The sequence below is a fragment of the Panthera uncia genome, assembly GCF_023721935.1.
Source record: "Panthera uncia isolate 11264 chromosome C1 unlocalized genomic scaffold, Puncia_PCG_1.0 HiC_scaffold_4, whole genome shotgun sequence".
NCBI classification, from domain to species: domain Eukaryota; kingdom Metazoa; phylum Chordata; class Mammalia; order Carnivora; family Felidae; genus Panthera; species Panthera uncia.
Genome location: NW_026057585.1, coordinates 2,406,261 through 2,525,622, shown reverse-complemented (window position 1 = coordinate 2,525,622; position 119,362 = coordinate 2,406,261). Strand labels below are relative to the sequence as shown.

At 41.9% G+C, this 119,362-nt stretch overlaps 3 protein-coding genes, 2 long non-coding RNA genes, 6 other non-coding genes and 1 pseudogene across 16 annotated transcripts; 6 read left to right on the top strand and 6 right to left on the bottom strand.

Moving 5' to 3' along the window:
- Positions 1–34: 34 nt before the first annotated feature.
- TRNAV-CAC (transfer RNA valine (anticodon CAC)) lies at positions 35–107 on the bottom strand. The gene has a single exon. It is a non-coding gene; the product is annotated as a tRNA-Val (tRNA).
- A 2,208-nt stretch (positions 108–2,315) lies between these two features.
- Positions 2,316–2,387, top strand: TRNAE-UUC (transfer RNA glutamic acid (anticodon UUC)). The gene has a single exon. It is a non-coding gene; the product is annotated as a tRNA-Glu (tRNA).
- A 17,649-nt stretch (positions 2,388–20,036) lies between these two features.
- On the top strand, positions 20,037–25,679 carry LOC125912161 (uncharacterized). The gene is made up of 3 exons (XR_007454621.1): positions 20,037–20,581; positions 20,887–22,599; positions 25,454–25,679. It is a non-coding gene; the product is annotated as an uncharacterized LOC125912161 (long non-coding RNA).
- A 3,468-nt stretch (positions 25,680–29,147) lies between these two features.
- LOC125913334 (thymidylate synthase-like) lies at positions 29,148–34,552 on the top strand (annotated as a pseudogene).
- Positions 34,553–34,954: 402 nt separating this feature from the next.
- On the bottom strand, positions 34,955–83,262 carry LOC125912145 (myomegalin-like). Of its 6 annotated transcripts, none has more exons than XM_049616406.1 (9): positions 82,980–83,262; positions 55,579–55,796; positions 45,187–45,422; positions 43,812–43,863; positions 42,523–42,767; positions 37,896–38,129; positions 36,468–36,599; positions 35,494–35,568; positions 34,955–35,186 (listed from the first exon to the last, which is right to left on the bottom strand). In XM_049616406.1, exons 2-9 carry the CDS (start codon positions 55,695–55,697, stop codon positions 35,095–35,097), a joined length of 1,185 nt encoding a protein of 394 aa, XP_049472363.1. In that variant the 5' UTR covers positions 55,698–55,796; positions 82,980–83,262; the 3' UTR covers positions 34,955–35,094. The 6 variants fall into 6 exon arrangements, with proteins under 6 accessions (XP_049472363.1, XP_049472360.1, XP_049472361.1 ...); XM_049616403.1 differs by having other exon boundaries at positions 55,579–55,726; XM_049616404.1 differs by having other exon boundaries at positions 35,494–35,565; positions 55,579–55,726.
- On the bottom strand, positions 74,879–74,952 carry TRNAN-GUU (transfer RNA asparagine (anticodon GUU)). The gene has a single exon. It is a non-coding gene; the product is annotated as a tRNA-Asn (tRNA).
- TRNAH-GUG (transfer RNA histidin (anticodon GUG)) lies at positions 75,951–76,022 on the top strand. Its single transcript has one exon. It is a non-coding gene; the product is annotated as a tRNA-His (tRNA).
- On the bottom strand, positions 78,973–79,379 carry LOC125912156 (60S ribosomal protein L35a-like). The gene has a single exon (XM_049616425.1). It carries the CDS (start codon positions 79,338–79,340, stop codon positions 79,008–79,010), a length of 333 nt encoding a protein of 110 aa, XP_049472382.1. The 5' UTR covers positions 79,341–79,379; the 3' UTR covers positions 78,973–79,007.
- Positions 83,263–83,552: 290 nt separating the features above from the next.
- On the top strand, positions 83,553–112,367 carry LOC125912148 (high affinity immunoglobulin gamma Fc receptor I-like). Its single transcript, XM_049616411.1, is given in 8 exon segments — positions 83,553–83,755; positions 103,026–103,127; positions 103,532–103,552; positions 104,286–104,543; positions 109,215–109,466; positions 110,658–110,942; positions 111,933–112,138; positions 112,141–112,367. Coding segments are annotated over 7 exon segments (1,128 nt in total). The 5' UTR covers positions 83,553–83,755; positions 103,026–103,096; the 3' UTR covers positions 112,216–112,367.
- On the top strand, positions 84,189–84,260 carry TRNAE-UUC (transfer RNA glutamic acid (anticodon UUC)). The gene has a single exon. It is a non-coding gene; the product is annotated as a tRNA-Glu (tRNA).
- On the bottom strand, positions 90,195–90,265 carry TRNAG-CCC (transfer RNA glycine (anticodon CCC)). The gene has a single exon. It is a non-coding gene; the product is annotated as a tRNA-Gly (tRNA).
- LOC125912160 (uncharacterized) lies at positions 108,520–109,283 on the bottom strand. The gene is made up of 2 exons (XR_007454620.1): positions 109,193–109,283; positions 108,520–108,827 (listed from the first exon to the last, which is right to left on the bottom strand). It is a non-coding gene; the product is annotated as an uncharacterized LOC125912160 (long non-coding RNA).
- Positions 112,368–119,362: the final 6,995 nt, after the last annotated feature.

Sequence of the window (119,362 nt, the reverse complement as noted above, 5' to 3'; positions counted from 1 at the left end):
GGGGGGCGTGGAGGAGGGGGTCGTAAAAGGAAGTTGTTTCCGCCCGGTTTCGAACCGGGGACCTTTCGCGTGTGAGGCGAACGTGATAACCACTACACTACGGAAACGAGGCAGGCGGCCGGGCCTCCGGCTCTAACCCCCAAAAACGGCATTTCGGCCACACCCGTCCGGCCCGCCGACTTCGCTTGAACTGCCCAAGGCCCTGAAACCAGCCGCGTCCCTGCGGGCGAGGAGCCCGCGCCCCCGGAGCGGTCCCGGCAAAGGACCCCACGCCTCCCCGCCTCCCCCGAGGACAGGACCCTGGCGCCCTCAGCAGCCTGGCCTCGGGAACCGCACCGAACGCAGGGTGTCCGCCTCCAGGACGAGGGGCCCCAGGGCAGACGTCGGGTGCGCGCTCTTCCTCCGCCAGCCCTTTGGCTCTGCGCCGCCCCGCGGCCCTCCTGGCAGAGGGGTCCTTCCGATTCCTGCCGCCATCGCTTATTCTACTCGACTCCTTTAGTCCAATATTTTAATCATGCCTGTGTGTTTTAGTCAGTACCGTAGCAAAGGCCACATCTTAGGACATTTGGCTGTTTTAAAATACCGAACACGAATACAGGCCAATCCACGATTCCCTGCCTGGAATGAATTCGTTCGAAGACCACATAGAGTAAGTATAAATCTATTCAGGAGCCAGAGACAGTGCAGGCAGATTTCATGATTATTCGATTTCCTCCTCATCCCTTTTGAGATTCGTTTTGAAGAACAGTTTTGTTTTACCTTTTACAATACCTGACACTTCTTTTATTTGCCTTTTATAATTTTCCCGTTCAACAGGTCAAGGAGTGCGATTTTTAACCTAGGACAGGTCAAGAGGTAAAGGCGGTTTTCACAGAAAGCATGTGCCTGGAGGGGTTTTCAAGCTCACCTCACAGCAAAATGCTAGCCGACCAATGCTGGGAAAGACTAATGTTCTTTCTTTCTTTGCTTTTCTTTCTTGTCCCTCTCCCCCTTTCTCTTTTTCCTTTAGAAGTACAGCTTAAAAAGTTTGGCGAAGAATATGCCATTTTCTCCAGCGGTTGATCTCAGTGCAATGGTTACCGCGTGGCCTTCTCGCTCAAAGTTCAAGTGCTCCAACCCGAAGGAAGTGCGGGCAGCATATTCACTGGACATCAGCCCACAGTGCTCTGCTTTGTTCTGCTTTGGCTCAAAATGCAGTTAGGGATGCACCATCGTCACCAGCAACCGGAGGACCTGCTTCCAAAAAATGTGGCCTTCAAAGTAGCTTTCCATCATTGAATTTCTTTAGGTCACCCTCCCCCCTTTCCTTCCCTCCAAATTCTATTTTTCTCCTACCACCCCCAGCCAGGGGAGAGGATTCACTGTCTTTCTGTCGTGTCCGGACCCTCTGTGGTTGTACGTGGACAGGAGGAAGGAGTATTTGAACCTTCCCCTCCAGGAGCAAGACGGGCAATCGGGGCTCGAGAACCACAAACTAATACACTTGGATCAGCTGGGTTCCCGCAAACCCAGTCGAGCGGTCCTTGGAGCCTCTCTGTTGGCTGAAACGGAAGGCACGTGGGATTCCACACCCCGCAAGAGGAGCTACGCTGAGGGGCCCCGGCCCTAACCCCTTGCCCTCGAGGACAGGCCTGGAAGAGGGACAGAGCCGCCCCCTCACTCCCCCCCGCAACACCACTCCCCCCGAAAAAGAACAACGGCGGCTCAAACCCACGATCCCTAGACTTAGGGGAGAGGGAGCCAAGGTGCCAGCGTTAAACTGATCTCCCGCCTGTATCGGGAGAGTCGTTTGCCCGAGTCAGCAAGCCGATCGTGTGGCTCCGAGACGGCAATTAACAAAAGCAGCAGCAGGATTTTCGGACAAAGCAGGCATGTGGCGTGTGGCTGGGGGGCCGCGGGCAGGGGTGGGGGGGGGGGGCGGGACCTGAGTCCAGTCCAGGGCTGCCGAGCCTGCCTCGAAAGCCGTCTCGGTCCGCGCCGCCTCTGTCGCTGCGTCCCAAACTTTGGGGGATGTTGGGGACTGCGGGGTCTCACTCCGGGGGCCTCCCCTCCCGCCTCTTCGCGGCGACCTTGTGTCCACACGCAGCCACGGGTGCGGCCTGGACGGGGTGACTTGTGGACCTGGCGGGGCCCCGGGGCGCAATCGCTGTCCCGCACAGTGTAAGGTCTTTGTTGTGGGGCATCTTTTATAGAGGGAACGGCCTTAGGGGACAATTACTGAGAGGGGTGCGCGTCACCCAGAGCAAACAGACGGGAAATAGCCACCGCTTAACGCGGAGAGTACTCGTGCTTCTTAAAAAGAAGTGGCTGGCAGCTCCCTGGTGGTCTAGTGGCTAGGATTCGGCGCTTTCACCGCCGCGGCCCGGGTTCGATTCCCGGTCAGGGAACCTTTTTTTAATGGTTCCACATGCACGAATCTGGATCTTCATCCCCACGTGGGGGGCGGGCAGGGGCAGGTCTCCGGGTCCAGGCTGTCTCCAGGCTGTGCTGGCAGTTCAGAGCCTGGAGCCTGCTTCGGATTCTGTGTCTCCCTCTCTCTGCTCCTCCCCCGCTTGCACGCTGCCTCGCTCTCTCTCTCTCTCTCTCTCTCTCAAAAATAAACATTGAAAGATTTGGTCAAATAGAATTTTAAAAAATGACAGAAAGCAAAGGACCCTCTATTTCTGAAAGAAAGGCAAGAGAGGAGCCTTGCAGCTTGAGAGGAATGAAAGGGAAAGACAAGGGGGAGGTGGGGAGTCCCACTGCTCTTGGCTTGCAAGTAGCTCTCTCATGCCTCACAGCTGTGCAAGTCCCCCAGTTTCTGCAGCTTCCAGAAGCTCCAAGGTCCAAGGGGTAAAAACTTTCAATTTGTGCTTTGTTCAAAATCAGGAGTCCCGCCTGAGATGTGGGATTCTGAATCCAGGATGTGAAAATCCTGGGCCCTTCCAGGGGAGAGGCAATAAAGCCCCGAAGCAGGGGCCTCTGGAGAGCTGAGCTCTCATTTGAAGCTGTCTCAGTTCTTTCTGAAGACTTTGCTCCTGGTATATAATGCATTTGAATTTTGCATATCACATGCCCTAAATTTGACACAGCAGAAAGCTCTGTATTCAGGAAGGGGTTAGGAGCCATTACAGTGGAGAAGTTGCCTTACATGTGAAAAATGAAACTAATAATAACACTGTTAGTTATATTTGAATGGAAAAAAAATATCCTTTCAGAAACTGAGTAAAAACTATTTTCTTTGAAAAACTTTATTCTTTTCTGAAGGGCCTTTCTTGAAAATGCAAGAAATATAAGAGACCTCATTTGCATCCTTGGACTCCAAAGAACCCTGGAAATAGATTCAAGCTGGCTGAAGGCGGCAAGAAGAGTTGAAAACCGGGTTTGAGCATACCAAGCCTGCCTTCTAAGAAAGCATACACAGTTACAAAGAGCCAAATTCTGGCAATCCAAGAAAACAAATTCGCAGACAAATTCTATCTTTATTTCTAGAGCTCCGCATGAAAATATTTCAGTTAAGTCCACCAATACTCCACTCATTAGAGCTTTTTGTTATCTAATTTAAATGATAAAAGCAACGAGAATGAGATCACTGATCAAATGATAGCAAAATCCAACAGTGTAAGGAATCTACCTGAAAAAACTCAAAAGGAAGCCTTTGATTCTAAGTGGGTTTATGCCACCAAGCACTGAGTTTATAGTCCAAGGGACAGGTGACCCTGAAGTCTTTGTGCCATACTCTGGAACATAGAACTAGCTATGGTTGGTGTTTCTTGCTACAACTAGCTGTTGGTGTTTCTTTCATCCTATGCCCATCCAGGGTCCTCTAACTCTGTAAGTCTGGGGAGGCTTTGGACCTTGGAGACGTGACTAGGGAAGTCCTATCATGGAACACATTTGGGGGCCTGTGAGAATCCCTGTTAAGTGATTTCAGGGCTAGCCTGGCAGGCCAACTGTCCTCCCCTAACTTGTTCCTTACCTCCCTCAGAATGAAAGATTCTGCAAATCCCATCTGCAAACTGAGAAGACACCAGAACCCAGTTAAATTTTACTTCCCCTTGCTTGAAGTGAGGTGTCTTGTGGGCGCAGAAGCTTCCTTCCAACCATTTTTTACTGCTGTTTCTCCTTAGCCCCATGGTGAACTCAAGAGCTTCAGTTTTTTAGCATGCTTCCCACAGCTAACTTCACAGTTAACTTCACAGACATCAGCAGTATCACTTCAGGTTTTTTCTTTGGAGGAAAAGCAAATATTCAAGCATTACTTTTCTAAGCATTTTTTTCTACAAAAAAGCCCTGGGATTGACAATGAATGCCATCCTTTGAGTTGATTTCTAGCCAGGGAATAAATGTAAACAATATCCCAATTCTCAGCTTAAGGGCCACAAGCTTGAAGGACATACTCCAGGGGCAGGAATAACCGAGAATCTGATGAGAGGAAAGTAGAAGGATGGTGAGGCAAGTAAGACAGGACACTGAGGCCTACCAGGTGGTTCAAATCTTGTCTTATTTTGTTGAATAACTTATCAGTGTAAATGCCTGACCCAACAAATGGTCAGGAGGGAGTAAGGTGTGTGTGTGTATGTGCGTGTGTGTATGTGTGTAGGCGTGAGAAAGTCACATGGTAGCAGAGATGCAATTTGCTGAAGTTCCCAGTCTTATTTCTTTGTGAGGTGCCATTGTTCTATTGTGTTAACATTGTTGTAGTGACATCCTCGGTTAGAACTGAGTTACAATAAGTGAAGTGGTCCTGGAAGAATATGAGCTTAGGTATGGTTTCTGAGAATGTGTTCTGGATTATCTGCTATGGGGTCTTAGACCTGTTTAGATTTGAAGGTATTAAGGACCCTGATGTCAGGAAATACTGTCAGTTCATGGCATGCAGTAGCAAAGCATTTACTCAAGAGGCTTTCACTGTTCACTTGCTTGGTTGACCGAAAACTTGCACCAAAAGTGGCCTATTGTAAATGAAGTTTAAACGCCAGAACTTCTTTGGTATATTACAGAGGAAAGTATCCAAAAGCTTAGGGAGATCAGGATACTAGAGAGGATTTATCATATAAGACAAGCTCACTCACCCCTATCTATATTCTCTGGAAAGGTCGAGAAGAACACTATTTTCAACAAGGTTGTGAGAAATATATTCAAGAGGGTTGTCTCTGCATCTTCAAAGGACTCTGTAGTGGCTATTTCTTGAAGGACAGTGGGAGCTGCTGCCATTGAACTGTGATTCCTGAAATTAATGGGGATAATGGAAAGATGGCGTTGAGAGGGTCACATGACAATGATAAATCTCTAAAGAAAAAGTGGTCACAGCTAATACAACGGGTAGCAGACCTGAAGCAGTAGTCAGAATGGCTTACCACTCTTTATCATGAACTCATCAGTGTCCCCAGATCTGAAATAGATGGGTAACCTATTAGAATTTTACTTGATCTGTATAAACAGAAATATTTTAGGTCTAGTGAACATAGGTCTGACTTGAATCACAATAGCCACAAATCCTTAACAAATTCACAATCATAGAGCCCTTTGAATGAAGGAAAGATAGGTTCCCTCGAGGAAAGATGCTATTTATACAGCTAAAAATTAACACTCTCAGACCTTTAGCCATATAGCATGATCTTGCCAGAGTCATCTGAGTAGAATGCTCTAATAGTAAAAGATGAGTTTATAAGAGAATATTTGAAAACTGTGCCATAATAAATATTACTTTACGGTAGCTATTATTGGTTATGTTTTATTGCCAAAAAATTATATAAGGATTATCATTATGGTTGATTATCATTATCATTAAGGATTATCATTATCATTATCATTATGGTTGATCAGTGAAAATCAGAATGAGGCAAGTTTAGAGTTTGAACATCTGACTGTCATGAGATTTACCTTTACTAGGAAGCACAGAGTAGCTAACTACATATTTAAGCAGCATTTAACAATTTTATAGGAGCATATAATGAAATTCTTTATAGCAGTATTTGGTATTTTTAACTTTAGCCATTTCAGATACGTGGAATGATATCTCATTGCGGTTTTAATTTGCATTTGCCTAATGGCTAGTGATGTAATGGCTTGTCACATGCTTATTTGCAGTTTTTATATCCTTTCAGGGGAAATATCAGTTTATATCTTTGTTAATTTTCTAATTGGGTTGTTACTTTACTGTTGAGGTTTTTTGTTTTTGTTTTTTTTTTTATGTTTATTTATTTCTGAGACCCAAGAGACAGAGCATGAGCGGGGGAGGGGCAGAGAGAGAGACACAGAATCAGAAGCAGGCTCCAGGCTCTGAGCTGTCAGCACAGAGGCTGATGTGGGGCTCAAACTCATGATCTGTGAGATCATGACCACCTGAGCTGAAGTCGGATGCTTAACCGACTGAGCCATCCAGGCGCCCCAAAATTCTTTTTATATTCTAGATACTAGTCTTTCATGGATATATGGTTTGCAAATATTTTCTCCTTGTCTTTTCATTCTCTTAACAAAGTCTTGTAGAGCAACAGTTTTTAATTTTGATGTGGTCCAATCTATCAATCTTTCCTTTAATGGATCATGCTTTTGGTGCCAAGAGTAATAACTCTTTGCCTAGTCCTAAATCCTGAACAGTTTTAAGTTGGGGCTCATTTTTTTTTTTTTTTTTTTTTGCCTATCAATGTCCAATTGCTCCAGTATCATTTGTTGAAAAAGACTATCCTTCCTCCATGGGATTGCTTTTGCACCTTTATAAAAAATCTGTTGAACATACGCGTGTGGGTCTATTTTGTGGGTTCTCTATTCTGTTCCATTGATATATCTATGCTTTCACCAACACCACACTGTATTGCTTACTATATATAATAACCCTTAATTTCAGGAGTGATTCCTCTCACTTTATTCTTCTTTTTCAAGATTATATTAGCTGTTTGAGAGTCTGTTACTTCCTTATAAGTTTTATAACAAGCTTATCTATGTCTCCAAAAAAATTTGCTGGGATTTTGATAGGAATTGCACTAAACCTATAGGTCAGTTTGGGGGGAGTTGACATCTTTAATATCTTGAGATGTCCAAACATGGACAGAGTATACCTCTCCATTTATTTAGGTCTTTTTTATTTCTTTGATCAGTATCTTGTCATTTTAAGCACACAAATCCTTTATTTGCTTTGTTAGATTTATACCTTAGTAATTCATTTTCTTTGGAGCAATTGTAAATTATATTGTTTTTAAACTTCAATTAAATTCAATTAAATAATTCCCAAGTACTCATTGTTAGTGTATAGAAATTCAGTTGATTTTTGTATGTTGATCTTGTATCCTGCAATCTTGCTGAACTCATTTATTAGTTCTGGATTTCTTTTTTTCCTTGGAATTGTCTACATAGACAGTAATGTCATATGCAAATAGGGTTGGTTTTATTTCTTCCTTACTAATCTGTATGCCTTTTATTTCTTTATTCTTGCCTTACTGCAGTGGCCAGAACTTGCAGTATGATATTGATTAAAGTCATGAGAACAGACATCATTTTCTTGTTCCTAATCTTTGGGGAAAAGCATTCAGTCTTTCACCACCAAGTATAATGTTAGCTGTAGGTTTTTTGTAAATGGTTTTTATTAAATTGAGTAACTGCCTCTCTTGTCCTATTTATCTGAGAGTTTTATTCATGAATGGGTATTGGATTCTGTTGCATACTCTTTCTGCGTCAGTTGGTGTAATAGTATGTTGTGTCTTCTTTAGCCTGTTGATATAGTGAAATATGTAGAGGCAGCTTTTAGACAACAGGTGTGCGTGAGCAATGGAATGTAGAAAGAGCCCTCAGTGACTCTCTGGCTGAATACAGACAGGCCCACCACCAGGCAACCCATCTCAACATATCCATAGGCCCTGACTAACCAATGGGCTACTTACAACCAGGCACAGTTCAAAAAAAAAGGGGAAATGCCTTACCTACCCATACTCCTCACCTTCCACATTTAAAAATAGCCCCCACCCACCGCCTCATTGCAGACACTCTGCTCTGCTGACCTGTCTGTAGCCCCCTTGTGGTGTATTCTTCTCTCCTTCGCTCTGCCTTGGGTGAATCTTTTCACCGCTCAAGCCACCAGCTTCCACTGTAGCAGGATTTTCACACAGAGATGGGACGTGGAGGCTCTTCTTTCCAGGAAGCAGTTTTATTCATGCCGCCACAGGCTCAGTGGGCTAAGACCCCAAAAAAGCAGAGCCTCAAGTGCAGTGGGCTTTTATGCAATTTCGACTTGTCTTCTGTATATGGTGACACATAGAGTCTGATTGGACACAGTCGAAGTTGCAGAGTCTGTTAGAGTTATGCATATGTGTATAGGAGTTCATTGGGCCAAGTTGCGTGTTGCCTTCCTTTGTTCTGAGAAGGTCTCCACCACATTCCTTAGGGAGGGGCTCTACCACACTACCTGATGGTCACCCCACACTTGGGGGCCCCCAGCCGATTGAAAGACAGACACCATAAACTATACCAATTAATTTTTTAGTGTTAAGCCAACCTTGCACACTTAGAATAAATCCCACTTTGTCATGGTGTATACTTTTTTTTATACATTGCTGGATTCAATCTGCTAATATTTTGCTGATAATTTTTGCATTTAAGTTCATGAGGGCTATTGGTTTTTAGTATTCTTTTGTACTATCTTTGCCTGGTTTAGGTATCAGGGTAATGGTAGACTCATAAAATGAGTTGGAAAGTGTTCCTTCCTCTTGTATATTTCAGATTAGATTGTGTAAAATTGATGAAGTTTTGGGGTGATGGGGGGTTCGTGGGATTCAGAGCTGATGGCCAAGAAATAATTCTTGAAGACACCTTTGGTGCAAAAAGGTGCTTTATTAAAGCATGGGGACAGCACCCTTGGGCAGGCAGAGCTGCACTATAAGTATGGGGGTGACCCTTTTATGGAGTGTGGGGAGATGAAGTCAAGAGGGGGTTTCAAGAGATACTTTCACATGCTAAAGACTTATTGGAGGCCTTGCTGTTGTCAAGCTAAGGTTGTTTTTCCCTCTAGCAAAGCATTAACATTAAGACTGTAGGGAGTTCCTGGACTTTAGGCTATTGATGGGATTGCCTCTTTCTGGTAAACAGGTGGAGACTCTTATCAGTTTTTTGTCATTTCCTGTTTTTGGATAGCCAGGAGAGTCCAAGGAATATCATATCTGTCCCACCTAGTGTGGGGGAGGGGGGGAGTGTGCGTGGGGGGTGTTAGCTTCTGCTTTGTCCTCAGTTTGCTTCACGCCCCCTCATCAAAATTCATGTTACTTCTTCTTTAAATGTTTCATAGACTTTTCTGGTGAAACCATCTGGGCTGGGAGATTTGTTTATGGCGAGTTATTTAATTACAAATTCAATTCTTCAGGGATGCCTGGGTGGCTCATTTGGTCAAGCATCTCTTGATTTTGGCTCTGGCCTCATCATGTCATGAGTTCAAGCCTCATGTTGGGCTCTGTGCTGGGTGTGGAACCTACTTAAAAAAAGAAAATAAACAAATTCAATTCTTCAATCTTTATAGGATTTTCAGATTGTCTATTTCATCTTGGTTCAGTTTTGCTAGCTTGTGTTTTTTGAAGAATTAGCCCAATACTTCTAAGTTTTCCAAGGTGTTTTTTGTTATTCACAACAAACCTCTTTCAACCACACCTGAATTTATGTTAATAGAGGGACTTTTGGAAAGCCCCTAAGGATGAGGACTGGTTGCCAGTGGAACTGTGATTAGAAGGTTGGAACTTTCAGTCCTACCCTCCTACCCTTAGGGAGGGGAGAGGGCCTGGAAATTGCCTCAATCACCAATAACCCATAATTTACTCAATCATGCCTACATAATGAAGCCTCCATCAAAAATCCCAGAACCATAGGGCTCTAAGAGCTTCCAGGCTGGTGAACACAGGGAGGTGTTAGGAGATTGGCAACCCCAGAGAGCGTGTGGAAGCTCTGCGCCCCTTTTCATATACCTTGCCCCATGCATCTCTTCCATCTGGTTGTTCCTGAGTTATATTTTGAAATAATAAACAAGTAACCTAGTAAGTAAACTGTTCTCCTAAGTTCTGTGAGACACTCTAGCAAACTAACTTAACCCAAGGAAGGGATTCTGGGAACCTCTGGGTTATAGCTGGTGGGTCAGAGGCGTGGTTAATAACCTGGACTGGTGATTGGTATCTGAAATGGGAAAGAGACAATCTGAAGGGACTGAACTCTTGTGGGATCGGACACTAACTCCATTAGTTAGTGTCCGAATTGAGTTAAATTGTAAGACACCCAACTGGTGTTGCAGAATTACTGACGTGTGGAAAACTCACATATCTGGTGTCAGAAATAAATTAGTGTTGTAATACTGAGGCTAGAGGAGACACACCAAGGATGTTTTTCCTTTACAACAAGTTCACTTTGGGTAAGTTACTCTCCTAGTTCTCACTGCTTCACTTAGGATGCTCTTTGAGGAGTCCGATGATGCTACAGGCATTCCTTAGGGTTCCCTGATTTTTTTGAACCCAGCCTGAAGACCATCTTTATTCTTGTCATGTTGGCTACCACATGCTCTGCCATTATCTTGGCTTTCTTCAGATAATTTTCATCCTCCAAATTTGCTGACTTTCTTCCATTTTCTCTCTCAGCTCTGGACTCTCAGGGCATTGGCTCAGCTCAGGCTATTAGAGGAAACACACACCATAGGGCCCAGGTCAGGTCCCAGCAGCAGTTCCCAGGGCACGTTTAATACACATTACAGTTCCCCACGGACTCAGAGAAAACTGAGTGGGAGAAGACCTCGAAGAGCTAGAACAATAACCTTATTTTACTGACGAGGAAACAGGCCCGGAGACTAAGAGATCTTCCCAAACTCCCCCACCACTAAATGGCATCAGAATCACCACACAAACCTTGGCCTCAAGCTTCTCTGTCCAAACGATATAACAACCCCCCAGGGACCCACATCTAAATTTCAGGGGACCTTGGAACAAACATAGGTATTTCCACTGTTAAAACAAAGAGCCTTTCCTGGGACATTTTTTAAAATGTTTATTTTTGAGACAGAGACACAGTGTGAATGGGGAAGGGGTGGAAAGGGAGACAGAATCCAGAGCAGGCTCCAGGCTCCGAGCTGTCAACACAGAGCCTGACACAGGGCTCGAACTCACACACCGCAAGATCATGACCTGAGCCAAAGTTGGACACTTAACCAACTGAGCCACCCAGGGGCCCCTCCTGGGGCATTTTTAAAATCACACTTCTATAGTCCTATTATTTATACTCAGTCAATTTTCAGTTGTGGCTGACACAATGGGATGAAGGAACACAAGTATTAAGTAAAACTTACCACAGTCATAATTAAAATGTATTGGTGTGGTTATCTATAAAATACTGGGCTCCTGTGCCAGGAAACCATCTTCCTGAGAGCAGGCACGCTGTCTGCCTTGTTCATCCAATCTCCCCAGTGCCTCCACAAGAAACTGCCAGATAAAACATTGTTGTAAATAGTTGTTGAATGTATAAGTAACAGTTACCAGGAATAACTAACTCTTACGGATATTGTCCACAAATCCCATCCTGGGTCTGTGCTGAAGAAATAAAAGCACAGCCTTGGGAAAAGCAGTCTAAGATGTGAATACCAGCTTCATCACATACCGCATATGCTTTTGTAAGGGTTAAATTGTAGTGTAAGGCTAATGCTTAGCTTGAAAAATAATAACTTTGTTCTGACACTGAAGGCCAAAAGATAACAGCCTTGCTTTTACTCTTGTAAATCATACTTCATACTCTTGCGAATCAGGCTTTACCAATGAAGGAAACAAAAGCTCAAAAGAGCATCAGAGACAAGGTCCAGGAGATCCACTGGTTACAACTTAGCGGCAGAAAGTCTAAAATAATCACCTCATTCAATAACTGTTTCTGACTCATCTGGCAACTGTTTCTAACTCATCCGGGAACTGTTTCTCTGTTCTGTTCCCAGATAAAACGATGTGATCGGCTTTAAAAACTCTGTACCCCAGCTGTTCGGAGCCACACTCTTATCAAGAGTGTTGGTCCCAATCAGTCGGCCTTGCCTCTCGTTGTAATAGACTTTGTTGTGACTGTCACTGGTGCCCGTAGCATTCTGTTTCAGGAGTCGTGTGGATGCAACACTTTAGTGGATGATTTCACTATCCTCTTTTTTAAAAATGGTTTTATTATTATTTTATTTATTTAAAAAAATTTTTTTTCAACGTTTTTTATTTATTTTTGGGACAGAGAGAGACAGAGCATGAACGGGGGAGGGGCAGAGAGAGAGGGAGACACAGAATCGGAAACAGGCTCCAGGCTCCGAGCCATCAGCCCAGAGCCTGACGCGGGGCTCGAACTCACAGACCGCGAGATCGTGACCTGGCTGAAGTCGGACGCTTAACCGACTGCGCCACCCAGGCGCCCCCCAAAAAATGGTTTTATTATTTTTGAGAGAGAAAGAGAGAGAGAAACAGAGTGTGAGCAGGGGAAGGGAAGAGAGAGAGACACACAGAATCTGAGATAGGCTCCAGGCTCTGAGCTGTCTGCACAGAGTCCAACGCAGGGCTCAAACTCATGAACCTAAGCTGAGCTGAGACCATGACCTGAGCTGAAGTCGGATACTAAACCGACTGAGCCACCCAGGTGCCCCTTCACTATCCTCTTTGAGCTTATTCTGCTTACATAGAGCAGGAAGGAATAGAGAAAGAATAGAGAAGGAAATATAAATAAATAAAAAATAAATAAATAAACAAATAAATAAATTTAATTAAATAAAAATAAAATAGAAGGAAGCATTAACCAGGAGAGTTTCTGGATGTTCAAATTAACGTCAGTAGAGAAAGCTCCCAATCCCAGCATCATAGTCATTGGTGTACTTATTAAAAATATCTGGGGGAATATGTGAAAAACTCACAGCTAATATTATACTCATTGGTGAAAACTGAGAGCTTTTCCTCTAAGATCAGGAACAAGACAATGATGTCCAATCTTATCACCTTTTTTTTTTTTTTTTTTTTTTTTGAGAGAGGGAGAGAGAGAGAGAGAAAGAGAGAGAATCTTAAGCAGGCCCCACACTCAGCATGCAGCCCAATGTGGGGCTTGATCCTATGACCCTGGGATCACGACCTGAGCTGAAATCAAGAGTCAGATGTTCAATCGACTGAGCCACCCAGGCGCCCCTATTACCGCTTTTACTCGACACAGTCCTGGAAGTCATAGCCACAGCAATCAGACAAGAAAAAGACATAAAAGCCATCCAAATTGGTCAGGAAGGAGTAAAATTTTCACTATTTGCAGATTACATGATACTATATATAGAAATCCCTAAAGATTCCACCAAAAAAACCATCAGAATTCATAAATGAATTCAGTAAAGTTATAGGATACAAAATTAATATACAGCAATCTGTTGCATTTCTATACACTAATAGTGAAGCAGCAGAAAGAGAAATTAAGAAAACAATTCCTCTTACACTGTTGGTGGGAATACAACTTGGGCAACGACACTGGAAAATAGTGTGGAAGCTTCCTCAGAAAGTTAAAGATAGAGCTACCCTATGACCCAGCAACTGCACTACTAGGTATTTATCCAAAGGAAACAAAAATATTGATTCTAAGGGGCACATGTACTCCAGTGTTTATAGCAGCACTATCAACAATAGCCAAATTTTGGAAAGAGCCCAAATTTCCATCAACTGATGAATGTAGAAAGAAGATGTGGTATATATATATGTATATATATATATATATATATGTATATATACACACACACACACACACACACACACACATTCAGTCATCAAAAAGAATGAAATCTTGACATTTGCAATGATGTGGATGAAACTAGAGTGTATGCTAAGCGAAATAAGTCAATCAGCCATAATTCCACATATGACTTCACTCATATGTGGCATTTAAGAAACAAAACAGGATGAACATAGGGGAAGGGAAGGAAAAATAAAATAAGATAAAAACAGAGAGGGAGGCAAACCCAAAGAGACTCTTCACTATAGAGAACAAATGGAGGGTTGCTGGAGGGGCGATGGGTGATGGGATGGGCTAATTGGGTGACAGGCATTAAGGAGGGCACTTGTTGGGATGAGCACTGGATGTGATGTGTAAGTGATGAATCACTAGATGCTACTCCTGAAACCCATACTACGCTATATGTTAAGTAACTTGAATTTAAATAAAATCTTGGAAGAAAAAAAATTCCATTTACAGTTGCACCAAAAAGAATAAAAATACCTAGGAATAAACTTAACCAAGGAGGTAAAAGACCTGTACTCCAAAAACTATAAAATGTTGATGGAAGAAGTTGAAGATGACACAAATAAATGGGAAAAAATTCCATGCTCATGGACTGGAAGAACAAATATTGTTAAAATGTTTCTAGTATTCAGAGCAATCTACAGATTTAATGTAATCCTTATCAAAACACCAACAACATTTTTCACAGAACTAGAATAAATAATCCTAAAATTTGTATGGAACCCAAAAGACCCCAAATACCCAAAGCAATTTTGAAAAAGAATAAAATTGGAGGTATTGCAATCCCAGATTTCAAGATATACTACAAAGCTATAGTAACCAAAATAGTATGGTACTGGAATAAAAATAGACACATAGAGCAATATAACAGGATAGAGAGTCTAGAAATAAACTTATGCTTTACTTATGGTCAAGTAATCTACAACAAAGAAGGCAAGAATATACAAGGGAAAAAAACAGTCTCTTCAATAAATGGTGTTGGGAAAATTGGACAGTTACATGCAAAAGAATGAAACTGGACCACTTTCTTATACCATGTACAAAAATAAACTCAAAATGGATTAAAGGCCTAAGTGTGAGACTTGAAACCATAAAATTCCTAGAAGAAAACATAGGCAGTGACCCCTTTGACATCAGATGTAGAAATATTTTTCTAGATATGTCTCCTTTAGCAAGGGAAACAAAAGCAAAATTAAACTATTGGGACTACACCAAAATAAAAAGCTTTTACTCAGTGAAGGAAATCATCAACAAAACAAAATGACAATCTACTGAATGGGAGAAAATATTTTGCAAATTATGTATCCAATAAGGAGCTTAATATTGATAATATATAAAGAACTTATACAACTCAACACCAAAAAACCATATAATCAAATTAAAAAATGGGCAGAGGATATGAATAGTCATTTTTCCAAAGATGGCCAACAGACACATGAAAAGATACTCAACATCATTCACTATCAGGGAAATGCAAATCAAAACCAAAATGAGATATCACCTCACACTCGTCAGAATGGCTAAAATGAAAAACACAAGAACTAACAAGCGTTGGCGAGGGAGGATGTGGAGAAAAAGGAACCCCAGTGTGTGGTGATGGAAATGTAAGCTGGTACAGCTACTGTGGAAAACAGCATGGAAATTCCTCAAAATTTAAAAATAGAACTACCGATATGATCTAATAATTCCACTACTGGGTATTTACTCAAAGAAAACAAAAGCACTGATTTGAAAAGATACACACCCTATGTTTATTGCAGTACTATTTATAATAGCCAAATTATGGAAGCAGCCCAAGTGTCCATCCACAGAGGAATGGAGAAAGAAGATGTGGTACAGGGGTGCCTGGGTGGTTCATCGGTTGAACATTTGACTCTTGCTTTCGGCTCAGGTCATAATCTCAGGGTCATGGGATTGAGCCCTGTGTGTGGCTCTGTGCTGAGCACTGAATGTGGAGCCTGCTTAGGATTCTCTGCCTCTACCCCTCTCCCTGACTCTTGCGCTTTCTCTCTCTCTCTCTCTCTCAAAAAAAAAAAAAAAAAAAAAAAAAGGATATATATATACAATGGAATATTACTCAGCCTTAAAAAGAACAAAATCTTGCCATTTGCAGAAACATGGGATGGAGCTACAGGATATAATGCTAAGTGCAATAAATCAGAGGAAGACAAATACCATATGATTTCACTCATATGTGGAATTTAGGAAACAAAACAAACAGAAAAAGAAAGACTCTTTTTTAAAAAAAATTCTTTAATTTTTTATTTATTTTTTAGAGAGATAGATCACAAGCACGGAGGGGCAGAGAGAGCAGGAGACATAGAATCTGAAGCAGGCTCCAGGCTCTGAGCTGTTAGCACAGAGCCCGACACAGGGCTTGAACTCACAGACTGTGAGATCATGACCTGAGCTAAAGTCAGATGCTTAACTGACTGAACCACCCAGGCACCCCCCAAAAACCCAGATTCTTAACTATAGAGAACAAACTGGCAATTGCTAGAGGGATGGTGGGTGGGGGGATGGGTCAAGTAGGTAAAGCGGATTGAGAGTACACTTATCGTGATAAGCACTGAGAAATGTATAGAATTGTTGAATCATTATATCGTACACCTGAAATTAACATAATACTGTACTTTAATTATACTTGAATTAAAAAAAATAGCTGGGTATAGAGCCTGAGAAACCACATTTGAGACAAATTCCCCAGATTTTCATGCAAAGGAAAAACCCCACCATTAAGCAAACAACTTGAGGTGATGACCCCCAAAGCCCTAACTGCAGTAAGAGTGACTCAGCTGAAGCAGGCAAGTCCTTTGTTCATGGTGGTCTTTCAATGGTAGTGTCCCTGTTTGTAGGAAAGAGCGTTTCACCTGATTTGGGAAACAAAGGAAAACACTGCTTCCCTAGTATGGGTCTTTGGCTCCTTCTGTTCCATTTTTTTTTCCTTCTGCTCTGTTAGGTGATCTCAGCTCTCATATGGATCATTTCTTCATGAAGTCTTCTGTTATTGTCTTCTCTTGGTGAAAGAGAGAACAGAGATTAGTCTGGATCTCCATAGTTCTAGGCTTTTTGCTAAGCCACCTCGGTGGGCTGAAAGAAATCATGATTGATAAAAGTCAGGTCAAAAAAGAGGATTCCAGAGGAGCATGAGATCGTTAGAGCAACCCCTCATGGGAGATAGAACAATGGCATGGTTAATGTCAGATCTATTCAGATGGGGAGGACTTATCAACTAACTATGCAGAGGATGCTGTGAGAGGAGGATGAGGACCATCCAGAGGAGTGTGAGACCAAAGAAAAAATGGATTAAATGAAGATAGAAACAAATGGGTTTTTAATTGGGTGGGGAGGAGGATATTTACTGTTGAGATAGAGTCTCTGGAGAATCCTATCTGTAGTCAGAAGCTTCATTAGCACCCAGGACAATTAAGAGGGCTTGATTACGGAGCAGGAGCCTCAACAGCCAGAGCTTAGAGCCTGAGGCACTGCTTGCAGTCCAAGCTCCAACAAAATTGCCAGTTAATTGGCGTTACAAGCATAGAAGTAGAATATAAGGAGAGCTTCCTATCCAGGGAGGTTCTTTCCTTTGGCTGTCTAGCCAAGCCAACACCCAATGCAACGGCTCTAAAAGTGTACACTCTGGCCTTTGTTTATTTTAATAGCCATCTGCAGTCTTCTGGTACCTTTCTGCCCAAACTGCCAACCAACCACCTTAAAAAAATCTACAATACTACTGCTTGTTCAATCCTCTATATACAAGTACAATATCTTTCACCTCCTCCCCTCCATTTTCGAGGACTGATATAAAGTCATCCCTCATTCTCTTAACCAAAACAGATTTTATGGCTTTTTCCTCTGATAAAAAATTAGAGTTTTAGATATTTCTTCTTCTTCTTTGAGTCCTCTCCAGTTTTTAAATTTTCACACTCTTCAAAAAAATACTAAAACATAAATGTAATATTCTACTTAATGATGACTAATGAATCCAGTAAAAGGTTTTATCCCCCTGACTTCTGATATTCTTCTTGATATACTCCAATACCATTGTCCTTTTCCTCACAGTGGACTATATTGATGTTTCATTTAAATTGAGGTCAGTTTTGACCTTCTAATGTCTCACTTCCCACTACCACTTCTGCCTGTGGGATGCTTTTGTGTTTGCTTTGTTTTTTTGTTTGCATGGATGTTATTCTTATACTTGTTTGTTTTACATTTCATTTGGCTGCCTAAGGTCACTTTACAATTAATCTCCTTTAAGATAGTGGCGGTCACCCATTTTGATGATGACCTGCACATCTGATGACATTCTTTTATTCTTTTATTCAGGTCACCAATACACCGAACGTGACAGGGCTCAGGAGGAATCTTGACTGATTTGCTGGAGGGAGGTTGCCACAAAGCCCCTGGATGTGGTCCAAGAATGTTACCTTTCTATAGAGCATGGTAAAATCTGGCCCTTGGGTATTTGGGGCGTAACCCATGCTCCGCATGTGAGTGGTGTTTAGTGATGTTTCCACTGAGCTTGTCAAGGGATGCTCGAGTGTGGCAGGGGAGGGACTTATCTGACCCACCTTGTCTCTCCGTTCTAACTGAGGTTGAAGCCTGAGACTGAGGAGGATGTCCTGGAGTAACCATCTGTCTCTGTGGCTCTGCTGCTAGACTGTTGGTACCACATGTTTGATCCTGAGTGCCTCCACACGTGCAGCAAAATGATTTTTAAAAAGCAAAGGCAGAAAGACAAGGGAAAATCACTTTTGAAAGTTGTGCCTTACTCTACCCTGCTCCACATCTAGCTATGCCGTGCTATTGCATTGTGAAATGTCTCAAACACATTTCTGAACTCTCTTCTCCAGTAACAATGGGACCTGCCATTGTGTTGGAAAAAGACATTTTTTAAAAAATGTTTATTCATTTTTGAGAGAGAGAGTATGAGCAGGGGAGGGGCAGAGAGAGAGAGAGAAGGATAGAGGATCTGAAATATAGAGGATCTGAGCTGATAGTAGCAAGCCTGGTGGGGGGCTTGAACTTGTGAACAATGAGATCATGACCCGAGCCAAAGTCAGATGCTCAACCGACTGAGCCACCCAGGTGCCCCTAAACATTAACTCATTTAAACCTCCTACTAACTTTGAGGAAGTGTTATTATTGCATCTAGTTTATCAGAAAAGAAGCTGAAGATTACGGAGGCCAAATAATGTATTTGCTCAGGTGTTCAGGTTTTGAGGATGCCACAGGAAATTGCACCCAGACTACTTACCTCTAAATACTAAGGAACATCCCCTGCCCAGAAGATAATGTCTTCCTTTAATGATGACTGCCAATTTTTTAAGTACTGTTTGTATACATGCTATTGAATTCTATCAACTGAAAGTAGATTCAGATTTTTAAAATATTCTTTATATTTAATCTGATAGAATATTAATACCGGAATTACACCAAAACCATCTTCACAAACTCTCCCATTTTAAGATGAAAGAATATAGGTCTGATTTTTTTTTCCAGTGGCAAATAATGGGGTTTTTTTTGGATAATATATTAGAAATTCTTGATTATAAAAGTAGCATAGTAGATGATCAGCAATCACATACGGTCCTTTAACATTTGTATTTAATGTTCGATTACAAATAGTATTGCCAGCTCTAAGCTCAGCTGATCCCCCTAATGATGAGGTGACTTTATGAGTCAGTTTGCTTAAGGCTCAGAGCCAGTGGGTAGTGGTCGCATTACCAGGGTATTTAGACAGAGAGACTCAGAGCCCGGCTCCCTGATACTTTGTCTCTTTGTCACTTATGCTGGAGTTACTCCTATCCTAGCAACAACAGCCATTAGTGACCAGGCCACATCCCAAATGGCTGTGTTTTAGAATCGGCATCTGTTCATCCTTTGAGTCCCTCTCTCACTCAAGATTGTCGCTGAAACCAGAGGAAAAGGAACAGAGAGACCTATTCACAAGGGCAGAAGTAGGCCTAGTTAGGGTAACCAACTTCAGTGAGGAGGACTTAAAACAAAGCTTTTCAAACATAAGAAGTGATGTTCATGCAGGAATTTAGGGGAGGACCAGATGCTAGCTATGGATCTTGAGAAGAGAAAAGACTTCTGGGAAGAAAGGAGAGAGCCTGTGTTGAGGATGTGAGATGTGTTGGTTTTGAAGCTACTGTCTGTTGGGGCGCCTGGGTGGCTGTTGGCTCATCTGACTTCAGCTCAGGTCATGATCTCAGGATTCATAAGTTTGAGCCCCGTGTCAGGCTCTGTGCTGACAACTCGGAGACTGGAGCCTGCTTCAGATTCTGTGTCTCCCTCTCTCTGCCCCTCCCCTGCTCACATGCTCTCTTTCTCTCTCTCTCTCTCAAAAGTAAATAAACATACAATGAATTTGAAGCTACTGTATGTCAGCTTCAAACACTGATTTCCTGAGTACCTACAAACCAGCTCTCTCCCATTTGAGTCTGCTAATGGGAGCACTAGAAGGCAGGAAAATGAGAAGGATTTGCTTCTTCCTGTTTGCTCACTGTTCCTTTTCTACATCACTTCAGCAATAGTGCTTCATCTTGGCAGTTGTTTCCAGTAGTTACAGTTGGCCCCAGATTCTAGTGTTTTCCTCCTATTCCCAAAGGATTTTCAGTGTGCCCCTTCAGAGATATCCGCGTCAGCAGCCCTGTGCCTCCTGTTCTGAGTCCTGGTGGCAAATGGGTGCCTCTTCAGAGCTCTTGCAGCAGTGTGGTGATGTCCCCTCTGGATCTCAGCGCTGCAAGGGTTTTGTTTAGACTCTGGAGGTTCTACCAAAGGTGGACTTCCCCTTCTCCTCAGCTGCAAGCTTTGCAGGGTCCCTCCTTCGAATTCCTGAGGAGCCAGCCTCAGCCAGGTACTGAGCCTCCTCCCAAAGGTTTGGGTCCTGATTCTGGGGGCTTTGTCCCCTCTGATTGCCTGAGGTAACAGCAATGGCTAGACGGCAGCTTCACCTCACAGCTCCAGGTTCCAGCTTCACGGGGCCTCTCTTCCAAGCGTCCAGACTTTACAATCCCTTTATATATATTCTTTCTGGTTTTCCGGCCCTAGGTATGGGAGCTATTTCCTGCTCTTTCTAGCTATGTTAATTTGGTGTTGGCTTTTTGAATGTTGAGCCTCCAATATCTGTTGAATTCATTCCACGTGGTTTCTGTTTCCCAGAGAGCTGCTCATCTCAGTAGTCAATGCCTGGGCCAAAGCTGTGCGACTCGAAGAATGATCACCTGAGCTCCTCCCATCGGATCGTTTAGCTATCTCCTACTTTCTTACGTAGGAAAAGGAGCATCCTCAGGAAACCTCATCCACCACATGGTTTTCCAAGATAGCTATCACTGGGGGAGAACAAAACCATGCTATTTCTGCAGGAGAACAGACAATGACAATCCACGTTCTATTTTTGACAGTCCAGAGTGCTACATGTGTGGTCAGTCTCGAAGTGACTATTATACAGCACTGGGCGAGTGGGGATGCCTGTGTGCCCTCCCTGGGTCTGGGTGCTTCTGTGAGTGCTCCAGGATCACTGTCCTTGACTTGAGCTCTCAGGGCTGGGGCATTGACCCTAAGCTGGAAAGGTAAGCCAGCAGGCCCTCTTTGGTGATGGGTGAGAGCGTGTCCATCTAGGCTGCCAAATTCTGAGATTCAACAAGGGCTTGGTCTTAATGTTACATCTGCTGGCCCATAAATGCTCACGCCCCAGCTTTGGGGCAGTGGTTGGTCAGACTCCCACTCCCTCCCAGCCCCCATCCTTTAACATAGGAACTTCTGCGGAGAAATAGCTCTCTGGTGATGGCACTCAGGTCCCCTTGGAGTTCCACTTCCCGACCAACCCATCAAGGATTCTGAGGATTCCATCTTTCTTTTGGCATTTCATTGAAGAGACAAGGAGAAAAAAAAAAAAAAAAAAAAAAAAGGGAGAGAGAGAGAGAGACAAGAAGAACTAGCCATTTTCATGTCCAGTGTGCAAATGCTCCTAAAACTAGCTGCAAAGGGTAAAAAGGGAAAAGGTGGGCAGAAGAGAGCAAAGAACAGGAGTGTGAGAGAAGATGAGTTAGAGAAAGAAACAGAGGAAAGGAGTTGGAGCAGGGGTTGGGATGCTTTTAAATACAGTGTCGCCTCTTTTCAGATCCAAATGGCATTTTCTGCTGTCAAGGTCCACATGAGACCATCAGAAGAGCGGTATGGCTCCCCCATCCGGGAGGCCCAGGACCTGGGTCTGGCGCTTTCTTGCTTGTGTCTGTTGTGTGCAGCCTCCTGCGAACTACTGTGGTTTGGCTCTGTTCTGCCATCCTCTGTCTTTGCCTGCAGCTGCGTCTAGAAGCTAAGTGCAGAGGAGCAAAGTGACTCCCTTCAGGATGGTTTCCAGGCAGCTTCTAAACATACATCTCTTTTGCTGTCCAACTCTACTTTCTTCCTTTCCCCACTCGTGCTCCCTCAGGCTACAGGGACAACAGAGAAGACAGAGCCTCCCTGGTTTGCCTACACGGTCTCACTGTCCTGCAGCCCTATTCCAGGACTGGCCTTCTCGCTGTACCCATGGAGCTGCCTGTTGGGGACTGTGAGCTCTCACCCCTCTCAGCTGGGTTCAGAAAGCCTCAATTTATTCTCAGCCCTGCCACCATTTTCTTTGTAGTCTCAACTTCCTCCGCTGTTAAGTGGGTCCATACGTGACTCCTTTATTTCCTACCACCAAGTGCTCAAAGTGTCCCTGACTTCATCTTGGATTTCCAAGGACAAACTAAAGGAACTATTTTATGACCAGCCCTGTCCCCTTTACCACGTCCACTGTTGGGACCCAGGCCTGCCATGGACCAATGATCTCTCTCTAGCACTCCTCCTCTGGGAAGTCCCTGTGCTCCAGGTGTCGTCAGGACTCAGGTAGAGCAGCCCAAGGTTTTCCTTGTTTCCTCCTCTGACCTGTCCTCCTCCATCTTCAAGGTTGGTTGTAGTCATTCAAAGGCATAACCTTCAGCACTCTGCTCCAGATGACAAGCGTGGTCCATCCATTCGTCATTGCTCTATAGGACCCACTGCTGGAATATGCCATGACTTATTTCCCCTTTGTCCTATTGATGGGCCCTCATGTAGCTTCTAATTTTTGACCTTAACCCACTGTGCCACAATGACTATTCTACTAAATGTCATCTGATGAAATAGTATGATTTTCCATTGGAGGCCCCTTCTAGGTCTTCTGTGGTATTTTTTTTTTAATGTTTATTTATTTTTGACAGAGAGAGAGAGAGAGAGAGAGAGCGAGCATGAGTGGGGGAGGGGCAGAGAGAGAGGGAGACAGAATCTGAAACAGGCTCCAGGCTCTGCGCTGTCAGCACAGAGCCCGACGTGGGGCTCGAACCCACAGACCACGAGATCATGACCTGAGCTGAAGTCAGACGCTCACCTGACTGAGCCACCCAGGTGCCCCTTCTGTGGTATTTTGATATGTCTCTTACATTCTTTGAAGTCTTCCTTGGCTACGATGGTCTAGACAAAGCCCATCTTGACAATGATCTAAATGAGCGGCCCCAGGGTCAGGTGAAGGTTAAAAGCAGTGTTCACTGACCCTGTGCCAGTTTTCCCACCATCTAGCCAGCATTCCAACACCACACAATAGTGTTCTCATACTAGTACTGGAGGGGATCCAGTGGGCCCATTTAGGGGCTGCCTGATTTGTCATAGGGGCAGGGTTTTCTTTACCTTGAGTTGATTATTTGAGCACAGGAGCTGAAGTAAAAAGCTTGTACTACAGCCAGTGCAAGTTTACCTGAGCCTCATTAAAAAGCAGGATCACAAATTATGTATGCAGACTGAGTGCATTTTGCTTAGCATTGGCTAATGATAATCCAGAAGTGGAAATGGCTTCCTAACTTTCCACAGACCCCAACAGGACATAACTGACTTTTTCTGGGCCGCCCTGTAGGTTTGCAGAGACAGGGCCCAGATTCTGCTCATGAGACAGGTAGCCCTCAGAGTTGAGAGACTAACCAGGCTGCTACTTCCTGAAGCTTTCGAGGGCAAGATTGTGTTTGTTTGTTGCCTGGCTTCCGGAAGTCTCAGTTCACAGGACTAGAGTATCTGGCAGCATCCACTGAGGTTTGATCTGCAGACAGAAAATGGAAGAAACCTCAATGAGAGTCTTTTTGTCTTTATCCTACTGATGGCTGGAGTGAGAGCCATGCAGTCCTAAAGACCAAGACCAAGAACACAGTGAGAGGCTGTAGAAAACAGGCTGAGTGGTGAGCAGCAGCCTGGAAGGGGAAAGCATTACTGGTAAATTCGAGGATAAGTTCCCTCCTGTGATGCAGGACTCCATGTTCACTGCCAGGAGTTGGTGATATCCTGCTCACAGCTTCTGCAGACTGGGTAGCCGAATCCCTACCACTCTTTCCTCAGCTGCCAGTTTGCTCTCCAGACCCTTTTTTTATTTTACATTTTTTAACTTTAGAGAGTGGGGGAGGAGTAGAGGGGCAGAAGGAGACAGAGAATCCTAAGCAGGCTCCACATTCAGCACCGAACCCAATGTGGGGCTCGATCCCACGACCCTGAGATCATGACCTGAGCCGAAATCAAGAGTCAGACGCTTAACCGACTAAGCCACCCAGGTTTCCCTCCAGATCCTTCTTTTCTAAAGAAAGTGATGGCCTTCTCCCTTTTGCAGGAGGAAGAGAGGTGCTTAATCTTGAATATGCACATTTACAAACAGCCTGTTACATTTTACAGAGAACACACCTCTTCATTAGATTTTCCTTTCTATTTAAAGAGAAGGGAAAGGAGTCAAAAAAGAGCCCAAGAATGTAAACGCTTAGTTGGCCTTTAGAGATCAAATAAGTCCAGTTCCATCATCCACAGATTAGGGGACAGTGGTTTGAGGAGGCTGAGGGAGTAGCTAAGGACACACAACCATTTGGTGAGAAACGAGAGTCTGGTAGAAGAGACATGAAAGGCTCCAGTCTGGAAGGAGCCAACAGTCATGAGAGGCACTGGGTCACCTTTGTGGGGACAAGGAGTAAGCCTTCACAGAAGTCTTGTGTTCTTTTGGAGAGGTTCAGGAGAGAAAGGAATCATCAGAGAAAGCAAAAAAGAATTGGCAAAAGGATTAGCCTAAACCATGTCTACCAAATTTTTACCCAGAGATCAATATTCTCCAACGGGACTTTATATCTCATTACACTGTTAGGAACATTCTAAGAATAGCATGAAAAACTTCAGCTGTTGCATTTTAAGCCATCTCTCTCTCCTGTCATCCTCTGGATTATTCATCAGACAGTGGTTTCTTCTTAAGTTTCTTATGGCATGATAAAGGACAGCATAGAGATAAAAATGCTTTCATATGTTTCAATTCCTATTTAGAGAATTGTTGAGGCAAGTAAGTCCTCATAGTTCTCTTTTAAAATATGCCTAAATAAAACTTTCTTTCTTTCTTTCTTTCTTTCTTTCTTTTTAAGAAAACATTTTAAACCCATGTTTTTCAAGCTATGTTCTCAATTCATGGGTGGATTAGGAAATCAACTTAGTACAAAATTATGAAAGTTCATTGCACATGGTAAGGGTAAATATAATTTTGCAAAATTTTAACTATTTACATGTATGAACTGAATCACAGTGTAATATGTGTTTCTTATTGTGAGTTGTGGTCAAGCAAATGTAAGGAGCATGCTTCTAGAAGAAGGATATCTGTACAGGAAACACTATTGACATGGTTCATCTGTTGCTTTTCCACTGATCCTTGTTCCAGGCTCTCTCACCATCACCCCTGAGAGGCGAATGCAAACTGCATAAAGGGCCTGATTTTCAGTCTCTGCTGTGAATGAGATGCACACTGCGGGGCGGTTTGTAGCTGGCTTATCTGCAATGCTAAGCAAGTCTTATTCTTGGCTGTTTGTTAAAAGCATCTGTGGAGAATTTAGAACTCTATGCCAAGCCCCATCCCAGATCAAATAAATCTGAATTTCTAATGATAAGTTTTGATATCCATTTTTAAAACCCCTCAGGTGAATATAAGTTGCAGCCAAGATTGAGAACACAAATTCCTTAACCTCACCCTTTCCTTGGCTTTGCCTTCTGTCTTTCCCGCGATAGCACGAAGATAATGCTCTGCCTCTGACAACAAATTATTCTCTCCCTTAGGGCCATGGCTGTCTTAACAATTCTTGTTTCACCTTCCTGCATCTCTGTGCATGTTTATAAAACTGGCCCATGGACTTCCTTTATCCAAAGCTAAATCATACCTAAGTCCTCTTTCATGCCTTCAAGATTCAAGTGAGTTGCATTTTGCTGTATTGAAAACTTGACATAACAAAGGCAAAGTACAAAAGAATGACAGTAGGAGGGTACACAGAGCAAGCAGTAAGGAGACAAAGAGGGGGACAGGTGGGGGTAGAGATGGACAGTGGAAGGACACAAACCGGAGTATGAGCAAATTGTGGGATGTTCATATAATAGAACAGTACTCAACCATAAAAAAGGAACTACTAACTGATAGTTCAACAACATGGATGGATTTCAAAAGTGTTATGACAAGCTAAAGAAGCAGGTTGGAAAGCAATAAATACTTTGTGGTTCCCTGGATATGTAGCGGGTGGGGAGTAGGCTGATGTGATGATGGTGGACTGGTCTCAATCCTTGACTTCTTCAAAATAGCGTGTGACCTGGTCATTGTAATAGTACAACTAAGCAGAATTGCAGTCTGGTCCCAAATTTGATATGGAATGTGTTTTCCAAAGCAATTCTCATTCATTCATTCATTCATTCTTCTGTTGTTTCTTATTTCCTCCATTGCTCTCCTCTCCCTGAACCCACAATTACCCATCTTAACAGGCGGTTCGGGCACACCTGAGATAGTTTTCTCCCTGTCATTGCCCCCTCTGACCTCAAAAGTTGCTGAACCTATAGGAGCTCAGGTGGAGTGTTGGAAGCCCACCTCTTCCCTTTTCCATTTTCTCGGCACTGGGTGGTTGAGAACGAACCTCTTGAGGCTCTCCTCTTGAATATTGGTCTTCAGTTGCCCATCATTCTTGGAGGGAACTCTCCTGTGTATATAATTCTCCCTGAAGCCCCAGAGTTAAAGCCCTCATTGGCTCTCCCTGGGAAAGAGGGACAGACTATCAGAGGTAAGGACACTTAAGACATCTGATGCTCCAGGTCTTGAAACCCTGCCCTCTCCATCTATTTCTGGACTGACTTCCCTCCAGTACACACTCTCAAGTCCTCCAGGTGACAACAGCTTCCAACGAGGCCATCAGATGCAGCTATGGAGCACGTGGAAGACCTACGACAGCACAGGTCTAGAACCTAATGCTAAGGAGAAACCTAACTCCAGGTCAGGATTGCCATGAACTCTGACCAACAGTTCCTCTTTAGGCCTAGATATGGGGGCTCTTACTTTCAGTTAGAGCACTTGTGAATCAGATGAACATGTCAGGAATTGGGGGTGTCTGAGGGCAGGTTTAGTAAAAGCAGACCCTGAGGTGAGGATTTACATGCACGTGATTTATTAAGACAGTCCTCCCTGAGCATCTGGAATAGAGTGAGGGAAGCAGGAAAGCAAAGGGAGGAAACCAAGAAAGATTTCAGTCAGTCTCATTGACAGTAGGTTGGTGTGATACTCAGGAGAACTCTGGAATTTGTTGTGCCTCAGAGTTGTCCCAGTCCCAGGCGACTGTCTCACTTCTTCCCACCCTGCACCTTTAAGCTTTCCATTGCACAGAGTTCTCAAGCGCAAAGTCCTTATAGTTTGCAATGGCTCTCCCTTTGCCCATCAACACATTGCACCTCATGCTTCAACCATGGCAAATAAACTGTGGCGCCAATATGGAATGCGTCAAAAGAAACTGCAGCTTTCAAACTTAGCCCCTTTCTGAAATATTTCCTATTTTCCTAAGAAATAACCCCATCTGCCTTTGTGCCCTCACTATACCCTAGACAATTTTTGTCACTATGCTTACAGTGCTTCTTTGGTTTTTGAAGTCATGTTACCACTGGCGTGAGGACTTCTTGAAGGCAGAGGCTCTCCTTTACTCATCCATGACACTTCAGTGGCTCTCCCTGTCCAGCATTCAGAGCCTGATTTCACTCAATCACTAAGATTGATTAGAACAGTGGCAACTGGGGCGCCTGGGTGGCTCAGTCGGTTGAGCGGCTGACTTCGGCTCAGGTCATGATCTCACGGTCCGTGAGTTCGAGCCCCGCGTCAGGCTCTGTGCTGACAGCTCAGAGCCTGGAGCCCGTTTCAGTTTCTGTGTCTCCCTCTCTCTGACCCTCCCCCGTTCATGCTCTGTCTCTTTCTGTCTCAAAAATAAATAAACGTTAAAAAAATTAAAAAAAAAAAAAAAAAAAAAAAGAACAGTGGCAACTGTTAGCCTTATCCCCACTCAGTCTGGAAACCAAATGGCTGCCAAACCTGTAAACCTTCCCATTTGTGTGACTCATAAGGATGGAAATACCTTCACTTTGTTCTGATTTACTGGTTTTGTTCTCTCTCTGAATGTCCTGTGCTCACGGGTGTATGCCTGGTGACTATAAGCTAATAAAGGGTGATCAACACAGCATCTTACGTGTTTATGGGCATAATAAATGTGCTATTAATAACAGACTCTCCTGTGGCTCTGAGGCAGGGTGAGGAGAGATAAGTAACAGTATAGTTACATCTGAAACAAAACAGAGCTCAAAGTGCACACAGCACACAGAGATGGAAGAGGCTGACAGGATGCCAGCTCTGCCTATTCTAGATTCTCCAGGAAGCAAATGCTGACTAGGATTAAATGTGCAAGGGCTTTATTAGGGAAAACACCTGTGTGAAAGAAAATAGGAACATACTCAGGGAGGATGGCAAGGCCTTTAGGCCACAAAGCAAATCTGAATACAAGAGAAAAGGAGGGAAGGCTGGGGGGAGGGGCCCAAGACTCAGCCACGATTTATAAATTCATCACGGAGTCAATGAGCCAAAGTCAGCCAACAAAGAGTCCTGTGTTGCCCAAGGAATGGGGCTGTCTTAGCATCCCCACTGCGCCCAGCTATTGGCAGGGAACAGTGCATGGGAGGTGTGGTCTCAGAGACCATTTTAAAGCCTAGCAACGGGGGCCCTTGGTCAATTAAGCTCCATGTATTAAGAAGGTCTGCAAGGCAAATCCTCATGGCCAAACCCTGAAGTAAGACCTCACAAAAGCATTAGTGACTGACAAATATGTGGGATAGAAAAAAGAATGGTAAAACTGTTGTGTCTCCTTCCAACCGGAAGGTTTCATTAATATGAAAGCTACTGTCACTCCAATTTCTTTTGCTCAACCTCCACTTTGAGCTCCATGTGGCAATAAGGAAGAAGTGGACCCAAGAGCCACAGATGTGATCACCTCTGTGCCCTGGGCTGACCTCGTGAGAAAAGCCATCTTGTCAACAGCATCTTGATTAAAATGATCCTTTTTCTGATAAGTATGGCTTGGTTTCTTGCTCACGCCTTGATGGTAGGTGAGCGTGCCCAACAGTAACTAAGACAAAGGGCTGGCTCACACTGTAGGAGAGAAAGAGAGAAGACTGGAGAGGGGAAGACCTAACCAAACATCCCTCCATTAAAACAAAACAGAAGCTAACCACATAAGGAGATTGGGTTGCTGAGGGCAATGTCCACATCCTTGTGAAGACAGGGGAGATTGGATTGAGAAGGAAAGCTGAGAGGATAAGGTCTGAGAAATCCCTCCCGAGAAAGTAAAGATTTAGTCCGCAGTGATTGGAGAAGGCAAAAAACTGATGCATATCAAGTGGAACAGTAATGCATGTAAAAGCATTTTGCAATTATAAAACACTGCCAAACGCAAGAGATCTCAAGTATGAGATGCATTGCCATTATTAATTTGGTGATTTTTCTGTAGACTATCACAATGCTTTCAACCACCAGATGAGACAGATTTTATTATTAGGGTGTTAGGAGGTGAAGAATTTGAGAATGGCTTAAATACCTGAGAACCCACATTGTTTGCCTCAAGCAAAACACAAAATAATAGTGGCAATCCAGACCCTACCACAGATGGTGGACAAGCAGCTATAAGTAATACAGTGAAGACCCATGAAATCTGATTTGAATCTTTGGGGCCAGATGTTTTTAAGATGTCAGGATTTGTTATTTTTTTAAGGAAAGTAATACAGAGTACAGTCTTTATATTCTATAACCCCTCCAGTGAGGACTGGGATTGTATCCTATGATCAGGTATACTGGAGTCTCTAAATGTAGGTACCATTTGTCTTGCCCTAGTCACTTGCAGCTCATGAAATGAGGGCCACTTTATTTGGAGGCTTTATCTGAAAGGACAATCTTCCTGGAAATGCAAGCTCTTCTGTCGCTTCTCTTTCTGGTTCTATGAAAACTACTGTCACTCCTTTTGTTCTACCTTCAGTCTGAGCTTTTGAAGCTGGGATTGAGAGGATCTGAGAGCCTTCTCAGAATTCCTTGGAGTGCTCTGATGAGCCCAGATTGGGAAGGGGATAAAGAAGAGGAGAATTTGGCTTCTTAGCACTTGGGAGCTGTCAGCAAGAAGGTGAGCCCAGTCACCACCCACACTGACATTAAGATCTAAGGCAAAGCTGGGGGCGCCTGGGTGGCTATTTTTTAAGTGTCAGACCCATCTGCTCAGGGCATGGTCTCGTGGTTCGTGGGTTCAAGCTCTGTGTGGGGCTTTGCACTGACAGAACGGAGCCTGCTTGGGATTCTTTCTCTCCCTCTCTCTTTGCCCCTCCCCTATTCGCTCTTGCTCTCTCAAAATTAATAAACTTAAAAAAAAGATCTAAGGCAAAGGTGGAGGAGGATCACTATTGGTATCTGAGGTGGAGCTGCTCACTAGGGACATATAATTGTCCCTAGTCATCTTGCACTTATCTGGGTTCAGTGAAATAAGAGTGAAAGCTGAGTTCCAGGAAAGTGAATTTAGTATGCAGGTATCAGGGGATGTGCCAGGTACATTTGTAGGAGATTGGTGAGGGTTGCAGGGAGCTGCTGAAGTAGTGCGGGTGCCCTTGTGATAAACTCCTGATAAAGGTAGTATCCTTGGGGTGCCTGGCTGGCTCAGTCGGTTAAGCCTCTGACTCTTGATTTTGGCTTAGGTCATGTGAATAATCAAATGTTAAATTTAGTTCATGAGATCGAGCCCCATATCAGGCTCTGCACTGACAGTGTGGAGCCTGCTTGGGATCCTCTCTCTTCCTCTCTCTGCACCCCATCCCATGCTCTCTCTCTCAAAAATAAACAAGCATTAAAAAATAATAAAATCAAGTTAGGCCATGACCATTGTAGAGCACATGGGCTTAATTTTTCTCCCTGGCTCAGCTCTCTGAGGCCAATTCTTCTGACTTGCTAATTTAGTCACGTGGCTTACCTTGGTGAACCCATTTGTGTTATCAGTGACCATCCTTTCTATGTGCTCACATACCATCGAGTTAATATCAATTTGTTCCCGGTTTGCAAAAGATCAAAACAAAACTCACTTTTTTTTTTTTTAAATATTTATTTATTTTTGAGAAACAGAGGGAGAGAGAGTATGACCAGGGGAGGGGCAGAGAGAGAGGGAGACACAGAATCTGAAACAGGCTCCAGACTCTGAGCTGTCAGCACAGAGCCCGACGCGGGGCTTGAAACCACGGACCGTGAGATCATGACCTGAGCCGAAGTCGGACGCTTAACCGACTGAGGCACCCAGGCACCCCCAAAACTCACTCTTCTATAGATATTAAAATATATTATTTCCATCATTCTGAAAATTTGACAATTGCTATTCTCCAGGCTTGAGGCAACTCTTGTGATCTTCATGACTTTGAATGACTCCATCGTTCTCTTGGAGTTCACCTGGGTCTGGCAAATGGTCTCCATTAACACTTTCAAATTTTATCCTACTACCTTTTGATGCGTGATAGTTTTTCTGTTTTTTCTAAGCACGTGATGGGGTCAAGGAGTCCCACAGTCCCACTCTCAATAGCTCTAACACTCCCTGAGCCTTTGCAGTCTAGTTGTCTGAAACAGAAATAGCTAAGAGAGGTCACCGCAGACACAGTGGGAAAAGAGGTGTGGAAGGGCCTGTGCCACCTTGCTCACCGCCCCCCGCTGGGGTCCCATCCGGGCCCTGCAGCTGTGCCAGCACCACACTGGCCCCCAGCTCCCACCTGCAGCGCTCAAGCTCTCAGCCCGCCTGTGTGGAAGTGGGGCAGGATCTCTGGCCACCACCAAACAGGGTGCTGCGGTACTTGGGGCAGACGGAGCACATCCTGCACTGTGGGCTCCAGAAGGATGACCACACAGGTATCAGCATGCTGCTGGTGCTGGGTATGCAGGTGCACTCCAGCCCATGGCATGAATTTCCTCTGCTGACAACCAAACCTGTATTCTAGAAGGGTGTTTTGGAGGAGTTGCTGTGGTTTATCAAGGGATCCACAAACGCTTGGGAATTGTCTTCCAAGGGAGTGAAAATCTGGGACTCAAATGGGTCCTGAGACCTCTTGGACAGCCGGTATTGTGCAACAGAGAAGAAGGGGACTTAGGCCCAGTTTATAATTTTCAATGGAAAATACAAAGATAAGAATTCAGATTATTCTGGTCAAGGAGTAGACCAACTGCAAAAGGTGATTGACACAATCAAAACCAACTGTGATGACAGAAGAATCATCCTGTGTGGGTGGAATCCAAAAGATCTTCCTTTAATGGCTCCTCTCTGCCATTCCCTTTGCCAGTTCTACCTGGAAAATGGTGAGCTGTCCTGCCAGCTATACCGGAGCTCAGGAGACATGGGCCTGGTTGTGCCCTCCAATGTCGCCAGCTATGCCCTGTTCACCTACAGGATGGTACACACCACAGGCCTGAAGCCCAGTGACTTCATACATACTTTGGGAGATGCACATATTTACCTGAGTCATGTTGAGCTGCTGAAAATGCAGCTTCAGTGAGAACCAAGGCCTTTCCCGAAGCTTAAGATCCTTTGAAAAGTTGAGACAATTGATGACTTCAAGGTTAAAGACTTTCAGGTTGAGGGGTACAATCCTCACCTTACTATAAAAATGGAAATGGCTATGGCACAAAAACACACTCAGATCAATGGAAAAAAATAGAGAACCCAGAAATGGACCCACAAACGGCCAACTAATCTTTGACAAAGCAGGAAAGAATATCCAATGGAATAAAGACAGTCTCTTCAGCAAGTGGTGCTGGGAAAACTGGACAGCGACACGCAGAAGAATGAACCTGGACCCCTTTTTTATACCATACACAAAAATAAACTCAAGATGGATGAAAGACCTAAACATAAGACAGGAAGCCATCAAAATCCTAGAGGAGAAAGCAGGCAAACACCTCTTTGACCTTGGCTGCAGCAACTTCTTATTCAATACACCTCCAGAGGCAAGGGAAACAAAAGCAAAAATGAACTAGTGGGACCTCATCAAAATAAAAATCTTCTGCACAGCAATGTAAACAATCAGCAAAACTAAAAGGCAACTGACAGAATGGGAGAAGATATCTGCAAATGACATACCAGATAAAGGGTTTACTATCCAAAGAACTATCAGATGCAACACCCAAAAACCAAATAATCCAGTGAAGAAACGGGCAAAAGACATGAATAGACATGTCTCCAAAGAAGATGTCCAGATGGCCAACCAACACATGAAAAAATGCTCAACATCACTCATCATCAGGGAAATACAAATCAAAACCATGAGATATCACCTCACACCTATCAGCATGGCTAACATTAACAACTCACGCAACAACAGATGTTGACGAGGATGTGGAGAAAGAGGATCTCTTTTGCACTGCTGGTGGGAATGCAAACTGGTGCAGCCACTCTGGAAAATAGTATGGAGGTTCCTCAAAAAGCTAAAAATAGAACTACCCTACAACCCAGCAATTGCACTATTAGGCATTTATCCAAGGGATACAGGTGTTGTTTCGGAGGGGCACATGCACATGCACATGCACCCCAATGTTCATAGCAGCACTATTGACAATAGCCAAAGTATGGAAAGAGCCCAAATGTCCATCGATGGATGAATGGACAAAAAAGATGTGGTACATATGTACAATGGAGTATTACTACTTGGCAATCAAAAAGAATGAAATTTTGCCATTTGCAACTATGTGGATGGAGCTAGAGGGTATTATGCTAAGTGAAATTAGTCAGAGAAAGACAAATATGACTTCACTCATATGAGGACTTTAAGAGACAAAACAGATGAACATAAGGGAAGGGAAGCAAAAATAATATAAAAACAGGGAGGGAGACAAAACATAAAAGACTCTTAAATATAGAGAACAAACAGAGGGTTACTGGAGGGGTTGTGGGAGGGGGGATAGGCTAAATGGGTAAGGGGCACTAAGGAATCTACTCCTAAAATCATTGTTGCACTATATGCTAACCTGGATGTAAATTTAAAAAATAAAGTAAAAAAAAAAAAAAAGGAAATGGCTAAAGTGCTTCAATTTTTTTGTTTTTATTTTTTAAAATGTTTATTTTTGAGAGAGAGAACGTGAGCATGGGAGAGGCGGTTGGGGGGGGGGGACAGAGGATCCGAAGTGATGTGGGGCTTGAACTCACCAACCCATGAGATCATGACCTGAGCTGAAGTCAGATGCTCAACCAACTGAGCCACCCACGTGCCCCTACAGTGCTTTTCAGGGAGGTGTTTGAAGGATATTCAGTCTTTAGGGGTTGGACTGAATGCCCAGGTAAAAGCTCGTTTGCCCTAAAGAAAGAAGGAATGAGGTAAAAAATCTATGGGTGATCAGTGATTATTATTAACTTTTAAGGATGTTGCCATTGGCAAACATAACCTTGCCAGTTCTCTTAGGAACAAAAGGCCTTGAGTTTGGTTAACTCCCCAAAGATGTGTGAAAATGATGAGACTGGGAATAAAGTCAGGAGAGTGAAATTTATATACACGAAAAATGTATACATGCATTTCAATCCCACATTTTTATGATGGTCAGTGAATTTCAAGAATTACATATAAGCTATTCCCCTAAATTTGAGCAAGCTGAACAATACTAGCAGTCCTAGTAATGTACAGTTGTAGTTATAAACATTTAAAGTTATATTTGTTTTATATATTGTCATAATAAAGAAGTGCTCTGCAAAAAAATTAAGTAACTAATAGCGACATCTCATTTTTTCTTTAACCTTTTCTATGAACTTCTGGCCATTATGGGTTTTATTCTTTCCTCACAAATTTTACTCTTTATAGGAATTCAATAAATATATGTAAACAATAATTTTTAAATAAGAATTTATTAATTTGATCCATTCATTTAAAGGTAATGTCGATGCCTCCAATTTCACACCCAAGAATGCTGTTGACAGGGCTGGGAAAGTTCTGGAGAACGTTCTTCCGGATCCTCCAGACATCATGTCACAAGGTGTCCTGAGCACAGCAGCAAGAGTGACTCTGAGCGCATGTGTGAGGGGTGGCCGGGGAGACCTCTGGAGCTGACTGGGCACTGCCTACGGAAGGAGAGACAGAGCTGCAAAGGAAGGGCTCAGGGAACTCTCTACACTGACTGCTCCAAACAGAAACTGACATCCTTTTCCTTCCTTATTCACACTCAGCTGGAAATGGAAAGGGAGGGAGGGAGACACCAAGCTGGTATCTAGTTCGCAGCCAGTGACTCCCTGGTTATCCGCACAGAGCAAGGGACAAATACATGAAATGTGAATTTCCCAGAGCTAGTGACTCCTAGAGTTTAGAGTCCAGGAATGTGTAGACAGGCCCTTATAAGAAGCAGCCTTATCCAAATTGAAAATAACTTACAATTTTGGCCCGTGTGGGGCTGGGCAATTTTTTTACTCTCCAGCCTCTTCTGCTTGCTTCTGCAACTGGGTACTGCTGTGGAAAGGTGCAACATGAAAGTGACCAAGTTTGGGGTTTGCCCTCTGTCAGCCTGAAGGCTCCAGTTTGCTTTCCCAAAGGCCCTTTTCTAGTTGCAGAGCTGAGGCACAGACTCTGGGTTCTACCCATGGAAGCCAGAGGTGGATACTGTCACAGGGAGTAAAAAAACAAAAAACAAAAAAAAAAGTCATACATCTGGGAAACAGATGCTCTCAAAGATGTACTTTCCTGTATACACCAAAGTTTCAGGCTCAGCCATGCAGAAAACCTGGGGGCTGCCTGAACTGGGAAACGGTTGTGATGTGGCTGAGTCACACCACGCTGGACCAAACACTCATGCACAGTGGCTGCAGTTGCGGGACGGACTTGCCCACCACTCAGCTGCCGCTGTGAGGTTGTAGGGGCCCTGGTCGCCATTCTTCTGAGCTTGGCAAGGGAGAAGGGATGTGGAAGTACCAGTCTCCAAGTGAGAGCATCATGTGGAAAGCACAGGAACATGGGCCATTTGCATATGGGAAGTGGCAGGTGGTACCCAGAGCCTGTGGTGGTGGCGTGAAGGTGGGATGTGGTCCACCCTCGGCTGAAGTGGGCATCATGGCAAGTCTTGGTTCCACCACTTGCCAGTCAGGCCAGAAGCCAGGTGTGGCACAAGGATGTACAGGGAGTCACAAGAATGGGCATCATGTCAGACAGTGCTGGGCGTGAGACACAGCCCTGCCTCGGGCAAGACAGTGTCTTCATTTATAGAGTAGGGACAATGGCGCCTGCCCTGCTTCCCTCTCTGGTGGACTGTGAGGAAGACTAGGGTACAGCACACTGATGTACTTTTTAACTGCAAACCTAAATGCCCTTGTGAGACTCTAGATGTGGACGGAACCAGTTTTGGCCTTTCCTACTTTTTTCTCGGTCGGCACTGCTGAGCACGTGTCCCAGCCTCTCCTGCAGGCGGTCGTTGATGTAGACAGACTCCTCCAGGCGCTGGCGCAGGTTCTGGATCTCAACAAGGTTCTTTTCCAGTAGGTCAGCCCCTGTTGCATCCCACCAAGACATGGGAGAGGTAGGAGGTGAGGAAGGCCACTTGCTCACAGGCAGCTATGGAGCCTGCCCAGGACTTCTCTGCAAGATCCCTGCCCGTCCCTGTACTCCTGTCAACTTCCTTCTCTCACCTGGGCACCAGGAAGCACCAGGCAGCTTTGTTTAAAGAGCTCCTGGGCTTTCAAACACAAGATGGCCCTCTGGAAGGAAACTCCATCAGGGCCTCCTCCCAGATGAAGGCTGAGTACATCTGAGGGAGATGGATGCTGGGCTGGAAAACAAGGGTGGAAACTGCTACAGGTCTCTAGGCAGGACTGGCCAGTTGGTCTACCTCCTTTGGTCACAGTCCAGAGGCCTCCTCTCTACCTCATACCTATCCTACCTGATGATCCCTGACTGAAAACCTTTACCACCCATCCACTAATAGAAAGGCTAGAGTAAATGCATATGAAATTAAATCAGGCAGTGAATAATAAGGGATGCTGAGTATTTTCCTTTAACCACTTTTGGTGAAGAGTGACAAGGAAGGGCCTGGGGAGGTATCAGGACCTGAAGGAGGAATAGGAGAAGAAAGGAGCACCTCTGAAGAAGTCAGAGGATACACAAAGGGAAGGGGAAAGAGGCCAAGAATAGGCATCATCCACTAGGACATCTTGCTTAGGGTCAGGTTTTTCTGAGAATTTCAAATGTCTTATTGTTACACTGTCTCAGTCCCAGGAACTGAGCTCCTTCAAGCCATTCTTCTCCATGGGTGCACCCTGGGTCACTGGTGCCAGGATGCCTGGCTCTAAACTACTAGCAAAATTTGAGAGGCAAGACTGACTCAGTAATTGCATACAAAGGGCATGTGTGTATAACTGTAGAAATAGTCTCCCATCCTGCAATAAATAGCTCTTGACTGAAGGAAGATCTTCCCCAGGGTAGCTTGAGCTGGGAACTCCAAGAACAGTCTACATGTAGGCCGCAGAAGATTGTAGCACAGGGCAAAGGGAGCATATGAATACGAGGCAACTCATCCTGTCTGTAGAGCACCTCAGAATGTCCCTGACTTCCTGGATTCTCCTGCTCGGCGTGAATCTCTGGGTAAGGGGAATGGGAGACGCACTTAGAAAGGACCAGCACTGGGCTGGAATCTTGTTCTCTGGCTGAGCTACAGGATACTGTCCCTTCATCTCACCCACTTCTGTGAGCCAGGATCTAACAGGGGAATAAGAATCCTTGGGCCCAGGAAGAATGTGTTCACCCCCATCCATAGGCTCCATTGTCACCATCTACTCTTTTGTGTTTACCAGAAGGCTTGGAGTCGGGCCGGTACAATGAGGAGAAGGAGGAGAGGCACCCAGACGCGTTCATTTTCTGAGGCCTCGTCTCATCCCATGGGCCACTGCTGCCATGGTACCCAGGTTCTGGTGTCCCACTCAGTTGTGTGGTGCCACTCAGAGGATAGGAGGGCTGGGAGGATCTGGCATCTGAATGGTCGCTGAGCAATGATGCTGAATCAGCAGGAGTGGCTGCGCTGACATCTGTCCAGAAAGGAATGTGAGGAAGAAATGGATGGGAAGTCAGAAATAAAGCGTTTTAAAAATAATTATACTGGGTTGAATAGTGTCCTCCAAAGTCATGTCCATACCTGGAACCGCAGAACGTGACCGTATCTGAAAATGGGGTTGCCGCAGATGAAATGATTTAGGACAAGAATATATTGGATTAGCATGGACCTACATTCAATATGACTGATGTCCTTACAAGGACAGGAGAGGAGACACCGATAGAGTCACACGGCGGGAGAAAACCACACGACAAGGGAGTCAGGAGGCAGACACCAGAGAGATGTTTCTACAAGCCAAGGGAAGCTCCCAGCAACCACCAGAAACTAGGAAGAAGCAAGGAAAATGGAGCATGGCCCTGCTGACACCTTGATTTCAGACTTCTAGCCTTTAGAACGTGGGCAAAACAAATGTCTGTTGTTTTAAAACACGCAGTTTGTGATACTTTGTTATAGCAGCCTTAGAAAACTAATACAGTAATCCATGGAATTCAGACCAGAGCAGATGTGAGAGACACCCCAAGCACAGGCAGTCATTTCTCTGACATCAGCCATAGCAACATTTTTCATGATAAGGAAGGGAAACAAAAGCAAGATTAAACTATTGGGACTACCCCAAAATTTAAAGCTTTTGTGTAGTGAAGGAAACCATCAACAAAACAAAAAGACAACATACTGAATGAGAATGTTTTGCAAGTGATGTATCCAATAAGAGGTTAATATCCAAAATATATAAAAAACTTATATAACTCAACCCCCAAACCCCCCAAGCAATCCAATAAAAAATGGACAGACGACATGAATAGACATTTTCCCAAAGACATACAGATGGCCAATAGACCCATGAAAAGATGCTCAACATCATTCATTATCAGAGAAATGCAAATCAAAACCACAATGAGGTACCACCTCACACTCATCAGAATGGTTAAAACAAAAAACATAAGAAATAAGTGTTGGCGAGTGAGGATGTGGAGAAAAAGGAACTCTTGTGCACTGTTCATGGGAATGCAAACTGGTGTAACCACTGTGGAAAACAGTATGGAGGTTCCTCAAAAAATTAAAAGTAGAACTACCAATATGATCCCATAATTTCACTACCTGGTATTTACACTAAGAAAACAAAAACACTAACTTGAAAAGATACATGCACCCCTATGTTTACTGCTTCATTATTTACAACAGCCAAATTATGGAAGCAGCCCAAGTGTCCACCCATGAGCGGGGGAAGGGGTAGAGAGAGAAAGAGAGACACAGAATCTGAAGCAGGCTCCAGGCTCTGAGCTGTTAGCACAGAGCCTGATGCAGGGCTCAAACCCATGAACCCTGAGATCTTGACCTGAGCTGAAGTCAGACAGTTAACCAACTGAGCTACCCAGGTGCCTTGAAGATGTGGTATTTATATATAATGGAATACTACTCAGCCATTTGTTGCAAAGTCTTGCCATTTGCAACAACATGGATGGAGTTACAGGATATAATGCTAAGTGAAAGAAGTCAGAGCAGACAAATATCATATAATTTCACTCATATGTGAAATTTAAGAAACAAAACAAATGAACAAAAAAAAAAAAGAAATAAACAAAAAGCAGACTCTTAAATATACAGAGGAGGTGGGTGAAGGATGGTGGCATAGATGAGATTAAGAGTACATTACCATGATTGGCACTGAGAAATGTATTGAATTCTTGAATCACTATATTGTACACCTAAAACTCATATAACGCTGTATGCTAACTATACTTGAATTTAAAAAAAGGAAAAACAAAGAAGTGGTGGTTAGATGTACTATCTGAGGGTCACAATATATGCACAGGAAAAGTACAGGGGCCACTCTCCTGCCTGTCTCTATGGAGGCACTTTAGAAATGTCTCCTTCTGTAGCAGAAATCACTACAGATCTTACAAATCACAAGGTTAAGGAGATGAGCATTTTGCTAGTCTGTGAACAGGTAATATATTCACTGGACAGTCTATGCCCTTGCCAGTGACACAGTGGCTAATCCTTCCTGAGACTGTTCTCGATTGGGGGTTGTTGGAGGAGGAAGAGAAAGGGAAAATGGCCTCCGGTTATGGCCATTGTACAGAGAACTGAGACAGGGTGATGCTCCTGGTGGCTCCCACTCCTCCTGCCTCCTACTCTGGATGCCTACTGAGGCTGAGGGGGTCTCTGAGGAAGGCAAGTGGTGATTTGGATCTCACCCAGAATGGCTCACAAGACTGTAAAAATAATTCTTAAATATAGCTTAAATTGTCTGGCAAGTTTCTCCTCTAAGCAGATAGGAGTGAAGTCCTTGTTTTCCAACCAAGTCAAGTTCCTCTAAGGAACTATGCACTTGAATCAATATCCAGTAGGTCTTCTCCTTCCATTATGTATGGTCTTACATAAAACCAGTTATAATTAGCATCACTGTGAAAAAAAAGCGTAAGGCAGCCTACCATTAAGTCTTTAACACAATGCCCCACAATGTAGGAACTCAATCAAAAGGTGATTCCCAACCCCTTTCTTCTTTTTGTTTAATGTAAACTAAATTTATTGTTTCTTTTTTCTTTTTCTTTTCCCACCCCCTTTCAAACCTCCTTTATCCCCTCCCTAGAAAACCAGCTGACACTCAACCACGGCCACAGGAGTCCCAGGTCCATCGGTGACAGTGATCAGCATTTCACGTCCCAGTCTCCCCTCGCCACATGCACAGAAAACATGCCCTATGCTGTACGCAGAAAGCAACAGGGAGCAGCCTCTCATGAGAAGGGTTTCACCTCACCGGGAAGCTGCCCCACCAGTCACACTGCTTGTTAACTGTTCTACAAAGTTTGGTCCAAAAAACAGAGGAGGAGCAGTGATAAGCCAATGCCCCTCTGAGAGGACAATGACTTCAGATGGAACAAAGAAGGGTTTCAATCTCCCTCAGAGAAGAAGAAGGTGGCAGAAAATAGGGGTGCTATGCGATGAGGCCACTTGAGATGTGGCCTTCCCTACCAGTTGTGGTGGGAATTGTCGGTGAGGGGGAAGGTGTGTTTGCCCTTCTGCTATCTTCCAGGGTGGCCCTGAGTTCGGGTCAAGTGACTCTGGGCAACTGAGTTCAAGGATGCAGGTAAAACTCCCCTGGGCCCCTTGGAAGATGTCACATACACATCAAGGACAGCTTATTCATTCATAAATCCGTGGACGAAAGTGCAATGTCCATAGGGACTTGTCTCATCTGCAGAGGCTACACCATTGTCAGAAAGAGTGGAGTGGGGAAAACACTGGTTCCAGAAACCCAGCAAAAGACATGTGCAAAGAGGTGACGCCCTCCCTGCTTGGTCCCTGACTGCTCAGGCTGCCATGCAGTGGACGGTCTGAGCTGTTGATTCAGGCTCACAGTGAATGCCATCCCAAGCTGGCCACTCTTCAGTAAGTGTCCTGACTTCACTGAGCCTCAGTGTCCTCAGCCTTGTAAAACTGGGACACCACCAACTACTTGAGGGGATGGTTATGCTGATTAAATGAGGCAAGATGCATAGTTAGTAATGTGAGCATACCAGATGTTCAATAAATGTGAATTTCCTTTCTTTCCTTGGTTGCTATAATCCCGGGGGAAACATTATGCTGCTCTGATCCTCAGGGTAAAATGAGAAACAGGAATAGTATCAGGTCAAATCCCAATATGGCTCATTCATTGCTTTAAAACAGTCAATTCAGGAAAAAAAAAAAAAATCAGACTAAGGTTGGTTTCTCAGTATTATTTACACCAGAATTTGATTGATAGTTCCCTAAAGACAGAAATGCTTTTCTCAGGAGGAAAATTAAAGAGAAAGCTGGGCAGGAGAAAATGGAGGTTTGATTTTAAATGTATGCTGCTCCTCCTCCGTACCAAGGCTACCCAAGTGCCCTCCTTGGGGAATTCTGGGGAGAGGCAAGTTGGCGATGAGTTCAGCCTGAACCTGAGACACGTCCCAGATACTGAGGGTTCAGAGGACATTACAGCTGAATCATTAGAATGATGGATGGGATCTATAAATCCACAAATGATAAAGAATGTTTAGTAATAAACAGAAAATAAGAACTGTGACTGTTTACCCCAGAGATTCCAAGATCAGAGACCCAATATTAGTGATGTTCATGCCCATGGCCTGAAACATGATATGATGGGATTGCAGTGATAAGGGAACATTTGCCCCTTTCCCTTCCCAACTCATGACCCCTCCCCTCAAGTCCAATACCGTGTATGTGTCAGAGGAGGTCTAGTGGCTGATGACGTGTGGGGTTAGGAATGGAGAAGAGCTGCCTGACACCCTTGGGGCCTGTGCTTGGCACCGAGTCCCAGACCTGTGCCCCACCAGGTACATCACAGGGGATCTGTAGGGCCTGGCTGCAAAGATACCTACTCTTGGTGTAGACAAAGGAGCAAGCACCTGGCAACAGGATGCTGTCTGGGTACTCACTGGCCACAGCCACTGCAGGGTGTACTTCTTGCTCTTCATGAAGCAGGGAGGTGCTGCTGGAGGAGTGATGGGCAGCAGACTGGGCATGGCTGCTGGACTGGATCTGGGGCAGAGTCTGGGGCTGGGCCTGCTGTTTGGTCTTTAGAGCTTCTGGCACTTTACCCTTTGTATGCATCTCCCTTAAGATACTGGCGGGGTAAGAAAGACAGAGGGAAAATAAAGGTCACTTGAATGACATAGCTGTAGCAATCTGGCAGCCCATGGGAGAAGCCCCAGAAGTCAAGGAGACTGTTCCTTCAGAGGAGAAGGCAAACCATTTGTTTGGGGGTGGAGAGTGGGGGACAGGGGAGGACAACAGTTGCCCAGTGCCTTGGCCACAAACATCCTGAGGAAGAGAGAAGACCCATTAGGCCCCTTAAATAATACTCATGGTTCCTTCATAAGACAACCAGAGGTTCTCACTCTGTGAACACGATGTGCTCAGTAGTATTTGCAGTGGCCTGTTTAAAACTGCTTCCCAAGGCAATGCGGCTTCCTAGGTGTCTTGTACTTTCTAGACTTCCTTCCCTAAGTATGGTCATGGAGTATAAATCTCTTTTTTTGCAAGAAAAATTTGTAGTTATTTATCATGTGCCAGTACCTCTTGGGTCACCCTTAAAGAAACCAGATATAATCTCACTCTGGTCTTTACTTTTTTTTTTTTGTATATCTTTTTTTTAAAATTAATTAATTAATTAATTTTTTTTCTCTTAATGTTTATTTATTTTTGAGACAGGGAGAGACAGAGCATGAACGGGGGAGAGTCAGAGAGAGAGGGAGACACAGAATCTGAAACAGGCTCCAGGCTCTGAGCTGTCAGCACAGAACCCGACGCGGGGCTCGAACTCATGGACCGCGAGATCATGACCTGAGCCGAAGCCGGATGCTCAACCGACTGAGCCACCCAGGCACCCCTCACTCTGGTCTTTAAAGATCTGAGAGAAATCAGAGCTGATCCCCGGGGGCACAGAAGACTCCTAAGGTTAGAGCAGCTCTGTATTGCTAAATTGGTGATTGAATATGAGAATGGGACTAAAATAACAATAAATTAAAAAAAAAAAGAAACGAGACCGCTTCATCACCAAGGAGACATAATGATAATCAGCCGTCTGTTTTTTTATGGTATGTGAGAGCTCCTGCTTATAAATCCTTCATCAGATTATGTTTCACAGCCCCTGAGAATCTAGAGTTACCTGAGGGTCCGCAGCATGTGTCCTGTTTGATTCTTCATACTTGTGCAGTCATCTGAAAACCAGATTCAAAAAGGACCAGTCATAATTTAAGCAGGTCTTATTTCCCAGATTACAGACAAACTCTGAATTTTCTCTGGGATGAGACGTGACTATTTGATGCTCCAGTCCAAGATACTCTGAATTTTCTCAGGAGACATTGGAGAACTTGTCTGGTGGGCTTTCCTGAGCCCACCACAAAGGCCATTATCTTTACTTGCTCTGCCCTGGATCAGAGTCAAAAGCTAAATGTCTCTTTTCCTACAGGTCTTGAGATACTTGTCTGGTGGCTCTGGACCACTCCAACCAGAGTCTCCCAGTTCTGCCACAGAGCTGGTTCCCAGTCCTGCCTCTGTGTGCTCGGCCACAGTTTTCACGCAGAACCTACTCCTATCTCTGTAGAGGTGACAGACATCCCTGTCCCACCTCTGCATCTGCCACCAGGAGCCCACACAGTGGCCTCAAGCCTATGCGCCCTTGGTGCTCCAGGGACTATTCTATGAAAAAGGCACCTGAACTAACTAATGTTCCCACAACCAGGTACCAGTCTATACAGTGTCTAAACTATGCCCAAATCAGCATGGTTGTTTGATCATGTTTTTTTTTTTTTTTTTTTTTTAATTTTTTTATTTTTGGGACAGAGAGAGACAGAGCATGAACGGGGGAGGGGCAGAGAGAGAGGGAGACACAGAATCGGAAACAGGCTCCAGGCTCCGAGCCATCAGCCCAGAGCCTGACGCGGGGCTCGAACTCACGGACCGCGAGATCGTGACCTGGCTGAAGTCGGACGCTTAACCGATTGTGCCACCCAGGCGCCCCTGTTTGATCATGTTTTTGAAGTGCACTGATTAATATTGCTGATCTGATCCCTGGCACAATCATGCTGGTATTATTTGACCTAACTTTTTTGGTGAGGAAACAGAAATCAAGAGAAATATGAACGTGTCCGGAGCTGGCAATGAACACATACAGGCTAGAGCCAGGGTCTTCAGATCCTGGTTCGGGGCTCTGTTCACAGCACCCAGCTGCCCCTGTTCTACCTCCCTTTCTGCCAGTTAGTTTCAGATAAATGCTATCACCCACCAGAGATGCCTTTTGCCCGAGTGGCCACATCCCATGAGAGATGGCAGGGCTGTGGCCTTCATCTGGGCATCCTCAATCCGGTGTGCTTCTCCTCAGTGCTCCTCACCAGCCAGTCCTGACTCCACCATGCTTCCAAGGTGGTGACTACAGAGTGGGACATCAGATTGAAAAGTCACTTGTCGATGGATATGGGCTGGTCTGAGCCTTGGTCCTTGGGAGGGACTGAAAGTCTTCCTGAGCCCTGGGGTGCGCTTACCTGTGCTGAATTTGCTGGCAAGGCTCTCTGCCAGCTGGCTCCCCTTGGCCAGCTGCTCATGGAAGCGTTGCTCCATGCAGTGGTCAATTTTATTGCTGCTGAGGAGCTCCTCAAAGGTTTTCACTGTGTTCCTGACATGCTGAATGAGAAGGGAAGAGAAAGTTCTCCCTACTCTCATCTTCTGCCGCAGGTGGGTCAACTCTCGAGCCTGATCCTGGATCAAGGAATGGCATTTCCTAAAGAGGGGAAGAAACAGTAAGTGAGGAAAGAGGAGACTGACAGGTTGTGGTACTTCAGCAGAAGACACTTAGAGAATTTCACCCCCAAAACCCCTACACTGAATTAGCACGTGTTTAGGGACCTGAATGTGGCAAAGGGAATGAAGAAAGGAAAACTAAGTCTTCTTCTGTTTGAAAGCCTCCTTCTAAAAGTTTCTTTTTCCCAGGCCTGTACTTCTGAAAATGGAATCAGCTTTTCTTCCCTAGTTCTGCTTTAAAATCTGTTCCCAATCCATCTCTTCAGTTTAATAAACCATTTCAGTACAGTAAAAAAAAGTCAGGCTTTAATTGGAAAGTCGAAAGGAAAACCATCATGTGAGAAATGTGAGAAGAGACCACTTGTTCTCTCACCAGGATGGACCTATCTATGTTTTTCCTATAAATAGCTAAGGCTCCATTGCTAGGACATCTTCAAGCTCCTTTAGTCTACCCACTGTATTCTACCACGTCTGTATGCTCTGGTGTAACTAATTAGTGCAGTGTTTTGCTTGTAGGGTTCAAAAGAGTGATCTGAAAAATGATCTCCAAGAAATGATCTGAACCAATTTAGTATCCCATAATATCCTGGCCAACACGACTACTATTTGTCATAGAGGAGAGTAGAAGAGGAGGTTTTAGTTCATCTTGTTCCTGAGGGAGGCAACACAGCTGGACGGATGAAGCAGGAAGCAGCAGGCCTAGACTGTAGCCCCAGTATGCTCTATGCTCCCACTGCAAACTTGGAAAGTCACTTTACTACTTTGTGCCTCAGTTTCATCATCTGCAAATGAGGTCAAAAGGACTATTTTGCCTTTTTAGAAATATGGTCAGGATTGACTTTAAGTTAATTTTTATTTATTTTGAGAGAGATAGCAAGCAGGGAAGGACAGAGAGAAAGGGAGACAGAATCCCAAGCAGGCTCCACACCGTCAGTGCAGAGCCCATCGTGAGGCTCAAACTAACAAACAGTGAGATCATGATCCGAGCTGAAATCAAGAGTCGGATGTTTAACTGACTGAGTCACCAAGTCGCCCCAAACTTTATTTTAAATGTTGGGATGAGGACAGCAATCCCAGTAAAGCATTTAACTTATCAAAGACATATTATCATTACTTTGGTAATGGTGAGTTTATCAGACCAACCTGACGTCCCCTCGGTTCCCGCAGGTGTGCCAGAGCAGAATCAATGGCTTCTGATTTCACCAGTTTCTCTTGGAGACCTTGGCAGTGTAATCTGTATTGTGCTAACAGGGAGCATGGGTGCTAGTTATTTCCTGAGGAGGTGAAATTTTCCTGAAGCCCAGAGTCACTGGTTTAGAACATTAATCCAGGCATTGGAAAGAGCCAGGATGGGGATCAGGACAGGTCACCCCCAGGAAGCATCAAACTCTATTTGAACCTTCTAAATGATGCTATACTTTATTCACATTTCTGACCAACATTTCTCACATCATTAGGCAGATGCTGGTTCCTAGACTAAGAGCTCTTTCAGAGCCTGGAGTATTTTGGTTATCTTATGGACACAGCCGAACACAAAGGAGACTCTCAGTAAACATTTTTCCAATTCTGGAAAAGAGAAGTTCTTACAAACCTCCACTCATCTCTCACTGTGTTCCTGTCCTAAATGCCCTCTCAGGGATCGTATGTATTTTCCACTGATGCAAAAAACCCTTGCCCCTAAGAAAGATCCTGTCCTCACTTGGGGAGCTCTGTGAAATATAAATGCCCTCAGACTTGCAGAATATTGTCAGTCCTGGGTCCCTAACTTTTCCTAGTTAGCTTCTCTACTCTATGAACTAAGATTAATACTCAAGAACCTCTTCCTTGGAAAACAAACGTGAGGAAGCCTTTACCGAAATTAAATGGGCATTACCGAATCTTCCTTCATTGGGACTTCCTCACTATACTAAACCTTTTACGTTGTTTGTTCAAGAATGTAACAATCAGTTTTGGGAGCCCTTACTCAAGAAATGAAGGAAAAAATAGACCTATAGCCTATTATAGCTTACAATTGCATCCAAAGGCCAGGGCATACCCAAATTGTTTAAAGGGTGTAGCTGCATCTGCTAAAATTATGGAATTCTCCTTGAAACTTGTTCAGGAAATGAAATAAATCTATAGGTTCCTTATGCTGTAGAAAGTCTGCCAAACACTGAGCATATATACCATTTCTCAGCTAGTAGACACCATCTTGTGAGATCCTCCTCCTGTCTCCTGAGTGTTCTTTCCTGCGTCTCCTCAAATCTTGCTACCTTCCTACCCTTATCAAACAAAGGAGAGACTCATAACTGTTGAATTGGTCTCCTCAAATCAAACTCCTAGATTAGATTTACAAGAAAGCCTATTGGCCTGTCTGGATTTAGTACTCTATGCCAAAAACTCTGAAGGAAAATATCAAGACAAATATGCTGTCACTACACAACATGAATTACTAGAAAGAGGAGCCCTTCCTTTATTTAATTCAGCCCTACCTGCAGAGTTGTTTGGCTCTCACTGGAGCCTGTGAATTGACAAAAGAAAAAACTGCAAATATTTACACCAATAGCAGGTATATCTTCAGAGTAGTTCATCACTGTGGTATGCTCTGGAAACAAAAACTTTTTTTTTTCCTCCCAAGTAGTCTCTACACCCAGTGTGGGGCTCACACTCACAACCCTGAGATCAAGAGTCACGTGTTCCACCGACTGAGCCAGACAGGTGCCCCCCAAAACAAATGGCTGACTTTCATGCTAAGGTTCCTACTCAAGAGATTCCTAAGGTACCAGAACTTTAAATAAACGCCATAAAATGGCCAAGGGACAGATACTAAACCTTTTGGTAAAGCCATTCTCCTGAATTTCCATAACCTATATACTCCACTGTAGATCCACATCAGATTACTTAAGACAACTGTGTAATAGACAAAAAATGGTATCTGATGCTGAAAACCAAAAGTGGCACCAAGAAGGATACAGATTTATCATAAAAAGAGGATTTGGGGAGGGTACACTTGACTGGCTGGTGCCTCCTGAATCCCTCCATCACCACTCTTGCAAGTGCTTCATGTGACTACCCACCATGGAATTGACCAAATGTCTTGAATTCTGAAAAAATATTAGCGGGGTGATTGTTCTAAATTCGCACGATGGGTTTATATTCAATGATTAACCTGTCAATCATATAACCTGGGAGAAACCATTTAACCTAATTCCAGGGGCTGCTCCCCCACTGTCTGGACCATCTGAACATTTTCATTTGATACTTTTTCAAAATTCTCCTTCTGTGGGCTATCACTATGTACTTGTAATGGTATATCTATTTTCTAGATGGGTAGAAGGATTCCCATGTTGGCAAGCTGATGATCACCACAGTCGCAAGGAAATTATTAGAAAATCCTTTTCCACTGTGGGGAATCTCAGACGAAATTTCAAGTGATAAAGGACTCAGTTTACCTGGATAGGTTATAAAACAACTAAACAAGGTTATTCAAACGTTATGACACTATCATTGTCTCTATCATTCTCAGTCTTTAGGGAAGGTTCAATGTACCAATGATATCCTAAGAGTAAAACTGGCAAAATTGACTGAAACCACAGGAACACCTTAGCCTAAAGTGTTACCCTTAGGCCTTATGACCGTGAGATCAACACCTTTTGGGAAACATAAATTAACACCTTATGAATCCATGCCTTTAATGATAAAGCCCCATGCACATCCTGCCCTTGTAAATTCTAATATGACTTTAAAGTACTGATGCAATATTCAAAAACTTATATTCAACAGGTCAAGGAGGTTTTTAGAGACCTTCTGTGCCTGGTGAAAACTTTATACTTCATACACTGGAACCTGGAGACTGGGTATTCTGAAACAGATATAAATGAAAAACAACACTTGAACCTCTATGAAAAGGGCTCTACCAGGTTCTATTTTTTCATACACTAGTTAAATTACAGGGTATTAAACCTTGGGTCCATGTCTCTCAATCCAAGAGAAACCCCCTCCCCCTCAACTCTTGGACTTGTCAACCTACAGCTAACTTAACATTAAGGATTTCCAGGAAAAAAAAATTTCCCTTGAAGCAGACAAGGCAAAGAACACAGAACAAGATTCTGTTAGATCCCCTATCTTTTTCCAGGACTCATTTTTATAACAATTACTGTGATATTACTGCTTTACAAACTAATACAGAACATTCACACCCATGTTCCTTTTTCTGTTAGGGATTTTCTCTACCCACTAAGGCCTACCATTCAATGCATACCTTCCTTTACTAATCAAAATGATTGTTGGTTATGTAGACACTTAAATGCTCAGGAAGACTCTCAGTGTTAGAACCAGCTCCTATACATGCTTGAACGACCGGAAAATGGCTTTACAAAAAGGTTTGGTATCCATGCCTTGGCCATTCAATTAATACTTACAGCCAGTTAATCTGGTACTGGGAGGAACTTTGGAAGCCAAAGGATGGCCCATAATCATTGCAAACTTCATTGTTGGCAATCTGTCTATGCACAGCAAGCCTTCATGGTACTGGACGTAATTTAGGGCATGCTCTAGACTCACTCTATAATCACACACTTTGGTTTGACTCAGACAATGGAGATTAGACTTCCATATACAACAGTACAGATTTTAAAATAGATAATGACCGTGATATTTTTGTCATGCTATTAGGAAAATTACTGAATCCAAACCTAGCTTATTCTGCAAAACAAGCGAAAATTACCTTGGGCCACTTCTTGCACATGCCTCTGAAAATCACAGATGAAATTCAAGCTGTTCCCCCAAATTGGCATGAGGTGGTCACTTTTAACCAATCCTCAATCATTAGGAAAACTCTAATGATGTAACCAATCATTGGAAATAATAAATAACCTATGCATTCTCACTAGATAAGGTGTCTTATAACAATATACCTTTGAGCCTCATTCCACTGTTGGTTTGAGAGCTCCCAGTGGCAAACTACTTTTATGTGCACAAAAAACTCTAACTAATATTTTAGTGATTTAGTGGTTTCAATCTTGCTATTTCTAGATTTTTGACATTCAATTCCCTCTAACTTTCTCATTTATACCAACTTTGGCTACCCAGGTCCCCTCATCACCTCTCATTACTCTCTTTTTCTAACCAAGAAGATGCTCCTCCTATCTGTTCTTTCAGCTCTGAGACCTCAGGATATAATATTGACATAGTGTTCTCTTGCAAAAAACACACACGTGGGGAGGCCTGGGTGGCTCAGTTGGTTAAGCACTTGGTTTTGGCTCAGGTCATGATCTCACAGTTCATGAGTTCAAGCCCGCATCAGGCTCTGCGCTGACAGCATGGAGCTTGCTTGGGATTCTCTCTCTCCCTCTCTTTATGGCCCTCCTCTCTCTCTCTTTCTCAAAATAAATAAATAAACTTAAAAAAAAACCCATGCACACATACACAGATACAGACGTGCACAAGGGGCTAAGACTTGGTCCTGGTTGCAATTACTAAGTTAATAAACCCTTTAACATCCCAGTTCAAGATGTGGACAATACTAGTGCAGGAAAAGGCCTCATCTTATTTTATAGATGAAGACATTGAGACTCACAAAGTGTAAGAAATGTATCTGATATATGTTGATAATATCTCAGTAAAGCTGGAGTGGGGAGAAATACACCTGAGCTTCCATCATTAGTTGGTGGAAGGATCATTATTACAGAGAGTTTGGTTCCAAACTCTCACTCTAGTGTTCTTTATCAGTACCATGCATCCTCTTGCTCTGAGTTTTAGGGGTCTCTGAGATAAACAAGGCTATTCCACTTTTAAGGCAAGGACTTTTTTCTGGAATACACTTATTATTCTGGATTCTATAGGTTTATTATTTATTCCCATCCAGTTTCTCAATAATAAATAATACTTATTACAATGACAATTAAAATTTATTTAGGTAATTTAAAAAAAATATGGTTATTTGAAAAGATCAGTAAACTCAATGAGCCTCTAGGCAGACTAGAGAAAAGGAAAAAGAGAGAGAAGATCACAAATTACTAACACCAGAAATAAAAGAGTGGATCACTCTAGAGCTGATGCACACTGAAAGGATAATTAAGAAATGCTATGAACAACTCTATGGCCACAAATTTGATAACCTAGATGAAATGGTCCAATTCCTTGAAAAGCACAATCTGCCAAAGTTCACATAAGAATAAATAAACAACATGAATAGACCTATGTATATTAGACACACTGAATCAATAATTAATAACCTTCCAAAACAGAAAGCACTGGGCCCAGATGAGCTCACAGTGAATTCTACCAAACATGTAAGGAAACAATTATACCAATTCTCTACAGGCTTTCTATAGGAGATAGAACCAGAGGAGATATTTTCTAACTCATTGTATGAAGTTAACATTACCCTATTATCAAAACCAGACAATGACATTATAAGAAAAAAAACCAAAACACCTTACAGAACAATATCTCTCATGAACACCAGTACAAAAATCTCCAGCAAAACATTAGTAAATTGAATACAACAATGTATTTGATGAATTATGTAACACACCAAGTGAGATGTATTCCAGATGGAGAGCTGACTTCAACATCTGAAAATCAATTGCTGTAATTCAGGCTAATGAAGAAAAATCATATGATCATATTAATAGATGCAGAAAAAACATTTGACAAAATACAACACCCATTCATGATGAAATGAGAAAAAAAAACTTTTGGCAAACTAAGAATAGAAGGAAAAATTTCCTCAGCTTGATAAAGAATATTTACAAAAAACAAACAGCCAGCATCATACTTAGTGGTAAGAAAGTAGAAGCTTTTCCACTCGGATCAGAAATAAAGTTAGGGGTCCCCTCTCACCACTCCTTTTAAACATCATATTGGAAGTCCTAGATAATGCAGTGAAACAAACAAACAAAAGCAAATAAAAGGTTTACAGATTGGAAAGGAAGAAATAAAACTGTCTTTGTTTGCAAGTGACACAATTGTCTATGTAGAAAATCTGAAAGGATTGACAAAAAAAACTCTTGGAACTAGAAAGTGATTAAAGTCAGGTTGCAGAATACAAGGTTAATATACAAAAATCAGTTGCTTTCCTATATACCAGCAACTAACAAGTGGAGTTTGAAACTGAAAACAATACCATTTACCTTAGCACCCCCAAATGACATACTTTTGTAAAACTCTAACAGAATATGTACAAGATCTATCTATATAAGGAAAATAACAAAGCTCTGGTAAAAGGAAATCAAACAAGCACTAAATGAATGGAAAAATATTCCATGTTTATGGATAGGAAGACTCAACATTGTCAAGATGTCAGTTCTTCCCAACTTCATCCAAAGATTCAAATCGAAATCCCAGCAAGTTATTCTGTGGCTATTGACAAACCAATTCTAAGATTTACATGGAGAGGCAAAAGAAGCAGAACAGCCAACATAATATTGAAGAACAAAGTCAGAGGACTGACACCACGACTGCAAGACTTATGATCAAGGTACAAGTAATCCAGAAAGTGTGACATTGGTGAAAGAATAAACAAATCAGTGAAACAAAACAGCCCAGAAACAGACCCACAAAAATACAGTTGACTGATCTTTGACAAAGGAACAAAGGCAGAACAATGAAGAAAAGATAATCCTTCAACAAATGGTGCTAGACAATTGGACACCTACTTGCAAAAAATTGAACCTAGACAGAACTTTACATTAATTAGCTCAAAATACATATAGGTCTAAATGTAAAACACAAAATATAAACCTCCTAGAAGATAACAGAGCAGAAAGTCTAACTGATCTTGAGTTTGGTGATGACTCTTTAGACACAAATATCAAAAGGCACAATCCATAAAATAAATAATTAATAATCTGGACTTGATTATAATTTAAAACTTTCACTCTGCAAAATGCATGGTCAAGAGAATAAGAAGACAAATCACAGACATGGATAAAATATTTGCAAACGACCTATCTGATAAAGGACTGTTGTCAAAATTATACAAAGAACTCCCCAAACTCAACAACAAGAAAATGAACAATCCAATCAAATAATGGGCAAAAGACCCGAACAGACATCAAAGAAGATATGCAGATGGCAAATAAGTAAAAGAAAAATCCTCAGCATCTTATGTCATTATGGAATTGCAAATTAAAATAACAATGAGACACTACTACATGTTAGAATGGTAAAAATCTCGAGCATTGGTAACACCAAATACTAGTGAGGATGTGGAGCAGCAGATCCTCTCACTCACTGGTGACTGAGTATGCTACAGCCACTTTGGAAGATGGTTCTGTGGTTTCTTACAAAACTAAACATACCATTACCATATGATCCAGAAACTGTATCCTCACTATTTACTCAAATGAGTTGAAAACTTATGTCCACATAAAAATCTGCACACAATGCTTATAGCAGCTTTATTCATAATTGCCAAAACTTGGAAGCAACCAAGATATTTATCTTTTAGTAGGTGAATTTATAAATAAACTGGCACATCCAGAAAAAAATGTAGTATTATTAACACTAATGAGAAAGGAGCAATCAAACTATGAAAAGACATGAAGGAACCAAAATTTGTATATTATTAAATGAAGGAAGCCAATCTGAAAAAGCTACATAGTGTATACTTGCAACTCTATGACATTCTGGAAAAGGCAAAACTATGGAAACAGTAAAAAGATCAGTGGCTGCCAGGGATTAGGAAGGAGGAAGGAATGAATAGGCAGAGCACAGAGTATTTTTAGGGCAATGAACAGTCATTCTATAGGTTTCTATAATGGTGAATACACATCATTATACTTTTGTCAAAACCCGAAGAATGTACACCACCAAGAATGAACCCTAATGTAAACTACTACGACTCTCAGTGATAATGATGTGTCAATGTAGGTTCATGGATTGTAACAAATATACTACTTTGGTGCAGGATGTTGATAGTGGGGGTGGAGGCTATGCATGTGCAGGGACCGGGTATATATGGAAATTCTTTGTACTTTCCACTCAGTTTTGCTCTGAACTTAAAACTGCTCTAAAAATAAAGACTTTATGAAAATAATCATGAGAATATGATTTTTTAAATGTATTTCACAAAGTAGCTATAGGCTTTGTGAATTAAGAGTCCAAGATTTTAATATTATTTCTGCAAAAAAGGCTATTGTGCAACTTTGATCAAGCAACCATATCTTTGGGCCTGAATGTTCTCAGGTCTGAAATGAGGAAATGAGACTAAGTGACTCTAAGGTTATTTTAGCTCTAACATTCTTCTCTGGGTCAGGAAAATTTAAGTGGTACATATTGACAGTACCCAATGGAGCATGAAGCTGAATTTTATCACCTTTAAAGCTGTGCTCCAACCACTAAGCAAGTTAGTTATGATGTAGTACGTCAGTAACTGGTGTTCACAGGTAAATGTATAATGCATTAACTCCATATCATTTTAATGCCTTTGAAAAGCTATAAACATTCAGCCATTAAAAACGCTGACAAGTCAAGCCAACCAGCCATTATTTGACAATTCTGTAAGCTTATTTTAAGAATTGAACTTATCGGGGCGCCTGGGTGGCTCAGTCGGTTAAGCGGCCGACTTCGGCTCAGGTCATGATCTCATGGTCAGTGAGTTCAAGCCCTGCGTCGGGCTCTGTGCTGACAGCTCGGAGCCTGGAGCCTGTTACAGATTCCGTGTCTCCCTCTCGCTGACTCTCCCCTGTTCATGCTCTGTCTCTCTCTGTCTCAAAAATAAATAAAACGTTAAAAAAAATTAAAAAAAAAAAAAGAATTGAACTTATCAAAATTGCCAGACCAGAAACCAGGGACAATCTGATTGTCCTGAAATCTCCTGACAGAACAAGAGATTCTTAGGTGTCCCTGTCAATGCAGAAAAGAGACGCTACTCACATGACTGGAAGAATTCCATGAAATCCCAAACATCCTTGAAGGTGATATATTTGGAGAATACATGCATTGTTATTTAGAATAAAACCAAATTTCTCTGAATAATATAAAGTAATTGATACTAAAAGCCGTATAGGCTTTTCTGTAAAGACTTTTCAGGAGGGTCTTAAGAGACAGCCCTATAATTAAGCTACAGAGTCTGGATGCAGACCTGAAAACTGCCGTGAGGGCAATGATTTAATTCTGACAGTGGAGTGTCTAAACAAAGAGTCTCTTACCTGCTGTGGGACACAGCGGAGGACCCTGTCTCCTCTGGCTGAGTCTGCTGCTCACCCACTCTCCTCTCAGCAGGTCCCTTCTCTAGGGGCTGCTGCATTCCAGCTTTCAGTTGCAGCATTTTCTCATGAAGAATCCTCTTACTGCCTCCTTTAAAAGGAAAGATGGAAGAGAAATGTGTCTGGGTCTCCACAATGGCCAGGCTTTCTTCCAAAGCTGCCTAGAGTAATCAAAACAAAATGATAGTTTATAGAGCTGGATCATTAAAGAGGATCCCATAGGAGCACAGAGGAAGGGAGTGGGGAACCTGCCAGGAGGTAAATAACGAAACCTATGATGTGCTCCTGTGAAGAGTTCCCCCTCAGCCATGAGGACCTTGGTGACCATGGGTTGGAGGAAAGATACAGCAAGTAGGGGGAGATGGTGCCATGAGGGAGAAGAGCAGGACCCAGAGGTATTTTAGAAAAGCAAACAAACCTGGGGCACCTGGGTGGCTCAGTTGTTTGAGCATCTGACTTCAGCTCAGGTCATGATCTCATAGCTCCTGAGTTCGAGCCCCACGTCAGGCTCTGTGCTGGCACCTTGGAGCCTGGAGTTGCTTCAGATTCTGTGTCTCTCTCTTTCTCTGCCCCTAACCCACTCGCATTCTGTCTCTGTCTCTCTCCAAAATAAATAAACATTAAAAAAATTTTTTTTTTAAAAAGCAAACCAACCAACAAGCAAATAATGAAACAAATGAAATCAAATGGGCTTTTAAAAAAAATTTTTTTTTTTTTTTACATTTTATTTATTTTTGAGAAACAGAGTGAGACAAAGCGTGAGCAGGGGAGGGGCAGAGAAGGAAGGAGACACAGAATCTGAAGCAGGCTCCAGGCTCTGAGCAAGCAGTCAGCACAGAGCCCGACGCGGGGCTTGAACCCACAAACTGTGAGATCATGACCTGAGCCAAAGTCGGACGCTCAACCAACTGAGCCACCCAGGTGCCCCAAATGGGCTTTAAACTGGAGTAAGAGTTGAGTATTTTTGATTCTTACAGTTGAGATAAAATTTCCTGGGAGTGTTCCTTTAGAAATCAGAAGGCCTTTTTGTCACCCACAAGTTTTGAGAGTTATGAAGGCAGAAACAAAGTTTGAAATGCCAGAGCTCAAATCTAGTCACTGGGACATCAACAATAGTGCCATGGGAAGGACTCTCGGGTCCCGGTCTCAAATTGTAATCAGAGAATTAGAATGTGTTGGTAGCCACAGAACCTGAGAAAGCCCTGTCTTCTAAAGGCCTGCCATACTCAACACAAAACTGCTTGTTTCTCCCTGGATGTCTCTATCAATGGAGACCACCTCTCTCACCAACCAGTTTTACTATCTGGGTACTCTTTTACTGATACTACCAATTTTTTTTGAAGTAATCTCTACACCCAACATGGAGCTCAAACTCACAACTCCAAGATCAAGGGTAGCACGCTCCACCAACTGAGCCAGTCAGGCACCCCAGCCAATCAATTTATAAAGAAAAATCTAAGCATGTTCTCTTTGTTCAATCTTGCTTTTGCACAGAAAACCTCAAACAACAATCTTTTTTTCAACACCCTTATTTTCTTGAAGATAGTTTCAATAAAAACAATTCTGTGGCTCTTCATGCATGAATTTTTAAAAGCTTCTAGTGATTTTTACTGTTCCTCTTTGGGAACTGTCGAAATTTTACCCCTTAGATCCTTTCAAGGGAATAGTGACCAAAAACTAAGTATAACTAATAAATTTAGAATAATGATGTCTTACTTTTTAACCCCATAAAAATTAATATATCTTACAATGTTAAATTTCTTTCACTTGCAGTAGGAGAACACGTGGGGGTTTTATTTAACAGGAAGTAATTAAAAAAGATTTTTTTAATGTTTATTTATTTTTGAGACAGAGAGAGAGAGAGACAGAGTGTAAGTAGGGGAGAGACAGAAAAAGGGAGACACAGAATCTGAAGCAGACTCTAGGCCCTGAGCTGTCAGCATGGAGCCGGATGTGGGGCTCAAACTTAGGAACTGTGAGATCATGACCTGAGCCAAAGATGGACACTTAACCAACTGAGCCACCCAGGCACACCTAACAGGAAGTAATTTTAAACTTCCAAACTCCCAACTTCACTTAACTTATAGATGACTGTTTTTGCATTGCTTTAAAAAAAATCTCTATAAACATTATACTCTGCTATGTCTGTTTTTTATTCTGGCTCTGTAAGTTACTTTCCACTTCGTCAAAGTCCTCAAAACACTTTATCTCCTTGAATATGGATACTTAATGTGGTGTTCATTTATAAATCTAATAGAATTATTTATTCTTTCACTCATCTTTGACAGTTGCCTGGGATGCCCAAAAGCCATTGAAAATGGTCTGTGGCAGAGCCCAGTAAAATCTAGCTGATGGAATGGAGGGAATGGGTGGCAAGTGCAAGCAACAGTTTGGTCACCGCAGCTGAGACTGTCAAGAGAATCACAAATATAAAAGGTCACCTGACCTTGTTTTCCACTTCCTTCCGAGGCCTCCATTATTCTTTCTTTTCTTTTCTTTTTTCTTTTCTTTTCCTTTTTTCTTTCTTTCTCTCTTTTCTTTCTTTCTCTCTTTTCTTTCTTTCTTTCTTTTCTTTCTTTCCTTCTTTCTTTCTTTCCTTCTTTCCTTCTTTCTTTCTTTCTTTCTTTCTTTCTTTCTTTCTTTCTTTCTCTAGGCCTCCGTTTCAATGGTGTGCTGGTAAGTGTTTAATGACAAGTACTCCAAGGGATAAAATCCTGATTTGTAGCATTTGGCTATGTCTGTGGAGTAAATACTATCACCATGGCCAATTTTAAGCTACCAATAAGACATCACTGAATATAGAGTTGGGATATGATATAGTATTTATATATGATATAATCTTTCCACCATATAAATATGATAGATATACCACTTCATATCATAACTATTAGGATAGTTACTATTTTTAAAAAACTCAGAATAACAAAATAACAAGTGTTGTCAAGAATGTGGAGAAATTAGAACACTTGTGCACTTTGGGGAATGTAAAAAGGTGCAGCCCCTCTGGAAAACTGTATGGCAGTTCCTCAAAAAATTAAAAATAAAATTACCATATAATCCAGAAATTCTACTTCTGGGTGTATACCCAAAAGAACTGAAAGGAGATATTTGTATGCCCATGTTCACAGCAACATTATTTACTGAAACCAAAAGGTGGAAACAACCCAAGTGTCTATCAACAGAGGACTGGATAAACAAAATGTGGTATATACATACAATGGAATATCATTCAGCCTTAAAAAGGAAGAAAATTCTAACACATGTTACAACATGGAGGAACCCTGAAGACAATATGCTAAGTGATATAAGCCAGTCATGAAAGGATAAATGCCATATGATCCCACTTACATGGGGACGTAGAATATTCAAATTCATAGAGACAGAATTTATTTTTATTTTTTGAAATTAAAGTTTTTTATTTATTGAAATTAAAAATAGAACTACCCAGCAATACAACTATGACCCAGCAATTGCACTACTAGGTATTTATCCAAGGGATACAAGTGTGATGTTTCAAAGGGACACATGCACCCCCATGTTTATAGCAGCACTATCAACAATAGCCAAAGTATGGAAAGAGCCCAAATGTCCATCGATGGATGAGTGGATAAAGATGTGGTATATATATACAATGGAGTATTACTCAGCAATCAAAAAGAATGAAATCTTGCCATTGGCAACTACGTGGATGGAACTAGAGGAGATTAAGCGAAATTAGTCAGTCAGAGAAAGACAAATACATGACTTCACTTGTATGAGGACTTTAAGAGACAAAACAGATGAACATAAGGGAAGGAAAGCAAAAATAATATAAACACAGGGAGGGGGACAAAACATAAGAGACTCTTAAATATGGAGAACAAACAGAGGGTTACTGGAGGAGGTATGGGAGGGGGGATGGGCTAAATGGGTAAGGGGCATTAAGGAATCTACTCTTGAAATCATTGTCACACTATATTCTAACTAACTTGGATGTAAATTTAAAAATTAAATTAAATTAAAAAAAAGAATGTTGTTTATTCGGCTGGGCAGGGGGAAATGAGGAGTCATTGTTTACTAGCGACAGAATTTAGGTTTGCTAAACGAGGAAAAAAGTTCTATGGATGGATGGTGGTGATGGTAGCATAATAGTGTGAACACACTTAATGCCACTGAACTGTACACTTAAAAATGATGAAGATGGTAAGTTTTTTTAAGATGGCAAATTTTAGGTTAAATTTAAAAAATTAATTTAATTAATTTAGTTAAAAAATATAATACACATAAAGAACCCCAAGAGCATAGATAATAGTAAAATGTTGTGAAATAATTAGGAAGTGATGTGTTCTGGATATTTATTACTTTGTTTTTGTTATAATTTATTTAATTGTAAGTTCAAACACTTTATTATTATTTTTAATGTTTATTTATATTTGAGAGAGAGACAGAGTGCAAGTGGGGGAGGGGCAGAGAGAGGGAGACACAGAATCTGAAGCAAGCTCCAGGCTCTGAGCTGTCAGCACAGAGCCTGATGTGGGGCTCAAAACTACAAACTGCAAGATCATGACCTGAGCTGAAGTTGCACACTTAACCAACTGAGCCACCCAGGTGTCCCTATACTTTAATTTTTAATGGTGACAAAATCCTGTGAATTTAACAGCTACCTTGAGAGCTGGTGCTTGTTGGCTGCACCATACTACTGACAGATTCCCATCGAGGGTTTAAGAGCCTAATACTTGGGTTGCCTTGGTTACTGTTTCTTTGGCTCTGCTGTCAGGCTTAGATAGGCTGGTAGTAAAACCTGTTGGTGTGACCATGGCCATCTCTACACATCCTTCAAAGGATTTGGAAGAATATGAAGAAAGGTCGTCTGGAAAGACTAATTTTGAAAGTTGTTATTGTTGCCCAATCCTCCCCCAACTCCTTGTAGACTGTGTAATGATACTGCTGTATGGTGTTAGTTGGACTGTAAACTAGCACAACCACTTTGGAAAGCTTTTGGGGAGTTCATAAAGTTAAACATACACTTAACCCTATGATCCAGCAATAATAGTACTCCTATTTATTTCCCAAGAGAAATGAATGTATACATCCAAAAAGATTCCAGAAAATGATTATTGCAGTATTATTCATACTAGGCAAAAACTAAAAACAACCCAAATGTCTACCAACAGGGGAACTGATAAACTTAAAAAAAATTTGTTTTAGTGTTTTATTCATTTTTTTGAGAGTGAGAGAGAGACAGAGCACTAGCAGGGAAGGGGCAGAGACAGTGGAAGCACACAGAACCCAAAGCAGGCCCCAGGTTCTGAGCTGTCAGCACAGAGCCCAAAGTAGGGCTTGAACTCACAAAGTATGAGATCGTGACCTGAGCTTAACTGACTGAGCCACCCAGGCACCCCAGAACCGATAAACTTTTATATTCTCTGGATCACTACTCAGCAATACAAATGACCAAATGACAAATGCTCACAATAACATGGATAACATGGAAACAGTATGTTCAGCAAAAGATGCTTCTGCAAAAAGATGTTTTTAAATATCTAAAACATAGCTATTTTAGTGTTCCTGTGTGTTACTCATGTATGATTCCAGTTACAGGAAGTCCCAGAAAAGGCAGAACAGACAAAACTAAGTTGTAGTCATAGGAATCAGAAGAGTTGTAGCTTCTCTGGGATATTTTGATTGGAAGCTTACATGAGGGAAACTTCTTGAGCTAATGTTCTATAAAGTTTGGTCTGGCTAATGGTTACAAGGGTGTATACATTTGTCAAGATTCATTAAACTGTACACTTTATATATGTGCGTTGTTTGTAAATTGTATCACAATAACATATTGTTAGCATAAAAACAAGATTATGTATATTTTTTAAACTGTTGGAATTACATAAAAATAATTGTTCAGCGTTTAGTTTCATTCTGATACACATTATTTTACTTTTATGTGTTCTGTAAAATCTAAATGAAAGACTCTAATATAAATTAGAACTTCTGTACTTTCTAAACTATGCTAGTGTTAGAGCAGGCAGTTAAGTTAGGCTCTGACCTGGAAGCCAACAAAGAGGAAGTCATGGTCAGCTAGGCCTGTCGCGCCTGGCGCCACTCCACAAGAAGCCAGATCAAACCAGACAGGCCCCAGATGGTGGGTGCCAGGATAGGAAACCTCTGACCAAATAAGGAAGAAAAGGTGAGAAACTCTGCTTCTAAGAAATCCCTGCCCCAACAATAGTCCATCCCCTAGTTAACAACTGTCAATAAAAAATAGAAACCCAACCCCTCTCCCTCCCTCCTTCTTTAGCTCACCTGCTCTCATATCTCATACCTTGAGAGTGCATTTTTCGCTTTAATAATCATTACCACTTGTGTTGCACATCTGCTGTGTTGCATGTCTGTTCTTAAATTCTTTCTCGAGACAAGACCAAGAACCTTCAGCGACACCTTTGGGACTGGCTGGGACAGGGCCCCAGGGCCCTGGGTCTCCCCAGTTCAGTGGGCAACACTAGGGCTTTACTAATATTAATTCCATTTACTCTCCTGCCTTTTGAGTTTTTATCATTCATTATATTTCAAAATATGTTCAAATCACACAGTCATTATTTTTGCTTGGGACAGTTATATTTATTTGATTTAATCACATATTTTACATATCCATTGCTTTTCATTCCTTCTTTCATTTTCCATGTTCCCTTGGGATCATTTCTGCCTGAAGAATGATCTTCTGAATTTCCTTTACTGAAGGTATTCTGCTTATCTGGAAAAGCCTTTATTTCACCTTCACTTTGCAAGATATTTTGTCAGGGATTAAATGCAGATTGAAAATTATAGTATTTTAGCCCTTTAATAATGAATATAACATGAGTTGTTTTCTTCCAGGTGTTTCTAGATTTTGTTTGCCTTTGATTTTCAGTAGTTTTACAATCACATGCCTGGATACAGTTCTCTTGTCTTTAATTTTGTTTGGAGTTGACAGAATTTCTTGTACATTTGGCTTGATAGTTCATCAGTTATTTTTTAATTGGCCATTACATTTTACAAAATTGATTTCAACCCAATTTCAATCTCCTTTAATGTGAAACTTCAAATACAGATACGTTAGCCCTTTAAAAACATGACTTACACTTTTTAAAAACTCTCCCCTCTGAAGCTCTGAAGTTCCTTTCCTTTTAGCTCTTTATACTTCAACTAGGTATTTTATACTTATTATTTCAATTACTAATATATTTCAACTGGGTCCAAACTGCTGTTAAAACTATGTTACTTTTTTTTTAAGTTTTTATTTATTTATTTTGAGAGAGAGAGAGCAGATAAAGGGCAGAGACAGAAGGCGAGAGAGAATCCCAGGCAGGCTCCATACTCTTAGTGAGAAGCTCCATGCAGGGCCTGCTGTGGGGCTCAACTCCACAAACTGGGAGATCATGACCTGAGCCAAAATCAAGAGTTGGACACTTAACCAACTGAGCCACCCAGCTGCCCCAATCATATGTTGCTTTTTAAAATTAGTTATCACATATTTTTGTTCTAGGATTTCCATTTGAGTTTTCTTTTTTTTTTTTTTTTTTCAACATTTTTTATTTATTTTTGGGACAGAGAGAGACAGAGCATGAACGGGGGAGGGGCAGAGAGAGAGGGAGACACAGAATCGGAAACAGGCTCCAGGCTCCGAGCCATCAGCCCAGAGCCTGACGCGGGGCTCGAACTCACGGACCGCGAGATCGTGACCTGGCTGAAGTCGGACGCTTAACCGACTGCGCCACCCAGGCGCCCCTCCATTTGAGTTTTCAATAGATTCCTAATCTCTAATGTAAGTTTCCATTTTGTCATCTACGTCCTTGAATGCCTAAAACATATATATTTGAGTGTTCCTATCTGGTAAGTCCAATAGCTCAATCATGTTGTGAATCAGTCTCTATTGTTTGCTTTCCTGTCGTCCCCCTCTTGTTCATCTCTTTGTATGCCTGAAAAATGTGATTGAGTGATGGTCCTGATGTATGAAGAACCATGGAGCCTTTGGATAATGTTACTTTTTGGGAGAGATTATAGAGAGGCAGATCACCTCAATCCATTCCATAATTAAGCTATTTGACAGTTTGCACTGCTTGGAAGTCTCAGCCTATATCTGGTTTTGCCTACATTCCTAGGTGGTAGATCTTTAGGGCTGCCATCTGAGCAGTACCTTCTCTTTGGGGAGACCTGAACCTCAATTCGTATCTATCTCCTTTGCACCATGTACCACTGAAAACTGCTCTTCTTTCAGCGGTACTCTGCTTGCCTTCATAGCTTCTTGCCTGTCTATAGCAGAATTTGCAAATGCCTTGAGGGTGTGAAAATTAGTAACTTGAAACCTGGCTAAGGTGAAGATGGGAGATTTGGTAGAGGGAGCTGTCACAAATTGCCATACCAAAAGGATGAGACAGACCTTGCAAGTGGATATTACTTTACTATTCCAGCAGGAGGAAGAAAGGCTTTCCTCCTCCCCCAGCAGTAGCCCAGCTAATGAGAAACAGTCACAACTCAGCCAATGAAAAGCCACTATACTTTGAATCCCCAGTTTACTCCAATAGATTTTTTGTTTGTGACACCTACCTAACTTCCCCTTTCACTTTATAAAAGACCCTTCTCCTTTGTTGAGTGGACTTGCCTATGGTTTTGCTATAGCTTACCTATTGCAATTCTCTACTGTTCTTGAAAAAACGTGTTTTTTGCTGGTAAAATAACTGGCAGTTTTATTTTTAAGGTTAACAAGGGCAAACCCTTTCCGATTATCTGGTTCACATCCCAATGCACTCCAGGATCTTGACTCCTCAAGTCTGAATACCTGGACAGCCCCACAAATCTCTCCAGCCCCCTCTATGGCTCCCTTTTCCCCTCCTCATGGATTATTTAAAGTGCTGCTATTTTTTCTGATTCTTAGTAGCTGCCTTCTCCCCAGCTTCTCAGTCTCTGGGTCCTGTGCCAAGAACTGGCCAATGCCTGAGGGGAAAAGGCAGAAAATTAGTTTCATTCCAATGAGCTTCTCTCTCTCTCCCTTTCTCTCTCTTGAGCTGGCTCTGTGTGTCCTAGTTGCATTGGTAGCCTTCCAAAGACTTCTAACAATTCCTTTAAACCAGATTTGATCTACTGTTTTCAGTGTCTGTGCTGGTTTACTGCAGATATGCCATCATAACTGAAAGAGGAAATCTACAAATTCCAGGTAAATTAAATTTTCCTACTTTGATTTCTTAAAAGCAACAACAACAAAAGGAATAGGTTACCGGTACATAATTGGGACTTTTCTTATTATACTTTGGGATAAGTCTGACTGGCTATTAAAAGCTCTTGCTAGAAGCAGGTGCAAAAGATTGTCTACCATGAGCTGAACACTCATCACGCCTGTCCAAGGTCCGAGAATTTGATCAAGCTGGATCCATTTACCTGCTGTGCTGTCTCATCAGTTAACTCACCATGGAAATTATCAAGCAACCAGTTTTCCAGGTGTTGGTCACTAATACGGACAAGAAGAGCCCAAGTGAACCATTTAACACTCCTCATTTATTCTGGGGAATGCTGAAAGTCAGCAGTGGTGCAGTTAGAAGTGAAAACGGAAGTCTTAGTTACAATGATACTGGCGGTTTTCTCCGAGCGAGCGTCACCGTGTGAGCAGCACGCAGTTCCTCGGTGCTGTACTGAGGATAACTGATATAGTCCCCATAACAACCCCGAGGCGGTGTAGGTGTTAACCTACACCTGCTTGCAGGTGAGGACACTCAGGCACTGAAAGGCTGGTCTGACTTTCCAAGGGGCCCAGCCCTGTGACGGGGAGAGCCAGCACTCAGGGCCAGGCAGTTTGCCTCCAGAGCCCTCGTGTTTGGCCAGCCTGCCAGCGCGCACTGAGAAGCCTTCACCAAGATTTGCCGTCCCCTCCTGGCTCAGCCTCCCTGATGCTGAAAAGAAAGAGAAGGTTAACATTGGCAACTAATGGACGAAATGAAGAAGAGAAAGAACGAAACGATTTAGTCCTCCCCAGAAACAGACTCCATGGCTCTAGGGATGAAGGAATCACATCTCCCAACTGGAAGTATTTAGGGACCTTGATATTTCCTAATGGTCTGAACAGAGAGTTCCCTTGAGGGGCACAAAGGAAAAAGTGACTGTATGAAGGAGACAACTGAGCCAACTCCCACCTTCCTGACTTAGGGCAAGAAGGAGTGCGCCTGGAGTGACAAGAGGGAGGGAGGATATCCCATAAAAATGAGCCCAAATCATGTTTTTCAAACTTCATGGAATAACACTTTCATATTTGGCCATATCCATGTTCCTTTACCACTGATAACCTAATGTCTTCTTTATATTGAGTCACCTTTTTTTTTTATTAAGGAAAGATTCTTTTTAAAATTAATTTTGTCGGGGCGCCTGGGTGGCGCAGTCGGTTAAGCGTCCGACTTCAGCCAGGTCACGATCTCGCGGTCCGTGAGTTCGAGCCCCGCGTCAGGCTCTGGGCTGATGGCTCGGAGTCTGGAGCCTGTTTCCGATTCTGTGTCTCCCTCTCTCTCTGCCCCTCCCCCGTTCATGCTCTGTCTCTCTCTGTCCCAAAAATAAATAAAAAACGTTGAAAAAAAAATTAAAAAAAAAATTAATTTTGTCACTACCATAGCTGAAATACCAGAATGAATCAATTGTCTTAAGCAGGATGTAACTGAAAAAATAAAGACAAAGGAAACAGAACAGTGTGATTATAGTAAAATAATATTAAAATAGTTAAAAATGCAAGTTAAATAGTAAAAGTAAATTGGCATAAAGTATAATAGGCAATTTAATTCTTGTAGCAGCAATTCAATGTCAATGTTATCTCTGTTGTTACAGAGGAGGAAACTGGAATGTAAAAACTCAAAATTTGACTGACAGGCCAGAGCTAGTGGAAGCGGCAAGATGAAACAAACCATCAGATGCCAAAGCCCCCAAATTCATGTCCTCTGAGATTTAAAATGGATGTTGAATTACAGTGTATGACAACATTGAAATGAGTGTTCACAGTTAGAGAGGAAGAAGAGAGAACATTTTCCATCAGTCTCTGGTCAGGACCCGAAAGGGGTCTTTTCTGGGGAGGCCGAGGGGTTAGCATTGAAGCAGAGCCCAGGAGCCTCCACAAGCACTCCCTCGAGGAGTGTGCAGAGACAGCCATCAGAGGAGCCTAGAGCCACGCTGGGGTGATCAAATTACTGAATTTTGCAAAGCTAATTTCTCTATTGCACAGATGAGATTGCAGTATAAGAATGGAAGTCACAGAATCAATGTCCTTAGAGGACACAGAAGGATGAAGTTTTGTGGTAGGACCTGAATGGTGATAGAGAGGCCTCAACCTTTAACGGGAGCCAAATGGCTAAGCCCAGAAAAGCTCTGGCTTTGACTCTACATGCTATCTGTCCCCTTCATGCCCCAAGTTATGTCTTGAGAGCAAAAGGGTATCCCGGAGCAAAACAAAAGCAAAATGGATCTCCAAGACCTCTCAGAAGTGGGAGGTGAAGCACAAGGAGGAGAATGCAGAAGCAGAGGTTTAGACACAGAATTAAAACAGGTTTATTAACCATACACTGACTGGGAACTGACTTTAAAGACTAAATTGTACCTGTCTTCCAGTGGCTCAGGGGCTGAATTTTCCATGGAAGTGTGTCAATCTTAGAATATGATGTACAGAGATTAATATAAAAATACTTAAATATTAGTAGTAAATAAGGGACTGTGAATCTCACGTTTCCTCAAAAAAGGGAGACCATCATCAAAATGTTGTCAAATAAGTAGAAAGCCAAAAGTATGAGAGCACCCAAAATGTCACAGGGAATACTTTGAACCTACTTTGTGTTCTGGGAGGTTATTAATTGCTGATTCAATTTCCTTAATAGATATATGTCTGTTCAGATTATCTATTTCTCCTTGTGTGAGTTTGGTAGATTGTGTCTTTCAAGGAATTGGTCCAGTTCACCTAAGTGATCACATTTGTAGGCACAGAGTTTTTTATAATATTCCTTTATTACCCTTTTAACATCCATGGGATCAGTACTGATGGCCTCTTTCATTTCATTTTTTAATTTTTAAATGTTTATTTTTTTATTCTTGAGTGAGAGAGAAAAAAACAACACACAAGTGGGGGAGGGGCAGAGAGAGAGGGAGACAAAAGAATCTGAAGCAGGCTCCAGGCTATGAGCTGTCAGCGCAGAGTCCAATGTGGGGGTCCAAACCACTAACCTCAAGATCACGACCTGATCCGAAGTTGGATGCTTAGTTGACTGAGCCACCCAGACTCCCCATATCTTTCATTTCTTATAGTAATAATTTGTACCTTTTCTCTCTCTTTTTTGTTTTTATCAGTTAGTAGCTTGGTTGGAGGTTTATCAATTTTATTGATCTTTTCAAAGAGCCAGCTTTTAGCTTTGTTGCTTTTCTCTGTCTTCCTGTTTTCAATTTCATTGACTTCTGCTCTGATGTTTATTATTTTTCTTTTGCCTACCTACAATTTAATTTGTTCTTTTTCTAGTTTCCTAAGGTGAACCTAATTTGCATCCTAGCCTAGGCTTACCTAGGAGAATAAATTTCAGTAATCAAATGACTTTCCCCTGCTCACCACATCAAAATGCTACCTGGACCATGGTCATGTGGCCATTCTTACTATTATTACTACTACTACAAAACCTTTTTTTAAAAAAAAGGCAGTCTCTCATATTTTATTAAGAACCTAACATGCTAAGGATCTGATCCAAGATTCTGAATTTCACCAGTTTGTAATGTATGAGAATTTCTATTCTGGCTTGTTGTTCTTAAACTAGAAACATGTGGTGTATAACTTAACACCGACTTTCGTTCAAATAACAAAACAGCTCAAGTTTTAGATACTCCACAGATTAGCAAAAATGTGCTACCTAGAGTAGATCAGAGTAGTTAAGTAGTTAGTGTTTACTGGCCAGCCATACAAAAGCTGATTTAAGATTTTGAAGTGAGGATTTTTAAAAAGTTCACCTGTTAGCTAAGGTTGACCAAAGTGATTCTTGAGCCTTATTGTCCTATTTAGGCCAAGGCTGACTAGAAAACTGGGTATGAAGTGGATTCCATACTTCTTATGATCTCATACTTTTTCTGGTCTTCTTCCACTAATATTCATGTGTTTAAAAGTTGGTATAGAACCATTATCCTGTGGTAATATCCAATTGATGTATCAAAAAGAGCCTGAGGCTCTCATGGTCAAATTGGCTCCATTTGAAACAGAATTTTGACCAAATGGTAGCTCAAAAATTCTGAAAAGGAAAAGATTCAAATCTGGTTTCAAATACAGAGGTTCCAACAGATGGACACTGGCAGAGATAACTTGTCATGTACAGTTTTTAGCTAAACTTTCAATGCTATCCAGAAAACCTCCACATCACTGAAATTAGTTTCCTTCATAACCCAGTGAAATTGCTCCCAGGGCAGATTGCTTAACCTGTCCTTTTAGAGATTCCAGAATATCAGCTTATGAAAAGCAAAAGAAAGAAAAAAAGTAAAAAGAGAGAGATCCATTATTCCCTGATTGTGTTTCTTTTCTCTCCTCTCACCTATTTTGTTTTAATATAATTTTCTGGAGGGAGGCTTTACTTAAAGATCAACAGTTCCCTCTCATATGTAAGGGTGAATTATGTACTGATAATTGTCTTGTTCACTTCAGGTGGGAGTGTAATTTGGCACAACAGCTTTGGAAAATTATTTGGCAGTGTCTACTAAAGGCAACTGCAGATATAAGCATAGAAATGGATATAAATATAGATAGGAAAATAGGCATATATGTATATATTCTGTGAACCAACAATGCCAATTTTAGCTAAATAGCCTAGAACCATGCTGCTAACCTGGTAAACACTAGCTGCATAGAGCTGTTGACCACTATGGCTAGTGCCATATGTTGACATGGTAATATTTTGGATTATATCAAGCTAAATTATATTGTTAAAATCATTTCACCTATTTCTTTTTACTTTTTTAATGTGGCTACTAGAAAATGTAAAATTACATTTCTGGCTAGCATTAAACTTCTTTTATATGTATATTTTTTAATTTACATCCAAGTTAGCATATAATGCAACAATGACTTCAGGGGTAGATTCCTTAGTGCCCCTTACCCGGTTAGCCCATCCCCCCTCCCACAGCCCCTCCAGTAACCCTGTTTGTTCTCCATGTTTAAGAATCTCTTATGTTTTGTCCCCCTCCCTGTTTTTATGTTATTTTTGCTTCCCTTTCCTTGTGTTCATCTGTTCTGTGTCTTAAAGTCCTTATATGAGTGAAGTCAGATGATTTTTTTCTTTCTCTGACTAATTTCACTTAGCATAATACCCTCTAGTTCCATCCACGTAGTTGCAAATAGTAGCATTAAATTTCTATGGGACAACACTGCTTTAGAGAGAGGTATGCATATGTTCACCAAAAGACATGTAAATAATGTTTATAATTGCTTTATTCTAAATGACTCTAATCTGGAAACAACTCAAATGTCCAACAACGGCAGACTAAATATATTGTCATGTAGTTGTATGATGGAACACACACAGCAGTAAAAACTTATGAAAAAAACATGGATGTATGTTAACTAGAATTTAAATTTTTAAAAAATGGATGTATCTATACCATAGTTTACAGTGAACAAGTCAGATTATCCCCGCCCCATGAAAAAGGCCCTGGAGTATTTGCTTTCTGATTGCATTTACATGAAAGCAAAGAATAAGGAAAACTGTGGTGATAGACATTTAAGGAAGGCTAACCCTGTGGAATGTTGCCTGAGAAGAGGCATGAGGAAGCTTTCCACAGTCTGAAAATATAATGTACCTTAGTCTGGGTAGTGGTTTACTCGGGTGGGTTTACTTTAATTAATAAAGTAACTTTTAACTGCACACTTAGTGTACTTTACATTTGTTCTAAGTAAAAATAATTAAAAGGCTGCTTGATTAGCTAAGGTTTGCCAAACTGATACTGAAATTTATTCTCCTAGGTAAGCATAAGTCATTTGATTACTTAAAAAGAATAATGTCAGGGAATCACATAGAAAAAGCACAAAACAGTTGCCTGTGAAAATTGAAAGGAGCCCAGTACTCTCTGAAAATTTAAGAACCATAGAATTTTTTTTGGTTGAAATACTTAATTTCTCTTATTTTCAATTCATATAAGTTATTATTTCAATTCATATAAGTTATATAAACCATTCTGGGCAGTCCTTCAAATTGCTAGAGACCTAATTTGTCTATATCCTCCAGAAGAAAACAAATTATACCAATTTGTTTTCTTAGAAAGCAGTTTATATTTGTATAATGGAAAAAACTCCTACAACTACTGGGTATTCTAAAAGAACTAACTACAGAAAGCAATAACACTATTTAAAGAAAAAGGGGCAATGATATTTATTAAAAATGCTTATCAGTGAGGAAAATAAAAGGAAATAATTGTTTGCAAGGAAAATAAAAGGAAATAATTGTGTTTGGAGAAGACTCATTGCTGAAAATCTTAGTAATTTTGTGATACCCTTTTCAGTCCAGCAGGACCCTCTCAGAATCTTTTGCATTGTGGTCACTGAATTTTACCCACTTTTTAAAAATCCATTGTAAAAGGATTTTCTCTCTCTCTCTTAATAACAGAATGAACTAGTTAACAGTTCTAGAAATTATTAAATCTTGCTTTATATAATTGTCAGAAGCCCTATTTGTTGATTTAATTGTCTAATTGTAATGACATAAATGTCTTTTCCCTCCTTTTTCTAGCCTGATTTAAATAGTTGTGAAATTATTCTACCGTTTAGTAAGTTCAGTATATACTAAGAAAACAGACTAACAGATACCAGAAATTCAGTTAACTTTCTTTTCTAAGATCTCCATTATGTAGAGCAATTTATTAAAGTTAAGAGTTCTTAGGGGAGAATTACTGTGTATGGAGATAATTCTTGTTATATATAGTATTGACTTTGGGGTCCAAAGAATTTTATCTAGTGTTAGATAAGGTGTGAACAAATTCTCAGCACTGCAGACTCACACACCAGGAAATACCAAAACCCTCAGGACAAATAGCCAATCAAAAAAGACTTGCAGGTTAGATTATCTGTCATTTACTGTCTAACAGAGAGTGGATCCTTGTGAACCACCACCCAACAGAGATCATCTCTGGATGTTTATTTTATAAAAGCAAAACCAAAATTCCACTTTGATACCACTGGCGGGAGAAAATGATTGAAAATGTACAAATGCTAAAGAAAAAGACTTGTCCAAGAATTACATGTAGTAGTATATAAAAGGCATAGAGCTCAATTTCTGCTCCTGAGATTTGACAGAAAAATCAACCTCTAACACAAGGTGACCCGGTCAGGTGCAGGATTCTCCTGGCTACAATGATGTGTCTCAGGTGTGTGAATTTTTGTGGAAATAGGTGCAAAAAACTATTAAGGAAAAATATAGCGGAGGTGATGGTTAATTTTGTATGTCAATTTAGCTAGGTCTCAGCACCTAGATATTTGGCCAAACAATATTCTTGATGTTCCTGTAAAGGTGTTTTCAGATAAGATGAACATGTAAATCAGTAGACTTTGACTAAAGCAGATTGCCCTCCATGTGAGTGGGCTTCATCCAATCAGTTCAAGGCCTTAGTAGAAAAAGACTAATCTTTCTGAAAGAAGAGAAAATTTTGTCTGCAGAAAGCCTTTGGAGCCAAACTGTAGCCTTTTGTGGGTCTCCAGCCTGCCATCCTACTTTGCAAGGGTAAAGCCTCCATAGTCCTGTGATCCAGTTCCTTAAAATGAGTCTTACTTACCTGTCTGTCTATCTATCTGAAGGGCCAAGGATGAATTAGTATGTTGTCTATATTAGTTCTATATTGATTCATTTTATCTGGAGAATCCTGACTAATATAAACAACCTACTCTTTCACCCTTGCTATTTCTAGAGAAAGGGGAAGAGGAACAAATATTTGGGACCAGTGAGTTTTTTCCTCACCTTGGCCAGTCTTCTCTGGCTCTGGTTGACGAGGTCACCACAGAAATCAATTACAGTTTTACAAAAATATCTTGGCAGTGTAGTCGAGGAGCAGGTGCAGATATCCTACTGCTTAATGCCCATCATGTCATCTTTGTACCTCTGCCTTAGTTAAGTCAGAGGACAACACTCCCCTTATTAGATTATCATGTATACATTTATGGAAATTTGTTGTGCTAGCAAGAGTACGAGGAAAAGAATTCTCCTAGTTAGAAAAATAAAATGAACGATAAATTGGTACCACTCCAGTGGAAGGCAAATTTACAGGATTTATGATTTACATTAAGAAACATATATATTGTAACCACTATGATAGAGCAATTGCATTTACAGGACTCTATCCTATAGAAATACTTGTACAAGTGGCAAAAAATATGAGTACAAGGATGATGACTACAGAATTATTAGATTATCACGAGACCAATTTACTTGAAAAAACAGCATGTAAAAGGCTAAGTAATTGGTACAAAGGAAGAAATGCCTTCATTAAAAATAATGCAAGAAATAATAATGATCATGACTCTAGCACTTTTTTAACTTGTTTTATTTTTTATTTTTTAAAATTTACATCCAAATTAGTTAGAATATAGTGCAACAATGATTTCAGGAGTAGATTCCTTAGTGCCCCTTACCCATTCAGCCCATCCCCCCTCCCACAACCCCTCCAGCAACCCTCAGTTTGTTCTCCATATTTATGAGTCTCTTCTGTTTTGTCCCCCTCCCTGTTTTCATATTATTTTTGCTTCTCTTCCCTTATGTTCATCTGTTTTGTCCCTTAAAGTCCTCATACGAGTGAAGTCATAGGAGTTTTGTCTTTCTCTAATTTCACTTAGCATAACACCCTCTAGTTCCATGTAGTCGTAAACGGCAAGATTTCATTCTTTTTGATTGCCGAGTAATACTCCATTGTATATATATACCACATCTTCTTTATCCATTCATCCATCGATGGACATTTGGGCTCTTTCCATACTTTGGCTATTGTTGATAGTGCTGCTATAAACATGGGGGTGCATGTGTCCCTTCAAAACAGCACACCTGTATCCCTTGGATAAATGCCTAGTAGGGCAATTGCTGAGTCGTAGGGTAGTTCTGTTTTTAGTTTTTTGAGGAACCTCCATACTGTTTTCCAGAGTGGCTGCACCAGTTTGCATTCCCACCAACAATGCAGAAGAGATCTTCTTTCTCTGCATCCTCGCCAACATCTGTTGTTGCCTGAATTGTTAATGTTAGCCATGCTGACAAGTGTGAGGTGGTATCTCATTGTGGTTTTGATTTGTATTTCCCTGATGATGAGTGATGTTGAGCATTTTTTCATGTGTTGGTTGGCCATCTGGATGTCTTCTTTGGAGAAGTGTCTATTTATGTCTTTTGCCCATTTCTTTGCTGGATTATTTGGTTTTTGGGTGTTGAGTTTGATAAGTTCTTTGTAGATTTTGGATACAAACCCCTTATCTGATATGTCATTTGCAAATATCTTCTCCTATTCTGTCGGTTGCCTTTTAGTTTTGCTGATTGTTTCCTTCCCTGTGCAGAAGCTTTTATTTTGATGAGGTCCCAATAGTTCATTTTTGCTTTTGTTTCCCTTGCCTCTGGAGGTGTGTTGAGTAAGAAGTTGCTGCGGCCAAGATCAAAGAGGTTTTTTGCCTGCTTTCTCCTCGAGGATATTGATGGCTTCCTGTCTTACATTGAGGTCTTTCATCCATTTTGAGTTTGTTTTTGTGTATGGTGTAAGAAAGTGGTCCAGGTTCATTCTTCTGCATGTCGCTGTCCAGTTTTCCCAGCACCACTAGAAGAGACTGTCTTTATTCCATTGGATATTCTTTCCTGCTTTGTCAAAGATTAGTTGGCCATACGTTTGTGGGTCCATTTCTGGGTTCTCTATTCTGTTCCATTGATCTGAGTGTCTGTGCTTGTGCCAATGACTCTAGAATTATTAATTGAGCAATTATTAAACCCACACATATCCTGCAAGACACTAGTACACATTTGAAAAACTGAAGTATGTAAAATTTGCTACTAGCCCAAAGAAACATGACTTCATCCCATAACACACCCTCTTGAGGAGAGATTGCATCAGGCCTCTCTTGTTCCCTGTTTTTAGAAATGCAATGTCTCTTCCAGGCAGATTTTCTGGGAGGTCATGGAAGCGCAGGAAGGGGCCATTATGTCACTTGAAAGGAAGGGAAAGCAAGTATCTTGTCCTTTGCCAGAGCGAATCTGAGAGAACCAAATTGCTGCTGTAAAAATACCCATTGCGTCCCTGGGTGGGCTTGAACCACCAACCTCCCGGTTAACAGCCGAAAGCGCTAACCGATTGCGCCACAGAGACACAACGTACACTTTGGTTTCATTAAAATAGAGTGATCTCTTACTCAAGAGATTGGGCAGGCTCCAAAGCCTCGAAAAACTTAAGATTAGTAAATCTAATCGAGTTGTTCGTCATGTTTGAAACCGGTACATTGAGTGATTCTGAAACTAGCACACCCAAATGGCTTAGCCCCGCCCTGTCCCCTCACCAATCACAGAATCCAGAACCTCCAGAGACCCCCCCCCACCCCCCCGGGACTGCGACCCCTCCTCTATCCTTCTACCCCCAGCCTGAGTCGAGCGAATCCCAAGGGAAGCTGAATGCCCAGGACATTCAATTAGGACTTGTTGAATTAATAATGCATTGGAGAGTCTGAATATCCAGTTATTCAGGATGTTCAGCTTCTAGTTAACCGCCTACAGTTTTCCACGCCAACAGCTTCCAAAGATGGCACACCTTAAGTCTCCCCGGTTCTACTATAAACCTTTCCCACTGCTCCCGCTGCCTTCGTTTCTTTTAAAACGCAAGTGACCATGGCTGACGCCCTTGCAAGGCATATAAATAGCCTTTTGCTTTTCTCATTTGTTCATCGTTTATTCCTTGTTGCCTTTAAGCTTTTAGTCCTTTGAGGAACTCTGAGAGCAGAAATATTAGTGTTTTTAAAAAGGGGAAATTCTTTTCAAAAGGTTTTAGTTTGGGCAATTGATTTCGAAGCCTGCAACATCCCATGGGCTGGGCAATGGAGGGGCCTACAGTGCACCATCTGTGCCGCTGGAGCTCCAAGCGCTCAAATCAACTGTGTTCCAACTTTAGTGGGGCCGATGGGGTTAGGGGGAGGGAGCAGGAAAAGGGTCGGGGCCAAAAAGGAAACTTTAGGAGAAGGGAAAGAAGCAGGCGAGGCGTTGCGGAGGACAAGGAGACCCCCCCCCCCCCAAGAGACCTGTGGAGATGCACTGGCCAGATCCTGAGACATGAGAATTGTTTTTTATTTCACTTCAGAAGGCACAGGTTTATGGCGCGCCGTGATCGTATAGTGGTTAGTACTCTGCGTTGTGGCCGCAGCAACCTCGGTTCGAATCCGAGTCACGGCAATATGTGGTGTCCCTTTTTTTTCCTTGACAAAATTTGGTACATCTTCCAGCCTCTCTTTTAATTCCCTCACCAGTATTTGTGGCCTAAGATCGGGGTTTGCTGTGGCTCTCCAGCACTTTGCAGGCAAGAGAAAGGGCGGTCGGGTATTCGGTTTTCCAGAACCATTACCCCATATCTGAGCTTGCGCAGAACTATCCCAAAAGGTAAAGCGCGGTCGGTAGCTTCCGCTTATGTAACGGTGTAGTCATAACCGTTTTTCTGGTTAAAATATTTCAAATGTTGATGGGGCCTTTTTAGACACTGTGACAAATGAGCTTTTTATCAGTTTGTATTCGATAAGGTATTTTACAATAAAATCTAATAAACAAAACCTAGATTCAATGCCATTCTCGGCATTCCCCACCCAATTTTTATGCTAATAGTACATATTGAAGTACAATTCACAAAGAATAAAACGCACAAATCTTAAACGCACAGCCCAATGAATTTTGACAAACGCCTGACACTACCGTGACTGGGACTGCAGCCCAGGTTGCTGCGGCCACAAGGCAGAGCACTAGCCGTTATGCGATCACTGCGCAGCGCAAACCTGCTGGCAATTGGTGTGTGTGTCCTTTAGTATTTTTGAGGTAAACACATCCACACCTAGATAAGAGCTATACAAAATTTCCCTCAGCCCAGAAACGTCAGCACAGCCCTTTCCAAAAGATTCCCACCTACCTTCCCTTCACTTAAGCAAATCTTTCTGATTTCTTTTTGTTGTTTTGAAAGGACTTTATTTACATTTTAGCCACAAGTTAGATAAGCAACTTTGTTAAATGGCAATCAAGATTTTCAGTCCCAGCGAGAAGAATTACAAGGCCCAAAACAGGCATAATCATTGTTATTTTTAAAGTTTTTATCTCTACACCCAATGTGGAGCTCGAACTTACGACCCCCAGATCAGAGTCAGATGCTCCACCAACTGAAACAGCCAGGTGCCCCAAGTCACGATTATTTTTAAATGAACATTTTCTATATGTAAAATATATACATTCAGTTACAATTTACTTTAGAACTGAATTGATTTAAAAGCAAATCACCCACAGTTCCATGGTTATTCATAGTGTCCAGGTTTTTATCTTTAATACCATTCCCTACAAAAATGAATCAAAATTTCTTAAAGAAATTACCTCTTCCAAGGAATGGTGCTGGGGAATTACACGGTAAGCATGGGAAAGCTTGGATCAGAAACGAGTGATTCACTAACAATCTATTATGATCTTAACAAAAGACATAGCCAGCTTGAAGGAATTCCCACTGGCGTGAGCTGTGGTACTCTGAGCATGAAAAACAACTGTGATCTTTGTGCAGGGGTCATTAAACTATGGCCTGCTGGCCAAATCCCACTCAGAACTTGTTTAGTAAACAAAGTTTTATTGGAATACGACCATACTTACTCATTTATGTATTATCTGTGGCTGCTTTTGTGTTACAACGGTAGAGTTGAGCAGTTGCAAAAGAGACCATATGGTCAGCAAAGCCTAAAATATTTACTATCAGGCACTTTACAAAAAAGTTTGCTGACCCCACTCAAGTGGACTGAAAGACTGGATTAAGAAATATCGGAGTCAATGAAGTAATTTGCATACTGAAGTATTTAGGTTCAATGATCATGATATAACTTAACTTTAAAATGGTTCAGCAAAATGGGGCACCTGGGTGGCTCAGTTGGTTAAGTGTCCAACTTCGGCTCAGGTCATGATCTCATGGTTTGTGAGTTTGAGTCCCGTGTTGGGCTCTGTGCTGACAGCTCAGAGCCTGGAGCCTGCTTCAGATTCTGCGTATCTCTCTTTCTGCCCCTCCCCTGCTCATGCTCTGTCTCTCAACAATAAATAAACGTTAAAAAAATTTTTTAAATGGTTCAACAAAAACAAAATTAAGTAGATATAAACAGTTCTGGTTCTGATTTCTGTAGTTTTGTGTTGACTATTTTTAAAATTCACACAATATACTTTGTGTCTGCCTATTTTTTTTGTTTTCATGCAGCATAATAACTTTTTTTGAGATCCATTCATGCTATTGAATATATTATTATGGTGTTCTTGATGAGTGTTATTCCTGTGTGACCATACTGCCATTGATGGATACTTGGATAATTTCTAGTTTTGGCTATTGTGAACAAAGCTGTTATACATATACTTGTGCATTCGTTTTCAGAGTATATATTTCATAGTGATATTGCTGGGTCATGGGATAGATGTAAATTCAACTTTATTAAAAACTGCCAGTTTTCCGGAATGACTGTGAGATTTTACCTTTTCAACAGCAACAAGATATAGTTACTGTACATTCTTGTCAGAGGTTGATGTTCTCCCATTTTAAAAGTTTACTAATTCTTGTGAGTGCATACTCTTGTGAGGATCTCACTGTGGTTTTAATTTGTGCTTCCCTAATACATAATGATATTGGCTTCTTTTTTAAACGTTTTTATTATTTATTTATTTTGAGAGAGAGAGCGCACTGGGGAGGGGCAGAAAGACAGGGAGAGAGAGGATCCCAAGCAGGCTCCCCAACTGTCAGTGCAGAGCCTGAGGCAGGGCTCAATCCCATGAACTGTGAGACTGTGACCTGAGCTGAAACCAAGAGTCAGATGCTTAACTGACTGAGCCACCCAGGCACCACAAGATTCTTATGTCTTTTGCCTATTTAGAAATTATGGTCCATATTGTGAAGAAAGACTATTCTGGTGTTTGGCTAATTTTTAAATGTTTTGGCTTTTATTATTGATTTCTAAAAGTTCTCTATCCATTCAATATCTGAGTCGTGTTCAGAGAAGAATATTGCAAACATCTTCTCCCACTCTGTGGATTGCCTCTTTACTTTCTTTTTTTCTTTCTTTCTTTTTCTTTCTTTTTCTTCCTTTCTCTTTCTCTCTTTCTTTCTTTCTTTCATTTTTTAGTTTTTACAAATCTACACCTTTATTTATTTACTTTTCAGTTAGTTTAAATCCTTGAGGGGTACAGCATCACACGGATTCTGTGGCCAATGGCTTTAGCAGGAAGGTTGCTTCGGAATTTGGCACAAACCATGCCATTGTTTCCATGAGCGCAAGTTACTTTTCCCCAGATTACTCTGGTTTTATTCAGTTTGCCACCAGGAGTCACTGTGTTGTTCTTTGCTTTGTACACATAAGCACATCTCTTGCCTAGATAGAATTCAGTTTCATTCTGAGCATAAACACCTTCAGTTTTAAGAAGAGCTGTATGCTCCCTCTGGTTCTGGAGACCCTGCTTATAGCCAGCAAAAATGGCTTTGGACCACAGTCTTCCCGACATATTTGTCTTTTCAGGAGTCCTGTTCCCAGCAGGCCTCCACAGGTTCCAAGATGGTGGAAAGAGAAAGGCCTTGCCTTTTTACTTTCTAATGGTGATTTTTGATGAGCAGAAGCTTTTAATTTTGATGAAATTTAATTTCTTTATTTTTCTTTTACTGTTAAGGTATCTTACTCTAAGACATCTCTCCTACCCAAGACTGTGAATATATTTTCCTACATTTTCTCCTAGATGCTTTAATATTTTAGTTTTCAGCTCTAGAATCTATGATTCATTTCCTGACCTCAGCCCAATATTTAATCACTTTGGCTTAAGAATCTTTGGCTTGTTTGCAGATCACCAACCTCCCAGAAATTTTTATAACCTTTGATGTAAAAATATTCATAATAGTTTCCTGCTCTGCTCTTCATTGACTACATATCTTTGTGTTTCTATCCCTTATTCCTTCTTTTGCCTCTCTTTCCTTCTCTCCTCTTCTCCTCCCTACATCTGAGAAAACCAGAAATACCTAAAGCCGAGAAGAAAGATCTGATCAATCTGTGCTTAAGAGCACAGGCACTGGTTTGTAAATCTGATTCAGCCCTTGTGTGGCCTTGGAAAAGCTTAAGTAACTTAAACTTTATGTGCCTGAATTCTTTCTGCTGTAAAATGGGGCTAATAAGAGTAATCTACTTCATTCTGTCATTGTTGGCTGTGCCTGGATTTAGCAGCTACTCAATCAATAATGTCATTATCTAGTAGAATCATCATCCTCATTGTCATTATCCTCTGCACTATTTTCAAAAATCATCATTCTGATATTTTGCACCTTAATTGAATCATGGAGTACTCATGCTGCTGTGTTCTGCATGATGTCTGTGAAAATTTTTTTTGTAATGTTTATTCTTGAGAGAGACAGAGCATGATCGGGGGAGGGGCAGAGCAAGAGAGGGACACAGAATCTGCAGCAGGCTCCAGGCTCTGAGTTGTCAGCACAGGGCCTGATACAGGGTTCAAACCCATGAGCCCTGAGATCATGACCTGAGCTGAAGTCGGACACTTAACTGACTGAGCCACCCAAGCGCCTCTGTCTGTTTTTTATATCAAAAGTTCATGCCTTTTTATTGCTGAATAGTATTCCACTATATGAGTATACTATGATTTGTTTACCAGTTCCTGATAATGGACATTTGAGTGGTTTCTAGTTTGGATTCTTGTGAACAAAAAACACTATGAACATTCCTGATACTTTTTTTTTTTTTTTGGTATGGACATATGTTTTCAATTCCCTTGGAAGAATATCTAGGTGAAGAATTTACATGAATAAAGGGATATTTATGTAAATTTATGTTGAAATGTATAAGAAACTGTCAAACCAAAATGGTTATGACATATTCCCACTAAAAATCTTCACCAAGATTGGATGTTTTCAGACTTTATAATTTTAGCCATGCTACTGGGTGAAGTATCTCAATGAAGTTTTAATATATATTTCCCTGGCAATTAATGATATTGAGTACTCTTTAATATGCTTCTCGCCATTAGTCTATCTTCCTCTCTGAAGTGTCTATTTAAGCTTTTGCCCATTTTAAAAAATGGGTGCTTCAGCTTTTAATATTGATTATAGGAGGTCATTTTATATTCTGGAACAGGGTCTCTGTCAGATATGTTTTGTGAATACTTTTTCCTAGTCCGCGATTTATTTTCACTTAATGGTTATCTTTTAATGAGAAGACATTCTTATTATTTTAATTATTTTATAATTTAATATTCAATATTTTAATATTAATGTTAAAGTCTGATTTATTATTTAATTAGACTAATGTTAGTTTATTTTTAAAGTTTACCTATTTTTAGAGAAGGAGAGAGTGGGTGGGGGGTAGAGAGAGAGAGAATACCAAGCAGGCTCTACTCTGTCAGCACAGAACCAGATGCAGGGCTTGATCTTATGAACTGTGAGATCATAACCTGAGCCAACATCAAGAGTAGGTCACTTAATCGACTGAGCCACCTAGGAGCCTCTAGTCTAATATTACTTTAATTTTTTAAAAGTCTAATTTATCATTTTAATACTTAATACTATTAAAGTCTAATTTGTCATTTTTCTTTTTTACTTATCTTTTTGTGTAATATTTAGGAAATCTTTGCTTACCACCAGGTCATAAGGAGATTCTCATGTACTTTCTTCTAAAACTTTACAGTTTAGTGTGTATGTTTTGGTCTATAATCCAATTTAAATTAGCTTTTGTGCATACTGGGACGTAGGGAATGCAGGGTTTTTCACTATGTAGATCTCTAGTTGTTTCAGTACTATTTGTCGAAATGATCCTCCTTTCCCCACTGAATTGCTTTAGTATCTGTTCTTGGAAAATAATTTGACCAGAGAGGGTGGGTCTATTTTAGGGTAGGTCTATTTTAGGTGTTTCAATTCAGTTCCATTTCTATATATAATGTGTCCTTCTGCCACTCCCATACTATCTTGTTTATAGTAATAAACAGCTTAATAGTAAGTCTTAAAGTCTTCCAGGTTTGACTTCACACAGCTCAATAAATTTTGAAATGTATACATACCAAAGTAGCCACCACGCAAATCAAGATCTGTGGCTGCTTAAGTTGTCTCCTTTCATTGTAGGACATATGCGCTTACAGATTGTGGCTGATCCCTTAGCCAAAGATCCTCTATTACAGCCCCCAGGAAAAAGAAATCTCCAGTTACCTTTAGAGCTGATGAAATAAAAAATGTCTGTAACACTTAACCATGAATATAGATTTTTCTTGGGGAAAAAAAAAGTTCATTTTCCAGGCCAATGACTATTATTTATGACCACGAATACAATGGTTTGCAATTTTCTGTTCTTTGTAGGGAGATAAAGTCCCAGGGAGGGCCTCTAACTTAATGGACTGATAGTTGAGTGTTAAAGTTGAAGGCTGACTTTGGAATTGACTTTTATTGTGTTAGAAAAGATGAGGGGGATGCTGAGGAAAGGTGTAGGGAAGAGTAGGTTGGAACTAGAAAGGTGAATGTTGGGTCTTGCAGTGATTGTCAGGTTTTGTAGAAAGAGGAATTTGGGGTATGGTAGTAATTGTCAGATTTGAGGAAAGAGGAACTTTCCACTAAAACAAACAACAAAAAAACTTTAGTGGAAACAACCAATACTTAAAGGCCTCATTTCTCTGAGGCTTTCTCATTTATATACATCGTCTTTCTTTCGCATTTTTGTAAAAATGGCGGGCTTCGTGGGTTTTTAATGTAACTTTAAAAATGTGTATTTAAATTAAAAACTACTAACATTAAAATATTTATCATGAAAGTCCTAAATTCATCTGAAATTCGACCAACAGTGCATTTAAAATAAAATGGGCAGAACCTAAGAGACACACTTACCTTGCTGAAGTGCCCTTCCTGGGTGTGTGAGATTCTCAACCACAGTTGCTTTCGCTAGTTTTCCCCACACCTGAAAGTCCTCATCCAAAACTCATCAGACACTGCTTCCTTCGCCAAAAGATTTTAAAGTAATCTTAAAGTACATGCTTTAAAAATAAACCTGCCAGGTGCATCCTTGGAATCCACAAGAAACCCAGGGAGAGACGTTCAAGGGCCAAAAGGAACTCACTGGGAGCCGGGCCAAGGTTTTGGCTCCCCCCCACGGAGACGGAACTCACCTTCACCAGCGACGGGACGAGACGCCGATTTCATCTTCTGGCTGTTTGCAGAGGAGGAAAGTCGCACGGAGTTCCTCCCTCCCCTGGGCTCTGTTTCCACCTCTCCGTTTCTGTCTCCTCCACGACGCTTCGGGAGCCTAACACTGGACAGGGCTGAAAGGGGAGGCTGCCCTTCTCCTCCGGGTCCCTCCCTCCGGGGCGTCGGGGCAGCTCAGTCGGGCCGGGACGTTACGGCCCGCGGGTGACGCTCGCGGGGCCGCGACGGCAGCGGGGGCGGGGTCGCAAGTTCGCCGCGTGCATCCGCGTGCACCGCGCAGCTGCGCGTCGCCGGCGCCGGACACACTGAATCGACGCCGCCGTCGGGGGGCTCATCCGCAGGCCGTACGCAAGGGTGCGGGGCGCGGCAGACGGAGAGAGAGGGCGCAGCGCGCCGAGCGGCCCCGGCCTTGCCCCTGACCCTGGAGGCCGGGCCCGGAAGAGGCTAGTTTGACGGGCAGAGCCCAGAAAGTCTCAACGGCGGCCCAGCCCCGGGTCCCGAGGGTAAAGGCCCCAAACCCCGAAGTCCTAGTGGAGCGGGGTCGCGAGTGGCGTCATTCTCCCCGCCTGTGTCGGGAGAGTCGTTTGCCCGAATCAGCAAGCCGGTTGTGTGGCTCCGAGACGGCAATTAACAAAAGCAGCAGCAGGATTTTCGGACAAAGCGGGCGTGTGGCGTGAGGGGAAGGCCGGCGTCGAAGAGCACTCCGTGTGGGCCCTGAGCGTGCAGAGCAGCAGCCGAAGTAGGTGGAAAGTGCAGGCGCGGCGGGCTCGGGACGGGGGGGCCCAAGTCCAGTCCAGGGCCGCCAAGCCTGCCTCGAAAAACGTCTCGGTCCGCGCAGCCTCCGTCACTGCGTCCCAAACTTTGGGGGGATGTTGGGGACTGCGGGGTCTCAGTCCGGGCGCCTCCCCTCCCGCCTCTTCGCAGTGAGCTTGTGTCCACACGCGGCCACGGGTGCGGCCGGGACGGGGCGACTTCTGACCTGGCAGGGCCCCGGGGCGCAACCGTTGTCCCCCACAGTGTAAGGTCTTTGCTGTGGGGCACCTTTTATAGAGGGAACGGCCTTAGGGGACAATTGCTGAGAGGGCGCGCGTCACCCAGAGCGAGCAGACGGGAAATAGCCACCGCTTAACGCAGAGAGTACTTGTGTTTCTTAAAAAAAAGTGGCTGGTAGCTCCCTGGTGGTCTAGTGGCTAGGATTCAGCGCTTTCACCGCCGCGGCCCGGGTTCGATTCCCGGTCAGGGAATGGGGATTCTTCTTACTGGGCTGCCCCCCCCCCCCCCCCGGGAGCAGTGAGTTTTGCTGTGATTTTCCCCCAAATTGGCGGGAAAATGGAGTTAACTATTCACTGAGGATACATGCCAGAAAGCAGAACTACTAGGTGAAATGGAGTGTGAATTTCAAACTATCAATTACACTACCCGCGAACCTATAAGCACCAATTATAAGCCCCCACCTGTATGACGCTTCATTTCCCCCCCTCCCCCCCACGCTTAAAATTAACACTAGAAATTATCAATCTCTTAAACATAATTTCCAAACTTTACTTACCATCAAGCAACCTCTTCATAGTCAATTTCCCCCATGGGCTTTAAGTCCACAAGAGACAAACTGGAAGTATTTCAGATATCTTGAATTGAATCTCAAATTGATCTGTTCTGGTATTTACCTTTTCTTCCAGGTAAGATTAGTCGCAGTAAAAATGTAAGTCTGCCTTTTTTGCTTACCGTGGTCTCACCAGTTCTAAATTCTGTGGGTATGGAGCTGTTGCTTGGATAGTTTCATGGGCACATTTCACCTTTAGGAACTTTGGAAAAGTTGTGCACAGCAGGGTTCCTAAATCCATCTTTGGAAGTGTTGGCAGAAATAAATGAGCACTTCACCTTGTGAAGACCTAAAAGTGGTTGGAAGCAGAACAGATTTTTAAAAATCAGAGAGTTGTTTCAATAATTTAATTTTCATTTTGATGGCCACTTTATTTTTTTGAAGGAAGATAAGACTTATTTTATCTTTACTTACTTATTTTTTAAAGTCTATTTTGTTATTTTTAGTAATTTGTACACCCAAATGTGGGCTCAAACTGATGATCCTGAGATTAAGAGTCTCTTGCTCCTCCAACTGAGCCAACCAGGCACCCCCATTTTATCTGTTTTATGAGGACATTAGTGGAGGGAAATTGCTTTATTGGATCAGTAATTTTTCTATATTTTTATTTCTCTAAAGGAAATTTAATGATAATAATAAGTTAATATAAATTATAATAAAAAGATTAATAAGATTTAATAATAAAATTACACATCTTACACTATTCACATTGATATAGTTGGCCTGTGCTGGTCATGTATTGCGCACTGTATAACATTACCTGATGAGTTATGTTCAAGTAGGTGGTAATACATACCATAATGCAGCTATTTATAATTCAAAAAAGGAGGTAAAATGGGAAGGTGTTGTGATCTGTTAGTGTAGTCCTGAGATCAACTGAATTTATACCATGCTCTCACATACTTTAGAAGACTATGCTATAGTAAAATGACATACCTTAGAGCCAGTGGTTGCCCGTTTCCTGACCCAGCATGATATACAGGAGTGACCATAGGGGGAAAATGGCCTTTTGAAGGACTTACCTAATATATCTCTCTTATTGGAATGACATCAGAAAAGTAAAGGGAAGGTTCATATGGAAAAGGAAAATTGTCTGCTTTTCCCTCTTTCCCAACCCTTAATACCCAATGGAGGAGCAAATACTCTGATTCTTCACGTATTAGGATAGATACTGAGCTTCCTTTTCTTTCTTTTTTTTTTTTTTTTAACTTTTTTAACGTTTATTTATTTTTGAGAGACAGAGAGAGACAGCATGAGCAGGGGAGGGGAGAGAAAGAGGGAGATACAGAATCCAAAGCAGGCTCCAGGCTCTGAGCTGTCAGCACAGAGCCTGACGTGGGGCTCGAACCCACAAATTGCTAGATCACGAACCACGAGATCATGACCTGGCCGAAGCCGGACACTCAACTGACTGAGCCACCCAGGCACCCCTGAGCTTCCTTTTCTAATGGTTGAGGACACACTATATTAAAATATTATACAAAGGGGTGTGGCTACTGCTGCCCCTTTTCTATCTGAGCATCAAAACCTGCCGCCTGGCTGGTGTCAAGGAGAGCCTCCAACCCTGCATCTATTTGTCTTTTTTCTGGCTCTCTCCTCTCAGAGGACTTGCAGCATCAGATTCATTTGGGGAAGTTTGGTTAAGGTTGTTTTGTGCTTAGCAGGAAAATCTTCTAAGACCTTGAATTGACCAGTTTACTGGGATTCCCTCTACTAGGGCATAAACCCTACCAATAACAATTGTGATTATATACATGTTGCCGCTTTTCATTGTATACATATCTCCCTCAGGAACCCCCACACCCACCAGGGAATCTAGGTCATTGGCAGAATGAGATTTGGGAATTCTTTGTTTCTCTGGCCAAACACTACTAGTAAGTGCTCTAATTCCATCACTTTGGAAATTATACTCACCATAAATTAAATACTGTTTATTTTGGAGAGTTCAGTTTGGGGGCAATGGAAATTATTGCTTTAATGTTCTTTCTGTACTTTTCAAATTTTATCCATAATGCAGATTTTTCATCAAAAAGTATGGAGGACAGAAGACAGTGGAAGAACAATTTTTACTGTAAAACAAACAGGCCAAACTTTGTTAGGACTTACAAGTTTAGCTTTACAGTGGTGGCTTCTGTATAGAAAGAGTTCCTTTCTTTGTGCGAAAAAGCAGTTTTTTTGTTTTGCTGTTTTTCCTTTTGGCTGCCAGAGGGATTAAGTATTGTCAGAAGGACTTATCTCTATAGTCCCAAGAAACCTCACTTGGCAAGCAAGCTACTGAAAATTGGTGGGGTATATCAGTCACTCTTCCTGGCAGAGATGTGATAACACTGCAGTCAGAGCCATTGAGAGTAAAATTCTTGACTTGCCAGTCAGTATGACATTATTTATACAGTGAAACTTTGGACATCAGCGGGTTTAGCTACTCATGCTAAATTTTGAGCCATCCTCTGGTGGCAAATGTCACCATTTGCTACATTTGCTACAATGGGAGTTTGTCCCATTAGCACTTCATTTAATACATGACAGTGCCCTGGACAGAAGAGTCTCCATTAATACTTTAAGAGCATTCATAGTATAATCATGCAACTCATTGATTTCCATTAAACATTTGCACAACTGTACATTGATTTGGTATAGAAGCCATACTCTTAACTTTAATTTCTTTTTCTTTTTCTTAGAAGTTTTACCCAAACTCTGTCAGTTGAATTCACACTCTGTCTTATAGGAACACAGACCAAGGAGTTGAATACTTGCGCTTGACCGGTTACACAGCAGCCTGGAGACCATTTTATCTCCTTGACAAAGAGCTCAGGGAGAGCGAGGCGGTGTGACTAGTCTGTGAGGCCCATTGGAGCAGTGAGGAGGCTTCTTATTGCCTGAGGTTAAGGGTGAGGGGTAGAGAGGGATGGAGTGGGGGCCATGGGGGAGCAGTCCCACTAAAGTAAGCACAGCCTGTATACTTGCTTTTGGTTTTAAGAGGTTATCCACTCAGTCTCAACAAACTTAGTGATAGCTAAAGCACCATTTAGGTGGCTGCTTGCAATCCTTCCTTGTCACTGCTCAACCTCCAATTGTCTATCAACATATGGGGACTGTCAAAAGGTCCTTACTCTCCTTTTTATAATGACCACTTAGGGGAGATCATCCTGGGGAGCGTTCTCATATCCCCATGCACCCCCTTCTGTCTTTTCGCCGAGAAAGTACTGGGACTTTACTGCCCCTGCACTGAGCACCAAATTTATCATGCAGTCTAGCAGTCCTTAGGCAGTATTAGATTGTGTTTGTCACACTTCTGTAGAATTGACCAGTAAGGAGACAACAATCTTAAATGAACTGAGGTAGTTACTACTTAGACACACAGCATAAGCAAGTGTAGTATGTTGTCAGCTCCCCACATGTATAATCCCATAGCAGGACACCATACTGGAGGGATCAAATGACAAGAAAACACAAGTGGTGGCTCACTCTGTCATGAAGGAGCTAATTCCATATTGCTGTCAAGCAGTTTGATAGCTTGTAGTTGCATCCTACAGGGGTGGAGGCAAGGTGGAAATTTCCGGGTCTCACCAGAACCAGGGAGACAGGTGAAACTGCCTGCTTATAGTTTGCCCCAGGACAGGCAACCTACTACAAGAGATCAGTGAGAAATAGCCATACAGTAGCACCTCACAAGACTGCCTATCTTTCCATGTTCCAAGGGGATATTCAGCCAAGATTTGGGTCAAACAACATTGAACCTTGCCTCTGTGGCCCATGTGGAGAAGTACAGGGTCACCAGAGTGCCATAAAAGAGCCATTCTCCTATACCTCGACAAGCACTGAAAAGGAGGTTGGCTGGATAGGATATCTGTGATTTGCCCTTCTCTACCGAAGTTTCTTGAAAATGCTGCTCCACTGTTGCCTTGCTTTCTATGTTAGTGCTTATCTAATTCTGTTGCTTTTGTAACTTATTTCATAGTTTTGCCTGGAGCACCTGAGGATGTTTTCTTTATTTTTAAAGTCTAATAGTTTTACCGTGGTGTTGTTTTGAAGTTGATCATCCATGGTCAATCCCTGGTACCTGATGAGCCCTTTCTGTGTGCCTTGTCACATAAGCAATGCATCATTTTCCTTTTTATAATAAAATCAAGTCTCCTAGGCCTGATTCCTGTTTAGAGAAAAATCTTAAAAACAAGAAATTATGTATCACATTACAATGTTTATTGGACAAAGACAAAGATTCTCAGACAAGTTAAAACAAAATAGTAAAACCATCCTGATGATTTCAACACAATATTGCCAAGAAAGGACTTTAAAATATCACCATCAGTTTACAACAAACGTACAAAGACATAATGTAAAGGTTAAATGGTAGTGTAGGGCTAACGCGTAGCTTGAAAAATAACAGCTTTGTTTGTCAGAACATTGGCTTTACCAATGAAGGAAAACAAAAGCTCAAAGAAAAGAGCATCAGAGGCAAGGTCAAGGAGATCCACTGGTTGCAACTTAGGCAGAAAGTCTAAAATAATCACCCCATTCAGCAACTGTTTCTAACTCATCTGGCAACTGTTCCTAACTCATCTGGGAACTGTTTCTCTGTTCTGTTCCCAGGTAATGATAAAACGATGTGATCGGCTTTAAAAACTCTGTACCCCGGCTGTTCGAGGCTGCACTCTTATCAAGAGTGTTGGTCCCGATCGGTTGGCCTTGCCTCTTATTGTAATAAACTTTGTTGTGATTGTCACTGGTGCCCATAGCATTCTGTTTCAGGAGTCGTGTGGATGCAACAATAATACCAGAATAAGGAAACCCTTGAACATGAATAAATTTATTCTTAAAGAGTGAAATGTTGCTGGTTTGAAAATAGATTTTAAAAACTTAAATTTTAAGCTATTCTTAGATGAAAATTAATCACCCGCAGTCTCCAACGCAGTCACGCACTTAGTGCCCTCAAATGGGAATCCTTTGAAGGAGCGTCCAAGAGGTAGAAAACAAACCCGGATCAACCGTTCCCAGAGTCTTCAGTTCTTTTTCCCTTATTAAAAGTCTACTTTTCGGGCTAACACCTGTTGCGGCACGCTGCCAGGCACGCGGCATCCTCGCGGGAACAGCCACGGCCCGCGGGAGGCGCGCAGGCGGCGGCGGCGGCTGATGACGTGAACCTACGCGTTTACAGCAGCTCCCCTCGGGTCCACGCGAGTTCCTCCTCACCAGCCTACACCTTTATTCATGCTCAGGGGTGTCTGCGGGGCCCCGCGGCTATTGTCCTCCCGGGACTTTGGTGTCGCGATCCTCGCTCTGTGCTGACACGTGGCCCAGCGGCCAACCCAAAGCCCAGCAAGGGCATAGGTGACCTGGTAGCTTTTTGGGTTCCGTGGGGCCTCCAAGGGAAAGGCTGAAAGTAACTGTGGTCTTAGGTCCAAATCGCAAACCCTTTCGCCCCGCCCTGCCCTGCCCAGACACTCCCACTTTCAAAGTCAGACTCACTAAATGATTGCTGAATGCCAAGCACTGGAGCAGTAACAACCCAGAACTCTAAAAGACCGTGTTTGCCTGTGCGGTGTAATTTTGTGGGACAAACTATAAAGGAAATTGCTGCATTGGCCGGGAATCGAACCCGGGTCTCCCGCGTGGGAGGCGAGAATTCTACCATTGAACCACCAATGCTCTCCTGTGTTATGTAGGTGAAGTTTAGGTGGTGTGTCCAGAAAGACTTAGCAATAGTTGTAAGAGGTTTTTTTCAAGTGCTGGCTAATAACTATTAGGGGCATGGGTTTTTATAGGCAACTTATACTAGACAAAACTATCAAAATATCTGATTTGTCTGTGCAAATTCTTAACTCTGAAAAAGTTAACTCTTTCAAACTGCGTAACAGACTCCAACAGAAAAACATAAATTCATCCAGGTTCCTTGTTTCTGTTCCTAAGTCTTCAATTATTAACCTCAAACTGCTTTCTTAGTGGTTCCTGAAGGTAACCTGGTTACTTGGGAAGGTAACCTAACTTGTAGGTGAGGTAAGTAAAATTCCAATCCAGGAAAGAAATAAGAATCAGAACCAGAATTAGTAACCAAAAAGAGAGAAAAGGACAGAATCAAGATAGATATAATGAAGACATAAATTTTGGTCCATGTAGTTAATTCTTTGTAGCTTTTTTTTTTTTTTTTTTTTTTTTTTGGTAAAAGAGTAATGATCAGTCTTATAATCATTATAATGTGTCTGCTTTTTAAGGTGTATAAAACCTTAGCATGGATATATGATATGAAAAGATTAGTAGTAAGTTTGCATTTAATGTTGGGAGAATCCGCTTTCTCAAGTTAATAGGCTTTGATTTACTAGCTGTATGAGGAGTAGACTATTTTACTTTATTTTTTTAAACTGAGTTGAATCCTCAGCAGCTTTTTTTTTTTTTTTTTAAGTTTATTTTTGAGACAGAGAATGAACGGGGGAGGGGCAGAGAGAGAGACACAGAATCGGAAGCAGGCTCCAGGCTCTGACAGCCCAGAGCCCGTCGCGGGGCTCGAACTCACAGACCGTGAGATCATGACCTGAGCTGAAGTCGGACGCTTAACCGACTGAGCCACCCAGGCACCCCAGGAGTAGACTATTTTAAAGAAATACTTTATGTTGAAATATTAATATAGTGGTCTTTTGTTGAAGTTCAAATAATGGAGAGATTTCTTTCTTCAAATTTCCCTGGGGAAATTAAACTGAAGCGAGGAACCTGGATAGCTCCCCCACACGTTGGGACTAGGAATCATTTATGACTTTTTGAAGGACAGGAGCCACAGAGGTGCAATGATGCCTCTCTTGCTAGAAGAAGGCAAGCTAGGTGGAGGCCGAGTCATAAACTTGAGCTCAACAAGGAAAACAACCATCACCTCGACCTTGAAGAGCTTTGGCTCCCTCTGCCCTCTGCCCAACGCCCAGGACACACACCGGCTCTGGCCAACACGCTTTCAACTACCACCTGCATCAACCAGGGGTACATTTATCCCCACGTCTCTTTTGAAACTACAGATCTGCACCTCCAACTCACAACTCCTGATTTACAAATCACTGCCTCATATGCATCTCAGAGTCACAAGTGCTAAAACTCAACGCACCAGGGAGTTCCCTGTCAGCATCACACACCACCCTCTGTACCTCTCAGATCAGACCCAGGCACAGTGTGTCCCAAAATATAGTAGTGCATTATCTCGAATGTTTTAGTCAATCATCAAAACAACAGCCAAATCTGTTCCTGCCCCTGCATAGTACATTTACCCTCACCCCAACCATCCTATTGCCCAAATCAGATCTTACTATTCTTTTTGGATAAACTCTTCATCCTTCCAACACAGAAATTTGTTCCTAGTATAATTAATAAATAGTGCTTAAATTTATTTGGCTTTCTGTAGGCTCACTGCCACTTCATTACTAAACTCTTCCATCTATCACCTCTTCCTTCCTTCATATAAGTAGGTTAAAAATAATTGGCCCTCCTACAGCCAGTCTACTCTACTCCAATCCATTTGCCACATTGCATTCTGATCACTCCATGATGTAAAGCTGGACATACCTGTAGCCTAAATCCACATCACCCACCACAGTAGCTAACCAACAGCAATCCTCCCTCCCTTGGTCATTGGAGCCCTGGAGACCAGAGGAAGCATTGGTAAAGAACTGTAGTGGTCAGCCCCTGGAGTTGGTGGGTTCTGGACTTGTAATGGCTTTGAAACACATGTACATGTTACAGAAGCACAAATCTCTGGCAGAGATTGGAAATAAGGAAGCAAGAACAAAATGCATCACTGTGCTGGTAAACCTGGCTTTCTGACTTTGCAATTTCACCAAGTCCGTTTCCAGACAGCTGGGTTAAAGGCCACCAAAAGGCCTCTGTAGGAAGTTCCCTGCAGGAAACATTCTGAAACTTGGTCTTCTGAAAATTCTTAGCAGTTAAGCTTCAGAGGTGTCCGAGGAGCACAGGGGTCTCCACACAGGGACAATTTTGTATTCTTCAGCTGATAATTTGTATCCTTTAGAAGGAGCAGGTCCCACCTGAGGTTCTCATCCATCCCAGATCAAACTCCAGAATGGGCTGCTTAGTGTAACAGGGACCGTGTGTTCACCGAGTCCAGGTATGGACAGGTAGCTCCATTTCTGTAAAGAAGCCCAGGAGATGAAGCCTAAGGACCTGCCATGGGTTGTGAGAGAAGAAACCTCATCCAGTGTTGGACACATGTTGGATGTGTTACAAGCTGAAGAATGTGGGTGCTTCAACAGCCAGCCTCTCATCTTCCACCTGAGTGCGCCAACTTTGGTTGCAGGCCAATACATATAACTGTTTTTCTTTTCTTTTTTTCTCCACCACAGTAATTCATTCACCTCTACATGAATCTTTACTTCAAAGGCAAGTCTGTTCTATGCAAGGATCCAACAGACAGGGATCCAACTCACTGCAGTCATTTGAGGAAAGGGAGAAAAAGAATAAAATGGGCAGCGTTTGGGGAACAAAAAGCTGTTAAAAAGTGTGTCTACACAGTGATATGCCACCTTGGGACTGAGACAGGACTGTGATCATGGAAGGATCAGTGCTTAGCATGAGGTGCACAACTGTTCCTCTAGGGTATGGAGTAAGTTCTGGTGTGTTGCTGGGACATGCATCATTTGGAACTAATATCCTTGCCACAATTGTGTGCAGAACTTCTGATATCATGACATCACCTCCTAGAATATGAAGAATAACTGCGGTGTGTTTCTCTCTTTGGAAATTGGTTTTGGAACAAAGCCAGATTTCCCTTCTTGTTGTGCCTGTATTCTTCTGAGTTTCTGTTGTCGTGATACGTGTAAATGTATCCGTAGGAGGAGACTTGAGGAACATAAAGAATGTCTTACTCTCTCCTTTAGATTGCCATTCCATAAACTTTTCTTGAACTTCCTATATATTACATTGGACCAGAAAGTTGAGAAATTGGGCAATAAAGAAATTTCTCTCTAAAAGTCACTACATCATGAATGGTCAAAATCATACATTAAGTTAACTTCAGGAACCTAGTATCTGAGAAGTCAGTTGTTCCTTTTGAATGCTAATTATTTGCCTTTTCCAACTGCTTATCAGACAGCTACAGTTACTTTACACATAGATGAGTATTCACTTTCTTTCTGCCTTAGGTGGGCACAGCAAATGCAGAATAAAAACTGTTCAGAACGAGAGAGAAACTGAAGAGTGGGCGAAGTGCTAGGAAGTGCTAGAGCCAATCCAACTTTAACAGCTGACCACTCAGTTAACAGCTGAACACCCTGATTGACCACTCTTCACAAATGAAATCACATCAAGTGATAATGTGGATAATTGCCAAAGCAGAAGCATGTCCAGCTTATCTCTACTCTGTCCAAAATGGCAGCTCCAGAAGGCTGAAAGTGCAGGACCGTATCAACCTCTGTTTCTTTGCTACATTCATAGGAAACACAGTAATTTCGGGGATACCAAAACAAGTAGGACAGAAATGGCCATCCCCAGTTTTGGTGTTCTGAAAAGGCAAAACTAAGGGGGTGGAGGTTGGGGGACAATGTTGGAAGTTTGATAGGGTGGTGGAAGACTGTTCCAGACCAAATACCTCCTGCTGTTGGCCCAGTGATGAGGGAAGCAGTTGGCATCAGAGGAGCCACATAGATGAGCATTTGATACACTGTGGGAGGCAGAGACAAAAGAGCAGCAGAAAACTGGGCAAGGCAGGCAAGGAATTTGGCACCACCATCTATCCATCCCCACGCCAGAGGCAGTGTCATCCTGGGTTCTTTCTTGCGGTCTCCCTTGACGCCAGGCAGTTAGTAACTGAGCATTCACCTATGAAGCAGTTCTGACTTCAGTGCCAGGGAATTTTCCTAAATTAAAACATGACAGTAATCACACACAAATTGAAAGATAAGGTATTTTTAAAGATTTATTAGTTTATTGTACCTTTACAGTTGGAGGGTGAAGAAGAAAATATCAAAGCTCTTTGTCTAACAAAATGGCTCTTGGAGATTAATCTACATATCATTACCCATGATAACAAAATAGCGTAAAAAGCAGTTAAAAATGGATAGTTATATTCACTAGAGATATTTACTGAAGTCATGCTTTTTGCCTTAAAGTCTATTAATGTAGCTATCTTTTGGTTAATGTATTTAGTAACGCTCCTTTTCTCTCCTTTTGTTTTCAACCTATCACATTATGGTTTTGGCATGTCTCTTGAATACAGCATATTTATAGTTTTTTTTTTTTAATTAAGTCTAGCAATATTTATTTTTTACTGAATAATTTGGTCTACTTACCTTTAATATAATTGCTGATATAATTAATTTTAAACCTATCTTTATTTGTTCTATTTGTCCTCCTTGTTCCATGTTTTTCTTTCTCTCTCTCTCTCTTTGGATTAGTTATCTTTTAAACTATTATAACTTTTTTATTGTTTTATATACTTTGCTTCCATTTTTCCTTCTGTTTTTCATTGTATTTCACTTTGCTTCTATTCTTTCAGTGATTAATTTAGAAATTACAATCTTAATCTTTAATTCTTTTTCTTTTTTTGGTTAATTTTAGTCCTTAATGTATCAAGCATAATAATAATTATTCCATTTCCCTCATCCTGAACAGTATATAGACATTTGAATACTTTTATTTTATTTAGTCTCATCTACATATATGCTGTTATCCTTTATTATAGTTCTGAGTATTAAGTTCCGAAGACAATTTACACATTTTTATACGATTAGTGTTAGATTTATCCATGTATTTATGGCTATCCTTTCTCTTGGTTTCTTTCTGTGTGTGTCTTTCCATGTGGAATAATTTTTCTTCTGCCTGAGAAACATCATTTAGAAATTTCTTTTGTGTTAGTCTGCTTGTGAAGAACTATTTCAGGTTTTTTTTTCTTCTGTGTTTACTTTACTTTAATTAGTGAAGACTATTTTTATTAAGTATGTAAGTCTAGAAGGCAGTTAACTGTCTTTCAGAACATAAAGGATATTTGCATTTGATTTTTGTTTTTCAGAAATCAGTCAACGGTCTGACTGCTGCTGTTTTGAATGTAATGTGTGTGTGTGTGTGTGTGTGTGTGTGTGTGTGTGTGTATCTCTATCTATCTATATATTTATATATAGATAGATACATATATAAAACAATTTTTGTCTTTTTTTTTTTTTTTTATTTTCTGCAGTTTTACTTTGATTTCTCTAGTACTGGTGTCCCTTTACTCACCTTGCATGGGATTGGTTGGCCTTCTGGAATCTGCTGATTTGTGTCTTTCACATTGTCTGGAAAACTCTCAAACATTGCTTCTTCAAATATTGCCTTTGCCTTGTTTTCTGTCTCTTCTCCTTCCAAGGCTCTAACCAAAATTCAAGGTATACTTTCTCACTCTATTTTTCCTATTTTTTGTTTGTGTGTTTAATGTTACATTTTTTTTCTTGCCCTACATTTTGAATTTTTCTCCTTCCCCGTATTCTGCCTTACTAATTTTCTCCTCAGCTGTGATTTTTCTCTTCAGCTGTGAACTCTTCCACTGAGTTCTTAATTTTAGCTATTTTTATTTCATTTCAGAATTTCTTTTTTTCCCTCGCCAAGGGAAGAAAATGTTTCCAGGAAGAGGAAAGGATCAACTGTAAAATGTTGATAGATTAGATTAAATGAGGGTCAGAGTTGACCATTGGGTTTAGCAAAATTAATTTTTGGCAGCCTTGACAAGAGCAGTTTCAGGAAAGTGATGGGAAGAAAGGTATGATTATAGTAAATGCTAGATGAGAGACTGAATATGTAAGTGGGACAATGGCCAGACCATATATAAAAATAGAATTCTGAGCCACAATCTGCAGCAGCCAGCCCTGAAGACCAATCTGTTATTTATACTAACTAGCCCAGGAAGTCAACCTATAAGTCATAGTCAGTCTACAAGTCATAGTTGTAGAAAGTCAAAATGTTGTCTCCAGCAAACAGTTCAAGAAGTGAAACAATAACCCCGGTAAAAATTGGCCCCAATTGTGAGATTTGATTAATAAGACAGCTTCCCTAGTTTTTGTTCATGCTTCCAATGAGACCAACCAGAAGAAAGCCAAATATGCCCTCCTAACCAACTATATAGGACCCCCTTGCCCACCTACCTACAGCTTTCCCATGTCATAGCACTTGTTCCATCAAGTGCCTACAAGTGACAGGAGTAAAGATTTAAATAAACAGAAGCTGAATCAGTACAAGAAAGTGGTTTTGCTGTCAAATGACTATAAAAGTATAAGATCGACTTAGGATTTCAGGCAAGCAACAGAAAAATTCTCCATTGGTTTTTATCCTAGAGATGCTTTTGGTGATGACCCTACAGCAGGATAATCCTGGGATCCTTTCCAACTGTAAGAATATATTAGACTGAGAGGACCCAAGAAACCTAATTTCTGGCACTCCTGACCATGACAAAGCCCATATAACAGGTCTGTCCATGATTTAATGTTGAATCTGGGAATGGTCATTACCATTCTTTCCTATTTGAATGGTCATCTCATTTCCTGCTTCAAAAATGATATCCCCCAAATATATATCTATATGTGTATAGATATCTATCTATCTATCTATCTGTCTATAGATATATATCTATGTACCTATATCTATATATATCTATATCTATAGATATCTACCTATCTATATAGATAGATAGATCTATATATAGGTATCTATATCTATATCTAGCTGGCTTTAGTATTGTAGTCTCAATATTTAGGTGGAAAGTAGTCTCCAGAGACATCAGACACAATTAAGTATATGGATTGGGAATCAGGAAAGGAGGATTGTTCTCTTAGGAGGTAGAGAAATTGATAGAACTGAAATTATGCCATTCACCCCTCATGTCCTGTGTAGGAGGGAAATTCTTGCCTTACTTGACCCATAGACCGCAGAGAGCCTCCAGCAATAGAGCTACCAAAATGAAAAATAAATTTGCTCTGGCTTAAAGCATAGGTGAAGTAGTATTGCATCATAAAATGATCTTCAGACATCAATTTCATTTGTAGTTCCTTACCACTACTCCAGTCTGTCTCCTCTCATAGGTTACTGCAAGGAAAATATCACCATCATTCATCACTAATTCCTCAGAATATTAAGGAATCACCACCACCAATAGTATCACCAATAGTAAAGTTCTGAGAAATTCTGGATTCTGTTGTCATTAAAGAGGTCATTTCTTTTGCATAGAATGTTGAAAGTTTTGATAGTATGCAGATAACATCTTAGATTTGCATTAAGTTGAAATAGTCTGAGGGAAAAAGTGATACAATAAAGCTCCTATAGGAAGCTCCTATAGGAAGCTTCTATAGGAAACCTTCTATACATTAGAATTCCATAACAATGAGTTTTGGTAATATGTTTTTGCTACTGCCTAGAGCATGAAGTTGGTGAAAGGATTTTTCTTTGAGTTTTCATCCTGGTGATGATCTTTATAATTTCTTATATAAAATATGCATGATATACTTTTAGGAGAATCAGTAAAGAATAGAAATAGCATGTGAAAATTCTAAACCATGAGAAGAGGGAAATGGAAAAAGAAAAATGGCATATAGAAGAAAAAAACTCCATATAAAAAGTCAAGGAAATTTTAAAATTTATCAGTAATTGGTAATGAAAATATCATGAGTCCAAAGTTATGAAATGCAGCAAAAATAGCAGTAATTACAATAAAAAGAAACTCTTATACTTTTATATTAAGTGTGAGGCTAGCAATCCCTATCAAACTAACTCCAGCATTCTTCACAGAGCTAGAACAAACAACCCTAAAATTTTCATGGAACCAGAAAAGACCCTGAATAGCCAAAGCAATCTTAAAAAGAAAACCAAAGCTGGAGGCATCACAATCCCGGACTTCAAGCTGTATTACAAAGTTGTAATCATCAAGACAGTATGGTACTGGCACAAAAACAGACACTCAGATCAATGGAACAGAGTAGAGAGCCCACAAATGGACCCACAAATGTATGGACAACTAATCTTTGACAAAGCAGGAAAGAATATCCAATGAAATAAAGATAGTCTCTTCAGCAAATGGTGTTGGGAAACTGGACAGAGACGTGCAGAAAAATGAACCTGGACCACTTTCTTATACCATACACAAAAACAAACTCAAAATGGATGAAAGACCTAAATGTAAGACAGGAAGCCATCAAAATCCTCAAGGAGAAAGCAGGCAAAAATCTCTTTGACCTCAGCTGCAACAGCTTCTTACTCAACATGTCTCCAGAGGCAAGGGAAACGAAAGCAAAAATGAACTATTGGGACCTCATCAAAATAAAAGCTTCTGCACAGCAAAGGAAACAGTCAGCAAAACTAAAAGGCAACCGACAGAATGGGAGAAGATATTTGCAAATGACATATCAGATAAAGGGTTAGCATCCAAAATCTATAAAGAACTTATCAAACTCAACACCCAGAAAACAAATAATCCAGTGAAGAAATGGGCAAAAGACATGAATAGACACTTCTCCAAAGAAGACATCTAGATGGCCAACTGACCCATGAAAAAATTCTCCACATCACTCATCATCAGGGAAATACAAATCAAAACCACACTGAGATACCACCTCACACCTGTCAGAATGGCTAAAATGAACAGTTCATGCAACAACAGATGTTGGCGAGGATGTAGAGAAATAGGATCTCTTTTGCACTGCTGGTGGGAACGCAAACTGGTGCAGCCACTCTGGAAAACAGTATGGAGGTTCCTCAAAAAGTTAAAAACACAACTACCCTACAACCCAGCAATTGCACTACTAGGTATTTATCCAAGGGATGCAGGTATACTGTTTCAAAGGGACGCATGCACCCCAATGTTTGTAGCAGCACTATCAACAATAGCCAAAGTATGGAAAGAGCCCAAATGTCCATCGATGGATGAATGGATAAAGAAGATGTGGTATATATATACAATGTGGTATATATATTTTGGCAGTCAAAAAGAATGAAATCTTGCCTTTTACAAATACATGGATGGAACTAGAGGGTATTATGCTAAGCAAAATTAGAGAAAGACAAATATCATATGGCTTCACTCATATAAGGACTTTAAGAAACAAAACAGATGAACATAAGGTAAGGGAAACAAAAATAATATAAACACAGGGAGGGGGACTAAAACATAAGAGACTCTTAAATATAAAGAACAAACAGAGGGTTACTGGAGGGGTTGTGGGAAGGGGGGATGGGCTAAATGGGTAAGGGGCATTAAGGAATCTGCTCCTAAAATCATTGTTGCACTATATGCTAACTAACTTGGATGTAAAATTAAAAAATAAATTATAAAAAAAGTGAAGGCTGAAATTAATAGCTTTAGCATAAGACTTAAAATTAGTAAAAGGACAAAATAAACCCAAAGAAAGGAGGAGAAAGAAGATAATAAAGATAAGAGCAGGGGTGCCTGGGTGGCTCAGTCAGTTAAGCCTGCCTCTTGGTTTCAGCTCAGGTCATGATCTCACAGCCCTGAGACTGAGCCAAGCCCTGTGTTGGCTCCATACTGGGCATGGGGTCTGCTTGAGATTCTCTCTTCCTCTCTCTCTCTGTTACTCCCCTGCTCCCACTTGCACACACATGCACATGCTCTCTCTCTCTCTCTCTCTCTCAAAAATAAATAAATAAATAAATAAATAAACAAATGAAAAAATAATTAAAATAGAAAAATCAAGATACAATGAGTAAATTTACAAAATCTCAAGTTGGTTCTTTGAAAAGACTAATAGTGTTGACAAACTTCTGGTGCAATTTATGATGAATGTAAATGCAGAAATCTCAAGTACAAATCACTGGCAACCAAATTCATTAATATCTAAAAATATAGAATAAATCATGCTGAAATTAGATTTACTCAGGAATGTAAGAGTATTTTTTTAACGTTTATTTATTTTGAGAGACAGAGACAGAGTGCAAGTGGGCGGTGGGGCAGAGAGAGAGGGAGACACAGAATTCAAGGCAGGCTCCAGGCTCCGAGCTGTCAGCACAGAGCCCGACAGGGGGCTCAAACCCACCAGCCATGAGATTATGACCTGAGCCAAAGTCAGAAGCTCAACCAACTGAGCCACCCAGGCATTCCAGGAATATAAGAGTATTTTTAATAATAGTAAATCTATAAATATAATTAGCCACATTAGCAAATTTAAGGAGAAAAAGCACATTGTCTCAATTTATAGAGTAAAAGCTTTCAATAAAATTTAACATCCATTTGTGATTTAGCAAACTAAGAAATAAAGCATTATTTCCTGAAAAAAATATATATACTCAAATCCTATGGAAACATAACCATATAAGGATCAGAAAGGAAGAAATAAACATTAGAAGATCATATGAATATCTATAAAAAAGACACAAAAGAATTTGATTAGTTTCCTCATTAAAAAAAAATGTTTATTTATTTTGAGATATATTTTGAGAAAGAGACCGTGTGAGTAGAGGAGGAACAGAAAGAGAGACACAGAATCTGAAGCCAGCTCCAGGCTCTGAGTTGTCAGCACAGAGCCCAACATGGGGCTTTGGCTCATGAGCTGTGAGATCAGGACCTGAGCCAGAGTCAGAGGCTTAACTGACAGAGCCACCCAGGTACCCCTAGTTTCCTCACTTGCAAAACTGAGACGAGAGTGTCTACTCATAGTTTGTTGTGAGGGGTAAATAAGAAAAGATATAGCAAGCATATTTGGCTGGCACATAATAGTCTATAAATATATGCAATGATGATAATGATAGCAGATAATCAGACAACATCTATCTAAAGAAAAAAATGTACTTTTCTTTGGACTGAGCAATGTTGGTTCTAGGAATGTGTCCTCTGAAAATAATAAAAGATAGGTACTAGACTATTCATTGCAGTGCTGGTGATAACAGTAAAACATTGGAAATAACCTCCATGCCCATTAAGAGAGGTGGTGAAATTATGAAACATCTACACAGTGGAAAACTGGAGATAAAATAGTGTAATAATTATGAATATAGGCTTTGGATGTAAGTTTCAGTGAACTGGGACCCCCTAGACCTTTCTTCCTTGCTTTTAATTGTGTCAGTCAGCTATTGCTCTATAATAATCTAAAAAAATCAGTGGCAAATGATAGTATGCCTTTATTTTTCAAAGTTTGCAGGCCAGTTTGGGCAACTCTACTTCAGGCTATGATGGCCAGGACAGCTCTGCCTCACAACATAGCTGGCTAGTCAGAATGTGTTCTCGTTGTGACAATCACAGAAGCACAGGGGGTTTCAGAATGAACACAATGCTGTTTCTATCCACATTTCATTAGGCACCGAAAGTCATGTGGATGAGCCAAAGTCAAAGGTCAAAGAAGTATCCTTAGCCTCTCATGGGGGTGTGGAGGCAGTGCTGATTGAGGAAGGGGGAGAAATTGGGGCCAGTAATGGAATCTACAGCATTATTTGTCATCATTTTAATTCTCTGTTGGTGAGATTGCTACCCAAGTCCGTGTTTGCACTCATTGGACACATTCTAGTTTCTGTTTAGTTTTCTTTCTTTCTGAATAGAATACCTAAAAATCCCTCTATGTCTAAACAACTCTGCCTTAGGAACCAACTCATTTTGATAGCATAGAGCTTCTCCCCATACTCTGAAGCTCCCCTGTTAGGGACATTTGCATTCATGTATGTGAGTTATTTTTCTTCTCTACAGCATTTACATTAAACAGTTGATTTTCTTTGATGTAGCCAAGATAAACACTCCAAATTCATAATGTCTCTCAGGGAGTGGCTTTAAAAAAATAAAAATGGGACATTGATCCTGCATGTATTCCCAGAGGAATAGAGGCTGGACTGTAGTAGGGGAGCTCTTATAAATGAGTTACTCATCACGGGTCACATACAGGTCGATATAGAATAATCTGGATTCAAATGATAAAGTTTTAGAGGCACTGGCCAGTCTTTGGAGCAATTTTAGAAATGAGGGTTTGCTGGGGTGCCTGGATGGCTCAGTCGGTTGAGCATCTGACTTCGGCTCAGGTCATGATCTCATGGTTCTTGAGTTTGGGCCCCGCATTGGGCTCTGTGCTGACAGCTCAGAGCCTGGAGCCTGCTTGGGATTCTGTGTCTCCCTCTCTCTCTGACTCTCCCCTGCTCACACTCTGTCTCTCTCTCTCTCTCTCTCAAAAATAAATAAAGATTTAAAAAAATAGAAATGAGGATTTGCCATATTTTAGACTCAAATAATTAGTAAAGGGAGAATACAGTCAGAATAGAATATCAATAAAAACTTTAGTCTTTCCCTTGAATTCCGAGAGTTTCATAAACCCCAAACCCAGAGTTTCAAACTAAGGGAGATAGGCTAAGAAGTTTGAGAACAAGGAGAGAATGACTCAAGAATTAAGGATGTATTTCCCAGAAAAGGAGTGTGATGAAAGTGGTCAGAAGAAGCAGTTTCCTTCCTCTTTTCTAATCTTGGCTTCAGAGCTTCCAGCAGAAACTCTTCAATGTCTTGCATGTTACAGACTTCACTGTTCCCATCAGCTTGGAAATAACATGTGGCTCTTGACGGCTCTGCTTCTTTGGGGTAAGTTGGGCTTACAGGGGATAGCTAGAAGGGTACTGGCTCTGGCTTTGGGGACTCAAGACTTTTTGTCTTCTTTTGGTATCATAGGCTAGAACTCATAAGTATGGGGACAACCATATTTGTGCTTCCATGGTTTATTCATGCTTATTATATCAAAAGGATGGGAAGAGAGACTTTGAGGTAACATTAGGCCTGGAAGCATCATGTTAAAATAAAGCCTCATTAATAACCATCTATAGGCTGTTCAATGCCACTAGCCCCTGATTTGGGGAAAGGGAATAGAGAAAGACTCAAGAGACTTAACCTGGCCCCTCAGAGTCTACGTTAGTTTTGTCTCCTTGATTCTCCCTTCCTTGTCATCTCCCGCTGACCAATTTATGTCCCTGTTCTTTGGTCTCTTACAGTTCTAGCTGGTGCGCAAGCGGGTGAGTAATCTTAAACTCAATTTCTCTTCCTCTGCCACATCTCTGCACATGGGTTTTGTTATCCTGAAGAAGAGAGTATCAGGAGAGGATAGAAAGAAGAGGGAATTACAAAGTATGTAAAATCCCCTATATTTAGGGTATGATTTTGATAAAATGCTGGGTTTTAAGGTTTCTACGATTTTCTGCAAAAGCTTTGACCTCTGAACTGAATTGCTACGTGTGTACATAATAACAGGAAAAGGCCAGAATTGCAAAAACATAGAAGTAGCTCTGCTGGGTTTTTCCCAAACCAGTCCCTTTTAGGAAAAAGCTGAGTGCTTGGTTTCTTCTCAGAGAGAACCAAACAGGTACCAATGGCTTTGAAATGAGGAGTTTGAGCCTTGGTTTCTGATGCAGATGCTAATTAAGGCCTGAGATTAACCCTCAGAGACAGTATAGCCCAGAGTATAAGAGAACCAGCCCCAATCAGCTTGCCTTAGTTTACTAATAAATTAGTCATTCATTTCTCAGGAACCCCAAATCTCCAACAGCCAGATGCAGATTTAATAACATGAACAGAGCTCTCTGCATGGGGTCTGGACACTTGCAATGGCTGGCTTTTATAGGATCCCACTTGCTTATTTTTCCATCTCATCTAAATACATATTTTGTCCTTGTACTATCCATAAAACCTTACCAATTGTTCAGACTTTCCTTTTGTTCCACTTGTTTGTTGTTGTTGCTTATCCCCAAGCAGACCTTACAAAGGCAGTGATCACCTTGCAGCCTCCATGGGTCAGTGTATTTCAAGAGGAAAACATAACCTTATGGTGTGAGGGACCCCATTTGCCTGGAAACAGCTCTACACGGTGGTTTCTCAATGGCACAGCCTTTCAGACCTTGACCCCCAGATACAGAATCGCTGCTGCCAGTGTCAGTGACACTGGTGAATACAGGTGCCAGACAGGTCTCTCAGTGCCAAGTGACCCAGTATGGCTGGAAATCCACAGAGGTAAGTATGGCATGGAGCAGGAGAGCTGGAAATCACAAGGTCTTCCTTTGTGTTTTCTTCTTTCTGGATGCCACATGTATGTGTTTGATTTACTGGAGTATGTATGAGTCTCAGGTCTATGCACCTACCAGGTGAAATTAAGTCAAGACACTCAGAAAATCACATTAGGGTCCTTAAACTGTGCCCCAACAGCACACCAACTGGGACAGCTGTGAGCAGGGTGTCTCCAGTAAAACCTAGACTCTAAGGTTTTATTATTTAAAATTATGTAACTTTGTTGAAAAAGTTATGCCTGCACATAGTAAATAAGAATTCAGAGAAATGAACAATGATGAACAGTGAAGTCTCTTTCCCATCCCAAACTCCTAGTCCCACAGTCGCCTTCTGTAGAAACAAAACTGTTAATATATATAAACTTAAAAAAAAAAAAGTGGTTGGTAGACTACTCTATATACTGTCCTATCACTTGCTTTCATCACTTAAAATACCTTGGAGGTCTGTTTAAATCCTTAGAAATCTGCCACGAACTTTCAAATGTCTGCCAGTATGGCTGTGCTGTAACTGATTTAGCCATTCTCCCTTTTACTAAACTTCTGTGTTTCCAGTTTTTTGTTTTTACAAGCAATGTTGCAATACACATCTCTATACATTTAGTCTGGGACACATTTCATAGAATATCTGTAAAATAATATTCTGGGCATGAAATTACTGTGAGACTTGAAGCATTTTAAACAACGATGGATAGAAGAAGGGGGGAAAAAAACCCACTACCCACTTAAATCTGTAAAAGGTTTCTATTTGTTAAGAAATGGAAACCGCAATACTCTTTAGGGCAAAATGTTTCATTGTCAATACAGATCATTCAAATGTGTTCTTTCGTTAATCAAAACCATTAAGGTAAAACTTCTGTGTAATTGATAATGTAAAACTTTATGCTGGGAGCAGAATTAGATTAATGTGGACTAGGTTGCCTTTGGAGGAAATGTGTTTTAAAATACTGGGAATGTGAGAGGAAATGCTAGGTGTTCCTCATGAGTCTCTTTGGATTCTGGGAATCAGATCCCAGGCTACAGGTGTGAGGCAAGCCGACAGAACTGTTTTAGCAAGAGACTTTGTGTGTAGTTCAAGCAGAAGCAGTGGTGTTTCGTGGTTCAAGTGACAAAAAATGAAGCAGGGCTGGGAAGAGGCCATTTTTCTTTACCTCTGCACAGACTCCAGAAACCCCAGCATTGGTGACTTCTTGAGAATAATAGCTCTTACATTTTTAACATTGTATTATATATTATTATATTATGGATCTCTTACATTTTAATGTAAATTTTTATTGAAGTATAACACACATACAACAAACCTTAAGTGTACGCCTCAGTGACTTTTCACCAAATAAACAGCACACAGAACAATAGAACATTTCCAAAATCATAGAAACTCCCTCTTGCCCATTTCTTTAAAAATTTTTTTAATGTTTATTTATTTTTGAGACAGAGACAGCGCATGAACGGGGGAGGGTCAGAGAAAGGGAGACACAGAATCTGAAGCAGGTTCCAGGCTCTGAGCTGTCAGCACAGAGCCCGATGCGGGGCTCAAACTCAGGAGCTGCGAGATCATGACCTGAGCTGAAGTTGGTCGCCTAACCTACTGAGCCACCCAGGCACCCCAAGACCCCCCTCTTGCCCATTTCTAGTCACTACCCCCAATGATGACTTCTAACACCATAGGTTTTCGCCTGTCCTTTAACTTCTTCGTATAAATGAATACGATATGGTAGGGTATGTACTCTTGTGTTTGGCTGCTTTTTCTCATGTTCATTGTGAGATTCATACATGTTGTAAAGTTGCAATTCATTTGTTCTCATTACTATTCAATATTCCATATTAATTCATGCTATTGATGCATTCTTGGGTTGTTTCCAGTTTGGGCTTCTTATAAATAGCACCACTGTGGGCATTTGGGAGGTAAAGATTTTATTTATTTTTTAAAGTAATCTCTACATCAACATGAGGCTCAAACGTACAACCCTGAGGTCAAGAGTTGCACACTCCACTGAGCCAGCCAGACGCCCTCACTGTGAACATTTTTATACATGTTTTTTGGTGCACATATGTACACGTATGTGGAATTGCTAGGTCACAAAATGTGCATATATTCATTCAGCTTTAGTATTCAAAAGTGATTACAGCATATTACACCCCCACCAGTGCATGAGAGTTCTGGTTGCTCCTCCTCCTCCTCAACATTCAGTGTATTTTAGCCGTTCTGTTGCATGTGCAGCAGTTACCACATAGTTTTAATTTGCGTTAAAACTAATGACTCATGATACTGAGCATTCTTCATGTTTATTGCCTCTTTGGATGTCCTCTTTTGTAAAGTACCTGTCAAGGTTTTTTGCCAGTTTTTCCGGATTGTTGTCTTTCCTTATGGACTTGTAGGAGCTCTGTATTTTGGATATGGATCCTTTTTCAAGTGTTGCAAATATCTTCCACTCTATGGCTTGTCCTTTCACTATCTATGTTGTTTTCTTTTTTCAGTGAAAAAAGTTCTTACATTTCCTGTAGTACAATACATCAGGGTTTTGGGTTGGTGCTCACTACACCCTATTTAAAAATGTTTTGCCACAGGGGCACCTGGGTGGCTCAGTCGGTTAAGCATCTGGCTCTTAATTTCGGCTCAGGTCTGGACCTTATGGTTCGTGGGTTCCAGCTGGCAGCGTGGAGCCTGCTTGGGATTCTCTGTCTCCCTCTCTCTGCCCCTCCCCCACTCGTGCCCTCTCTGTCCCTCTTTCTCAAAAATAAATAATAAACATTAAAAAAATGTTTTACCACAGTTAATCAGCAGTGGAGGATTCAACTGCAGTCACCCTAGCTCGCAGTCACTTCATTTAAATCTGTGTGTGAGATCACAAAAATACAGCTGGTTGAGGACCTACGTCCTAATTATATGGCTTAGAATGAGTGTCCCCATCCTGCTCCAAGGCAATGAGGATGGAGAGAATGGCTTCTGAGTAGGAAATTGGTAATGTCTGCCAAAAGCTGCATCCTACAAATTTTGATATATAATACTCCCATGATCATTTAAGGCTAAATATTTTTAATTTTCATTAGTATGCGTGTATTCTTTTTTCTTTTTCTTTATGAATTATTTACAGGTGTTTTAGGAGGGTGGCTTCTGTTATCGTTTTCTAACTTTATGGCATTTTGGTTAGAATTTATGTTAAATATGATGTCAGGTCTTTAGTATTTGTTGAAAGTTGCCTGTGGCCTAATATGTGGTCCATGCTTGCACCTGTTGCATGTGTGTTTGGAAAGTACACGAATTTTCTCTAAGCTATAGCATTCTATATAAATCCACAAAGTCAACTCTGTTAATTGTGTCATTCGAATATTTTATATCATTACTAGTATTTTTGACAGTTTCTGATGGAGGTATATTAAAATCTGTATACGTATAAAGCAAAAGTGTTGGTGTGTTTGGGCAGTATAGTCTTTGAGCACCATTTTGCCGGGAACAGGAATAAGGGAGGGAAGAGTATTGATTATATTTAGAAACCCTGTGGCAGCATCCAAAACTATAAAAACATGCTACATATAGCACTGGAGTGTCTGCCTTTCATTCTTAGGTAAGTTCCGGAGGGGGAAAAAGCACTACCGTCCCTTCTCTTTTGTCCTTTAAGAACCTCATCCTCATTTAGGCACACCACCTACCCCAGGGAAAGAAAAAGGAAGCATCTTTAGTTGTGTGTAGAGGTGTGCATCACAAGGGAAGGCTCCTTGGATGTGGGGCTTGTTTTTACCAGCTCTATCACTGATCTGCACAGATGTGTGTGTCCTCTATCAATTTAGAAGCATATATTCATCTGGATATGTTTGCTGTTCTGTGTGTTTGTCTTAGCACCTGGGATCCCATTAATAACTTGCTCAGGACTTGGAGTGTATTAGTTTTTCATTGCTGTGTAACAAATTACCGCAAAGACAGCAGCTTAAAACAGCATACATTTATTATCTTTCCATGGGTCAGGGCTCCCAGCACAGCTTGGTTGGGTGGTCTGCAGAGGCTGCAGTCAGGGTATTGACTGGGGTGTGTTCCTTCCTGCAACTCTTCCAAGCTCACATGGTCATTGGCAGAATTCAGTTCCTTATGTGGTAGACATGATGTCCCCATCTTTTTGCTGGCTGTCAGGTGGAGGCCGATCTCAGCTCTGGAGGCAGGCCCCTGCCCTTATGGCCCTCTCCCAACATGGCAGCTCACTTCTTTAAGGCCAGTGGGAGACCTTCTCGGTCCAGTCAGCTAAGACAGAGTCATAAAATGCAACGTCATCATGGAAGAGACACCCCACAACTTTTGCTATGTTCTGTTGAAAGTCACAGTCAAGGGAATTACACAAGAGTGTGACTCATCCTAAGACTCATCTTAGAATTCTGCTTACCACATAGAGTAAGTTATTTTTGTCCCAACCAACTTCTGAAATCTGGAAAGGGAATATAAAAGGGGCTGTGTGCACAACTGCTGGAAAAGACTTTTCTTCCCAGCAAAGCTAAAGATAGTTGAGGAATGGGCAACAGGCCTCAAATTCAACAGAGTTATAAGGTTGGAATGTTATAAAGAGAAAAAGATAAGAAAGCCTCCTTGTACCTCTGCCACTGTATACATACATTTTGGGTCTACATTTTCCAGATTGGCTACTGCTCCAGGTCCAAAGCAGAGTCTTCACAGAAGGGGAACCTCTGACCTTAAGGTGTCATGGATGGAAGAATAAGCCGGTATACAATGTGGTTTTCTACCAAAATGACAAGGCCTTTAAGTTTTCTCCTCAGAATTCTGAATTCACCATTCTGAAAACCAGCCTGAGTCACAATGGCATCTATCACTGCTCAGGCATGGGAAGGCATCGCTACACATCACCAGGAGTCTCTATCACTGTGAAAGGTATGTGTCTGAATAGTCATAGAGCTGTAGTTTTAAGGGCCATCATAAATCATCACTTCAATTTGTGAGTGAAGAGACTAAGTTCCAGAGAGGTAACTGCCTCGCTGAAGGCCATGCAATGACCAGTGGCTGGGCCGGGACCAGAACTGAAGTCTCCTAGGTCTGTGTGTTGCTCTTTCCAGTAAACCACAGCGCCCCATCCGTAATCCCAGGAGCTAAAGTGAAGGCCAGGGCATAGTAAGGATCTATTTCATCAATTTTGTTTCAGGTGCAAGGAATAGACTCACCCCAGATGGGTGGGAGAGTTATTAGAAAATAACTCAAAGCAATCTCATAAAATCTCCATAGAAATGGAAGCCATGAATGGGGTGCCTGGGTGGCTCAGTCGGTTGAGCGTCCGACTTCAGCTCAGGTCATGATCTCGCGGTCTGTGAGTTTGAGCCCCACATCCGGCTCTGTGCTGACAGCTTAGAGCCTGGAGCCTGCTTTGGATTCTGTGTCCCCCTCTCTCCTTCTGCCCCTCCCCTGCTCATGCTCTGTCTCTCTCTCTGTCAAAAACAAATGAACATCAAAAAAAAAAAAAAAAAAAAAGGAAAGAAATGGAAGCCATGAAGACATTAGGACTTGATTATACTTTCTATCTGGCAGGGGCAATGAAGCCTCTCTGGTTTTACTTCTCTCTGAACATCTATCTGCTAACTAAGCAGTTTCCTCTGTTCCAGCTTGCACATGGCCTTCATGGTAACTCTTTCATATTAGTACACTTAACTACTAGCAACTGTTTTCTGTCTGAAAAATAATTCATTCCTATGGGAAAGAGAGGATTTTCCCAGATTATCTTTTGAGGCAGTAACACAAGCAACGAGTCACTGAACTGGCTAGTGTGGGGGTCAGTGTCCACTCCTGGGCAACCATTACCAAAAGGGCACGGTCATATAATCAGTAACATGGCTATTCAGGGAAGCATGGACTGTGTGAAGGTATTCTCCCCAGTAGGAAATGAGGAAGCTGGTAACTGTAAGTATATCTATGAGGAAGCCCCAAGAATGCCTTTCTGCTGGAAGTGGGACAAATTGTCCATGGATGCATTCTCCAGGAGCAGGGTTCCCGAGAAGGAAGGGGGTATATCTTCTGTAAGAAGAACCTTGACACTGAAGCAGGCAACCCTGTCCTCATCAACTTTTTCTTTAGAGCTATTTCTGGCCCCAGTGCTAAAAGCATCCTTGTCGTTACCACTCCTGGAGGGGCATCTGGTCAACCTGAGCTGTGAAACAAAGTTGCTCCTACAGAGACCTGGTTTGCAACTTTACTTCTCCTTCTACACGGGCAGCAAGACCCTGATGAGCAGGAACACATCCTCTGGATACCAGATACTAACTGCTAAAAGAGAAGATTCAGGGCTATACTGGTGTGAGGCTACCACAGAAGATGGCAGTATTGTCAAGCGCAGCCCTGAGTTGGAACTTCAAGTGCTTGGTGAGTGAGAATAAGGGGAATTGCCAGGCACAGAGGAAGATGTGCCCTTTTCTCCTTTGGGGCTGAGGTCTGTTTAAGGGGATTTCATGGCCCACTCAGGAAAAACCCATGAACAGGCCTTTCCACTCTCTCTCTCTCTCTTTTTAATGTTTGTTTATTTTTGAGAGACAGAGTGTGAGCAGGGGACAGGCAGAGAGAGAGGAAGACACAGAATCCAAAGCAGGCTCCAGGCTCTGAGCTGTCAGCACAGAGCCTGAGGTGGGGCTTGAACTCACAGACTGTGAGATCATGCCCTGAGCCGAAGTCAGACACTTAACTGATTGAGCCACCCAGGCACCCCTTCACTCTTGATTCATAACTTCCCTATTCTCATAAACTTCATTTCCTTTCCTTTCTTCATTTATTTCCTTCTTTCCTTCTTTATTTTCTATTTTCTCTCCTCTCTCCTTCCTTCCCCCTCATTCCTGCCCTCAACCCCAAAAGTCTGATCAGCAATATATTGAGTTCTTCCCATCTATTGTCATGGTATGGGGATATGAAGACACTGGGGTGCAATTCTTATTTCCAGGAGCTCACATAGTAAATTGGGGAGATGGGGATTTTGTGGATTGCACATAATACTTGCCCAAGTGTCTCTATCTGGCTGGGGTGCAGAAACTGTGAGCTCCAAAACAAAGACTCTGGGGGAAAAAGTTTATCTTCAACCCAAATTTATTTCAAGCATTAAATGGCATAGAAATAGCATTTATGTCAGAAACTAGGAAGTCCACTGACAGGGCCCTAGCAGTTAAGCTGTAATGAGGAGGCTGCCCACGGTCTGTTACACCACATAACCCAGGTAGAGCACCTCTCTGCCCCCTGAAATGACCAGTCCTCCACTGGGGACAGGCATATCAGGTGTCAGCTAGCTTTCTCCCCCAAGCAGAACTCTCAGCCAGATCCCTCTGGGTTCTAAGTAGCATTTCTTCTCTTTGTCATTTTCTTTTTCAGGCCTCCAGACACCAACTCCTGTTTGGTTTCACGTCCTTTTCTATCTGGCAGTGGGAATGGTATTTTTGGTGGACACCATTCTCTGTATGATTATACATAAGGAACTGCAAAAACAGAAACAGTGGAATTTAGAAATCTCTTTGGGCTCTGGTCCTAAGAAAAATGTAACTTCCTACCTTCAAGAAGATAGATACTTAGAAGACATTTAGAGCTGAAATGTCAGGAACCAGAACAGCTGCAAGAAAGGATACACCAGAAGTCCCTAGAGGGAGGGCAGCAGTAGCGGCCCAGTGGGTGCCCACGGGTCTAGACAGCCCCTCCCTCTTCTTCTCCGGGCAAGCACTGGGACACAAACAGCCGGAACTTTAGACACTGAACTGTGAGTCCCATAATAATCTGACTCACTCAATCAAATAAAGCAAACAAATGAATGGACTTCGGTGGAGATTAACTTGGAATCTGGGTAATCAGGGATGATTTGAGGTGAAGCCTACTCTAAAGAAATCTTGAAAAACTTGCAAATGCAGTCTAACCTGCTTATCCTACTAGCTGGTTTGAGCAATAATATATTTCTAGGGACAGGGTGAAAAGGTGTGTACATGTATACAAGAGATTAAGACAGAGAAAGACAGAATGAGAGGGAGAAGGAGGCAGAAAAAGAGAGAATGGATCTCAGGAAGAGAAAAGGGCATAGATCTCAAAGAAGGGAATATGCCTTTGAGGGCATAGATCTCAAAGAAGGGCATAGATCTCAGAAAAGGGCATAGATCTCACAGATGGCTCCTGAGAGACTGTGGCAGGAGCGCTCACACCTCCCTGGAGTCAGCGTGGTTGTTTGGTGGCTTTTCTCTTCAGCACACTAGCAGGGGACGCACCCACACAGCTGGCAGAGCCACAGGGCCATTCCTCCCCAGGAGAGATGGGTACATTATTTTTGTCCTTTCCTATGAGGCTTTCTCATAACCTCTCTGCCCAGAGACACAGGGGCCCTGCCTGCCTGTCCCAGTCCCCACCCCACAGGAAGACAGAAGAACTGTTAACAGAGGCTTTCCTTAATAAATTCAACCCAGACCTCCCAGCTAGGCACTGCAAGGAGGGGCTGCAGGTGGGGAGGGGCGCTGACATTGGAAAGCCCCAGCTCTCTCTGCCAGAGATGTACTCTCCCCTTCTGATTTTCTGGCTGATTACTACCTAGCTTCAAGATATGCTACTCTCCCACTCGGGCTCTCGTTTGGAGGCAAAATATTTTCCTGCTGCTCTGAAATAAAGCTACAACATGTGAAAAGACTTTACTAAAGGTTTGAAAAAAACAAAAGGGCTATAAACAAACCTAGCAACAAATCCTAGATTTTTTTGTTTTTGTTTTTAATGTAGTTTATCTGCCAGACAAGGACACACCCCTGCCTAGCCTCTGTCCTGGCTCAACAAGGCAGGGCTCACCTTTACCAGCCACAACCTCAGAAGCACTCTTCTGCAATTCAGCATGTGAAGTAGACTAGACGGAAGAGCACCTTAGCCCACTGCTTCCCTAGTCTGTGGACAATGAGAAGGTTCTCCCTTTCAGAACAAGGTATGATAATTATCATCTCAATAGATGTGCAACAACTCCCAACATTTGTATTAAAAGAAATGGTCATATATAACAGTAGGAGTTTGCACATATCGTTTGGTGTCTTGGACTGAGAAAACAGAAACGAGGATGGCAGGAAATGATCCCATAGGAAAGAGACCCAAAGACCCCCTGGGACCACCTGCAGGACACTCTAGCCTGAGGAATTGGGAAGTGAAGTAGAAGTGACATTCACAGAGAGAGCTCTCTGCCAGCCCTCACAGGGTGGATAGAACTTCAGGGAAAGGGCTCCCTAGGGGAAGAAGATGGCAGAAAGACGCTAAGGCCTGGGGTGAAGTTGGAATGGGGATAGTCATTAGTAAAGCATCATGAAGAGCCTTGTCCTTCCCCACTCTCCTCTTTTGTGCTTCCTCTCCAGATTTTTCCATGCTTGTGTCTTTGTCACAATTTTTAATCACCTGTACTGCTTAAATAATTGGTTTGATTAAGTCAATTTCTTGTGTTGCTGGGCGAGCTGGGCAGAACGCTGGATCCTGAGGCCTTGACCCAGCCTCTCCCAAAGATGTCACCAAAGGTTGTCTCAAGAAAGAATTCAAGGACAGACACATCACAGTGAATGAGCGATACAAGCAGGAAAGTTTATTAAAGTAAAAGTGATGTAGAGAACAAGGCAAAAGAAAAAAAAATTAAACTTTCTTGCAACTTACAGCCCATTGACAAGTACTTGAAACAGGCAGAGTGACCTTCCTCAAGGAGCTTAGCTGCCTTGATGTTAATACTTTGCTAGAGACAAAGGGCAACCTTAGCCTGACATTAGTCCGACCTCCAGGGTCCTGTAAAAATTCCTTTGGAAATTTCCTTTCTCTCTGCCCCCCGCCCCCAAGACATATGTTAGCAATCATCCTCCAAGCATATGGCTCCCTGATACACATCTGAAGGGTCTCATGACTGAGTTTTTACTAGACAGTAATAAATGACCTTTTCCTAACAGCAGCTAGCCCCTCAGGGTCCTGGAAACCTTGCTTCCAAATTCCTCAGAGATTTATGCTATCCCTAACCCTCTCCCAACTTGAAAGCAACTCCTCACGACCCCAGTGCAGCTCTTTCTGCCATGGGCCCTGTCCCTGTACTATAATAAAACCACCTTTTTGCACCAAAGATGTCTCAAGGATTCTTTGACCATTCACTCCTGAACCTGAACAAAAGTAGACTCTTGAGGTGAGAGTGGGAGGGAGAGAGAGAACTTCCCAGGGTTCAGGTTTCTATTTTTATCAACAGCTATTAACAAGGGTGTGGTTTATTCATTATTTGGAGTGGAATTGGTAGGTTTTCTCTCCTCTTCCTTATTTGGCCAGGGGTTTCCTGTCTTGGCACCTGCCTTGTTGGACCTGTCTGGTTTAATCTGGCTTCTTAAGGAGTGCTGTGAGGACAGGCCTCTGGCCTTCCCAAACGCTGACCATGACTTCCTCTTTGCTGGCCTCCAGGTATCCTGTTAGAACCTAACTGCCTAGTCTAACATTTGAACAATTTGCACTTCAGTCTATCCTTATTTCTGGTCTATAGCTATGACAGGAATAGTTCTTGGGGTGCTCCAAATTGACACCTACCTGTCTGTTCCCCAAGCCATAGTGCTGGGTCTGGTCAAGGCCTGATACCACCCAATACTTTCTCCAGGTGGGTGCCCAGGTCTCCAATTTCCCTATGGGGGTTGGGTGCCCTGACCCTAGCACTTGCCCCTATCTAAGGGCTCACTCTTTATTTTTATTCCATCCAGTGCTGGAAACACACAGAAAATATTGGATCCAACTGGGGAGAGGGGCCCAAAGGCAGAGAAGCGAAACAGATGTAAAACCCAGCAGAAGGCAAATTGTCCCCTGCTGAGACCCCCCCAAAGTCCTACCCTTCCTGGAACATCCAGCATCTCCTGCCTGAACAAAACAGGCCATTTCAGCCCAAAGCAGGACAGGCTTGTGAGCAGTACTTATTCCAGAGCTCCTCAGTGGGTTGGTCTAGGCTCTATCAAGCTTTCATTGCCGTCTGATTTCTTCCTCTGCCCAGTCCTGCCTCTTCATTCTTCCTTTCGCAGGAGCTCATCCTTAATAAACATCTTGCACCCCAAACTCTGTCCAGTATCTGTTCCCAGAGTCCAGTCTGAGTATTTTGTATGCCATTGCAAAATTTATAGTCTTTGGAGTCTTATAAGACCCATTTGTCCCAATAACACTTCTAAGGACTATGTATGTATGTATGTATGTATGTATTTACTTATTTATTTATGAGTACAAGCAGGGGAGGGGCAGAGAGACAGGGAGAGAGAGAATCTCAAGCAGGCTTCTCGCTGTCAGCGTGGAGCCCAATGTGGGACTCGAACTCATGAACCTTGAGATCATGACCTGAGCACAAATCAAGAGCTGGACACTTAACCAACTAAGCTACTCAGGCACCCTTGGGACATAGTTAATGGAGAACAAAACAAGTTGGTAACAGTAAAAAATATGCACACATGTCTCCATTTTGACAACAGAACGAGCTTGATATTCCTGCGAATGTCCTTTAACACCGTATCAAACTGAGCTGTTTATGATGCAAAATGTTCTCTCTCCCTCTACCTGTAAAGGAGAGGGAACATCTTCAGTGATTCTAGATGTACTTTTATGAATAATGAAGACTTCCATTTTAAGGTCAGGCTTTGGAATTTCACTAGTTCACATTAGAAGCAAAACACAAGCCTGCTAAAAATTTTAGTTGCAGAAATCAAGAAATGGATCCATAGAGGGGCATCTGGGTGACTCAGTCAGTTGAGTGTCCCACTTCCGCTCAGGTCATGATCTCACAGCTCCTGAGTTTGAGCCCCGCATCAGGCTCTGTGCTGACAGCTCACAGCCTGGAGCCTGCTTCAGATCCTGTGTCTCCCTGTCTCTCTGCCCCTCCCCTGCTCAGGCTGTCTCTCAAAAAATAAATAAATGTAAAAAATAATAATAATAATAAATGGGTCAATAGAATTTTACTCAATAATGATGAAACAAGAAACACGCAGCACTTTGTTCTGAAGTCTCCACCACCCCCTACTGTCCTACATATGGATTGCTTTACTCACTGATCAGCGCCTTCCTGGAGTGTGTGCACCCACGGGGATAGCTGGTGTTCTCGCAGGTACGTTGGCGATGACAGCTTTAAGGGAATCAAGCTCCCAACTGTCAACTTCCATGCAGGGGCTTCCATTGTATTGTGTCGCCTAAGGACATGCCCTCTGTAAGTGTGTGAAGCTGCTTCTGCTTTTCCACATACTCTTTCCCACACACCCCTCACCCAGTTTGCAAAAGAAAGGTATCTTTCACACCCATCCCAAATCATGATTCATTGCCTTGGGGATTAAAAAAAAAAATCTCTTTACCAGAGACAGAGGCACTATAGACCAGTGGTAGGTTTTTGTGTCTCTCTTATACTTATGAGTATTAAGAACAAAGCTAGGTATTAGAGATAAATATGTTGGCCCATGTTGAGATGTTCTGAATCTTGGTGTGTCGTAAGAGGTAAAGCAGAATTGATGACACTTCTCACGCAAAGACCTTGCCTCTTCTTTATTATTAAACAAACAAACAAACAAACAAAAGAATGAAACTAGACCACTTTCTTACACCATTCACAAAAATAAACTCGAAATGGATAAAGGACCTGAATGTGAGACAGGAAACCATCAAAACCATAGAGGACAAAGCAGGAAAAGACCTCTCTGACCTCAGCCACAGCAATTTCTTACTTGACACATCCCCAAAGGCAAGGGAATTAAAAGCAAAAATGAACTATTGGGACCTCATCAAGATAAAAAGCTTCTGCACAGCAAAGGAAACAATCAACAAAAACTAAAAGGCAACCAATGGAATGGGAAAAGATATTTGCAAATGACATATCGGACAAAGGGCTAGTATCCAAAATCTATAAAGAGCTCACCAAACTCCACACCCAAAAAAACAAATAATCCAGTGAAGAAATGGGCAGAAAACACGAATAGACACTTCTCTAAAGAAGACATCCAGATGGCCAACAGGCACACGAAAAGATGCTCAACATCACTCCTCATCAGGGAAATATAAATTAAAACCACACTCAGATATCACCTCACGCCAGTCAGAGTGGCCAAAATGAACAAATCAGGAGACTATAGATGCTGGAGAGGATGTGGAGAAACGGGAACCCTGTTGCACTGTTGGTGGGAATGCAAACTGGTACAGCCACTCTGGAAAACAGTGTGGAGATTCCTCAAAAAATTAAAAATAGACCTACCCTATGACCCAGCAGTAGCACTACTAGGAATTTACCCAAGGGATACAGGAGTACTGATGCATAGGGGCACTTGTACCCCAATGTTTATAGCAGCACTCTCAACAATAGCCAAATTGTGGAAAGAGCCTAAATGTCCATCAACTGATGAATGGATAAAGAAATTGTGGTTTATATACACAATGGAGTACTATGTGGCAATGAGAAAGAATGAAATATGGCCTTTTGTAGCAACGTGGATGGAACTGGAGAGTGTGATGCTAAGTGAAATAAGCCTTACAGAGAAAGACAGATACCATATGTTTTCACTCTTATGTGGATCCTGAGAAACTTAACAGAAACCCATGGGGGAGGGGAAGGAAAAAAAAAAAAGAGGTTAGAGTGGGAGAGAGCCAAAGCATAAGAGACTCTTAAAAACAGAACAAACTGAGGGTTGATGGGGGGTGGGAGGGAGGGGAGGGTGGGTGATGGGTATTGAGGAGGGCATCTTTTGGGATGAGCACTGGGTGTTGTATGGAAACCAATTTGACAATAAATTTCATATATTAAAAAAAAAAAAGGTTTAGCTCTGGAGAGAGAGTCCTGAGAGCAAGGCAAAGAGTGTAAGAAATAGTGCACCTTATGTCATCTAGGCAACAAACTCATGCGCAGCCCTATACCTGATTTACTCATCTATGCATCAGGCTGTGTAATAGGCTGGCAGACGTTCGGGTGACAACTCCTCAATCTGAGCACCTGAAGCCAACAGGGTTTGGTCATTTATTCATGCTACACCAAGGTCAAACCAGGAGGCTGATGGGAGGCGGGGCGGGGGGGGGGGGGGGGGGCTTGCAGGAACACTGTTAGCAGTTGTGTGGAAGCTGAGAGCATGGAGCATCCCAAACCAGGAATGCAATGCTCCAGCCCAGAAGTGACTCACGACACTTCCACCTCACTGGTCAGCACTAGTTACTCAGCTCCATTCAACCACAAAGAGGATGTAAAATTCTACAGAAGCTGGAAATACTGTGCAAACAGCACAGACGCCAGCGCATAGAGTTAAGATACATAAAAACACTCCGGGAATTGTCAACCAGCTTTAAAGAGCAGTCCCCCTGCATTTTCAGTATTCTAAGTAAAGGGAGAGGGGGAATAGTTCATTCACCCAATTTAGTGTTTCTGTTTCATATTCTGCCTGATTTCAAAAGAGCTGAAACCTTTTACCTCTAACCCATCACATTACAGCTCCTAGAAAGTTGGTTTTACATTTTCTTGAACAATTTAGAATTTTTTTTCGTTAATTTTTACAAAAAAAAAAAAAAAAGTACTGCACACTGTATATCTGTGTTCACATTTTCACTCGGTTGCAAACCTGCTTCTGTCACTCATCAGTCATTTCCTGTTCCTAACTGGCATGTGTTAGTAGATTCTACTGTAAAGCAGCATCTTAAAGGTCCCGAATACACTTTTTTTTTTTTTTAAGTGTTTACTTTTGAAGGAGAGAGACACACAGAGCATGAGCAGGGGAGGGGCAGAGAGAGAAGACACAGAATCTGAAGCAGGCTCCAGGCTCTGAGCCGGCAGCACAAAGCCTAACGGG

Excerpts from the sequence above, each read along its gene's own strand:
- LOC125912156 (XM_049616425.1), bottom strand. The coding sequence starts at position 79,340 with ATGTCGGGAAGACTGTGGTCCAAAGCCATTTTTGCTGGCTATAAGCAG.
- LOC125912145 (XM_049616403.1), bottom strand. The coding sequence starts at position 83,013 with ATGAAATCGGCGTCTCGTCCCGTCGCTGGTGAAG. Across the intron at positions 42,768-43,811 it reads CACATGCTGCGGACCCTCAG|TATCTTAAGGGAGATGCATA; the intron begins GTAACTCTAGAT and ends TTACCCCGCCAG. Across the intron at positions 36,600-37,895 it reads GCCCGACTCCAAGCCTTCTG|GGGCTGACCTACTGGAAAAG; the intron begins GTAAACACAAAA and ends GGGATGCAACAG.